This window comes from Carcharodon carcharias, chromosome 37 (assembly GCF_017639515.1).
Source record: "Carcharodon carcharias isolate sCarCar2 chromosome 37, sCarCar2.pri, whole genome shotgun sequence".
Lineage (NCBI taxonomy): Eukaryota > Metazoa > Chordata > Chondrichthyes > Lamniformes > Lamnidae > Carcharodon > Carcharodon carcharias.
Window position 1 is genome coordinate 6285200 of NC_054503.1, and position 110905 is coordinate 6396104.

Sequence of the window (110905 nt, forward strand, 5' to 3'; positions counted from 1 at the left end):
CAACAGGGGATTTCTGTGTTTGTCATCTCAAATCCCTGCTTTAGTTGATGCTGTTGGCAGCCTGCTTGCTACTGCTCCTGCTTGGGCACACCTTGCTGGCTGAAGCAGGTCCTATGACCTCTGCCACCTAGACAAACAAGGGCACCAAGGTGCACAGGAACACCACCACCTCAGTCTCACACCTCCCCCATCTTGGGGACATGCATCAATCTCCTCCCTCTGTCGCTGGGCCAAAATGCTAAATCTCCCCACCTCCACACTGAGAGCACCTTCCCCATGAGGGTTGCAGGGGTTCAAGCAGGCAGCTGGGGGCATCTGGGAAGTTGTCGACAAGTGCTGTACCTAACTAGTGACCCTCATGCCCCAAGAAGCATTCTGACTCATCACTAGTCAAGTTCAGTCATTACAGGTCAACAAAGCAGAACAAAAGCTGTGTAATCATCTGATTCAGCAATACTGCAAACTCTGCTTGTTTCTGGTCACTGGGGCACCAATGTCTGAGGGCTGAGTTATGAGGAAAGGTTAGAAAAATTGTGCCTCTTTCTGCTCGAGGTAACTGTGTGGAAACATGGGCAACTAGGATTGAAATAGAAAATGTTAATCATGGGCCTGGGTTTGAAGAGCTACACAATTAAGACATCAATCGCAGGACTTTGACGTATTGATGAGACTGTCGGGTGTTATGTGGGGTGACTGTGCATTTCTTCCCTTTGTGCAGATCTCTGCAGACACCGCATTCTTTCCATGGTTCTGTAGTGGTGTTCTGTGGTCCCCAACACCCCAGTTACAGACTTTTCAAATCTGTGTGAATGGGCGCTAGTTGACGTGTTTTGATTTGCGTACTCTCTTTGTGATGTTCAGGGGTGGTTGCAGGACTACAGCCATCATTTTTATAAACGTTTATCATTTAGAAATGGCACGAGTAGGCCATTTGACCTGTTGAACCTGTTCCACCCGCCGTTCATTAAATAAGACCCTTGACTCCCTTGTCAATCAAAAATCTAACTCACTCAGCCTTGAATGTATTCAATGACCCAGCCTCCACTGCTCTGTGGGGAAGAGAATTCCACAGACTAAAGAACCTCAGAAGAAATTTCTCCTCATCTATCTTAAATGGGCGACCCCTTATTTTTAAATTCCCAATAAGGGGAAACATCCAGTCAATATCCAACCTGTCAAGCCCCCTCAGAATCACCTCTTATCCTTCTAAACTCCAAATGAGTATGTCCAGCCTGATCAACCTTTCCCTTCATCCCAGGACTTGAGTGAACCTTCTCCCAGAACTGCTTTGAATGCAAGAAGACTGAAACTGTACATGGTAATCCAGATGTGGTCTCACCAACAACCTGTACGGTTGTAGCAAGACTTCCTGACTTTTATACTCCATCCCCTCCTCACAATAAAGGTCAGCATTCCATTTGCCTTCCAGAAACTGAACTGGACCAGCCATATAAACACTGGCTACAAGAGCAGGTCAGAGGCTGGGAATTCTGCAGTGAATAACTCCCCAGAGCCTGTCTGCCGTCTACAAGTCGCAAGTGTGATGGAACACTCTCCACTTGCCTGGATGAGTGCAGCTCCCCAAACACAAGAAGCTTGACACCATCCAGGACAAAGCCCACTTGATTGGCACCCCATCCACCACCTTCAACATTCACTCCCTTCACCGCAATGCACAGTAGCTAGCAGCAGTGTGTACCAACTACAAGTTGCACTGCAGAAACCCACCAAGGCTCCTTGGGCAGCACCTTCCAAACACATGACTGCTACCATCTAGAAGGACAAGGGCAGCAGACACATGGGAACACCACCACTTGCAAGTCCCTCCCCCAACGCCCCCGCCCAAGCCACCATCCTGACTTGGAACTATACTGCTGTTTCTTCACTGTCGCTGGGTCAAAATCCTGGAACTCCCTCCCTAACAGCACTGTGGGTGTACCTACACCACATGGACTGCAGCAGCTCAAGAAGGCAGCTCACCACCACCTGGAGGGTGATTGGGGATGGGCAATAAATACTGACCTAGCCAGCAAAGCCCACATCCTGTGAATAATGAAAATCACTTGCTGTACCTGCATTCTATGTATAAGGACACAGATCCCTCTGCTGTGGAATTCTGCATCTGTCTCCATTTAATAATCTGCATTTCTATTCTTCCTGCCAAAGTGGTCAATGAGAGAGTTTCAATGAATAGATTATTCCATAAGTACAGATCAGCAAATACCTGGGTGCTGTGTATGGTCTTCAAACCCCTATTATCCTGTGATATTTGTGTACTTGAGTGCTTGTGGGTTAAGGTTAATGCTATATGGGGTGTGGAACCATAATCAGCACCACATCGAGAAAAGGTTAAGCTGACTGGCGTGCAAGCCTGCCTTTTTGAATGCAGGTTTACAGGGCTGTTTTTACACTTGTGTTCAGAGACCCTAGGGGACTGGACTTGGAAACTGGAAGTGTACAGATCTCCCAGTTCTTGTTCCCACAGTGAATCCAAAGCATTGAAAACACATGTTGCTGCAGCAAATGACTGGAAGGCAAGACTTCTCCACTAAGCAGGGCACTGGCTTTTACACAGCGCACAGCTGTTTGTTTGACCAGGTTTTAGTGATTGTTTTGAGGGGTGAATACTAGCGCAGGGCACCAAAGAAGAGTTGTTGTTGGATCTTACCTTCCCCCACTTCCCAAGAGTTGTTTAATGTTTCATTGGCACCTCTGACAATGCAGCATTCCCTCCATACTGGATGTGCCAGCCTCTAATATAAGTTCGAGTCCCCAGGGTGGAACTTGAACTCGTGACCTTCTGGCTCAAAAGTGAGAGTGATACCAACTGAGCCAAGCTGACACCTATTCAGAGCAGGCACAGCAGAGGATGAGGCCATTCGGCCTGTCTAGTCTGTGCTGGCTCTTTTTTTCAAGGTGTGATCCAGTTAGTCCCACTCTTTTCCAATATCTCGGCAATTTTTTCTCTAGTATTTATCCAATTCCATCTTGAATGTGCATCACCATCTTGTCAAGCAATGCATTCTAAATCCTAACCACTCGGTTTTTCCCTGTGATAACTCAGATTCCTAACCAGAGGCACAGGCAGTGATGACAATCAACTCTTCAGTCCCTGGAAATGGCTACTCTTCACTTTCTAAACCCTTCATGGCCTTAAACCCCTATCAAACCTCCTCTTTGCATTCTCCACTCTAAGGAGAGCAGCCCTAGCTTCTCCAGTCTATCCATGTAACTGGAATCCCTCATGCCTGGAAGCGTTCTAGTAAATTTCTTCCATATCCTCCTTCTCATTCCTTCACATGCTACTTAGTGGTGCCCAGTATTTGGACACAAACTCTGGCCTGCACTGAACTAGTGTTTCATATAAGTTTAACGCAACTTCCTACCTTTTGTAATCTAGACCTCTGTTAAAAGACTTTATGCTTTGTTAATCTGCCCCTCCAGTTTCCAAAGATTTGTGAGCATGCACCCAACTTGAATAGTACGTGCTAAATGGTACTATCTGTCCTTGTTCTCCTTTTTTTTGGTTTTCCCCTTATGTTTCTGTGGCTTAGTGGTTAGCACTTTCTTCTGAGTCACAGAGCTCTGGGTTCAAGTCCCACTCCAGGCCTTGAGCACAAAAATCAAGGCTGACGCTCCAGTGCGGTACTGAGGGAGCACTGCACTGTCAGAAGAAATGTTTTTCAAATGAGATGTCCAAGACTGCGTCTGCCTGCTCCGGTGGATGTAAAAGATCCCATATTTCAACGTGGAGAAGAGGGGGAGTTATCCGTGCTGTCCTGGCCAACCTTTATCCCACATCCAGCATCAGCAAAATCAGTTTATCTGGTCATTATCACACTGCTGTTTTGTGGGAGCTTGCTGCGTGCAAATTGGCTACTGTTTCCAATAACAGCGATTCCACCTCCAAAAGTACTTGACAGTAAAGAGTGCTTTGAGACGTTGCATTGGGTGTGAAAGGCACTATATAAATGCAAGTTTAAGTTCCCTGCTACAGCCTGCCCCTTCTGCCAGCCTGTGCAAATCCATTACTATCTTCCTCGACTGTATATCCAAATTTGTTATCTGCAACTCAATTGTACCTTGTACCTGCAAATCATTAACGTTTAGTACTGCTGAAGAAGAGACTTTTTTTTGCCAAAGTTCTTTGTCTTGCACTCATCAAGACAATTCCCAAGAAAATGCCAATGTCAGGTCTGGAAAAAAATTCATGCTGTATGAGGAGAGTGTGCTGATTGGTACTGCAATGAAGAATGCACCAGTTGATGGTGACTGACGGTTAACTGCTGAGCATTCAGTTGCCACCAACTGGTGCGTTCTCCATGGCAATGGCTTTACGAATCAGAGTCCACTTGCCAATCAGCACTTTTTTTTTCTCAGTGTAAGTGCATTTTCCCCCGATGTTGGCAGTTACTTGCGAATTGTCCTGATGAGCGCAAGACACACAGTTTCGATAAAGTTCTGTACTATCAAGCAATCATTAATGTTTAATAGGTCCACGGGGCCAGTTGCAGGTAGAAGTAACAAAGGTTGATCCCTGGCTGCTGAGGAAGGTCATCACAAGACACTGCAGACCGGTATAGCTAATGCTAATAGCAGAGGGAATGAAACAGCAATAATCTTAGTCTTGGCCAAGAGGGCAAAGTGCCAGAGTGTGATGGGAGCATTAAATACTTGCGTTCGCCACACTGGGGTGTTGGTACTGGGAGCATTGAGTAGCTTCCTGGGTTACAGTGAGAGGCTGGGAGCATGTGGGAATCTCTGGCTAACCCCAAGTGTCCGTCTCTTTTTTCAGGTTATGACTTTGCAGCGGTGCTGGAGTGGTTTGCAGAGCGGGTTGACCGCATCATCCTGCTGTTCGACGCCCACAAGCTGGACATCTCGGACGAGTTCTCGGAGGTCATCAAGGCCATGAAGAACCACGAGGACAAGATCCGGGTGGTCCTAAACAAGGCCGATCAGATCCACACGCAGCAGCTGATGCGGGTGTACGGGGCGCTGATGTGGTCACTGGGCAAGATCATCAACACGCCAGAGGTGATTCGTGTCTACATTGGCTCCTTCTGGTCTCAGCCGCTCCTCATCGCCGAGAACCGGAAGCTCTTTGAGGCCGAGGAGCAGGACTTGTTCAGAGACATCCAGAGCCTGCCGAGGAATGCGGCTCTGAGGAAACTAAATGACCTGATCAAGAGAGCGCGGCTGGCTAAGGTACAGAGCCTGGGGTGGGTGTGGCAGGGCAGGAGAGCCGTTCTGGCCTGGTTGCTGAATTAAAACAGCACCATCACACTGCGATTTCTTCTTTCTTCCCCCACAAGTTTTGTACCGAAGGAATGGGAATGAACCGTACACCCCACCGAGCCTGCTCCACCACCTGGTGCCATCGTGGCTGATCTTGGGCTTCAACTCCACTTTCCCTCCCGCTCCTCATATCCCTCAATTCCCTGAGACCCCGAAAGTCTGACTATCCCGCAGCCTTAAATCCATTCAGTGACGGAGCATACACAACCGTCCCGGGGTAGAGGGTTCCAAAGATTCTCAACCCTCAAAGAAATTTCTCCTCACCCCAGTCCGACATGGCCGACCCCTTATCCTGGGACTGTGCCCCTGTCTTTTAGACTCCTCAACCAGTGGAAACGATCCCTTGGCATCTACGCGATCAAGTCCCCCTCAGAATCTTGTACGCTTCAATGAGACTGCCCCTCGTTCTTCTAAACTCCAGACAACCGGGACCCAGTTTACTCAGTCCCTCATCACAGGATAGCCCCCCTCATCCCAGGGACCAATTTAGTGAACCTTCGCAGTACCACCCCCAGTGTTTTAAGATAGGATTTGCCTCATTTGCCCACGTTTGAGGAAGCCCTTCGCTTGCTAGTGCTCTCCCTCTCTCTTGCACTCCCTTTCCTCCTTGTAGCATATCATCTGACTCACGAGCTGTTGCGAAATGACTTCTCACATCCTTGCTCTTTACGTGAACTCTTACAAAATGTTTCCTGAACAGCTGAGTTGCAGGAACTTGTGGATGCTGGGATTATCTCTTTGTGGTCGGAGAGCTTCTTAGAATCACATAGGCTCCCATAGCGTCCCTTTCAGTTCGCAGCCAAGTACCTCGGTGCTTGTTCTTATGCGAATCTAGGTATTCAGCAGGAGTGGTCAGGTAGCATCGCACCCAATCCTATCCTCGCTGCACTTTGAAATTTCTATCGCTCCTTTTACCATCTCGGGGCATCCCAAAGCTTCCCAGCCAATGAAGTACCTTTTTTCCCCCAAAGTGCAGTCAATGTAATGTAGGAAGTGCAGTAGCCAATTTGTGCGCAGCAAGCTCCCACAAACAGCAATGAGTTTTTTTTTAATCCATAAGGGATACAGGGGGGAAAAAAACTCCCTTTCTTCTCTTCAGAATGGTAGTCGTGGCATCTTTTACATCCACCTGAGGGGGCAGATGGCCTCTGTTCAATGTCTCTGACTGCATCTCCAGCAGTGCAGCACTCCCTGGATGCTGGCACTGGGTGGCGTCAACCTAGATTCTGGGCTCGTGTCTTTGGAGTGGGACTGGAACCTCCCACAGGACTGTTGCCCACTAAACTGAGCTTTGTAGTCCTGAGATGGTTAACTGGAGGGTGTGATCAGGTTTCTATAGGTAGCACTCCCTAAGCTATGCATGTGCTAGAATAACTAGTGCCTGATCCATTCTGCATTCCCAATGTTCTTAAATATGTTTCTATCCTATGCTATGCAGCCTTGAGTTATGGAGCTGTGATTGGGGGGTGGGGCAGGGGGGGGAAGAGCACTGATTATATCCAACTGTCTGCTGTATATGGTGCAGGCTTGGCCCAGAGTGTGGGAAACAGTACTCTCCTTGGTTTGTCCTCTGACTGTTGGCTGACTCTCACCCATGGGACCAGCTTGTGCAGCTACAACCAGGTACTGAGCAGTCGGTCCATTACCATGCCCTGCTCGGATTAACTGGGGAAGATAATCTTAGCTGCAGGAAACCTCATTGTTTGGTTGGACGTGTGGCTGTGCTGGCTGCTGCACTGAAGGCTGCTCTGGTATCGGTACCTTCAGCTACTTGGGCCTGAAGCTCTGGAAATCTCCTCCTCCCCTCCACCCCCTGTCCTCCATTTTAAGGCCCAGCTTTTGGCTACTTGCATGGCTCAGTGTCAAATTTAGTTACTCTTGCTGTGGAACCTCAGGAGTTTTGCGACCTTAAAAGATGCCGTATAGATACAAATGGCCCTTAAGGGACATCTATAGACAGCAGAGTTCAGAGGCCACAAGCTTTGGGCCCCCTCTCCTCTGCTTGAGAATCCTGGCAGCTCCCTAAGCACTGGCTATAGGGGTCTTGTGATGTGAGCTGTTTCTGCTCGCGAGACTGACTGGAGGCAGCAGCCGAGCATCAGGACACAGACGGTCTGTCCTTAAAGCAGAAAAGGCCTCCGATTCATTTCCCCGTTGGGTTAATTGTAGCCATGGTCTGGGCTGCTGCATGATCCACTGGCCCAGTCTGTTACTGAATTTAGCAGTACATTCCTTTCCCCAGGCTTCCCACATTCTTCCTATCTCTCACTAAGCCTGGTCTTGAGCATTTTGTTCTCTCTCTCTCTGTCTTTCCCACCAGCCTGTTCCATGCACTGGTTGGTTAATGGTTATCTTGAATTCTGAAGATTATTGCTATTGCAGTTTGTGCATTGAATCCCTGTGTGTAAACGAATACCTCATCTACAGCAGTGCAGACTGCCTGGTGTTGGCTTGTATTGCCCCCCCCCCCAGGTTGCTGAGTCCTACTTCGGGTTTTGTTGGGTCGGCAGGGGATGGATGTGGTGGTTTGTGCTGGATTCTCTTTCCTGATATCCTTCTAACTCTTTTTTTTAAAATCCCCCAGCGTAGTATCCCACGGTAATTAAGGTTTAGCACCGTATTTATACATCCCTTGGAAGTAAAATGCCCCAAAGCACTTGACGACGCTGTTATCAAACAAGCTTTGACACCTTAGCCATAAGGAAATGTTACTGACAGTGACCAAAAACTCGGTCAAAGGTCAGTTTTAAGGAGCGACTTAAAGGAGGAGAGGGGTGTGGAAAGTTTTGGGGAGGGAATTCCAGAGCTTAGGGCCCAGGTTGCTGAAGGTAAGGCTGCCAGTGGTGCAGCATTTAAAATTTGGCGATGCTCAAGAGGCCCAAAATGGAGAAGATTAAAAATCCCATATCAATGTATCACCAACCCACTTCCTCAAACACAGGGCGTGTACAGCATGGGGTTAGCTAGAGTAAAGCTCCCACTGCTGCCCAGCCCCTGAAGTGCACTTACTTCATTTTACCAGTCCAACTTCTCTAACCATCGTCTGACCTGTGTGTTTACCAGTTTACTCCCACATGATATTTGCTCCGAACTGGTTTCGGGCTATCTCGCCTAGCCAACCTGGATTTCGCTCCATTGCTGCTTTGGCCTTTAGTGTTTGGTCCTGTCCAGCCCACAGGGCACCCGGTCCCCGTGGAGTCAGACGGTTGTGTTTCACAGGCTGTGGGGTTACGTAATGGCTGACCATCAAGCTGTGAACCTTTTATTTCCCAGGTCCACGCTTATATCATCTCGTCGCTGAAGAAGGAGATGCCAAGTGTCTTCGGTAAGGAGAACAAGAAGAAGGAGCTCATCAACAGTTTGGGAGACATTTACCAGAAAATTGAACGGGAGCACCAGATTTCGCCAGGAGACTTCCCCAGCCTGAAAAAGATGCAGGTAGGTCACTGGCTGTGGGCTATTTGGTGCTGAGATTCTCGCCCTCTCCTCCTTCCCCTGCAGTCACTGCCTCTTGAAGTGGCACCTTTCACCCCATATGTTTCCAAGCCAGACACGACTGTCTGCCAATTAGGGCCAAGCATTTAGCCATGAAACATTGTTTTAGCCATGAACACTTGGTTCCCCGTGCCCACAGGCTAGTGGAAATCTGGGACTCCACTCCCCTGCAAATATCTGTGAAGACTGGGATTCCTGGCCTCCCAAGGGTTAAATTACACAAAGCAATTCCACAAGCTAGGGTTGTATTCCATGGAATTTAGATGGGTTATTTGATTCAAGTTTGAGGTGAAGGAAAGCAGGGTAGAGAGAGAGACTATTCCTGCTGGCTGAGGAGTATAGGACTAGGGGATAGAGTCTAAAAGTTAGAGCAAGCCCTTTTGGGAGTGAGATTAGGAAACACTTTCTCTCTCACGGGGTGAAAAGTTCATAACTCTCCCGCAAAGGGCAGTTGATCAATTACTTTTTAAATCTTAAGATTTTTGTTAACCAAATTTTTTGAGGCATATGGGGCAAAGTTACAGATCGATCAGCCATGATCACATTGAATAGTGGGACAGGCTCGAGGGGCTGAATGGCCTCCCATGTGCTTGTGTTTCTACTTGTGGGGAACAGGATGTGTAGAAGAAATGCATATTAGCCATAGTCTGACTGAATGGGGCAAGCAGGCCAGAGGGGCTGAATGGCCTGTTCCCACAGAGAACCAGGAAAGCACCATACTTTGTCAGATCAGCTGGTAGTTATGCTTTTCAGTCTGTTTGGGCCAAGTTGGTTTTGACTCCTGGTATGGTGCCTGAACCTGGCCCAGCTGCTGCTCACACAGGCCCTGCGAAACCAGAGAGGCCTGGGTCACTGCAGGATTACCTTGGGGATGCGGACTAACCACGAGAGAGCAGCTCCGGAGGCAGCTTCCTTTGGATTCTCCTCCGCCGTTTGTACATTTCGTTTCTCCAGGACGTTGGCAGGTCACACCCCGCATACAAATTTTTTTTTTTCCCCTAGTGAGAATGTGCTCCTGGGAAAAGCTGGGATTTTTCTCCTCCAGTGCAGGGAAGTTTGGGGGCTTTGATAGGTGTGAGGTGGGGGTTTGAGAGAATAGGTAACATTGGATCTGTTCTGGGTTTTTTTCTTCTCTCTCTAAGTGAAAGCACTGAGGAAACGGTGGCTCTTGTGGCTTTCACAGAACTAGGGAAACCAGAAAACTTCCCTCCCCCAAAATAAAACTTAAAAAAGCTATTTTTAGTTGTCTGGCTTAAGTTGGTTGCGTGGGAGTTGCAGTTGCTCGTTCTTGTGTGCTGCCAACAAGGCAAAGTTTGACTTTAAACTCTTTCCTCCTACCCTTCAACCCTGCTGAACAGACTGTCTCTCCCTCAGTGTCTCTTTCGCAAGGTGGAATCGTTACTTTCCCCTCCGGGTTCTGTTCACTCTCATCTCCTCTTTTTTTTCTCCCCCTCCCCCACCTCGCCAAAACCACCAGTAGTGCCTGCCTGAAGTGCTGTGTGGTTACGATAATGCAGTAGGTGTCATTTATCTGGATTTTCCAAAGGCCTTCGATAACAGGTTAACGAATAAGGTCAGGGAACGTGGAGTCCAGGGGACAAGTGGCAGGATGGGTTGCTCGCTGGCTTCAAGCCCGCGAGCGGGAGACAAGGCTAATTGCTCAGACTGGCAGAAGTTGGGAAGTGGGTGTTCCACAAGGATCAGCACTGGGGTCACTGCTGTTCACAACTTAGATTAACAATTTGGAGTTTGGAATCAAAACGCAATTTCTAAATTTGTGGGTAACACCAAATTGGGGAGGGGTGAGAGGTCAAGGCTGTGGAGGATTGCAACTTATTACAGGAGGACACGAATAAACTCTCAATGGGTAAATAATTGGCTAATGAGGTTCTCAAATAAATGTGAGGTGGTACATTTGTGCAGGAAGAATAGGGACGAATAGGGATAGAGGAACAAAGGGATCTCGGTGTACAAATAACACCAATCACTACAAGTTTCACCACAGGTTAGCAAGGATAAAAAAAGCAAAACCAAACACTTGGCTTTACTTTTAGAAGGATAAGAGTTGACAAGTAGGGAGGTTATGATAAACCTGTATCAAACCTCAGGTTAGAGCACACTTAGACCACTGCATGCAGTTTTGGTCACCATTCTATCAAGGATAAAGGCACTAGAGAGGGTGCAGGGAAGATTTACAAGGATGGTCCCAGAAATGTGCGGGTATACACACCAGGAAAGGATCGACAGGTTGGGTCACGTCTCTTTCTTGAAAAGGGAAGGCTGAGGAGTGACCTAACAGAGGTCCTTAAAATTCCTAAGGGTTTTGATAGAGTGGATACAGAGTGTGTTTCCTCTTGTGGGGAAGAGCAGAACAAGGGGCCAGCTATATAAGATAGTCACCAAGAAATCCAATCGGGAATTCTGGAGAAACTTTTTTTTACCCAAATGTGGAACTTGCTTCCACAGGGAGTGGCTGAAGTGAATAGTATAATACTTTTGAGGGGAAACTAGACGAGTGTATGAGGGAGAAGGGAATAGAGGTTTGCAATGATAGATTCAGATGAAAAAAGATGGGAGGAGGCTCGAGTAAAGTATGGACTGGTTGGGCTGAATGGCCTGTTCGTGCCATTTATGTTTTGTGGTGGAGGGCTAGGTTTGAAATTTTAGTAAGGAGCTGGGTTACAATATTGTCTTCCTGCCTTTCCTTAGGAGCACTTACAGACGATGGATTTCACCAAGTTTCAGAGCTTGAAGCCCAAACTGCTGGACATGGTAGATGACATGCTGGCCAATGACATTGCGCGGCTAATGACCATGGTGCGGCAGGAGGAGGCACTGATGCCAAAACAGATCGTCCACGGCGGTGCCTTTGAGGGCACCATGAACGGGCCATTCGGGGCTGGCTACGGTGAGGGGGCAGGCGAGGGGATCGACGAGGTGGAGTGGGTGGTGGGCAAGGACAAGCCCATGTACGACGAGATCTTCTACACCCTTTCACCAGTCAACGGCAAGGTGACGGGCGCCAGTGCCAAGAAGGAGATGGTGAAGTCCAAGCTGCCCAACACGGTACTGGGCAAGATCTGGAAGTTGGCAGATGTGGACAAGGACGGCATGCTGGATGACGAGGAGTTCGCCCTCGCCAACCACCTGATCAAGGTCAAGCTGGAGGGTCACGAGCTGCCCAATGAACTGCCCGACCATCTGGTCCCACCGTCCAAGCGGAGACAGGAATGAATCCCTTGCCCTCTTCCCACCTTCCCTCCCCTGGCATTGGTGGGATGCTAACCAAAGCAGTCAGGGTACTCTTTGCCCGATTTTTGAATGCCCACTCTTTGAATTCATACTCGTCAGACGCTTTGATTATAAAACGCGCACGGCACATTTCACAGCTCCCCACTTGGGCACAGGAGGATTTGGGGCAGGGTGGGTGGGGGAGGAGGCGCGGTGGGGTGGGGGGAGTTCACACTCCAGCGGGTGTGCAGCACCGAGCGACCAGTGCTGAGAGCTGAGGGCGTGCCATTCATCTTGTGTGCCATTCATCTTGTGGCGTTCACACCCCCCCAACCCCAAACCACACCCCCCTCACATTTCGAGTCCTGTACGTTCTAGCACCAGAATTTACATGCAGCCCGCTCCCAGGGCTGTTGCGAGATTCACCTGATGAAGCAAGCCCCTTCTGCACCCAGTCCCCACCTCGCGCAGGCACCCCTCCCCCCCCCCACCCAACCCCCTCATCCACCTCCCACTCCTCCCCACGTCCCAACACGTGCAAACACATTCACCGCCGCCTGAAGTAACCTGTGCCGAATCGTTTCTCCAGCCACTCCGGTTCCTTAACGATGTGGGACATCTTGCCAAGAGACTGAAGCTATCTCGTCACACTCCACTCCTTGACGTCTTTTTAAAAATAAAATTTAAAAAAAAATAGTGGAAAGCCCAGCGATAACTTAAAGAGCTGGGGGGGGAGGTGTGGTGGGGGGAGGGGGTGGTTGGGGGGTGGGGGGGTGGTGTGGGCCGAATGATGCCCAGCAAATGGTTTTTTAAAAAAATTAGAAAACGGGCAGCTTTTAGATTCCGAATCGGGGTTGCGGGGAGATAGCAGTGGAACACATCGACTCACTAATTTGGCTGCTGGGGTTGGGTGGGGACACGACTCGTTCCCCCCCTCCCCCCCCCCGACTCTGGATCGATTCTGAAGTGGCGGGGGTGAGGGGGCAGCGTGACGCTTGTCCTTCCGGGGCCGATGACTTCATTTTTGGGTTTTTTTTTCCTTTTAAACTGACTGGCTGAAATGTGGAGCTGACCCCCCAACACTCTCCACCGCCCCCCCCCCCCAAAACAGTCTTAATCCCAAGCGCATCAAGTCAAAGATGGCACCCGTCAGGGAATAAAAGAAAATGAATGTAAACTTTGTGTGAAAGTGTACAGTTAATTTCCAAATGTGACAGTGTTCCTAAAAGATCCATGTGATTTATCCTAGCTGGAGAGCGAGCTGCCCTAAACTGACTCTGGCGGGCGTGTGTTGATGTGACTCTCTCGCACCATTTGACACTGGCTGATTTGCAGGGGGGGTGGGGGAAGAGAGAGAGCGAGGAAGATGGTTGGCGCCCGCCCCCATGTGCAAGCTTGTGGAGAGCGAGCTGCCAGGAGTATTTCAAGATGGCAGTCGCTTTTTCACTCCCCCACCCCGACTTAACCCTGGTTCTCTTGCTGCCCCTGGCTGTGCAGTGACGCCAGCTGCTGGGGTGGGGGGGTGGTGGTTAGAAGGGAGGAAGAATGGGCCAGGCAGGAAAGGTGTCCAGCAGGGGATCAGATGTGAGAGGAGCGGGGTGGGTGGTATCTGCCTCGTCTTCGTCTTCCCTGTCCCTCCGTCTGTGTCTCTGCACGTGCCCTCCCTCCCTCTCTCTTTTCACCCCTTTCTCTCCCTCCCCTCACTCTCTTTTCCCCCCCCCCTCTCTCTCTCTCTCTCTCTCTCCACCTGCCACTCTTTTCTCAGCCTTTCTTTCCACCACCCCCCCCCCACCCCCCCCCCCCCCCGCCTCCTCCACCACCCCACCCACCCTAATTGCCATGCCCTCTGCATTGCTGACAGAGAAACAGAAGTGCTGCTTCCAGTAGTGGCCAGCCACGTCAATGCACCTCCTCTTCTCCCCCCCCCCCCACCCCACCTCAAACCACCCCCTCTCCAGTGTATGTAGTCTCCATAGTGTGTACCTTGAGCACAGGGACCCCTGTATTGGCTTTCTCCCCGCACCCCCCCCCTTAGTGCAGCGATCCTTTGCAGTGACTGTTCAGCTTTGAGGTCCTGTGTGATGGGGCAATGGAAGTGCAGACGATGTTATCCAATGGTTGTGACTGGTGAATTGCTGTCCTCTGGGGGCTGGAAGGCTACCAGCTACCCTTCCACCTACCACCCTTCCACCTACCACCCTTCCACCTACCACCCTTCCACCTACCACCCTTCCACCTACCACCCTTCCACCTACCACCCTTCCACCTACCCTTCCACCTACCCTTCCACCTACCCTACCACCTACCCTTCCACCTACCCTACCACCTACCCTACCACCTACCACCCTTCCACCTACCACCCTTCCACCTACCACCCTTCCACCTACCACCCTTCCACCTACCACCCTTCCACCTACCACCCTTCCACCTACCACCCTTCCACCTACCACCCTTCCACCTACCACCCTTCCACCTACCACCCTTCCACCTACCACCCTTCCACCTACCACCCTTCCACCTACCACCCTTCCACCTACCACCCTTCCACCTACCACCCTTCCACCTACCACCCTTCCACCTACCACCCTTCCACCTACCACCCTTCCACCTACCACCCTTCCACCTACCACCCTTCCACCTACCACCCTTCCACCTACCACCCTTCCACCTACCACCCTTCCACCTACCACCCTTCCACCTACCACCCTTCCACCTACCACCCTTCCACCTACCACCCTTCCACCTACCACCCTTCCACCTACCACCCTTCCACCTACCACCCTTCCACCTACCACCCTTCCACCTACCACCCTTCCACCTACCACCCTTCCACCTACCACCCTTCCACCTACCACCCTTCCACCTACCACCCTTCCACCTACCACCCTTCCACCTACCACCCTTCCACCTACCACCCTTCCACCTACCACCCTTCCACCTACCACCCTTCCACCTACCACCCTTCCACCTACCACCCTTCCACCTACCACCCTTCCACCTACCACCCTTCCACCTACCACCCTTCCACCTACCACCCTTCCACCTACCACCCTTCCACCTACCACCCTTCCACCTACCACCCTTCCACCTACCACCCTTCCACCTACCACCCTTCCACCTACCACCCTTCCACCTACCACCCTTCCACCTACCACCCTTCCACCTACCACCCTTCCACCTACCACCCTTCCACCTACCACCCTTCCACCTACCACCCTTCCACCTACCACCCTTCCACCTACCACCCTTCCACCTACCACCCTTCCACCTACCACCCTTCCACCTACCACCCTTCCACCTACCACCCTTCCACCTACCACCCTTCCACCTACCACCCTTCCACCTACCACCCTTCCACCTACCACCCTTCCACCTACCACCCTTCCACCTACCACCCTTCCACCTACCACCCTTCCACCTACCACCCTTCCACCTACCACCCTTCCACCTACCACCCTTCCACCTACCACCCTTCCACCTACCACCCTTCCACCTACCACCCTTCCACCTACCACCCTTCCACCTACCACCCTTCCACCTACCACCCTTCCACCTACCACCCTTCCACCTACCACCCTTCCACCTACCACCCTTCCACCTACCACCCTTCCACCTACCACCCTTCCACCTACCACCCTTCCACCTACCACCCTTCCACCTACCACCCTTCCACCTACCACCCTTCCACCTACCACCCTTCCACCTACCACCCTTCCACCTACCACCCTTCCACCTACCACCCTTCCACCTACCACCCTTCCACCTACCACCCTTCCACCTACCACCCTTCCACCTACCACCCTTCCACCTACCACCCTTCCACCTACCACCCTTCCACCTACCACCCTTCCACCTACCACCCTTCCACCTACCACCCTTCCACCTACCACCCTTCCACCTACCACCCTTCCACCTACCACCCTTCCACCTACCACCCTTCCACCTACCACCCTTCCACCTACCACCCTTCCACCTACCACCCTTCCACCTACCACCCTTCCACCTACCACCCTTCCACCTACCACCCTTCCACCTACCACCCTTCCACCTACCACCCTTCCACCTACCACCCTTCCACCTACCACCCTTCCACCTACCACCCTTCCACCTACCACCCTTCCACCTACCACCCTTCCACCTACCACCCTTCCACCTACCACCCTTCCACCTACCACCCTTCCACCTACCACCCTTCCACCTACCACCCTTCCACCTACCACCCTTCCACCTACCACCCTTCCACCTACCACCCTTCCACCTACCACCCTTCCACCTACCACCCTTCCACCTACCACCCTTCCACCTACCACCCTTCCACCTACCACCCTTCCACCTACCACCCTTCCACCTACCACCCTTCCACCTACCACCCTTCCACCTACCACCCTTCCACCTACCACCCTTCCACCTACCACCCTTCCACCTACCACCCTTCCACCTACCACCCTTCCACCTACCACCCTTCCACCTACCACCCTTCCACCTACCACCCTTCCACCTACCACCCTTCCACCTACCACCCTTCCACCTACCACCCTTCCACCTACCACCCTTCCACCTACCACCCTTCCACCTACCACCCTTCCACCTACCACCCTTCCACCTACCACCCTTCCACCTACCACCCTTCCACCTACCACCCTTCCACCTACCACCCTTCCACCTACCACCCTTCCACCTACCACCCTTCCACCTACCACCCTTCCACCTACCACCCTTCCACCTACCACCCTTCCACCTACCACCCTTCCACCTACCACCCTTCCACCTACCACCCTTCCACCTACCACCCTTCCACCTACCACCCTTCCACCTACCACCCTTCCACCTACCACCCTTCCACCTACCACCCTTCCACCTACCACCCTTCCACCTACCACCCTTCCACCTACCACCCTTCCACCTACCACCCTTCCACCTACCACCCTTCCACCTACCACCCTTCCACCTACCACCCTTCCACCTACCACCCTTCCACCTACCACCCTTCCACCTACCACCCTTCCACCTACCACCCTTCCACCTACCACCCTTCCACCTACCACCCTTCCACCTACCACCCTTCCACCTACCACCCTTCCACCTACCACCCTTCCACCTACCACCCTTCCACCTACCACCCTTCCACCTACCACCCTTCCACCTACCACCCTTCCACCTACCACCCTTCCACCTACCACCCTTCCACCTACCACCCTTCCACCTACCACCCTTCCACCTACCACCCTTCCACCTACCACCCTTCCACCTACCACCCTTCCACCTACCACCCTTCCACCTACCACCCTTCCACCTACCACCCTTCCACCTACCACCCTTCCACCTACCACCCTTCCACCTACCACCCTTCCACCTACCACCCTTCCACCTACCACCCTTCCACCTACCACCCTTCCACCTACCACCCTTCCACCTACCACCCTTCCACCTACCACCCTTCCACCTACCACCCTTCCACCTACCACCCTTCCACCTACCACCCTTCCACCTACCACCCTTCCACCTACCACCCTTCCACCTACCACCCTTCCACCTACCACCCTTCCACCTACCACCCTTCCACCTACCACCCTTCCACCTACCACCCTTCCACCTACCACCCTTCCACCTACCACCCTTCCACCTACCACCCTTCCACCTACCACCCTTCCACCTACCACCCTTCCACCTACCACCCTTCCACCTACCACCCTTCCACCTACCACCCTTCCACCTACCACCCTTCCACCTACCACCCTTCCACCTACCACCCTTCCACCTACCACCCTTCCACCTACCACCCTTCCACCTACCACCCTTCCACCTACCACCCTTCCACCTACCACCCTTCCACCTACCACCCTTCCACCTACCACCCTTCCCACTGTCTTGTGTTGTATTCTCTGTAATTGGCAGTCAGCAGCTCTGCCATCTCCACTGCATAGTGTACGTAGAATTGTTGGATCTTATCTGTGTGTAAAATAAAGACTCCAGTTTGAAACCCATCCACTATCCGGATCCCAGTTACCCTGTCGCTTCTGATTCTTGGCTGTGCTGTTTTTCTCTGATGTCGCCTCTCTGAGGTTGACCCTGCCTAGAGCTGCTCTCAGTGGACGCAGCTAGTGGGGCTGGGGTTGCCTGTGGGGGTTAAACCTGTCTGGGCAGTTCATGGCGCTAACCTTGTTACCTGTCCAAGCTCAGTGCTGCTTCAGAAGGACAGATGGAGGCCATTGGCCTGAGGAGCAAAGTGGCCTGGGCTGGCCTGGCATAGACCTGGAGTCTTGAGGTGAGTGCAGACAGTCGAGCTCGTTTATTTCTCTATAAAAACCACCTCTGGACGAAGGGCGTATTAGTTCGAGCAGACACAGGGCGATTCTGGATTGTGGGGTTCTCGCTGGGCTCTGCACTGGTATTCAGTTCCTCAGTGTCAACCCGCTGCTCAAAGCCAGAGGGGGGAGAGAATCAGCCAGGGTTCGAGCTCCTGATCACTGCCCAGTAAATCCTAGGTTGGGTTGACCCTGCTCTGATGTCACTGGGTTTTGTGGGGGGGGAGGGGAGTGGAATGCCTCCGGAACTCCAAACCTGACTGAGAATGTGGTGCAGCAACATTTCTGGGAGCTTCAGCTACCAGCGGTAACTTTTCTAACCAAGTGTTTATAGCACACAGGCCAGTCGGCCCATCTGCTCCTTGCTGGTGTTTATGTTCCCTACAAGCCTCCTCCCATGCCCCCTTCTCGCTCCATCAACCTATCCTTCTATTGCTTCCTCGTGCAATTATTCAGCTTCCCCACAATCGTCCGCGCTATTCGCCTCGACCACTCCCTGTGGTAGTGAGTTCCGTATTCTCCCCACTCTCTCCGGGTAATGTTGCTCCTGAATGCCTGATTTGGATTTATTAGTGACTAGCTTATATTGATGGACCCTCATTCTGATCCTGCCCACAGGTGGGAAAGCGTTCTGACCACCCTACCAAAATCCTTTCTTCGTTTTAAATTCTCCTATCGGGTCCCTGCGGCCTCTCTTCCACAGAAATGAGGCCCGGCCTGTCCAACCTTTCCTGCTGGGTTATAACCCCTGTGTTCTGGTATCATTCCAGTAAATCATCTTTTGCACTTTCTCCGGTATCCTTTTTATATAATATGAAGACCCGAACTGTTCACAGGAACTCCCAAGTATATGGAATCTCAGTTGGACCACAGGTTTAACATCACTTCTCTACTTTTCAATTCTATCCCTCTAGAAATGAACCCCAGTGTTTTGTTTGTGTTTTTACGACCTTATTAACCTGTGGTGTTACTGTGCGTTGTGAATCTGTGTCTCTCCACCCCACCGTTCCCTCTGTTCCTCGTCCACCATTTACACACACTTATTTTCCAAACACTATATCACCACTATTCTCCCTACCAAAATGAACCACCTCACACTCATCAATTTTGAAATTCATTTGCTAACTGGCATTCTACATGGTTGTTAATGTCTTCCTGTATTTTGGCAGTTTTCCTGCTGTTGCATACATTGCTTAATTTAGTGTATTCCACATATTGTACTTGTCCAAATCATTCACATGAATGATTAACAGAGCTGCCAGCACTGATCCTTGTGCAACACCGCTTCTAACTATTCACTAATGAGTGAATATCTAAAAATACCTCTAATTTCTTCTATTTATACTTTCTCAGGCTGTGGGCATCTCTAGCTAGGCTAGCACTTATTGCCCATCCCTAATTACCCCTTGAGAAGGTGGTGGTGAGCTACCATCTTGAGCCGCTGCAGTCCCTGTGGTGTAGGTACACCCACAGCGCTGTTAGGGAGGGAGTTCCAGGATTTTGACCCAGCGACAATGAAGGAACGGCTTGGAGGGGAGCCTTCAGGTGGTGGTGTTCCCATGTGTCTACTACCCCTGTCCTTCTAGATGGTAGAAATCACAGGTTTGGAAGGTGCTGTCGAGGGAGCCTTGGTGAGTTGCTACAGTGCATCTTGTAGATGGTACACACACTGCTGCTACTGTGCGTCAGTGGTGGAGGGAGTGAATGTTGAAGATGGTGGATGGGGTGTCATTCAAAGTGGCTGCTTTGTCCTGAAATTGGTGTCCAGCTTGAGTGTTGTGGGAGCTGCACTCATCCAGGCAAGTGGGGAGTATTCCACCACACTCCTGACTTGTGCCTTGTAGATGGTGGACAGGCTTTGGAGGGTCAGGTGAGTTACACACTGCTCTTGTACCCATGGTGTTTGTACCGTAGCAGGTTGTGTAGTGTAATTTTCTTTGGACTCAGGTTGGCTGTTGTGCTCCTCTGGAGGGGTTTGAGGGGGTGATGTTTTTGTTTGGGGAGGGGGGCAGGGTGGGAGAACTTCAGGGAGTGGAGCTCCAGGTTCTGAAGATTAGACCCTGTAGAAGGAGTGTTGACTGTTGCCCCCTGTACGCCCATCTCCTCACTCAAATTCTATTAAGCATGACTGCTTCCAGTGGATGGGAAATTTTTTGTGGAGAAACTGGGCTCTTTCTCCTTGGAGTGGAGAAGGATGAGGGGGGGAGATTTAATCGAGGTGTTCAAAATAGTGAAGGGCTTGATAGAGTAAATAAGACAAACCGTTCCCACTGGCAAGAGGGTCGGTAACCAGAGGGATACGGACTGAAGAGAACTGGCAAAAAAAAAGAGGGGTAGATGAGAAAATACTTTCAAAAAGGGGATTGGGGTGGGGGTAGTGAGACTAATTAGATAGTTCCTAGGAAAAGTTAGCATAGGCACAAGGCTGAATGGCCCTTCATGCTGTGCGATTATGGATTTCAGCCAAATTCCGAGTGAACTGGCATGTTGGAGATTTGGGGAGGTGATTATGAAGATGGGGGGGGGGGGGCGCGGGGATAAGGCAACCAAATTCCGCCATCCCACAAGTTTGAGCACAACAGGCCAGGGAGGGTGGTATCCAGGGACGGACTCCTAGCTGAGAAAGTCAGGAGACCTGTGCCACCTGGAAACTTGGATGTTCAGAGGAACAACACTGCCCTCTGGCTGTTATACCTAATTACCACTCTAGTGTTAACTGTGGGCCATGGCAGCATATTATATGGCTCTGAAGCACGGATGGCTCACAGCTATCAAGAAAGGAAGCTTGGCCAATTTCTGCCGGCAGGTTTCCGGGCATCACACGTGTGGCTGTCCCTGTCCCCCTTGAAGGCAAATCCTACCCCCCCCCCCCCCCCCCCAGCTTATTGGCACTCAACCAGCTGGCTCAGGCACAGTCAGGGTGGGCGACTCGTCGACCCAAGGGTTTCCTGCATGGCGCAGCAGCCGGAGACAGGTGACCAATAGGGACACCAAAAGCTCCGCTTCGGAGGCCCCCAGTACCGGGAGAGACGAGCTGATGAGTGTTAAATGGTGATGTCACTTGTGGGCCTGTGTGAGCCGCTCATGGTGATCAGCAGCTATGGACGCCAACACTGGGAGGCGGGGGGGGTGGTGGGGGGGAGAAAAAACATCTCCATCGTGCCCAATGACCACTTCACAGGTGACACTTGCGGCAGAACCTACCTGACAGCTTGGTCTCCGTCTGCCGTCGGCAGAAGCGCAGCATGCGAAGCTGCCCCCTTCCCCACTGGGTTTGGTCTGGTTCATGTCCGCCATCTTGATGCTTGTGGAGTGAGGCATTGATAGTGTTGCGAGAAGCTACTGACATCGTATCATGATTTTTCTTCCCCCCACCCCACCACCAAACTAAAGTCTCAGAAAATGCTGGACAAACTCAGCAGGTCTGGCTGCATCTGCGGAGACAGAATGTTTCGAGTCTGTATGACCCTTCTTCAGAGCATATGGACTCGAAAGGTCAGCTCTGTTTTTCTCTCTCCACAGATGCAGCCAGACCTGCCGCGTTTGTCCAGCATCTTTCTGCTTCGGCTTCAGATTTCCAGCATCCGCGGCGTTTTGCTTTTAACCCACTGAAATCTCTCTGCTCTTTCAGTCTCCCAGCATCCGTCAACTCTCAGCCCCTCAAGTGCTGTGAGGAAGTTGCACCAATAGTTTGAAAGAGGCTGGGGTGGGGGTGGGGGTGGGGGTGCCATGATAGAGGTTTTTAAAGTGATGAAGGGGGTCCAACAGGGTAGGTGTGGAGGAAATGTTTCCATTTGCAGGCCAGATCTGAACTAGGTGACCAATATAAAATAGTCGCCAGTAAATCCAAATTCAGGAGAAACTGCAAGGGTACGGGAAAAAGGGCAATGGCACTAGGTCATAATGCTCGTTTGGAGAGCCGGTGCAGACGTGATAGGCCGAATGGCCTCCGTCTGTGCCGTTAACGTTCTGAGATTCTTTGCCCAGAGAATATGGAACACTCTACCACAGGAAGTGGCTGAGGTGGATAGTGTAGATACGTTTAAGGGGAAACTAGACAAGTATTAGAGGGAGAAAGGAACGGAAGGATATGTTGATGGGGCGAGATGAAGAGGGGGTGGGTCAAATGGCCTGTTTCTAACAGTCTGGCAACACACGTACAAACAGGAGCAGGCCCTTTAGCCCTCCGGCCTGTTTCGCTTGCGCAATGAAGATCGGAGCTGATCTCTTAACTCCATCCTCCCACCCAGGCTCCTGATCGCTTGAATCGGGAAGGAATTCCTGCCACCTTTACCCTCCATCTCCTTGTAACTCAAACCAGCCCTGCCACTCAGCACCAAGCGCTGGGGTCCCCTGCGACGGTGCTGAATCTGGTTAAGTAAGCGAGCAACTGACTCCTCCTGTGCCGCCAACCTGTGGGCCAGAATGCGGCGCGGGGTAGGTAGCGCTTTGCCAACACCTCATCCCACTGTGCCTCCCATGCTTGACCTTGCCAACCCTGTCCCCTTGGGGATTTGGGTTCGCTTCTGCTGCCCCTACTGACGGTTCCCAACCTGTTGCTGTGCTTTCAGCACCTGTCACAGAAAAAGAGAGACTTGCGTTTATCTAGCACCTTTCACAACCTCCGTGCACCCAAAGCACTTCACAGCTAATGAGCTACCTCCTTTTGAAGTGCTGTCACTGTTGTGATGTAGGAAACTTGGCAGCTGAAATACACACAGAAAGATCCCACAAACAGCAATGAGATGATGACCGGGTAATTTATTTATTTTCTTTAAAAAGCGAGGTTGGTTGAGGGGTAAACGTTTTCCCAAGACACTGGGGAGACGCTCCCTGGAGCGCTCTCAATAGCGGCAGGATCTTTTACATCACCCGAGAGGGTAGAATAGTTCCCGGTTTAACATCTCACTCAAAAGACAGCACCTCCCTACGGCACTGCCAGTGTCAGCCTGGATTATGGGCTCAAGTCCAAGTGGGGCTTGAACCCACGACCTTATTGGCTTCTGAGGCAAGAGTGTGACCCCATTGAGCCACAGGAGGGTACCAGATTCCCAAGGACATTCAGTGCCCAGGTATGTTGCCATTGTGGGGCAAGGCAGCCAAGGCTTCAGTTTCTGTTGGATTTTTTTCTGGTACAATCCCTTCAAACCAGGCTGTAAAGACACCAGTGCACGGGTCTGTGATGTATTCGTTCTCCCTGCTCCCGTCAATCTCTGATCCTTTTTCAGGGTTCGACGGGCACTATAAATCGGTCCTGTGGTGGCCCAGATATGGAGTATCAACGTGCTGTTCGGCTGTGGTAGACATCAGCCAATCCTCTGTCCTGCCCCCATGGGGTGTGGCTACATGAGCTTGCCACCAGGGGGTGCTGGTTAGCTGGTGGTGTAAAGGTAAGGTGTTAACTGGTTGATGAGCATTCATTCATTCCCCAAATCCAGAGTGAGTGATTTTTCAATGCTGTACCTTTGTGCGTTATGTGAGGGACAGTTTGCCAGCCCAGGCGTGAGGGGGCAGGGGTAGTGGGTCAGTTGACAAACCCATGGCACTCATGACACCCCCCCCCCAACTCAGTCACAAAAATGCTCTGCGAAAAGTCAAGTTGGTTCTACGTCAACCTCCATCCACTCAAGTTGTGACAGTCAAATACCCTACCCCGTTTTCTTGTAGGTAGTTGCACGTCTGAGTGTTTTGTGGGCTGGAACTTGGTTGCTCAGTGGCTTGACACTGGGACTGGCACTCTGACAACTTGAGCACGTAGTCCAGGCCAACAGTCCCAGCACAACACTGAGGCAGCACTGCGGTGTCGGGGCTGCCATTTAGAATGAGACATTAAGCCCAGGCCCCTGACTATCCCCTCAAGCAGGCGTAGGAGATCCCACGGCCACCATTTTGCGGGACAGCCAGGAGAGTGAAAGGGCAGGTTCTCTATGGTGTCCTGAGACCAATATCCCTCAATCAAAGTCACTAAAAAAAAAGCATGTTTTTTTTTTGTTATTAGTCGTTCGTGGGATGTGGGTGTCGCTGGCTAGTCCAGTATTGAACTGGACCATCAACATGTCGCTGTTTGTGGGAGCTTGCTGTATATAAATTGGCTGCCGTGTTTCTGACATTACGACAGTGACTACGATGTACTTAACTTCTTGAGTGTCTCTTGAGCTGTGAAGGGCTTTGAGGAGTCCTGTGCAGGGCTGGATGAAACAGGGTGAGGTGAAGTAGGGCGTGGGAGGTGGCTCATGGGGGCAGCATAATGCTGCCGCAATGGACCAGTTGGCCCGAATGGCCTGTTTCCGTGCTGTAAATGCTTTGTAATAAATGCGATAATGTCTGTATGTGTGTGTCCCCCTCTGCCTTTTAATAGAGGGCTTTCGGTATCACTATGAATTCTGGGATAGCTTTGCCTCCATTGCTGGCTGATGCTGTCCAACACAATGAATCTCTGCAAATCTTATGGGGAGAGGGCTAGGATAAGGGGGGGGAGGGAATCAGCAAACAGGAGTGAAGGAAAGTTGGTGGGGGGGGGGGCGGTTGAAGAGGGGAGAGCGGGGTGGATGCAAGTCCCTGCTTCTTTATGACAGTGTCCTGGGCATACAGTTCGGGTGTGGGAATCTTCTTGAATGTTCACACTGGGGATACTCACTGTGCCAGCTTGCCTATGGTAACTGCTCTACCCGACAAGGGACCAGAAGAATGCCACGGGACATGTACCTAATGAACCCCAGGGCTCTCAGAATCTGCCCCGAACCCATACTGCAGAGAGCTGGTGCCCCCTGGAATATGCCCCCCAACGTGTGCCAGCAGGCAGGGAATCAGTGTCACAATGAACACAATGCCCTCTGATCTGTGCCCCAGCTATCGCAACCAATGGAACTTGGCCTTCCAGTGAGTGCCAGTTCCCAGGGCACTTGTACAAGAACACAAGCTAGCAGCAATAGTGGACCATATGGCCTGTTGTGTTTGCTCCAACATTCAATACGATCATGGCTAACCTTGGGCTCCAACTCGATTTTCCTGACTGCTCTCCATATCCCTTGATTACCTGAGAGACCAAAAAATCTCTTTATCCCAGGCCTTGAGAGTTTTCTGGTCAACCATACTGCAGAAGGCAACGGCAAACCACTGCAGTACTTCACCAAGCATAATCGTGGACTAATCCAGTGGAAGTCCATGGTTGGCAGTGCCCTCTTAGGGCGCGGTACTTGAAGGAGGAAGAGCATCCCAGCCTTAAAACTAATCAGGGAGTGCCAGTGTCTAGGGCACTTCTCGTGAGTGAGTGCCCAGGGTACCAGCGCCCCAGGAGTGTCAGGGCACCCGAACTCCAGTGAGTGCCAGTGCCCAGGGCACCTGTACCCCAGCAATCGCAGAGGCAATGGAACAGTACCCCAGTGAATGCCAGTGCCCAGAGCACCTGAGCCTCAGTGAGTACATGCCCAGGGCAATTGAAGCCCGTGAGTGCCAGCACCTGGGGCACCTGAACCCCAAGTGTGACATCCAGGGCACCCACACTGCAGTGGAACCCATAATCCAGTGAGTGCCAGTGCCCAGGGCACCTGTACCCCAGTGACTACCCAAGGCACCAGTGCCCCATGAGTGCCCAGGGTTCCTGAACCCCGAGTGCCAGTACCCAGGGCACCTGTACCCCAGTGAGTGCCAGTAACCCAGGGCACCTGTACCCCAGTGAGTGCCAGTACCCAGGGCACCTGTACCCCAGTGAGTGCCAGTACCCAGGGTACCTGTACCCCAGTGAGTGCCAGTAACCCAGGGCATCTGTACCCCAGTGAGTGCCAGTACCCAGAGCACCTGTGCCCCAGTGAGTGCCAGTAACCCAGGGCACCTGTACCCCAGTGAGTGCCAGTAACCCAGGGCACCTGTACCCCAGTGAGTGCCAGTACCCAGAGCACCTGTGCCCCAGTGAGTGCCAGTAACCCAGGGCACCTGTACCCCAGTGAGTGCCAGTACCCAGGGCACCTGTACCCCAGTGAGTGCCAGTACCCAGAGCACCTGTACCCCAGTGAGTGCCAGTAACCCAGGGCACCTGTACCCCAGTGAGTGCCAGTACCCAGGGTACCTGTACCCCAGTACCCAGGGCACCTGTATCCCAGTGAGTGCCAGTAACCCAGGGCACCTGTACCCCAGTGAGTGCCAGTACAGGGCACCTGTACCCCAGTGAGTGCCAGTAACCCAGGGCACCTGTACCCCAGTGAGTGCCAGTAACCCAGGGCACCTGTACCCCAGTGAGTGCCAGTACCCAGAGCACCTGTACCCCAGTGAGTGCCAGTAACCCAGGGCACCTGTACCCCAGTGAGTGCCAGTAACCCAGGGCACCTGTACCCCAGTGAGTGCCAGTAACCCAGGGCACCTGTACCCCAGTGAGTGCCAGTAACCCAGGGCACCTGTACCCCAGTGAGTGCCAGTACCCAGAGCACCTGTACCCCAGTGAGTGCCAGTACCCAGAGCACCTGTACCCCAGTGAGTGCCAGTACCCAGGGCACCTGTACCCCAGTGAGTGCCAGTACCCAGAGCACCTGTACCCCAGTGAGTGCCAGTAACCCAGGGCACCTGTACCCCAACTATCGCAGTACCAGTGGAACCCATACCCCAGTGCACGCCAGTGCCATGGACACCCAAAACAAAGCAGATTATTAAATACTTACCGCTTTAAGAGAGAGATAGAGCAAAGCCAAATGTTTATTTACCTGCAGCTGCGTGTCTGTGATTGGATAATGGGACTGACAGCTGCCTCAGGTGAGTGTGAAATCCGTGCAGAGGGAGAGGGAGGGACAGACACAGAGAGAGGGAGACAGAGTAAGACAAGTCACAGAGTAAGCAGGGGAAGGGAGAGAGACAGACACCGACAGACAGACAGAAAGAACTGGTAGGAGAGAGAGAGAGGCAGAGGCAGAGGAGGACAGACAGAGGGTTAACACTGAACCACACAGAGAAGCAGCAGCGAGGGAGACAGACAGAGACCATGTCCACTGTAGAGCGGCTGCAGCAGTTGGAGCGGCTGATGGTGCGGGTTGCGCCTGGGCTTGGCGAGCTGGGTGCCGGCCTGAGTGTAGAGACCCTGCTGGACCTCCTGCTCTGTCTCTACTACGAGTTCAGCAGCTCCCCGCTCCGTAAAGACTCAAACATCGCCGGCTTCCTGCAATGGGGTGAGTGAGTGAGTGTGTGTGTAACTTTCTGTTCCAACTTTTCCCATCTGTTCAGGGGAGACACGGCCCGGGGTATTTGGAGAGGGGGAAAAAAATCGCCTGATCACTAAAAAAAAAACGCAGAAATTTATACAATCTGTAATTTATTTGCCTGCAATTTGAGCATATTTATCTTTTCTAATTACCCCTCCATCCCACCTCACAAAATATCCCTCCTCTAACCCAGGGAGAGGGGGCAGGGATCACTGGACAGTGATCAGGATCAGGAACCCTGGCTGATACCCCCTCTAACCCAGGGGGTGAGGGGTGGGGGTCATTGGACAGTGATCAGGAGCAGGAAACCTGGCTGATTTCCCCTCTAACCCAGGGGGTGGGGGTCACTGGACAGTGATCAGGAGCAGGAACCCTGGCTGATTTCCCCTCTAACCCGGGGGGTGGGTGGTCACTGGACAGTGATCAGGAGCAGGAACCCTGGCTGATTCCAGGGCCCATTCTGTCTGGGTCTCTAAGAGGTGGGCTTCCCTGAGACATCACAACACGTCCCATTTCCCTGAATATGTAGCATAGCTTTGAACTACTCCTGGTTTCAATCAGAGTGAGTAGGCTGATTGTGAAAGGCTGTGGGTTATAATATCTTGAACAATGCTGTGTTAGTAACTATGAGGGAGTCGTAGTTGCTGCCACAGGAGTGTATCCACTGGTAGGGATATGAAGGGTGAATCCCTGTGGCAACTCTCACATCCATAGGACACTGCCAAGGTGCTTTACACACAACCCAGTTAGTGCATAGCAAAATCCCACAAATCAACACAATAATGACCAGGTCACTGGCTTTAGGGAACACTTTGGCGCTTGGGATGGGTTTTCTAAAAGCAGCATGAACTTGTATCTAACCCCGTGCTGTACCTGTCCTGGGAGTGTTTGATGGGGACAGTGTAGAGGGAGCTTTACTCTGTATCTAACCCCGTGCTGTACCTGCCCTGGGAGTGTTTGATGGGGACAGTGTAGAGGGAGATTTACTCTGTATCTAACCCCGTGTTGTACCTGTCCTGGGAGTGTTTGATGGGGACAGTGTAGAGGGAGCTTTACTCTGTATCTAACCCCGTGCTGTACCTGCCCTGGGAGTGTTTGATGGGGACAGTGTAGAGGGAGCTTTACTCTGTATCTAACCCCGTGCTGTACCTGTCCTGGGAGTGTTTGATGGGGACAGTGTAGAGGGAGCTTTACTCTGTATCTAACCCCGTGCTGTACCTGTCCTGGGAGTGTTTGATGGGGACAGTGTAGAGGGAGCTTTACTCTGTATCTAACCCCGTGCTGTACCTGTCCTGGGAGTGTTTGATGGGGACAGTGTAGAGGGAGCTTTACTCTGTATCTAACCCCGTGCTGTACCTGTCCTGGGAGTGTTTGATGGGGACAGTGTAGAGGGAGCTTTACTCTGTATCTAACCCCGTGCTGTACCTGTCCTGGGAGTGTTTGATGGGGACAGTGTAGAGAGAAGTTTACTCTGTATCTAACCCTGTGCTGTACCTGCCCTGGGAGTGTTTGATGGGGACAGTGTAGAGGGAGATTTACTCTGTATCTAACCCCGTGCTGTACCTGTCCTGGGAATGTTTGATGGCGACAATGCAGAGGGAGCTTTACTCTGTATCTAACCCCGTGCTGTACCTGTCTTGGGAGTGTTTGATAGGGACAGTGTAGAGGGAGTCTTACTCTGTATCCAACCTGAAGTCTAGTGACTGTTGCAGGATACGAAATGTGGTATCCATGTTGTGCACAGCAAGATCCCACACACTGCAAAGTGATAGCTGGCCAGATAGTCTGTGTTTAGTTCTGTTGGTTGAGGGATCGATATTTGCCCAGGGTGCCTGGGAGAAGTCCCCTGATCTTTGAAATGATGACCGCCAGATCATTTATGCGTAATCATTGAGGGTAGACAGGGGCCTCGGTTTAACGTGTCATCTGAAAGACAGATATCTCATATAGGAAGGTTTTGTATTTTTTGAGTTCATGGGATGTTGGCGTCGCTGGCTAGGCCAGCATTTGTTTCTCACCCCTAATTGCTGAATGGCTTGTGAGGTCATTTCAAGGGACAGTTAAGAGTCAACCACATTGCTGTGGGTCTGGAGTCACATGTAGGCCAGACCGGGTAAGGAGGGCAGATTTCCTTCCCTAAAGGGACATTAGTGGAACCAGATGGGGTTTTTACAACAATCGATGATAGTTTCATGGTCACCATCACTGAGACTGGCTCTATATTCCAGGTTTATTAAATGAATTTAAATTGCACCAGCTGCCGTGGTGGGATTTGAACCCACGTCCCCAGAGCATTAGCCTGGGCCTCTGGATTACTAGTCCTGTGACATTACCGCCATCTCCCCATGACATGCCAGTTCTATCAGGTTCAGAATGTAGCTCCACAATGTTACCTGACAATAGTTCAGTCATATAGATAAAAGCAAAATACTGCGGATGCTGGAAATCTGAAATAGAAACAAAAACAAAAATAGCTGGAAAAAACTCAGCAGGTCTGACAGCATCTGCGGAGGGGAACACAGAGTTAACGTTTCGAGTCCGTGTGACTCTTCAACAGAGTTCAGTCATGTCGTTCTCAGACTGCTGAACCCCTACTGCACTGCTGGTCTAGCGAGATACAGCCCATCAACCAATGCAGTTGCATCATTTATGACAGTATTTACAGCACAGAAACAGGACATTCAGCCCATCTGGTCCAATATAGTATTCGTGTGCCACACAAGCCTCCTCCCACCCCATCTCCGCCTCCCCCCATCAATATATTCTTCTATTCCTTTCTCCTTTTTGTTTATCCAGCTTCCCCCTTAAACGTTCTTCAGATTTATTCACGGGATGTGGGTGTCGCTGGCTGGGCCCAGCATTTATTGCCCATCTCTAATTGCCCCCTTGAGAAGGTGGGGGGTGAGCTGCCTTCTTGAACCACTGCAGCCCCTGTGGTGTAGGTACATCCACAGCGCTGTTAGGGAGGGAGTTCCAGGATTTTGATCCAGAGACAGTGAAGGAACGGCCGATATATTTCCAGGTCAGGATGGTGAGTGGCTTGGAGTGGAGCTCCCAGGTGGTGGTGTTCCCCATGTGTCTGCTGCCCTTGTCCTTCTAGATGGTAGAGGTCACGGATTTGGAAGGTGCTGTTGGAGGAGCCTTGGTGAGTTGCTGTAGCACATCTTGTAGATGGTACACACACTGCTGCTACTGTGCGTCGGTGGTGGAGAGAGTGGACGTTGAAGGTGGTGAATGGGGTGCCGGTCAAGTGGGCTGCTTTGTCCTGGATGGTGTCGAGCTTCTTGAGTATTGTGGGAGCTGCACTCATCCAGACAAGTGGAGCGTATTCCATCACACTCCTGACTTGTACCTTGTAGATGGTGGACAGACTTTGGGGAATCAGGAGGTGAGTTACTTGCTGCAGGATTCCCAGCCTCTGACCTGCTCTTGTAGCCACAAGTCATTTATCTATACTATTCACCTCAGCCACTCTCTGTGGTGGTAAGTTCCACATTCTTACCACTCTCTGGGTAAAGAAGTTTCTCCTGCGGGATGTGGATGACACTGGCAAGGCCAGCATTTCTTGCCTATTCCTAATTGCCCTTGAACTGAGTGGCTTGCTTAGACCATTTCATTTCAGTGCAGAGGGCAGCTAAAAGTCAAGGGGTCTGGTGTCACATGTAGGCCAGACTGGCTAAGGGCAGCAGATTTCCTTCCCTAAAGGTATGTTAGTGAACCAGATGGGTTTTTAACAACAATTGATAGTTTTGTGGTCACCATTACTGAGACGAGCTTTATATTCCAGATTTATTGATTTAATTTAAATGGGATTTGAACGCGTGCCCCCAGAGCATTAGCCTAAACCTCTGGATTACTTGTCCACTGCACCACCGCCTCCCCATGATTATCTTATATTTGTGGCTCCTAGTTCTGGTCACAAGTGGAAACATATTCTCTCTGTCTACCCTATCAAAACCCCTTCATAGTTTTAACAATTTAATTTGAATCTGTCGGGTCACCTGCAATAGAAAAGAGCCCCAGTCTGTTCACTCTTTCCCGATGGGTATAACCCCTCAGCTCTGGTAGAGTTCTAGTGGATCTTGCTTGCACCTTCTCCAGTGCCTCTATATCATTTTTATGATTATGGAGACTAGAACTGTTCACAGGAACTCCACGTGTGACCTAACTGAGGTTCGATACAAGTTTGACATCCCTTCTCAGCTTTTGAATTCTATCCCTCTAGAAATGAGCGCCGGTGTTTTATCTGTTTATCTATTAACCTGTCAGTTTACTTTGTGATTGGTGTACGTGTGTGTGTGTGTGTGTGTGTGTGTGTGTGTGTGTGTGTGTGTGGACATCCATGTTAGCGTGTATCTTCACATTACTGTTCACTTAAGTGTGTGGTGGTTCATTTTGGTGGGAAGAATGAGAAGATCAAATGCTGCTCAGAAAATAAGAGTGCAAATGGGAGAGAGGAACAGAGGGATCTGGGGATACAGATTGACAAATCATTAAAAATATCGACACTGGCTAATAAGGATGTAAAAAAAAAATGGACAAAAATTTTGGGGTTCATTCCTAGAGGGATAGAATTGAAAAGTAGAGAAGTTATGTTAAACTTCTATCAAACCTCAGTTAGACCACACTTGGAGTTACCGTGAACAGTTCTGGTCTCCATATTATAAAAAGGATATAGAGACGCTGGAGAAGGTGCCAGAAAAGATTTACTGGAATGATATCAGAACAGAGAAGCTATAAGCCATCAGAAAAGATCCAACAGGCCGGGGTCATTTCTCTAGAAAAGGAAGGCCGAGGGGTGACCTGATGGAGGCATTCAAGATTCTGAAGGGGGTTTCGGTAGGGTCGACATAGAAAAAATGTTTCCACTTGTGGACGAGATCAGAACTGGGGTCCATCAATATAAGATGGTCACGAATAAATCCAATCGGGAATTCAGGAGAAACTTCTTCACCCAGAGAGTGGGGAGAATGTGGAACTCGCTCCCACAGGGAGTGGTCGAGGTAAATAGTGTAGATCCATTTAAGGGGGAAGCTGGATAAACACATGAGGGAGAAAGAAATAGAAGAATATGGTGATGGGGGAGTCGGGGGAGATGAAGAGGGGGTGGGAGAAGGCTCGTGTGGAACGTAAACACTAACATGGAGAAGATGGACCGAATGGCCTGTTTCTCTGCCAAAAACACTTCCTAGTACTTTGAAACATGTCATCCTCTCTGTGATCAGACAGTGGGTGGAGTTAACGGTTGACAGCTGGTTCAAACCAGCTCAACCTCTAGAAATCTCCACTCTTATGAAATATTGTGTGATAACTGAAACTGGCTGATCGGTGAAATCACACCAATTCTGTGACGTTATTGGGGGTTGAGCAAGGTTACATGGGTGAGATATTAAGAACTGTTCAAAACTCCCATTGACACAACAGGAGACTCCATCTTCCAATCGTGGACCAGAGGGAGTATTTGCACTGGGTTACAAACTCGCTGTTTAACACTGGGTTACCATACTGGTGGGGCTGGTCTGTCACTGTATAACACTGGGGTACAGTACTGGTGGGGACAGGTTTGTCACTGTATTACACTGGGGTACAGTACTGGTGGGGATAGGTCTGTCACTGTATAACACTGGGGTATAGTACTGGTGGGGACAGGTCTGTCACTGTATTACACTGGGGTACAGTACTGGTGGTGACAGATCTGTCACTGTATTACACTGGGGTACAGTACTGGTGGGGACAGGTCTGTCACTGTATAACACTGGGGTACAGTACTAGTGGGGACGGGTCTGTCACTGTATAACACTGGGGTACTGTACTGGTGGGGATGGTTCTGTCACTGTATAACACTGGGGTACAGTACTGGTGGGGATGGTTCTGTCACTGTATAACACTGGGGTACAGTACTGGTGGGGATGGTTCTGTCACTGTATAACACTGGGGTACAGTACTGGTGGGGATGGTTCTGTCACTATTACACTGGGGTACAGTACTGGTGGGGATAGGTCTGTCAGTGTATAACACTGGGGTACAGTACTGGTGGTGAAGGTTCTGTCACTGTATTACACTGGGGTACAGTACTGGTGGGGATGGGTCTGTCACTGTATAACACAGGTACAGTACTGGTGGGGACGGTTCTGTCACTGTATTGCACTGGGGTACAGTACTGGTGGGGATAGGTCTGTGAGTGTATAACACTGGGGTACAGTACTGGTGGGGACGGTTCTGTCACTGTATTACACTGGGGTACAGTACTGGTGGGGATGGTTCTGTCACTGTATAACACAGGGGTACAGTACTGGTGGGGATAGGTCTGTCAGTGTATAACACTGGGGTACAGTACTGGTGGGGACAGGTCTGTCACTGTATAACACTGGGGTACAGTACTGGTGGGGATGGGTCTGTCACTGTATAACACTGGGGTACAGTACTGGTGGGGACAGGTCTGTCAGTGTATAACACTGGGGCACAGTACTGGTGGGGACAGGTATGTCAGTGTATAACACTGGGGTACAGTACTGGTGGGGACAGGTCTGTCAGTGTATAACACTGGGGTACAGAACTGGTGGGGATGGGTCTGTCAGTGTATAACACTGGGCTACAGTACTGGTGGGGACAGGTCTGTCACTGTATAACACTGGGGTACAGTACTGGTGGGGACAGGTCTGTCAGTGTATAACACTGGGGTACAGTACTGGTGGGGACAGGTCTGTCAGTGTATAACACTGGGGTACAGTACTGGTGGGGACAGGTCTGTCAGTGTATAACACTGGGGTACAGTACTGGTGGGGACAGGTCTGTCAGTGTATAACACTGGGGTACAGTACTGATGGGGACAGGTCCATCACTGTGTAACACTGGGTAATGGATGCTAGTTATAGCTATGCTCGCCTGGTATGGTACTGAGGCTCACACACGGTAGGTAGGGCCCAGATTGTTCCCAGGGCTCAGGCTGGATTGTGACTACCCCTGAAAGAATGCTGTCTTTCAGGTTTACAAGGCAGGTTTGAGGCCTGCCTCGGCCTGATCTGCCCAGAGCTTGTAGATCAGTGCACAATATATCCCTGCTGCCTGCGAAACCTCTTCACCTTGTACTGCTGACAATCTTAAAAGGGCAGATCCCCCAAGGAAGAGGCAGGGACAGTGGACTTGGCCAGCAGCTCCACAGGAGATACAGTATTACGTCATCAGGACTGTTGGTTCCTCAGACTTACTCCACATTTGAAAGGCTCACTATCTTATCTGGGTCAGAGAAGGAAGACTTTCACGACTTCATAATGTCCCAAAGGGTTTTGTGGCCATTGCTATATGTGCACAGTGGGACGCCACATACAGTGATATAATAATGACCAGAACAACATTTGCTGCTTAGTAGAGGTTGTAGGGCAAGAGTTTTACTGTGTATCTAACCCCGTGCTGTACCTGTCCTGGGAGTGTTTGATGGGGACAGTGTAGAGGGAGCTTTACTCTGTATCTAACCCCGTGCTGTACCTGTCCTGGGAGTGTTTGATGGGGACAGTGTAGAGGGAGCTTTACTCTGTATCTAACCCCGTGCTGTACCTGTCCTGGGAGTGTTTGATGGGGACAGTGTAGAGGGAGCTTTACTCTGTATCTAACCCCGTGCTGTACCTGTCCTGGGAGTGTTTGATGGGGACAGTGTAGAGGGACCTTTACTCTGTATCTAACCCCGTGCTGTACCTATCCTGGGAGTGTTTGTTGGGGACAATGTAGAGGGACTTTTACTCTGTATCTAGCCCCGTGCTGTACCTGTCCTGGGAGTGTTTGATGGGGACAGTGTAGAGGGGGCTTTACTCTATATCTAACCGCGTGCTGTACCTGTCCTGGGAGTGTTTGATGGGGACAATGTAGAGGGAGCTTTACTCTGTATCTAACCCCGTGCTGTACCTGTCCTGGGAGTGTTTGATGGGGACAGTGTAGAGGGAGCTTTACTCTGTATCTAACCCCGTGCTGTACCTGTCCTGGGAGTGTTTGATGGGGACAGTGTAGAGTGAGCTTTACTCTGTATCTAACCCCGTGCTGTACCTGTCCTGGGAGTGTTTGATGGGGACAGTGTAGAGGGAGCTTTACTCTGTATCTAACCCCGTGCTGTACCTGTCCTGGGAGTGTTTGATGGGGACAGTGTAGAGGGAGCTTTACTCTGTATCTAACCCCGTGCTGTACCTGTCCTGGGAGTGTTTGATGGGGACAGTGTAGAGTGAGCTTTACTCTGTATCTAACCCCGTGCTGTACCTGTCCTGGGAGTGTTTGATGGGGACAGTGTAGAGTGAGCTTTACTCTGTATCTAACCCCGTGCTGTACCTGCCCTGGGAGTGTTTGATGGGGACAATGTAGAGGGACTTTTACTCTGTATCTAATCCCGTGCTGTACATGACCTGGGAGTGTTTGATGGGGACAGTGTAGAGGGAGCTTTACTCTGTATCTAACCCCGTGCTGTACCTGTCCTGGGATTGTTGGATGGGGACAGTGTAGAGGGACCTTTACTCTGTATCTAACCCCGTGCTGTACCTGCCCTGGGAGTGTTTGATGGGGACAGTGTAGAAGGAGCTTTACTCTGTATCTAACCCCGTGCTGTACCTGTCCTGGGAGTGTTTGATGGGGACAGTATAGAGGGAGCTTTACTCTGTATCTAACCCCGTGCTGTACCTGTCCTGGGATTGTTGGATGGGGACAGTGTAGAGGGACCTTTACTCTGTATCTAACCCCGTGCTGTACCTGCCCTGGGAGTGTTTGATGGGGACGGTGTAGAGGGAGCTTTACTCTGTATCTAACCCCGTGTTGTACCTGTCCTGGGAGTGTTTGATGGGGACAGTGTAGAGAGAGCTTTACTCTGTATCTAACCCCGTGCTGTACCTGTCCTGGGATTGTTGGATGGGGACAGTGTAGAGGGACCTTTACTCTGTATCTAACCCCGTGCTGTACCTGTCCTGGGAGTGTTTGATGGGGACGGTGTAGAGGGAGCTTTACTCTGTATCTAACCCCGTGCTGTACCTGCCCTGGGAGTGTTTGTTGGGGACAGTGTAGAGGGAGCTTTACTCTGTGTCTAACCCCGTGCTGTACCTGTCCTGGGAGTGTTTGATGGGGACAGTGTAGAGGGAGCTTTACTCTGTATCTAACCCCGTGCTGTACCTGTCCTGGGAGTGTTTGATGGGGACAGTGTAGAGGGAGATTTACTCTGTGTCTAACCCCGTGCTGTACCTGTCCTGGGAGTGTTTGATGGGGACAGTGTAGAGGGAGCTTTACTCTGTATCTAACCCCGTGCTGTACCTGTCCTGGGGGTGTTTGGTTTTCTAATTGTTGATCCCTTGGATCAAAGTAAATTAAGCTGCTAGTGTGTCTTGCCTCTTGGAGAAACTCCCTCACTCTCCTCCCCTCTCCCCTCTGTGGTAGAGCCCCAGTAGTTGCATTGCTTATCTCCCCTGCGTTTGACCTTAAGCAGTATTGGGGTGGAAGGGGAGCGGTGGGGTTGGCATAGACAGGTAAAGATGCCAGTCTTCATCAGTGCCCAGGCTGGACACAGCTTCAGGGCAGGATTACTTCTCTGGTGATGTCCCACCCGAGTCAAAATAGGTCACTTGACATTGTCTCGGGTGGAAGTGGGCACCGAGCAAGGTTGGTGGGGTGGGGGTGGGGGTGTGGTGAAATGGGACAAGAGAGGCACCCCGGAGGTGGAGTTGCTGCCTGGTCAGAGGGGGTTAAAACATCTAAAATTTCTGCCGCTTCTTGTTTGTGAGATTGAGATCGGGCTTTGCTCTTGGAAAGGATTAATCTCAGCGGCGAGGAATCCAGTTTGGGTGAGGCAAGCCGGGCACAGTTCACCTGCAGGATGCCAGACGGACGGTGATTTGTTCCCCGAAATCTCTCCCTATCGGAGGAGCCGCGCCCATTCTCACGTTCCCAGCTCTCTGCGGCCTCACTGCCCCCCCCACTCCCTATCCCTAACCTCCTTCTAACAGCTCGCAGTTGTGAAGTGCCTGCAAAATATTTTTTAAAGAGAAACAAAATCACCTCAGGGCGATTCACAGCAGCATTATATCTCAAAAGAATCTGATACGGAGACATGCAAGGAGATATTAGGGACAGATGACCAAAAGCGCGGTCAAAGAGGTCGGTATTTTAAGCTCCGTCTTAAAGGAGGAGAGAGAGGCGGAGAGATTTAGGGAGGGAATTCCAGAGCTTGGGGCCCCAGGCAGCTGAAGGCACTGCCCCCAGTGGAAATTGTTTAGGGGGAGGTAATGGTGGCTCGGTGCCCACTTCCACCCGAGACAGAGTCAGATGGCCTATTTTGACTCGGGTTGGGACATCGCAGGGGAGTAATCCCGCCCTGAAGCTGTGTCCAGCCTGGGCACTGAGGAGGACTGGCATCTTTACCTGTCTATGCCAACCCCACCGCTCCCCTTCTGCCCCACCACTGCTTAAGATCAAACTCGGGGGAGAGGTGAGAGGCCAGAATTGATAGGGGTGCAGAGATCTCGGAGAGTTGCTGGGCCGGAGAAGGTTATTACGATGGGATAGGGCCCTCACACATTGTGGTCTTGGAACTTTTCTTGCAGCAAAGGCTTCATTGATCGAACTGCCGCCCTCCAACTTGTTTTGCATCTAATTTGCCTCGCTCAGCCAACTGTTGACAACATGGAATATCTAATTTCAGCCGGAAGCCAGACTACCTTGAATAATTATTTATATTCGAATGGTTGATACAGGCACCCCCTGCTTAGAGGAAGGATGTCAAAGATCTTGGAGAGGGTGCAGAGGAGGTTTACTAGAACGGTACCGGGGTTGAAGGACTTCATTCAATGTGGAGAGACTGGGATTGTTCTCCTTGGAGCAGAGAAGATTAAGGGTCGAACATAAGTAACAGGAGCAAGAGTAGACCACTTGGCCCCCTTGTGCCTGCTCTGCCATTCAATACGATCATGGCTGATCTTGGGCTTTGACTCCATTTTCCCGCTCCCCACAACTACCCCCCCCCCACCCCAAATATTCCTTGATTCCCTGAGAGACTAAAAATCTGTCTATCCCACAGCCGTAAATGTACTCAAAGATGGAGCATCCACAGTCGAGGTGTTTCAAATCATGAGGGGGTTTGGATAGAGTAAATAAGGGGAAACTGTTTCCAGTGGCAGGAGGGTCAGTAACCAGAGGGGACACAGATTGAAGAGAATCGGTCAAAGAGCCAGAGGGGGAGATGAGAATGGGTTTTTTTTTAACACAGCGAGTTGTTGTGATCTGGAAGGCGCTGCCTGAAAGGGCGGTGGAAGCAGATTCAATAGGAACTTTCGAAAGGGGGAATTGGAGAAATACTCGAAAAGGAGAAATTTGCAGGGCAGTGGGATGGGGTGGGGGGAAAGAGCAGGGAAGACTGGAACGAGCTGGATAGTTCTTTCAAAGAGCTGGCATAGGCACAATGGGCTAAATGGCCTCCTCCTGTGTTGTATGAGCCCAGTGTTCCTGAGGGAAGAAAATGCCTCCTCCATGATGCACCCCACCCCCTGGCTAGGGAACGAGAGTGCCTGTGAAGCTTACAGGAGCAAGCGGCAACAATACCATCAAGGGGAATGAGTGGGGGGTGGGTTCCCTTAGCCTCATGGTGATGGGAGGAGATCCTGGGGCAGGGAGTACTCACAGTCGGACTCTCCCGACACTGTAGCCAACCAGCCTTGGCCCTCGCAACCCACACCCAGGAACCATAGGATAAATGGCACAGAAACAGGCCATTCAGCCCAGCCAGTCCATGCTGTCGTTTGCACTCCCCCTCAAAGCTCATGTAAATGTACCATCTTAACCCTCTATTCCCTTCTCCCTCATATACTTGTCTAGTCTCCCCTTAAATGGATCAATACTAGTCACCTCAACCATTCCCTGTGGGAGCGAGATCCACGTTCTTCTCTGGGTAAAGAAGTTTCTCCTGAATTCCCGATTGGATTTATTAGTGACCGTCTTATATTGATGGCCCCTAGTTCTCGTCTCGCCCACGAGAGGAGATATTCCCTCTCTATCCACTCTATCAAAACCTTTCAGAATTTTAAAGCCCTCCATTAGGTCACCCCTTTGCCTTCCTTTTTCAAGGGAGAAGAGATCCAGCCTGTTGATCCTTTCCTGATGTGTATAACCACACATTTCTGGGATCAACCTTGTAAATCTTCGCTGCGCCCTCTCCAGTGCTTCTATATCCTTTTTCTAATATGGTGACCAGCACTGCATGCAGTGCTCTAACTGAGGTTCAATACAGGTTTAGCATAACCTCCCTACTTTTTAAAGTAGGAATAAAGCCCAGGGTTGGCTCGCTTACTCTTTTATGGCCTTGCTAACCTGTGGCGCAATGTTTAGTAATTTAGTGCAAAGAAAGACACATTGCTGCCTTTTCTCTTGTCTCATGCACCCCACATGTTCTCTGGAGTTAGCTGGAAGTAGCCTCTTGGAGGATTTCCCCGCCCCCTCCACTGTTTGCACAGGAGGTCCCGGGCCTGCGTGTAAGTAGGTAGGCGGCCAGCTCCTGTTGACTTGGGAGCTGCCTGCTGCTCTGCCTGGACGTGATCCCTATCTGCCTCCTACATTCCTCCCTGCTCACATCAGTCGGCAAGCTCTCCCTCTCGTCCCCGAGTCATAATATTGTGGGTTTTGAGTTCCAGGCCACTGCTCCCAGTGCTTGGACAACCGACGTAAGAAATGGGAGCAGGAGTGTAGGCCCCAGGGTCCTTCTGGTCTGCCCCACCACGTGAGACAGATCATGGCTGATCTGATCAGAACCTTAACTCCTCTCTCCCGCCTGTACCCCATAGCCCTTGTCAACCACCAACCCCCCACCCCCCCCGCCCCCACTCCCGAGAGTTTGTCCATCTCAGCCTTGAACATGTTCAGTGCCTCAGCTCTCTGGGAGAGAGAATTCCAAAGGTTCCCAACCCTCTGAGAGAAGGAACTCCTTGAGGGAGCTCTGCACTGTCGGAGGTGCCGTCTTTCAGGATGAGGCACTAAACCGAGGCCCCATCTGCCCTCTTGGGTGGGTGTAAAAGATCCCACGGCCACTATTGGAGGAGAAGCAGTGGGGTGGGGGGGGGGGGGGGCGGGGTGGGTGGGGTGAGTTCTTGCCAGTGTCCCGGGGCCAATATTTATCTCTCAACCAGCATCACTTAAAAAAAAAAACAGATGATCTGGGTCATTATCCGGTTGCTGTTTGTGGGAGCTTGCTGTGCGCAAATTGACTGCCAGGTTTCCTGCATTACAACAGGGACCGCACTTAAGAGAAAGATACTTCATTGGCTGTGAGGTGCTCTGGGACGCCCTGAGGTGGTAAAACGTTCTGTATTTAAATGAAATATTAAGGAGACGGTGAAGCCATTATTTCCTTTCCTGCTCCAAACTCCACTCCCTAGTGACCAGCTCCATCCCTCTCCCTGGCGACCGTCTGAGATTAGCCAGTCTGTTCACAGCTTTGTGTGTCACATTTGACCCCGAGATGAGATTCCGACCTCCTGTTCGTGTGATCACTCAGCCGCCTATTTCCACCTCTGTAACAGCATTGCAAATTCGCCCGGTCTCAGCTGATCTGCTGCTGAAACCCTCGTCCATGTCTTCGTTATCTCCAGACTCGACTATTCCAACTCACTCCCCACATTCCACCCTCTGTAAACTTGAGGTCATCCAAAACTCTGCTGCCCGTGTCTTAACTCGCAGCGAGTCCCCTCCCCCTGTGCTTACCAACCAACGCTGGCTCCTGGTGAAGCAACTTCTTGATTTTAAAATTCTTATCCTTGTTTTCAAAGCGCTTTGTAGCCTCTCGCTCTCCTCCCTATCTTTTTAACCTCCTCCAGCTCCTACAACCTTCCCTATCTCTGTAACCTCCTCCAGTCCCTACAACCCTCCCTATTTCTGTAACCTCCTCCAGCACCTACAACCCTCCCTATCTCTGTAACCTCCTCCAGCCCCTACACCCCTCCCTATCTCTGTAACCACCTCCAGCCCCTACACCCCTCCCTATCTCTGTAACCTCCCCCAGCCACTACAACCCCTCCCTATCTCTGTAACTTCCTCCAGTCCCTACAACCCTCCCTATTTCTGTAACCTCCTCCAGCACCTACAACCCTCCCTATCTCTGTAACCTCCTCCAGCCCCTACACCCCTCCCTATCTCTGTAACCACCTCCAGCCCCTACACCCCTCCCTATCTCTGTAACCTCCCCCAGCCACTACAACCCCTCCCTATCTCTGTAACCTCCTCCAGTCCCTACAACCCTCCCTATCTCTGTAATCTCTTCCAGCTCCTACAACCCTCCCTATCTCTGTAACCTCCTCCAGTCCCTACAACCCTCCCTATCTCTGTAACCTCCTCCAGTCCCTACAACCCTCCCTAGCTCTGTAATCTCCGCCAGCTCCTACAACCTTCCCTATCTCTGAACTTCCTCCAACCCCTACAACCCTCCCTATCTCTGTAACCTCCTCCAACCCCTACAACCCTCCCTATCTCTGTAACCTCCTCCAGTCCCTACAACCCTCCCTATCTCTGTAATCTCCTCCAGCTCCTACAACCTTCCCTATCTCTGTAACCTCCTCCAGCTCCTACAACCTTCCCTGTCTCTGTAACCTCCTCCAGTCCCTACAGCCCTCCCTATCTTTTTAACCTCCTTCAACCCCTACAACCCTCCCTATCTCTGTAACCTCCTCCAGTCCCTACAACCCTCCCTATCTCTGTAACCTCCTCCAACCCCTACAACCCTCCTTATTTCTGTAACTTCCTCCAGTCCCTACAACCCTCCCTATCTCTGTAACCTCCTCCAGCTCCTACAACCTTCCCTATCTGTAACCTCCTCCAGCTCCTACAACCTTCCCTATCTCTGTAACCTCCTCCAGCTCCTACAACCTTCCCTATCTCTGTAACCTCCTACAACCCTCCCTATCTCTGTAATCTCCTCCAGCTTCTACAACCTTCCCTAACTCTGCCTTTCAGCCCCTACAACCCTCCCTATCTCTGTAACCCCCTCCAACCCTCCCTATCTCTGTAACCTCCTCCAGCTCCTACAACCCTATCTCTGTAACCTCCTCCAGCCCCTACATCCCTCCCAATCTCTGTAACCTCCTCCAGCCCCTACAACCCTCCCTATCTCTGTAACCTCCTCCAGCCCCTACATCCTTCCCTATCTCTGTAACCTCCTCCAACCCCTACAACCCTCCCTATCTCTGTAACCTCCTCCAACCCCTACAACCCTCCCTATCTCTGTAACCACCTCCAGCCCCTACAATTCTCCCTATCTCTGTAACCTCCTCCAGCCCCTACAACCCTCCCTATCTCTGTAATCTCCTCCAGCACCCACAACCCTCCCTATCTCTGTAACATCCTCCAGCCTTGACAACCCTTCCTATCTCTGTAATCTCCTCCAGCTCCTACAACCCTCCCTATCTCTGTAATCTCCTCCAGCTCCTACAACCTTCCCTATCTCTGTAACCTCCTCCAGCTCCTACAACCTTCCCTGTCTCTGTAACCTCCTCCAGTCCCTACAGCCCTCCCTATCTTTTTAACCTCCTTCAACCCCTACAACCCTCCCTATCTCTGTAACCTCCTCCAGTCCCTACAACCCTCCCTATCTCTGTAACCTCCTCCAGTTCCTACAACCTTCCCTATCTCTGTAACCTCCTCCAACCCCTACAACCCTCCCTATTTCTGTAACTTCCTCCAGTCCCTACAACCCTCCCTATCTCTGTAACCTCCTCCAGCTCCTACAACCTTCCCTATCTCTGTAACCTCCTCCAGCTCCTACAACCTTCCCTATCTCTGTAACCTCCTCCAGCTCCTACAACCTTCCCTATTTCTGTAACCTCCTACAACCCTCCCTATCTCTGTAATCTCCTCCAGCTCCTACAACCTTCCTTAACTCTGCCTTTCAGCCCCTACAACCCTCCCTATCTCTGTAACCTCCTCCAGCTCCTACACCCCTCCCAATCTCTGTAACCTCCTCCAGCCCCTACAACCCTCCCTATCTCTGTAACCTCCTCCAGCCCCTACACCCCTCCCTATCTCTGTAACCTCCTCCAACCCCTACAACCCTCCCTATCTCTGTAACCTCCTCCAGCCCCTACACCCCTCCCGATCTCTGTAACTTCCTCCAGCCCCTACACCCCTCCCGATCTCTGTAACCTCCTCCAGCCCCTACAACCCTCCCTATCTCTGTAACCTCCTCAAGCCCCTACAACCCTCCCTATCTCTGTAACGTCCTCCAGCCCCGCAAACCTCAGATATCTGAGCTCCTCCAATTCTGACCTCTTGTGCGTCCTTGATTTTTACCGCTCCACCATTGTCGGCCGTGCCTTCAGTTGACTAGGCCCCGAGATCTAGAACTCCCTCTTTACAGCTCACCACCTCCCCATCTCACTTTCCTCCATTAAGACACTCCTTAAAACCGAACTCTGACCAAGCTTGTGGTCACCTGATCTGATATCTCATTGCTGAAAAAAAGAGACATGTTGAAGCTTTACGTCTTGCACTCATCAGGACACTTGACAAGATATAAGGGGAACATGCCATCCTGATGAGTGCAAGATGAAAAACTTTGACATGTCTCTTTTCTTTTTTCCAGCAACACTCGAGCTCTGTACTACCAAACGACTAATTAATATCACATTATGTGGCTTGGTGTCACGCTTCAGTTTCCAACACTCCTGTGGAGCACCTTGAGACATTCATTATGTTAAAGGTGCTGTATAAAGGCAAGTTGTTGCTGTAAAAACAGTGTAGGAATACTGATGCCCATTCCATGTCTCCACGCTCGACTCGCTGGGTGGGGGGAGGTGGGGGGCGGTGGGGGTGCAGTGGGGGGTGTTGTCGGGTAGGTGGGGTGGGGGGAGGAGAGGCTTTTATTTTGGGGCTGATGGATTTTATTTTGTTTCTCGGGCGCAAACACGCTTTTTGTACCTGAAATTGTTGTAACGCGTTGGATATAGAAGCAGGATGGAGGCAGCCTCCTTGCTTAGCGAGTTTAATCAGTCAGCACATGTCTGTGGAGACATGGAATGTAAACTGAGAGGGTTTGAGGTGCCCCACCCCGAACGCTGGCTTGCACAGAGAGAGAGAGATAGATAGAAAGCTGAGGTCAGAGGAAAGACTGTTGTGTTTTTTTTTTCTCTTGTAAAATATAATTTGGTTGCCACGGCAGCGATTGCGTGGTGATTGAGAGCTCGAGGTGGGAGTCATGGGGAGCATTCCCAGATCAGGAGCGGGTCCTCCCCCACCCTCTCTTGCTCTCTGTGTCAAAGTCATGGGTTCCAGCCCCACCCCAAAGTCTCGAATCCAGGCCAGCATTCCTGGTGCCAGTACTGAGGGAGTGCAGCACGGTCAAAGGTGCTGTCTTTCAAATGAGATATCACACAGACTCCTTGTTTGCCCTCTCGGGTGGATGGAACAAAAATGCCAAGGCCACCATTGGAAAAAGAGCAGGGAGGATTCCCCCGCAGTACCCTGGGCTAATATTTATCCCTGAATTATCATCACTTTTCTGAAACACACATAGTTTGCTCATTATCACATTGTTGTTTGTGGGACCTTGCTGTGCTTGAATTGGCTGCTGTGTTTCCTACAATTACAACAGTGGTGTAACGTGCTTCAGAATGTACTGTGGTGGTGAAAGGCCCTGTACCTTCCTTTCTTGTCCGTTCACAGGATGTGGGCATCGCTGGCTTGGCCCAGCATTTATTGCCCATCCCTAACTGCCCCTTGAGAAGGTGGTGGTGAGCTGGCTTCTTGAACCGCTGCAGTCCGTGTGGTCACACCCACAGTGCTGATGGGGAGGGAGTTCCAGGATTTTGACCCAGCGACAGTGAAGGAACGGCTGATATATTTCCAAGTCAGGATGTTGAGTGGCTTGAACCCATGTCCCCAGAGCATTGAGATAAAAGCAAAATACTGCGGATGCTGGAAATCTAGAACAAAAACAAAAATAGCTGGAAAACTCAGCAGGTGTAATAGCATCTGCGGAGAAGGATACAGTTGATGTTTTGAGTTCTGATGAAGGGTCATACGGACTAAGAAATATAGAAATGAGATGAAATATAAGCTGGTAGAGGGGGGTGGGACAGGTAGAGCTCGATAGCGGGCCATTGATAGCTGGAGGCCAAGTAGAGACTGCCAAAGATGTCATAGACAAAAGGACAAAGGGGTGTTGACAGTGGTGATATTATCTAAAGGATGTGCCAATGGGGACATTAAGGGTAACAAGCTAGTGGCAGATGGCCCTAGTGGGGGTGGGGTGGGGTGAAGGGATCGAAATGGGCTAAAAGGTGGAGATGAAACAATAGATTGAAATAAAATTAAAAATAGGTGGGAAAAGAAAAATATATTTGTAAATATATTTTTTACAAATATATTTTTCTTTTCCCACCTATTTTTACATTTATTTTGATCCATTGTTTCATTTCCACCTTTTAGCCCATTTCAAATCCCTTCCCCCCCACCCCACCCCCACTAGGGCCATCTGCCACTAGCTTGCTACCCTTAATGTCCCCATTGGCACATCCTTTAGATAATATCACCACCGTCAACACCCTTTTGTCTATGACATCTTTGGCAGTCTCTACTTGGCCTCCAGCTATCACTGGCCCCCTATCGAGCTCTACCTGTCCCACCCCCCTCTACCAGCTTATATTTCATCTCATTTCTATATTTCTTAGTTCTGATGAAGAGTCATATGGACTCAAAACGTCTACTGTATCCCTCTCCGCAGATACTGTTAGACCTGCTGAGTTTTTCCAGGTATTTTTGTTTTTTTTCCCCAGGGCGTTAGCCTGGGCCTCTGGATTACTAGTCTCCAGTGATGTTACCACTACACCATGGTCTCCCCTTCTTCAGCTGCTTCATCAATGACCTTCCCTCCATCATAAGGTCAGAAGTGGGGATGTTCGCTGATGATTGCACAATGTTCAGCACCATTCGCGACTCCTCAGATACTGAAGCAGTCCATGCTCATATGCACCAAGACCTGGATAACATTCAGGCTTGGGCTATAAGTGGAAGTAACATGTGCATCACAAAAGTGCCAGGCAATGATCATCTCCAACAAGGAAAAATCTAAACCTCGCCCTTTGTCATTCAATGGCATTACCATCGCTGAATCCCCCACTATCAACATCCTGGGTGTTACCATTGACCAGAAACTGAACTGGACCAGCCATATAAATACTGTGGGTACAAGAGCAGGTCAGAGGCTGGGAATCCTGCGATGACTAACTCACCTCCTGACTCCCCAAAGCCTGTCCACCATCTACAAGGCACAAGTCAGGAATGTGACGGAATATTCCCCACTTGCCTGGATGAGTACAGCTCCCACAGCACTCAAGAAGCTCAACACCATCCAGGACAAAGCAGCCTGTTTGATTGGCACCCCATCCAACACCTTCAACGTTTACTCCCTCCACCACCGATACACAGTGGCAGCAGTGTCTACCATCTACAAGATGCATTGCAGGAATTCACCAAGGCACCTTAGACAGTGCCTTCCAAACCCACGACCTCTACCACCTAAGACAAGGATAGCATAATTCATCGGAACGCCACCACCTGCAAGCTCCCCTCCAAGTCACTCACCATCCTGACTTGGAAATATATCGGCCGTTCATTCACTGTCACTGGGTCAAAATCCTGGAACTCCCTCCCTTACAGCACTGTGGGTGTACCTACACCACATGGACTGCAGCGGCTCAAGAAGGCAGCTCACCACCACCTTCTCAAGGGGCAATTAGGGATGGGCAACAAATGCTCACCTAGGCAATGATGTCCAGTCCCATTAAGAATTTAAAAAATGGTTGGTCCTAGGACACTACCCTGAGGAATTTCTGCAGTGATGTCCTGAGGTGATTGACCTCCCACAATCACAAACATGTTTCTTTGTGCTCGGTATGTCTCCAACCAGTGGAGGTTTTCCTCTCGATTCCCATTGACTCCAGTTTTGCTTGGGCTCCTTGATGCCACACTCTGTCAAGTGCTGCCTTGGTGTCAAGGGCAGTCATTCTCGCCTTGCCTCCTGAGCTCAGCACTTCTGTCCATGCTTGAACTAAGGCTTAAATGAGGTCAGGAGCTGAGTGACCCTGGCGGAACCCAAACTGGACGTCAGTGAGCAGGTTATTGCTGAGTAAGTGCCACTTGAGTGCACTGTCGATGATACCTTGCATCGCTTTGCCGATGATCAAGAGTAGACTGATGTGGTGGTAATTGGCCAGCTTGTATTTGTCCTGCTTTTGTGGACAGAGACATGCCTAAGCAATTTGCTACATTGCCGGGTAGATGTCTGTGTTATAGTTGTACTGGAACAGCTTGGCTAAGGGTGCAGATAGTACTGGATAGTCTTCAATACTATTGCCGGGATGTTGGCAGGGCCCCATAGCCTTTGCAGAATCTAGTGCCTTTAGCCGTCTCTTGATAGCATGTGGAGTGAATCAAGTTGGCCGAAGACCGGCATCTGCGATGCTGAGGGGATCTCACAAGGAGGCCGAGATGGATCATCCACTTGGCACCTCTGGGTGAAGATTGTTGCAAACGCTTCAGCCTTGCCCTTTGGACTGACGTGCTGGACTCTCCCATCACTGAGGGTGGGAACGTTTGTGAAACCTCCTCCAGATGGAAGTTTTTTTTTTAGCTTTTAATTCTTGAGGCAACACCTGCAGCACTGGAGCCACAACTTATAGGTTAATAGGCTAAAGAGCCAGAGGGGGAGATAAGGAGAATTTTTTTTCAATGCGCTAGGGTGTTACAATCTGAAAGGGCGATGGAAGCAGATTCAACAGTAACTTCCAAAAGGGGAATTGGATAAATACTTGAAGGGGAAAAAATTCCAGGCTATGGTAGAAAGAGCAGCAGGAGAATGGGGCTAATTGGATAGATCTTTCAAAGGGCTGGCACAGACACAATGGGCCAAATGGCCACCACCTTTGTTTTATAATTCTGTTCTCTGATGAGCCTTGATGGGGATTGTATCACAACCGCCTCTCTAATCACACTAGCCACCCTCCAGCACATCATCCCTTGAGGGATCAAGTGGCTATTCGACCTTCTAGGGATCACAGCCCCAGCTGCGATGCGCTCAGACTGGAAGATGTCAATATTTTTTCTTTGGTGTTTTGTTCTCTCTCTCCCTCTCTCTCTCCAGTCAGTCCCTTCGCCACGAAGCTCAAGGAGATGCGCCTCCAACGAGACGACTTCGAGATCCTGAAGGTCATCGGGCGCGGGGCTTTCGGTGAGGTGAGGGGGCAAAGGGTCAGGAACGAGGAACGGGGGATGGGGGCGAGTGCACTGGGCTTGAGGGGCAACGTCTGAGTCTCCGAGCTGCCCCACCTCCCACCTCGACTTGCTGTAGGTTCCCAGCTCTGTATTGGGCCTCTCCCCACCAGAGGCCTGGGTGCCTGACAATTCCCCTGGTCCTGTGCCCAGTGCTGAGCTCCCCTTGGGAGTGCAGGGGAAGGAAAGTTAGCTGCCAAGATGATCTGGACACACTGGCGGGGTTAATCACCGGATCGATGGAGTGGGATTAGACAAACTAACAAAGGCCACTATTATAGAGCAGGAACTGGCTGTTTCATTCCTGATTCATATCAGCAAGGAAACAACTTCAGTTTACTTTCAGATTGACTGACTGATCCTGTTCTGAGTTACAATGCTAACTAATTACTGATCGAAAGCTGGAGATAAAACAACACATCCTCTTCTATCTCTATCTGTCTGTGTCTCTGTCCTGTCAGGCCGCGATTTCGCTCTCACTTGATATCTCTCATGATATATCTTTTTTTTCTCTCTCTCTTTATCTGTCTCTGACTTTCACTGGGGTACGGATCCCCCACACACTGACTCTCACTAGGGTATGGGTCCACACACACTGACTCTCACTGGGGTACGGGTCCCACACACACTGACTCCCACTGGGGTACGGGTCCCACACACACTGACTCTCACTGGGGTACGGGTCCCACACACACTGACTCTCACTGGGGTACAGGTCCCACACACACCGACTCTCACTGGGGTGCAGGTCCCACACACACTGACTCTCAGTGGTGTACGGGTCCCACACACACTGACTCTCACTGGGGTACCGGTTCCCCACACACTGACTCTCACTGGGATACGGGTCCCACCCACACTGACTCTCACTGGGGTACAGGTCCCAGACAAACTGATTCTCACTGGGGTATGGATCCCACACAAACTGACACTCACTGGGGTATGGGTCCCACACACACTGACTCTCACTGGGGTATGGGTCCCACACACACTGACTCTCACTGGGGTACGGGTCCCACACACACTGACTCTCCACTGGGGTACGGGTCCAACACACACTGACTCTCACTGGGGTACGGGTCCCAGACAAACTGATTCTCACTGGGGTATGGATCCCACACAAACTGACTCTCACTGGGGTATGGATCCCACACAAACTGACTCTCACTGGGGTATGGATCCCACACACACTGATTCTCACCGGGGTACGGGTCCCACACGCACTGACTCTCACTGGGGTAGAGGATCTCTATTGTGAATGAGTTGATAAAGAGTGGAAGTCCTGATGTTTTAACCATGCTTAACCCAGATCGTCTGACAGCAAGCCTAGCCCCCGTTGCGGTTCTGTGTATGGGGGTCAGCAGGACGTTGGGTGGGGTATTGGGTGTGGGGAAGCGAGTAGGGGCCTGTGTCAGCATGTATAATGATTCTCATTTCCCATCCTCCAGGTTGCTGTGGTAAAACTAAAGAATTCGGAGCAAGTCTACGCGATGAAAATCCTTCACAAATGGGAGATGTTGAAGAGAGCGGAGGTTGGTAACCATGGCGATGGTGGCACCCCTGGCCCCCGGGAGGGGCAGGTTGGACTGAACTGGCCCCAGCCCAAGGATGGGAAAAATTCAACCACCTTCAGCAAATGTCGCTCGCTGTCTGGTCAAGGTCCCTTGTTGTTACTGCAACACGGAGACATGGGAGAAGCAACAGGACAGAACGATGGGAGGCGGGCCTGTGATTTACCCATCTCCCCCCCCACCCCACACACACACACACACACTAACACATATGGGGGCTGCAAACAAAGTGTGGTTGTTCCCCTTTTGTAGAGGAATCCTTTTGAAAAAATTGTTTTCAATTATGCGGGGCTCTGGCCATATTCCACACCTACTGCATCAGTTGGGATGATAAACCTGCAGTATCTGTACACTGGGTCATGGGGAGTCTGACATATGGAAAGCCCCTACACTCAGCTCAAAATCCTCCCCCCCACCCCCGGCCACCAAACTCCCCGCAATATAATTACAGTGGAAATATGCCAAATGGCCGTGGATTTTCAAGGCCAATGCCTTTTGTAATCATCAATTTTCTTCCTGGTTTATACAGGCTGATCTATTTTGTTAGAACTTCGGCACAGATTTATAGGCGAACCCAGCTTAGAAAGCTAGCGCAATCAAAGGAGAATCTGAAATATGACAGCAGCAAAGTCACAAATGAAATGCAAGTGCTTGTGCTCCGGGGGCCCTTCATCCTGCTCCTGGGTGACAGACCGATAAAAGTGTGATGCTGGCCTGCCCTTTTTGCCCCAGCGACGAGCGCAAAATCGCACAAGCAGCCTAAAAGCTGTTGTTAACAGGCTTTTTAATGGCCTCAAGTGGTCCTTGGTCAGCGGGCATGGTTCCGACTCCCGCCCATACCCGCCGACCTCAGTATTCCTCGCCTGCATGGTGGCGTAGGGACACACGCCCGTCATCGTCTCGCCGATGTTGCGTGCATTCGGGTTGGGCTTGTGCCCGGCAGAGCGCTGTAAGGTTCTGGCCTGAGTCTGTGATTCTCAGACACGCGCGCACGATGATGGAATGGAGGGGTGTTTGTGAATCGCCCTCTTCCCTTCACCCATACACATACACACGCGCGCTCTGTGGCGCCCCCCCGCCCGCGCTTTCCTTCCCCCACCCCCCCACCGGGCCACGTTCTGTGTCTCCCTCGCCTAGGCACAGCGATGGGACAGTGGGAAAAAGTCTGGAATATCAGGAGAAGTCAGGATGGCATCAGGGAATTTGGGGAGTTGGCCAGTGGACCGTTTTCCCAAATTCCCTTTCCCTGTTCCGATTAATGAGTGTCCCCACTTTTGTTGATATTCACAATTTTAACCCTTGAGCTTGCTTTACAGACAGCCTGTTTCCGGGAAGAGAGAGATATCCTGGTGAAAGGAGACAACCAGTGGATCACTACACTGCATTACGCCTTCCAGGATGAGCAGTACCTGGTGAGTCTGAGAACTTCAGCGTTCAATGGGGAAGTGGGGGATGTGGAGGTTGTTGGGGAGACATGGCAACAGAGAGGTGTGTATTCCACAAAGATGTCAGCTTGAATCAGTAGGGTATCACGCTCTCTTTCTTCTGAATCACCACTGCACTGCCAAGGGGTCTGTTCTGTGGAAGCACCACACTGTCGGAGGGTCTGTACTGAGGGAGCGCCACACTGTCGGAGGGTCAGTACTGAGGGAGTGCCGCACTGTCGGAGGGTCTGTACTGAGGGAGCACCGCACTGTGGGAGGGTCAGTACTGAGGGAGCGCCGCACTGTCGGAGGGTCAGTGCTGAGGGAGCGCCGCACTGTCGGAGGGTCAGTGCTGAGGGAGCGCCGCACTGTCGGAGGGTCAGTGCTGAGGGAGCACCGCACTGTCGGAGGGTCCGTACTGAGGGAGTGCTGCACTGTCGGAGGGTCAGTACGGAGAGAGTGCCGCACTGTCAGTGGGTCAGTGTTAAGGGAGTGCTGTACTTAGAAAAAAGAATTTAATTGGCTGTGAAGCACTTTTGGACATCCTGGTGAAAGGCACTAGAGAAATGTAATGTCTTTATTTCTGTTAACTGTGGCTCTTGAGCTGTCTGACCTTGCAATGTCACTTCATTCCTCAGTACCTGGTCATGGACTATTACATAGGGGGTGACCTGCTGACCCTGCTCAGTAAATTTGAGGATCGGCTTCCTGAAGATATGGCTCGTTTCTATGTCGCAGAAATGGTGTTGGCCATCCATTCAATCCATCAGCTCAACTATGTACACAGGTACAGAGTTCAGCCCGCTACAATGTTCCCATCAAACACTCCCAGGGCAGGTACAGCACGGGGTTAGATACAGAGTAAAGCTCCCTCTACACTGTCCCCATCAAACATTCCCAGGACAGGTACAGCACGGGGTTAGATACAGATTAAAGCTCCCTCTACACCGCCCCCATCAAACACTCCCAGGACAGGGTTAGATACAAAGTAAAGCTCCCTCTACACTGGCCCATCAAACACTCCCAGGACAGGTACAGCATGGGGTTGGATACAGAGTAAAGCTCCCTCTACACTGTCCCCATCAAACACTCCCAGGGCAGGTGCAGCACGGGGTTAGATACAAAGTAAAGCTCCCTCTACACTGTCCCCATCAAACACTCCCAGGACAGGTACAGCACGGGGTTAGATACAGAGTAAAGGTCCCTCTACACTGTCCCCATCAAACAGTCCCAGACAGGTACAGCACGGGGTTAGATACAGAGTAAACCTCTCTCTATGCTGTCCCCAAGGCATGTAGGTGAATTAGGATACAAATTAGCCTTTTGAGGGTGGAATGAGTTTGAGGGGCTGAATGGTCTGTTCACATCCTGGATTATGTCTTTAAATTGAGCAGCCAGTGGTTTAACATTGGGTCCCTGCTTTTCAGAGACATCAAACCAGACAATGTTTTAATTGATATGAATGGACATGTCAGGTTGGCCGACTTTGGATCCTGTCTCCAGCTCCGTCAGGACGGGACAGTAAGTACACACTACACCTTTCTGCTTATCATTCCTGTATCCCAACTATAACGCAGGACAGGAGATTCCTGATCCTGATCCAGACAAATCCTTCACTCTGAGCTCTAATCTCCCCCCTCACTCCCTGCACCCTTTAATATCCCACCCAGTCTAATCCCACTCTCCCCCTCATTCCCCGCACCCTTTAATATCCCACCCAGTCTAATCCCACTCTCACCCTCACTCCCCGCACCCTTTAATATCCCACCTAGTCTAATCCCACTCTCCCCCTCATTCCCCGCACCCTTTAATATCCCATCCAGTCTAATCCCACTCTTCCCCTCACTCCCCACGCCCTTTAATATCCCACCCAGTCTGATCCTACTCTCCCCTCACTCACCACACACTTTAATATCCCACTCAGTCTAATCCCACTCTCCCCCTCACTCCCCGCACCCTTTAATATCCCACCCAGTCTAATCCCACTCTCCCCCTCACTCCCCACGCCCTTTAATATCCCACTCAATCTAATCCCACTCTCCGCCTCACTCCCCACACCCCTTAATATCCCACCCAGTCTAATCCCACTCTCCCCCTCACTCCCCGCACCCTTTAATATCCCACCCAATCTAATCCCACTCTCCGCCTCACTCCCCACACCCTTTAATATCCCACCCAATCTAATCCCACTCTCTGCCTCACTCCCCACACGCCTTAATATTCCACCCAGTCTAATCCCACTCTCCCCCTCACACCCCGCACCCTTTAATATCCCACCCAGTATAATCCCACTCTCCCCCTCACTCCCCACGCCCTTTAATATCCCACCCAGTCTAATCCCACTCTCCTCCTCACTCCCTGCACCCTTTAATATCCCACCCAGTCTAATCTCACTCTCCCCCTCACACTCTGCACCCTTTAATATCCCACCCAGTCTAATCCCACTCTCCCCCTCACACCCCCACATCCTTTAGTATTTTCCCTTCCCAAGTGACTCTCCAACTCTCTTTGAAAGGACTTCACTGAACAATTTTGCGATGAGGGAGAGCCATTTACAGTTTTGTCCCCTCACATCCGAGGTCTTTTCTCTGTGCCAGGTCGAAACCTCGGTGGCCGTGGGAACGCCGGATTACATCTCCCCGGAGATCCTGCAGGCGATGGAGGACGGCAAGGGCAAGTACGGTTTGGAGTGTGACTGGTGGTCCCTGGGGGTCTGTATGTATGAGCTGCTGTTTGGAGAGACCCCTTTCTACGCAGAGTCCCTGGTGGAGACTTACGGCAAAATCATGAACCACAAGGTATGCAGCAGCAGACGAGGCACAATTCCTTAAATTGGGAATGCTTGGAGCAATAACTGGGCTATATGGAATCATAAATGGGGTTATCTGGATATGGGTAATAATTGGGAATAGATTAATCAGTTTGGAGATGAAATATGGATATAAGTTGAGGTAATGCGCGGTACAAGATCTTCAGTCTTTTTTTATTCATTCATAGGATGTGGCATCACTGGAAAGGCCCAGCACTTGTTGCCTATCCCTAACTGCCCTTTGAGAAGGTGGTGAGCCGCCTTCTTGAACCGCTGCAGTCCGTGTGGTGTGGGTGCACCCACAGTGCCGTTAGGGAGGGAGTTCCAGGGTTTTGGCCAAATGACAATGGGATTCTCTCTCAAGACTCCTCGGGCAAATCTGATCTCTCCTGTTTTGACGTTGACACTCTGTGTGCTGATTCCTGGAAGCTTGTCCACCATCTGCAAGGCACGAATCAGGAGTGCGATGCAATATTCTCCACTTGCCTGGATGGGTGAAGCTCCAACAACACAACACCTGGGACAAAGCAGCCCCGCTTGATTGGCACCTTGATCCACCACCTTCAACATTCACTCCCTCCACCACCGACGCACAGTGGCAGCAGTGTGTGTACCATCTACGAGATGCACTGCAGCAACTCACCAAGGCTCCTTCGACAGCACCTTCCCAACCTTCGACCTCTACCACACCTAGAAGGACAAGGGCAACAGATGCCTGGGAACACCGCCACTAAGCCACACACTTTGCTGATTTGAAACTATATTCCTTATATTCTTTCATGGGATTTGGCCATCACTGGTGAGGACAGCTTTTATTGCCCATCCCTAATTGCCCTTGAGAAGGTGGTGGTGAGCTACCTTGAGCCGCTGCTGTCCCTGTGGTGTAGGTACACCCACAGCGCTGTTAGGGAGGGGCTTCCAGGATTTTGATTGGACGATAGTGGGATTCCCTCCCAAACCTTCTCTACCTCACTTTCCTCCCTTAAGACACTCCCTCAAATCTACCTCTTTGACAAAGCTTTTGGTCATCTGACCGAAGGTGGCTCAGTGTCAAACCTTGTTTGATAATGTTCCTGTGAAGCACTTTGGGATGTTTCATTTATGTTAAAGGCATTATATAAATATAGCTTGTTGTTGAAACACCCCAATCACTTTCACCAAAGGATCAGGAAAGATCATCGTAAATTGTTTGGGCTTGTTTTGTTTGTGTGGTTTTATGGGGACTGAGAAACATGCAACGGCCGGACAGGGACCCTCATGTTATAAGTCTGACGCTCTACTGGCTGAGCTATCCAGGCTTTCATTTGAAGGCCTGATATAAAGTTAAGTTGTTGTTGGCCTGTTGGGAATCCCATGCCTCTGATATCAACTCGCCCTCCTGCCTTTTTTTATCTCCCTCCGACCCCCTGCAGGACAAGCTGACATTCCCGCCGGATGTCAGTGATGTGTCAGAGGCTGCCCGGGACCTGATCGCCAGGCTGGTCTGCAGCAAGGACAAGCGCCTGGGCCAGGCGGGCATCGGCGACCTGCAGGAGCACCCGTTCTTCGCCGGCATCGACTGGCACCGCATCCGCGACCTCCCCCCACCCTACATCCCTGAGGTCACCAGCCCCTCCGACACATCCAACTTCGACGTGGACGATGATGTGCTCAAGACGGCGGTGAGTCATGGCGCGACGTGGTGAGGGCAGGCCCGGCCAAGCGTAGGTGACCGGGAGTTGGACACCCAACCCCGTTGGACAACAGCCTGCGTTTATATAGCGCCGTTAACGCAGAGCCACGCGAGAGATTGAGACGGGTGGTCAAAGGTTTGGTCAGCGATGTAATTAACAAATAGGAGTAGCAGTAGGGCCATTCAGCCCCTCAAGCCTGCTCTGCCGTTCAGTAAGATCACGGTCATTCTTCCATCTGAAATCCACTTTCTTGCCTATCCCTTAATTGCCTCAGTACCTAATTCTACTACTTCGCAGAGTTAATCTTTCAAGTTTGTATGACTCTTCTCTTGAAGAAGAGTTATACGGACTCGAACCGTTAACTCTTTCTCTGTCCACAGATGCTGCCAAACCTGGTGAGCTTTTGCAGCATTTTCTATTTTTATTTCAGATTTCCAGCATCCACAGTATTCTGCATTTATCATAGACTGAGCTTTACTCTGTATCTAACCCCGTGCTGTACCTGCCCTGGGAGTGTTTGATGGGGACAGTGTAGAGGGAGATTTACTCTGTATCTAACCCCGTGCTGTACCTGCCCTGGGAGTGTTTGATGGGGACAGTGTAGAGGGTGCTTTATTCTGTATCTAACCCCGTGCTGTACCTGCCCTGGGAGTGTTTGATGGGGACAGTGTAGAGGGAGCTTTACTCTGTATCTAACCCCGTGCTGTACCTGCCCTGGGAGTGTTTGATGGGGACAGTGTAGAGGGAGCTTTACTCCGTATCTAACCCCGTGCTGTACCTGCCCTGGGAGTGTTTGATGGGGACGGTGTAGAGGGAGCTTTACTCTGTATCTAACCCCGTGCTGTACCTGCCCTGGGAGTGTTTGATGGGGACGGTGTAGAGGGAGCTTTACTCTGTATCTAACCCCGTGCTGTACCTGCCCTGAGAGTGTTTGATGGGGACGGTGTAGAGGGAGCTTTACTCTGTATCTAACCCCGTGCTGTACCTGTCCTGGGAGTGTTTTGCGCTGTGGATGTGTTTTTTTCCACACACTAATTAATCCCATACTGATATGAGATACTGTCATTCTGCCTCTTTAAGGGGTCTGTAAATGTGATGTTTGTGTGTTTCAGGACTCAGCCCCTCCTCCCAGCCGAGGTGCTTTTTCTGGACTCCACCTTCCCTTTGTTGGATTCACCTACACCTCCAACTGGTGAGTGAAAACCGAGGCAGAAATCGAGTCTCCTCAAGCCAGGATTGACAGCCCCTGTGGCAACTTCAGGCAAATCTCATCTCTCCTGTTTTAACATTGACACTCTTGTGTGTTGACTCCCGGAAGCCTGTCCACCATCTACAAGGCACTAGTCACGAGTGTGGTGGAATACTCCCCACTTGCCTGGATGAGTGCAGCGCCCACAACACTCAAGAAGCTCCACACCATCCAGGACAAAGCAGCCCCGCTTGATCGGCACCCCATCCACTACCTTCAACATTCACTCTGTCCAACGCCGATGCACAGTAGCAGCAGTGTGTGTACCATCTACAAATGCACTGCAGCAACTCACCAAGGCTCCTTCAACAGCACCTTCCAAACCCATGACCTCTATCAGCTAGAAGGATAAGGGCAAAAGATGCATGGGAACACCACCATGGGAAGCCACACACTTTCCTGAATTGAGACTATATTTTTGTATTCATTCACGGGATGTGGGCTTCGCTGGCTGGGCCCAGCATTTATTGCCCATCCCTAATTGCCCCTTGAGAAGGTGGGGGTGAGCTGCCTTCTTGAACTGCTGCAGTCTGGTGTAGGTACACCCACAGTGCTGTTAGGGAGGGACTTCCTGGATTTTGACCCAGCGACAGTGAAGGAATGGCAATATAGTTCCAAGTCAGGATGGTGACTGACTTGGAGAGGAACTTGCAGGTGTTCCTAAGTATCTGCTGCCCTTGCCCTTTTTGCTGGTAGGGTTGCAGTTTGGGAAGGTGCTGTCGAAGGAGCCTTGGTGAGTTGCTGTTGTGCATCTTGTAGGTGATACACACTGCTGCTACTGTGCATCAGCGGCAGAGGGAGTGAATGTTTAAGCTGGCGGATGGGAGAGCAGATTAAGTGGGCTGCTTTGTCCTGGATGGTGTAAAGCTCCTTGAGTGCTGTTGGAGCTGCACTCATCCAGGCAAATGGAAACTATTCCATCACACTCCTGACTTGTGCCTTGTAGATGGTAGAGAGACTTTGAGTCAAGAGGTATGTTACTCACTGCAGAATTCTCAGCCTCTGACCTGATCTTGTAGCCATAATATTTATATGGCTGGTCCAGCTCAGTTTCTGGTCAATGGTAACCCCTAGGATGTTGATAGTGGAGGACTTAGTGATGCTAAGGCCATTGAATGTCCAAAGGAGACAGTTGGATTCTCTCTTGTGGAGATAGTCATTGCCTGGCACTTGTGTGGTATGAATATTACTTGCCACTTATAGCCGAAACCTGAATGTTATCTTACTGCATATGGATATGGGCTGCTTCAGTATCTGTGGAGTCGCGAACATTGTGCAATCATCAACGAACATCCCCACTTCTGACCTTATGATAGAAGGAAGGTCATCGATGAAGCAGCTGAAGGTTGTTGGGCCTAGGACACTACCCTGAGGAACTCCTGCAGTGATGTCCTGGAGCTGAGATAATTGACCTCCAACAACCACAACCATCTTCCTTTGTGCTCAGTATGACTCCAGCCAGTGGAGAATTTTCCCCCGATTTCGATTGACACCAGTTTTGCCAGTGCTTCTTGATGCCACACTCTTTCAAATGCTGCATCGATGTCAGGGGCAGTCACACTCACCTCACCTCAGGAGTTCAGCTCTTTTGTCCAAGTTTGGACTAAGGCTGTGATGAGGTCAGGAGCTGAGTGGCCCTGGTGGATCCCAAACTGAGCGTCAGTGGGGAGGTTATTGCTGAGCAAGTGCCACTTAATAGCACTGTCGACGCCCCTTCCCATAATTTTGCTGATGATGGAGAGTAGACTGATGGGGCGGTAATTAACCAGGTTGGATTTGTCCTGCTTTTTGTGGACAGGACATACCTGGGCAATTTTCCAAAATGCCAAGTAGATGCCAGTGTTATAGCTGTACTGGAACAGCTTGGCTTGGGGTGTGGCAAGTTCTTGAGCACAAGTCTTCAATACTTTTGCTGGAATGTTGTCAGGGCCCATTGCCTTTGCAATATCCAGAGCCTTCAGCCATTTCTTGATATCACCTGTCAGCATCACAGAAGCCAATCCTCAGCCAATTCGATTCACTCCACGAGATATCAAGAAACGGTTGAAGGCGCTGGATATTGAAAAGGCTATATGGGCCCTGACAACATTCCAGCAATAGTACTGAAGACTTCTGCTCCAGAAGTAGCTGTGCGCTTGACCATGTTGTTCCAGTACAGCTGCAACACGAGCTTCTACCCGGCTATGTGAAAGATCGCCCAGGTATGTCCTGTACACACAAAGCAGGACAAATCCAACCCGGCCAATGAGCATTTGCCTTCGCAGTCACCCTTCCCCCACTGTCGTTGGGCCAAAAACCCCTAACAGTACTGTGGGTGTACCTACACCACGTGGACTGCAGCGGTTCAAGAAGGCGGCTCACCACCACCTTCTCAAGGGGCAATTAGGGATGGGCAACAAATTCTGACCTTGCCAGCGACGAATGTACCCCAAGGCTAATTACGTAACAGAATAAAAAGCTGTGTTTGCGTTGTGTTTGGGCTTCATGCTTCATGTGACAGGTTTCTGCATCTCCACCAGCTCACTGTCTGACCGGGGTTGTTTGAAGGGCAGCCAGGGCCCTACGTCACTGGACAGTCGGGAAACCGAAGCATTTGAGAAGAAGATAAAGCAGCTGGAGATTGACAAGAGGGAACTGAACTGTAAACTTCAAGGTGAGACTTAGATATAGGAATCTATTTATTAATGGTCACCATTTTAATTTGAACTTGTTAATGGTTGAAGCTTGCTTGGAAAAACCAAAGCAGATTGCCAAAGTTTGGATATGAATACCAGACTCTTTTGGTATCCGGGCGTGAGTTATGGACTGGAAACGAACCAAAAGGTTTGGGTTAGTTTATATAGAGAGTGACAGATACCTGGGAAATACCAGGCTGGAATCTACTCGAGGGGATTGGATGGTTTATAGTGAAACATTCACAGTCAGCCAAGCCTAAGACTGTTGACAGTCCCCAGATTTTAATTTGGAGACCTGCGGTTATCCCTAGAAATCCCTAGGAGTGATATGTGTGATCTATAACCAATCCCTCCATGATATTTAACTTTCTTTGTGTGACAGAATCTCTCCAGAAAATTTCTGCTGGTCACAGCAGCTCAGGAGCTGCTGGTAAAGAATCAGAAATCAAAGGTTTGAAGGAGGAAATGCAGATCCTGCAAAACAAACTGGCAGGTGAGAATCTAGGTTTACAGCAAATGTAAAACTACTGAGTCAGCACCAGCAAATTGATGGTTTCACTGAACTTTATCAGCCCTTGGATAGCGTAGAGGGAGCTTTACTCTGTATCTAACCCCATGCTGTACCTGTCCTAGGAGTGTTTGATGGGGACAGTGTAGGGGGAGCTTTACTCTGTATCTAACCCCATGCTGTACCTGCCCTGGGAGTGTTTGATGGGGACAGTGTAGGGGGAGCTTTACTCTGTATCTAACCCCATGCTGTACCTGCCCTGGGAGTGTTTGATGGGGACAGTGTAGAGAGAGCTTTACTCTGTATCTAACCCCGTGCTGTACCTGTCCTGGGAGTGTTTGATGGGGACAGCGTAGAGGGAGTTTTACTCTGTATCTAACCCTGTGCTGTACCTGCCATGGGAGTGTTTGATGCTGACGCTGGATGACAGAAATTATTTGCTCTTAATCTCAGCACTAAATAATTGGGTGTAGAATGTGGGGTGTTGGAATAGGATCAGGGAGAGATGAAGAGACTGTTAGGAGGTTTATCAAGTGAAAAGGGAGGGTCCTATTAAGACCACATCTATTGGGAGGCTCCGCCCTTTTTTTTATTCCTTTACGGGACGAGGGTGTCGCTGGCTGGGCCAGCATTTGATGCCCATCCCTAATTGCTCTTGAGAAGGTAGCGAGTGAGCTGCCTTCTTGAACCGCTGCAGTCCAGATGTTGTAGGTAAACCTACTTTTAGGGAGGGAGTTCCTGGATTTTGACCCAGCGACAGTGAAAGAATGGTGATATATTTCCAAGTCAGGATGGTGTGCGGCTTGAAGGGGAACTTGCAGGTGGTGGTGTTCCCATGCATCTGCTGCCCTTTGTCCTTCTAGATGGTAGCAGTCGTGGGTTTAGAAGATGCTGTCTAAGGAGCCTTGGTGAGTTCCTGCCCTCCTTGGGCCCATGATCTCTGGGGTCCTCCATTTTTCTGGCCTTGACCTCATTGCACTATTGTCCTCTGCCAGTCTCCCAGTGCCGCTTCCCCATCCTCACAGTGCTCCATAATGTCACCTTCCCAAAGACCCTCCTTGTGGTGCTGAGCTCTGGACTCTCAGGCTGTTGTTTTTCAGAGATCCAACTGGATAATGAGGAACAAGCGAAGAGGAGGAACGAGGTTGAGAACCATCAGCTCAGGGCCTTGGAGAAGCAGCTGAAGGCTCTCAAACAGGAGAAAGAGGACATCAATAAGGTACTCCCACGCCTCACTCCATTTGATTCCAATTGCCCTTGGTACCATTGATCTCTAAGTGACCTTTGGCACCATTGTCTACAATTGACCCTCAACACCACCCGCCCCACCCACCCCTTACACACTCCCTCTCTTTGCAGGATCTGGTTGAGGCCCGGGAGCAGCTAACCACTCGGAGCCGCGAGCTGCGTGAGGCGCAGGTCAAGCGCCAGAGGGCAGTTGAGGAGGCCCAGGAAGGGGAGGAGCGTTACTCCCAGCTCCGTTCGCAAAAGCTGAAGCTGTCCCGAGAGCTACGCGACCGGGAGGAGGAGATGGAGGTGGTGATGGAGAAAGTAGAGAGCCTGCGGCAGGAGCTGAGCAGGGCGGACAAGAGCAAGATGGAGGTGAGAGGGAAATCAATTCAGGATTGATCCAGGAGCAGCTTTGGGGGTTGAGGGGGATTAGTGCTTGAGGGCCTTGTTTGTAAACTGCCAGACTCACTTCAGCACAGCCCTGGAGATAAGAGCATCCCAAGAATTTGACCTTGACTACTGGCTGATTGGCTATGGAAGGCAGCACAATGTTGAACCTCTAACCTGGTTGACTTTCCAGTTCACAAAATGAAGATTATAGGAAGCTTCACAACAATACTGAGGGAGTGCTGCACTGTCGGAGGTGCCATCTTTTGGGTGAGACGTTAAACTGAAGCACCGTCTGCCCTCTCAGTGGATATAAAAGATCCCGCGACCACCATTGGAAGAAGAGCAAGTCTTGGAGGTGGAGTGGGGTGGGGGAAGATCTCCCCGGTGTCCTGGAGCCAATATTTATGCCTTAATCAACATCACTGAGAAAAGATAAATGATCTGGGTCATTATCACATTTCTGTTGATGGGAGCTTGCTGTGCGCAAATTGGCTGCAGCGTTTTCCACTTTAATCACTGGAGTTTGGAAGAATGAGAGGGGATCTCATTGAAACACATAAAATCCGGACAGGGCTGGATAGACTGGATGCAGGGATGATGTTTCCTCTGGCTGGGGGGGGTTTCTAGAACAAGGGGTCACAGCCTCAGAATACGGGGCTAAGGTGAGGAGAAACTTCTTCACTCAGGGGGGTGGTGAACCCATGGAATTCTCTACCCCAGAAGGCTGTGGAGGCCAAGTCATTGAATATATTTAAGAAGGAAATAGGCAGATTTCTGCACTCCAAAGACATCGAGGAGTATGGGGGAGAGAGCGGGAGTATGCCGTTGACATAGAGGATCAGCCACGATCATATTGAATGGGGGAGCAGGCTCGAAGGACCGAATGGCCTGCTCCTGCTCCTGCTCCTATTTTCTGTTCTCCTAAAAAAAGGGTATGTCATTGGTTGTGAAGTGCTTTTGAGACATCCCGGGAATGCGGAGGGAACTGCGGTAAATCTGTCATCGGCTGAGGGGGATTTGGGGTTTAAACTCGGCCAGGACGGACAGTGAATGAGTGGCTGTGTCTGATTTGATAACTCTCCTTGCAGCTGGAAGCGAAGATGGAGGAGGAGTTGCTGGAGGCAGCGAGACAGCGCAAACTGTGGGAGCGCAGCGAGCAGAGGAGGAAACAGCTGGAGGAGGAGATGGAGAGACTGAAGGTAAAAGAGCATCACTGCATCCCTTACAGACCCCACCCATCGCCCTCATTTTCCCACAGCCAAGTTGGATTCCTTATAAGATCCTGAGGGGACTTGACAGGGTGGATGCTAATAGGATGTTCCCCCCCCCTCCCCACCACCCCCACCCCCACCCCCCCCCCCCCCCCCCCCCCACCTCCCCCCACCGTGTGGGAGAGACTGGAACCAGGGAACACAGTTTAAAAATATGGGGTCTCCCATTTAAGATGGAGTTGAGGAGAAATCTTTTCTCTCTGAGAGGCGTGACCCTTTCCCGGGAGAGTGGTGGAGTCAGCTCATTGAACATTTTTGAGGAACACGTTGACTGAAATGAAAAGGGATTCAAAGGTTATTGGGGGGGTAGGCGGCAATGTGGAGTTAAGGCCATGATCTTATTGAATGGTGGAGCAGGCTTGAGGAGCCAAATGGCTTCTCCTAATTTGTGTGTTCGTATGTAGACACTGAAAAGGCTACTTTTAGTCAGAAGCAAATAGCTCCAGACCCCCACAAATGTGCATTCCTCATCCCGTGCCAACCCTTCCTTGCTCCTCGCCCGCACCATCTTTCCCGACCCTCGCTTCACACCACCTCATCATGCCCATTACCGTGCCCTCCCCTCCCACTCCAGGATAAGACTAACCAGGCCCTTGCACGCTCACTCTCTCTCACTCTCTCTCACTCTCTCTCACTCTCACTCTCTCTCACTCTCACTCTCTCTCACTCTCATTCTCTCTCACTCTCATTCTCTCTCACTCTCATTCTCTCTCACTCTCATTCTCTCTCTCTCTCTCATTCTCTCTCTCTCTCATTCTCTCTCTCTCTCATTCTCTCTCTCTCATTCTCTCTCTCTCATTCTCTCTCTCACATTCTCTCTCACATTCTCTCTCTCACATTCTTTCTCACTCTCATTCTCTCTCACTCTCCTCTCTCTCATTCTCTCTCACTCTCATTCTCTCTCACTCTCATTCTCTCTCACTCTCATTCTCTCTCACTCCCATTCTCTCTCACTCCCATTCTCTCTCACTCCCATTCTCTCTCACTCCCATTCTCTCTCACTCCCATTCTCTCTCACTCCCATTCTCTCTCACTCCCATTCTCTCTCACTCTCACTCTCTCTCACTCCCATTCTCTCTCACTCCCATTCTCTCTCACTCCCATTCTCTCTCACTCCCATTCTCTCTCACTCCCATTCTCTCTCACTCCTATTCTCTCTCACTCCTATTCTCTCTCACTCCCATTCTCTCTCACTCCCATTCTCTCTCACTCCCATTCTCTCTCACTCCCATTCTCTCTCTCACTCCCATTCTCTCTCTCACTCCCATTCTCTCTCTCACTCCCATTCTCTCTCTCACTCCCATTCTCTCTCTCACTCCCATTCTCTCTCTCACTCCCATTCTCTCTCTCACTCCCATTCTCTCTCTCACTCCCATTCTCTCTCTCACTCCCATTCTCTCTCTCACTCCCATTCTCTCTCTCACTCCCATTCTCTCTCTCACTCTCTCATTCTCTCTCTCTCTCACTCTCTCATTCTCTCTCTCTCTCTCTCTCACCCACTCTCATTCTCTCTCTCTCTCTCTCACCCACTCTCATTCTCTCTCTCTCTCTCACCCACTCTCATTCTCTCTCTCTCTCACACCCACTCTCATTCTCTCTCTCTCTCTCTCTCTCTCTCACCCACTCTCATTCTCTCTCTCTCTCTCTCACCCACTCTCATTCTCTCTCTCTCTCACACCCACTCTCATTCTCTCTCTCACACCCACTCTCATTCTCTCTCTCTCTCTCACCCACTCTCATTCTCTCTCTCTCTCTCTCTCTCTCACCCACTCTCATTCTCTCTCTCTCTCACCCTCTCTCTCTCTCTCTCTCGCTCTCTCACCCACTCTCATTCTCTCTCTCTCTCGCTCTCTCACCCACTCTCATTCTCTCTCACTCCCATTCTCCCTCTCTCTATCTCTCTCACATTCTCGCTCTCTCTCCCTCTCTCTCTCTCTCTCTCTCACATTCTCTCTCTCTCTCTCTCTCTCACATTCTCTCTCTCTCTCTCTCTCCCTCTCTCTCTCTCTCTCACACACATTCTCTCTCTCTCTCTCCCTCTCTCTCTCTCTCACATTCTCTCTCTCTCTTGCAACTGGTACAGGCTGGAGGGGTCCCCGGCAGCCGGGGCCCTGACCCCGGCCAGGAGCTGATGGTGGCCAAGGCGGACCTGGAGCAGAAGGTGCTGGCGTGCGAGGAGGAGCTGGCGAAGCGGGAGAGCGTGCATGCGGCCGACCTGAAGGCCCTGCGCGAGCGGCTGGCCGACTCAGAGAGCCGGCAGCAACGGCTGGAGAGGGAACTGTCGGCAGGCAGGGAGCGGCTGGAGAAAGCACGCAGCGAAAGGTGAGGCCAGTGCTGCTTATGTGAGCCGCGTGCTGCTGAGCTTTTAGGGGTGCGCTCGCTAGCTTTTGGGGGACATGCCGGCTGGCTTTTGAGGGGCTCTGGCAATTGGTATTTAGGGGGGTGTGCTTGCTGATTTTTGGTGGGGTGTGCACGCTGGGCTCTGGGGGTGTGTGCACGCTGGGTTTTGTGGTGGGAAGGGTGTGCCTGCTGGATTTTGTGAGGGGGAGGGTGTGGCTGCTGGATTTTGTGAGGGGGAGGGTGTGGCTGCTGGATTTTGCGGTGGGGAGGGTGTGGCTGCTGGATTTTGTGGGGGGGAGGGTGTGCCTGCTGGATTTTGTGGGGGTGTGCCTGCTGGATTTTGTGAGGGGGTGGGTGTGCCTGCTGGATTTTGTGAGGGGGTGGGTGTGCCTGCTGGATTTTGTGAGGGGGTGGGTGTGCCTGCTGGATTTTGTGAGGGGGTGGGTGTGCCTGCTGGATTTTGTGAGGGGGAGGGTGTGCCTGCTGGATTTTGTGAAGGGGTGGGTGTGCCTGCTGGATTTTGTGAGGGGGAGGGTGTGCCTGCTGGATTTTGCGGTGGGGTGGGTGTGCCTGCTGGATTTTGTGGGGGTACACCTGCTGGATTTTGTGAGGGGGTGGGTGTGCCTGCTGGATTTTGCGGTGGGGTGGGTGTGCCTGCTGGATTTTGTGAGGGGGTGGGTGTGCCTGCTGGATTTTGTGAGGGGGTGGGTGTGGCTGCTGGATTTTGTGAGGGGGTGGGTGTGCCTGCTGGATTTTGCGGTGGGGTGGGTGTGCCTGCTGGATTTTGCGGTGGGGTGGGTGTGCCTGCTGGATTTTGTGAGGGGGAGGGTGTGGCTGCTGGATTTTGTGAGGGGGAGGGTGTGGCTGCTGGATTTTGTGAGGGGGTGGGTGTGCCTGCTGGATTTTGCGGTGGGGTGGGTGTGCCTGCTGGATTTTGTTGGTGGGGGGGCTGCTGTGTGCTTGCTGGATTTTGTGGGGGTGTGCCTGCTGGATTTTGTGAGGGGGTGGGTGTGCCTGCTGGATTTTGCGGTGGGGTGGGTGTGCCTGCTGGATTTTGTGTGGGTGTGCCTGCTGGATTTTGTGAGGGGGTGGGCGTGGCTGCTGGATTTTGTGAGGGGGTGGGTGTGCCTGCTGGATTTTGCGGTGGGGTGGGTGTGCCTGCTGGATTTTGTGGGGGTGCGCCTGCTGGATTTTGTGAGGGGGAGGGTGTGGCTGCTGGATTTTGTGAGGGGGTGGGTGTGGCTGCTGGATTTTGTGAGGGGGTGGGTGTGCCTGCTGGATTTTGTGGTGGGGGGGGTGTGCCTGCTGGATTTTGCAGTGGGGGGGGGTGTGCCTGCTGGATTTTGCAGTGGGGAGGGTGTGCCTGCTGGATTTTGTTGGTGGGGGGGGCTGCTGTGTGCTTGCTGGATTTTGTGGGGGTGTGCTTGCTGGATTTTGTGGGGGTGTGCCTGTTTTATTTTGTGGGGTTGGTTGGGGAGGGGGGGGTTGGGGGGGGGGAGGGGGGGGGGTTGGGGGGGGGGGGGTTGAGGGGGGGGAGGGGGGGGGTTGGGGGGGGGGGGTGGTGTGGGGGGGTGGCGTGTGGCTGCTAGGATTTGCCAAGCCTCATGCTGTGCCAAGTTTAGCCATCGGAGATCCCGGTTGGAGCCCGGTGGAGGAGGTTTGGATGGGGCCCAGAACTCCTGACTGGTACTGAGAGGTCTGGCACTGAACCCGCCCCCACCCCTTGCTAACCATTGCCCTGTGTCCTGATATCCCGCAGGCAGTTAGAGCATGAGGAAACCCTGATGGAGGTGCGGCTGGCCCATGAGCAGGAGAAGAGTCTGCTGCGGGAGGAAAACCTAAAGTTGAGTGTGGAGCTGGAGCCGGTGAGTGTCCGAACCTTGTCCACCCCCACGACCCTTCGAGGCCGTGAAGAGCTTATATACCTGTGGAGCTTTTTGTCTTAAACAAAAACAGCAAATGCCAGGAAAGGTCTAGCAGCATCTGTGGAGAGAGAAACAGAGTTAACGTTTCGAGTCCATATGACTCTCCTCCCTCCTGTCGGAGGGAGGGTAGGTGCCCACAGTGTTGTCGGACATGGTGGTTGGGCTGGGGTTGACACTGTGAAACCCTGTGGTGTTAACTGACGGGAGCAATGCGATAAAGGAAATGCAGTTTATCCTGCGTATAAGGATTTTCAAAGGCATTTGATAAAGTGCCATACGGGAGGCTTATTGACGAAATGTAGCCTTGCTGGTGCTGTGAGGGTAGGGAGTTGATTAGGGCGGGGGAGAGGTGATTAATTTTCAGACCAGAGGGATGTAGGCCGAGGTTTTCCCTGGAAATCAGTGTTGCTCTAATCGATTAAGTACTTTTTTTTGAAGGACAGTCTGCAAGAAATGTGGCAAGGAGATGATGACATGGTGATGTTATTTGAGCAATCAATATTGGCCCCAGGACACCGGGGTGAACTCCTCCCATTCTTCTGCCAATAGTGGCCATCTTTTATGATCTCCTTGAGAGAGCAGAAGGGGACCTCGGTTTAATGTCTGATTTGAATCTCTGACAGTGCAGTGCTTTCTCAGTACTGGCACTAGGAGTGTCGGCCTGGATTATGGGGCTCAAGTCTCTGGAGTGGGATTCAAACCTGTAACCTTGAATGGGTTCAGGGCCTTTGTGCCCGAGGGAGGATAAGAAAATTCTTGACTTGTGATCTCTGGCTTCTCATAGCTCATGGAACAGCTGGACAGGCTCCAGGCCAGCAACAAACATCTGGAGGAAGACCTGCGGGCTCTGAAAGGCAGGGAAGAGACGGTGACACAGTGGGACACCCAGATTGCGGAAATCGTCCAGTGGTAAGGGATTGGGAGCGGCATTCCCGCGGGACTGGGGTGGGGGAAGGCTGGGATGGAGGGATATGGGGAGAATGCAGTCTCTTGTGTGTGTGGGACTCGGCACCGCACTGGGTGAGATCCATACAGTCTTGGTTTCTGCTCAGCCATTGGGATCGGAGAGCTAATGGGATGTCCTGGATGCTCCTGTTGACAGGGTGAGTGAAGAGAAGGAAGCTCGGGGATATCTTCAGACTCTGGCCACCAAGATGACGGAGGAATTGGATTCGTTGAAAAGCATGAGCAGCAATGTCAAGGCAGCGGTGAGGCTTGTTATTGTTTTGGCGATCTGTTTTCGGGGAGATTCATTGCCCTGGAAATGAGGGAGAACCAGCTTTTAAATCCCCGGATGGGAGGTGGACATAGGAATATGGGGGAGAAGGTGGAATGGAAGGATATGGTGAGAGGGCAGGTCAGTGGGATTGGGGGATATGGGGAGAATGCGGATTGATGGGATTGAGGGATATGGGAAGAAGGTGGGACTGAGGGATATGAGGAGAATGCGAGTCCGTGGGATTGAGGGATATGGGGAGAATGTGGGTCGGTGGGAGTGCGGGTCGGTGGGATTGAGGGATATGGGGAGAATGTGGGTCGGTGGGATTGAGGAATATGGGGGGAGTGCGGGTCGGTGGGATTGAGGGATATGGGGAGAATGCGGGTCGGTGGGATTGAGGGATATAGGGGGAGTACGGGTCGGTGGGATTGAGGGATATGGGGAGAATGCGGGTCGGTGGGATTGAGGGATATGGGGAGAATGCAGGGCAGTGGGCTTGGGGTTATGGGGAGAATGCGGGTTGGTGGGATTGAGGGATATGGGGAGAATGTGGGTCGGTGGGAGTGCGGGTCGGTGGGATTGAGGGATATGGGGAGAATGTGGGTCGGTGGGATTGATGAATATGGGGGGAGTGCGGGTCGGTGGGATTGAGGGATATGGGGGGAGTGCGGGTCGGTGGGATTGAGGGATATGGGGGGAGTGCGGGTCGGTGGGATTGAGGGATATGGGGAGACTGCGGGTCGGTGGGATTGAGGGATATAGGGGGAGTACGGGTCGGTGGGATTGAGGGATATGGGGAGAATGCGGGTCGGTGGGATTGAGGGATATGGGGAGAATGCAGGGCAGTGGGCTTGGGGTTATGGGGAGAATGCGGGTTGGTGGGATTGAGGGATATGGGGGGAGTGCGGGTCGGTGGGATTGAGGGATATGGGGGGAGTGCGGGTCGGTGGGATTGAGGGATATGGGGAGAATGCGGGAGGGTGGGATTGAGGGATATGGGGGGAATGTGGGTCGGTGGGATTGAGGGATATGGGGGGAGTGCGGGTCGGTGGGATTGAGGGATATGGGGGGAGTGCGGGTCGGTGGGATTGAGGGATATGGGGAGAATGCGGGAGGGTGGGATTGAGGGATATGGGGGGAATGTGGGTCGGTGGGATTGAGGGATATGGGGGGAGTGCGGGTCGGTGGGATTGAGGGATATGGTGAGAGTGCGGGTCGGTGGGATTGAGGGATATGGTGAGAGTGCGGGTCGGTGGGATTGAGGGATATGGGGAGAGTGCGGGTCGGTGGGATTGAGGGATATGGGGAGAGTGCGGGTCGGTGGGATTGAGGGATATGGGGAGAGTGCGGGTCGGTGGGATTGAGGGATATGGGGAGAGTGCGGGTCGGTGGGATTGAGGGATATGGGGAGAGTGCGGGTCGGTGGGATTGAGGGATATGGGGAGAGTGCGGGTCGGTGGGATTGAGGGATATGGTGAGAGTGCGGGTCGGTGGGATTGAGGGATATGGTGAGAGTGCGGGTCGGTGGGATTGAGGGATATGGGGAGAGTGCGGGTCGGTGGGATTGAGGGATATGGGGAGAGTGCGGGTCGGTGGGATTGAGGGATATGGGGAGAGTGCGGGTCGGTGGGATTGAGGGATATGGGGGGAGTGCGGGTGGGTGGGATTGAGGGATATGGGGGGAGTGCGGGTGGGTGGGATTGAGGGATATGGGGGGAGTGCGGGTGGGTGGGATTGAGGGATATGGGGGGAGTGCGGGTGGGTGGGATTGAGGGATATGGGGGGAGTGCGGGTGGGTGGGATTGAGGGATATGGGGGGAGTGCGGGTGGGTGGGATTGAGGGATATGGGGGGAGTGCGGGTGGGTGGGATTGAGGGATATGGGGGGAGTGCGGGTGGGTGGGATTGAGGGATATGGGGGGAGTGCGGGTGGGTGGGATTGAGGGATATGGGGGGAGTGCGGGTGGGTGGGATTGAGGGATATGGGGGGAGTGCGGGTGGGTGGGATTGAGGGATATGGGGGGAGTGCGGGTCGGTGGGATTGAGGGATATGGGGGGAGTGCGGGTGGGTGGGATTGAGGGATATGGGGGGAGTGCGGGTCGGTGGTATTGAGGGATATGGGGGGAGTGCGGGTCGGTGGTATTGAGGGATATGGGGGGAGTGCGGGTGGGTGGGATTGAGGGATATGGGGGGAGTGCGGGTGGGTGGAATTGAGGGATATGGGGGGAGTGCGGGTGGGTGGGATTGAGGGATATGGGGGGAGTGCGGGTGGGTGGGATTGAGGGATATGGGGGGCGTGCGGGTGGGTGGGATTGAGGGATATGGGGGGCGTGCGGGTGGGTGGGATTGAGGGATATGGGGAGAGTGCGGGTGGGTGGGATGGAGGGATATGGGGAGAGTGCGGGTGGGTGGGATTGAGGGATATGGGGAGAGTGCGGGTGGGTGGGATTGAGGGATATGGGGAGAGTGCGGGTGGGTGGGATTGAGGGATATGGGGAGAGTGCGGGTGGGTGGGATTGAGGGACATGGGGAGAGTGCGGGTCGGTGGGATTGAGGGACATGGGGGGAGTGCGGGTGGGTGGGATTGAGGGACATGGGGGGAGTGCAGGTAGGTGGGATTGAGGGACATGGGGGGAGTGCGGGTGGGTGGGATTGAGGGACATGGGGGGAGTGCGGGTGGGTGGGATTGAGGGACATGGGGGGAGTGCGGGTGGGTGGGATTGAGGAATATGGGGGGAGTGCGGGTGGGTGGGATTGAGGGATATGGTGGTGGGTTGGGGGAGGCGGGGAGCGTGGGCTTCATACCATTCACCAACTCAGCGGGTTGGATCTGAGGAAAGTTAAACGAAAGGTTTTTGTAGTGATAGTGGAGAGGGGATTCTGAAACTCCGTCTGTCTCTATTTCTCTTTTGCTCTCTCTCTTTATTGGTGCAGGACACTCACTGGAAGGCTCGTCGACTTCAGAAATTGGAAGCCTCAGCCAAACTGGAGCTACAGTCGGCGCTGGATGCTGAGATCCGGGTCAAACAAGCGCTGCAGGAACAGCTCAATGAAGCCAAGGCCACAAACCTGGCCACAGAATGGTAAAGAAGAGCAGGGGGCAGGGAGAAAGCAGAGCAGATCAGGACCCACTCCACATAGCAGCCTCTCACTGCTGTCTCACTCTGGACAGTGCCACCAGGAGTGCCCACTCAGCACAGTGCCCCTGTATCTAACCCCGTGCTGTACCTGTCCTGGGAGTGTTTGAAGGGGATGGTGTAGAGGGAGCTTTACTCTGTATCTAACCCCGTGCTGTACCTGTCCTGGGAGTGTTTGATGGGGACAGTGTAGAGGGAGCTTTACTCTGTATCTAACCCTGTGCTGTACCTGTCCTGGGAGTGTTTGATGGGGACGGTGTAGAGGGAGATTTACTCTGTATCTAACCCCGTGCTGTACCTGTCCTGGGAGTGTTTGATGGGGACAGTGTAGAGGGAGCTTTACTCTGTATCTAACCCCGTGCTGTACCTGTCCTGGGAGTGTTTGATGGGGACAGTGTAGAGGGAGCTTTACTCTGTATCTAACCCCGTGCTGTACCTGTCCTGGGAGTGTTTGAAGGGGATGGTGTAGAGGGAGCTTTACTCTGTATCTAATCCTGTGCTGCACCTGCTCAGGGAGTGTTTGATGGGGACAGTGTAGAGGGAGCTTTACTCTGTATCTAACCCCGTGATGTACCTGTCCTGGGAGTGTTTGATGGGGACAGTGTAGAGGGAGCTTTACTCTGTATCTAACCCTGTGCTGTACCTGTCCTGGGAGTGTTTGATGGGACTGTATAATACAGTAAAACTAATCTGTCCTGTGTGTGTGTGTGTGTCTCTTTCTCTGCAGCAAATTACAGGAAATGGAGAAGCAGAATGAGTCTCTGAAGTTGGAAGTTGAGAAGCTCAAGGAGGAAGCGCAGACCAAGGTCCGAAAAGGTAAGAACCATACTCCCTTTCGTCAGGGAGGGCTCATGCTGGCTGGGAACTGCTGGGTGACAGGAAGTGTCTGCCTCAGAACCTTGTGTTGGGCACCAGACCTGTGCCAGCTGAGAATCGACCATTCACCCACTCTCATCTCCTGATAGTGGCAAAAAAAAGCAAGAGCAAGGATTAAAGAGGAGAGGTGGGTTTGTTTGGATTTGGGGAGGGTGGACTGAGGAACATGCTGCCTGAATTAGTGATTGAAGCAGAAGCCATGTCACAGAATCACATAATTGTTACAGCACAGAAGGAGGCCATTCAGCTACACTGGCTCTCCAAATGTGCAGTTCACCAAGTGCCATTCCCCCATTTCTCCCTGTAACCCTGCACATTCTTCCTTCTCAGATACTATTCCCATTCCCTCTTGAATGCCTCAGTTGAACCTGCCTCCACCACACTCTCAGGCAGCGCATTCCAGATCCTAACCACTCGCTGTATGAAAAAGTTTCTCCTCATGTCTCCGTGGCTTTGTTTGCCATTTACCTGAAATCTGTGCCCCCTCATTCGCAATCCTTCTGCCTGCGGACACAGTTTTTCCCTATTTACTCTGTCCAGACCCCTCATGATTTTGAATACCTCTATGAAATCTCCTTTCAGCCTTCTCTTCTCCAAAGAGTACAGCCCCAGCTTCTCCAATCTATCTGCATAATTGAAGTCCCTCATCCCTGGAACCATTCTCGTGAATCTTTTCTGCACCCTCGCTAATGTCTTCATATCTTTCCTAAAGTGTGGTGCCCAGAACTGGATACAATACTCTAGTTAAGGCTGAAGCAGTGTTTTATACAGCAACTTCAGATATCAACATTTAAGTGGAGGTTAGGTTGGCAATTGAAGGGATAGGGATCAGAGTGAATAGGTGTGGTTACTGATCATGTTGGGGGTAAAAACCAACAGGGACTCGTTGGGCCAAATGGCCTGTGTCTCCCTGCAGTGCGATGTACCCAGTGCCGTTTGGTGCAGTGTCACACCTTGGCCACGCGTGGGTCTCTAGATGATGATTTGACATTGGAAAAGTTGTGGATATTAAACCAGGCTCAAAATTTGGTTCCCTCACAGGTCTACGCCAAGATTCCTTCTTCTCGTTTCTGTCTCCACTGTCGGTGAGTAGCGTCGTTAATGGTAAATGTCTTTTCCTGACCCCAATCCCACGCTCACTGACATTACCTTGCGTCCCTTTCTGCCATTGTTCCTAGGTTTTTAAAGCCTCGCTTGGCACCCTCCTGCTAACCGTAGGAGCAGGAGGAAGCCGTACAGCCTGTTCTACAAATCAGTTAGATCATGACTGTATCTGTATCTTAACTCTATTTACCCACATTGGTTCCCTCACCCTTAATCCCCTTACTTAGCGAAAATCTATCGATCTCAGTTTTGACACTTTCAACGGACAGCCTCTTCCTTAGGGAGAGAGAGTTGCAGATTTCCACTCCCCTTTGTTTGAGGAGGTGTTTCTTGACATCGCCCCTGAATGGCCTGGTTTGAATTTTAAGGTTCTGGCTCCTTGTTCTGGACTCCCCCCACCAGAGGAAATAGTTTCTCTCTCACTCTGCCCTATCACCTGCTTTAATCATCTAAAACACCTTGATTAGATCACCCCTCTATCGTCTATACCCAAGGGAATGCAAGTCCAGTCTATGCAAACCGTCCTCGTGATTTAACCCTTTCAGCCTCGCTATCATTCTGGTAAATCTGCACTGCACCCACTCCAAGGCCAATATATCCTTCCTGAGGTGCGGTGCCCAGAACTGAACGCAGTTACTCCAGATGGAAGTCAGAGTTTTATATAATTGTCCCATTATTTTCACCAATTCAGAGGTGGGTCTCTTGAGTGCTAACATGAGCCTCATGGACTGGTGTGTTAGAACAGTACTGTACACCTGAGCTCATCCAAAACTCTGCTGCTCATTTCCCTAACTCACATCAGGTCCCGTTTGCCTATCATCCCCTGACCATCATTGGTGGCTAGTCAGACAACCAACCTCATCCTTGTTTCCAAAATCCCTCCCTATCTCTGTCATCTTCCCCCAGCCCCATAACCCTTCAAAATCTCCATGCTCCTCCAATTCTGGCCTCCTCAGCATTCTCGATTTCCATCACTCCACCATTGGCGGCTGTGCCTTCAGTTACCTCAGGCTCTCAGCTCTGGAATTATCTCTCACTCTAAACCTCTCCGTATCACTCCCTCTCTCTTTCCTTTAAGACGCTCCTTAAAACCGACCTCTTTGACCAAGCTTTAGGTCATCTGTTCTGAGTATCTCCTTATGTGGGCTCGGTGTCAAATCTTGTTTGATAACACTCCTGTGAAACGCACCGGGAGGTCTTGCGTGTTAAGGGCGCTAGATAAATGCAAGTTGTTGTTGTTTGACAGTTCGAGTCGCTGGAATTTCCCACTACATCACGGCACTCTTCGGACAGTAGGAAGTCTCCAGGAAGTGTGGTATCTCAGCCCCAGAGTCCGGCCCTTCAAGGCGGAGAGGTGGTAGACGTGAGTACAACGGGGACAGAAAGCTTTCCCCTCCTTTATATCCTTCCACACCTTTCTGCTGGCTTACTTGACTTCACCCGTGGGATGATTGTCTCAGATCAGATGGCCCATTTCTCAGACTGTCACCTGTCTCTGGGCTTCACTCCACACAGGGTTCGGGACCGTTGTGGCTCTGTGTTGGAACTCGCTGATCAGAGAGTGGCTGCAGAGTACCAATGGCCTTAGTCCCTTGGGCTAGAGTGGAGGATCATTCGCCAGTGAAAGATGTGCACATTTGTGAGCGTCGGTTTTTTAATGCATTCTCGTGATGTGGGCATCGCTAGCAGGGCCCAGCGTTTAATGCCCACCCCTAATTGCCCCTTCTTGGGGTGGTGGTGAGTCGCCTTCTTGAACCGCTGCAGTCCATGTGGTGTAGGTACACCCACAGTGCTGTTAGGGAGGGAGTTCCAGGATTTTGACCCAGTGACCGTGAAGGAACAGCCGATATATTTCCAGATTGGAGGCTGGATGTGACTTGGGACAAGGGCTTTGGTGGTGGTCCTGGTGGTGGTGGTCTACTGCCCTTGTTCTTCTAATGTGGTAGAGCTTGTGGGATTGGGAGGTGCTGTCAAAGGAACCTTGGCGGGTCCCTATGGTGGTTTGGGATGGGGTATATGATGTATAGTCTGACAATGTGGAGGGGTGTGTGTGTCCTGGAAAGAAAAAGGCAGGGCAATTCCAAGTGGGTCAATGCCCACCTTAGTCACCACTCTCAATCATTAGCAAAGTGATGGACGGTGTCGTCGACAGTGCTATCAAGCAACAATTATTGGCAACGACCTGCTCCCATTGTTCACTTTGGGTTCTCTTAGGACCGCTTGGCTACTGACCTCATTGCAGCCACCCTATCAACGGTAACCAGGTATCGGCAAAGAATGCCGGCCTTACCAATGACGCCCACGTCTTGAGAATGCATAAAACCAGATTAATGGGTGGCTTTTGAGATTTCTTCATTTATCGAGACTCGGTCCACGTTCCCGTTTGCTTATTGCTTCCTTCCTTCTGTTCCAGTCAAACACGAAACCTCTGTCTCCTAGAAAGGTGGTGAAGAAACCCACGTCTCCTCCACCAGTCAGCCCTCCTGTGCCCAAGGTAGGAATCTCCAGCAGGAATTGATGTATAAAACACAGCAATGACCTGAAAGCTATTTCTAGGGGGAAGCAGGACAAACACATGAGGGAGAAAGGAATGGAAGGATGCGTTGATGGGGTGAGATGAAGAGGAGAGCAGAAGGAGGCTCTTGTGGAGCAAAAATACCATCACGGAGCAGATGGGTTGAATGGCCTAATTCTTTGCGGCAACTGCTGTTTCTTAAAATTCTTTCGTGGGATGTGGGCGTCGCTGGCAAGGCCAGCATTTGTTGCCCATCCCGAATTGCCCTTGAACTGAGTGGCTTGCTGGTCCATTTCAGGGAGGGCAGTTAGGAGTCTGTGGGTCTGGATTCGCATGTAGTCCAGACCAGGTAAGGATGGCAGATTTCCTTCCCTGGAGGATATTAGTGAACCAAATGGATTTTTAATGACAATCGATGATCGTTTCACGGTCACCATTACTGAGACTAGCCTTCAATTCCCAATTTTATTTTATTAAGCGAACTTTGTTTTAATTAGTTGAATTTAAATTCCATGATGGGATCTGAACCCCTGTCCCCAGAACGTTAGCCTGGGCCTCTGGATTACTAGTCCAGTGACATTACCGCTCTGCCACCATAAGGAGCAGCTATAGATTTCCAGATCAGGATGTAATTCCCAAACTGTATAATTCTATCCTAATATTTTATATTGCAGCCCACACCTCACCAGTTCAAGCTGAAAACCTTTAACATCCCCACAAAATGCATGCGATGTACATCACTCATGATTGGTCTGGCTCGACAAGGCTTCATCTGTGAAGGTCAGAAAAAAAGAGGGACCTGAATTTATACAGTGCTTTTCACCATCACCAAATGCCTCAAGGTGTCTTGAAGCCAATGAAGTACTTTTTGAAATGTGGTCACTGTAGAGAATCAGCCAGGCTTCCCTTGCTCCTCATCACTGCCCAGTGGCCGCTGGGTTAGGGAGAGAGTGGCGGGAGTGCTGTATCTAACCCATGCTTTGCCTTTTTCACCTGCATAATAGTGACCTTCTCTGCTCCTGCCTCTTGTTCATTTGCTGCTGAAAGCCTCACCAGTGCCTTCATCACCTTCAGACTGAACTTCTCCAACTCTCTTCTCATCAGCCTTCTCCCTTCCACCCTCTGTAAGCTTGAGCTCATCCGAAACTCTGCTGCCCCACAATCCTAACTTGCCCCCGAGCCCCAGCTCACTCCTCACCCCTTGTGCTTGTTGGCCTGCGTACTAGTGGCTCAGCAGCGCCTCCATCTTAAAATGCTCATCCTTTTATTTTCCAACTTCCTCCTTGGCCCTCCCTATCTCTGTGATCTCTTCCAACCCCTTCAGCCTTCAGAGATCCCTGCGCTCCTTCAATTCCTGCCTCTTGTGCGTCTCCCAATTCCCATCGCTCCACCACTGGCGGCTGTGCCTTCAGCTGCCTGGGCCCTGAGCTCTGGAAATCCCTCCCTGAACCTATCCGCCTCGCACTCCTCCTTCAAGGCACTCCTGAAACTGACCTCTTCACCTGTCCCATCTCCTTGTGTGACTTGATGTCAAGTTTTGTTTGAAAATGTTCCTGTGAAGCGCCTTGGCACATTTACATTGAAGTCACTGTACAACCGTTAGTTGTTGTTAGCTGTGTTGGAGTCCCTCTCTCTCACTGTTCTCTCTCTCTCTCCATCTCCATCCCACAGTCTGTAACTTTGTTTGCCACTCAGCCTGCTCTGCTGAGGCGCTCATCTGTCCAACGCCCCGCGAGCAAATTCGGTCGCTGGGAATCGACGCAATCAAAGGAACCGGAACCGCATTCGAGGGCCTGGTGTCGGTAAGAAGGAAGCGAAACCGCGCAACCAAAGCAAGACCAGGCACGGCGAGGCGAAGGCTGATCGGCCTCACGTACAGCGCAGTCTCTGTGTGCAGCTCCATTGTGTGCACGCATGTATATGTATGTCTGTGAGGAGGCATGTCCATCTCAGTATGTGTGTCCCTGTCCCTGGAAGTGTGCATTACGTGAGACAAATGGCCCACTGATGATATATTGGAGTAGCTCCCGGTGAAAGTTGGCGCCTGCAATGGCAGGGGTTGTAAAGAAGACAATCCCTGACCACCCCGGCACTGTCTCTGACCCTTTGTTCCTGTCCCTCAGATCCCGAAGCCAACAGGGGTGAAGAAGGGCTGGCATCGGGCCCATGCTGTCCTCTGCGACTTCAAGATCTTCCTCTACGAGACAGCGGAGTCGAGGGGCTCACAGGCCAGTGCCACTGTCACTCACGTCTTCGACCTGCGGTAAGTACATTCCCAGATCGAAGGCTCCAACCTCACTCAGTTCCTTAACCCCACTCCCCAACTTCCAGCCTCCTGGTTAAAGAATCAAATCCTGGAGGGTTGTTTGGGCATGGGAAGGGGTGGTGTTGGTGTGCAAGGAAGTTGCCTCTATAAAATGAGGAACCCATTTTACAACACAAAGAGACACTGAGTCATCTGAGTCATGTAATGTTAATAAGGCGGAAGGCTGAAGGGGACAGGGGATGGGATGGAGGGATATGGAGAGAAGGTGGGATCGAGAGATTTGGAGAGAAGGTGGAATCGAGAGGTAAGTGATGTTGAGTGAGTAGGTTGCTATGAGATTGCCGCTGGACTAGAACGACCTTCCCTGTTCCTTGAGTGTCCCTCTGTTACCCTGGACCTCAGGATGTGTCTCTTCCCCCGGGTGAAGAGTTTCCGCTTTGCATTTCAGGGATGAAGAATTCTCTGTGAGCTCGGTGTTCTTCTCGGACGTGATTCACGCCAACAAGAAGGATGTTCCCTGTATATTCAGGGTGAGTGAGACTGTCACACAACCATCATGTGTATGCCATTACCCTTCACTTCAAGAATAACCCCGGACTGACTACCCCACTCTCGCTAACCCTGGGGTCCCTGGGCAGTGATCTGGAGCAGGAACCTTGGCCGATCATATTTCTTGGATTCGGGGAACTAAGTTAACTTTAACCTCTTCTTTCTGAGCTGAAATTTCACCAACTCCAAAGACTGTAGGAACAGGAAGGCCATTCAGCCCTTTGGGCCTGTTCTGCCATTCATTTAGATCATGGCTGAGCCAGTATCTTCACTCCATTTCCCTGCCCTGTTTCCATTTCCCTTACCTACCAAAAACTATCAGTCTTGGTTTTGAAATTTCCGGTGGACCCCTCAATCTTGACAGCATCAGTTTGAGAGGGGAGGGAGGGTGGGGGGTGGGTGTTAGTCACAATAAGAGGTTGTGGTGGAAGAATTAATCCAGGCTGGTCTTTTGGATCAAGCTGGTTTATTTTTCAAGACAACTCCTCAGTGCCACTGATTTCCAAATAGCTTCTGCACAAAGTGTTCCAGCTGTATTTTTTTTTCTATTTAGATGGGACAATCAATGCCCATCACCTGTTTAACTAGCAATTGTCTTTAACAAGGTGATTGTGCTGCAGTGTGACTGTTTATACATTGACAGTGGGGGGTGGAAAAAAGTTCCAGATTTCCACTCCCCTTTGCGTGAAGAAGTGCTTCCTGACATCACCCCTTGAACCCCTTATTTTAAGGTTCTTCCCCCATGTTCTGGACTTCTGCACCCACCGCCCCCAACCACCAGTTTCAACGCTGGTTAATCTGTGTTGCATCTCCCCAGCCCATAGCACCCACCACTACAAGGTCAATATATCTTTCAATCAAGAACTAGGAGGAACAGCTTCAAAATTACAGGGTCTCCCACTTAAGACAGAGATGAGGAGGAATTGCTTTTCTCAGAGTCGTTAGTCTATGGAATTCTCTTCCCTAAAGAGCATTGGAGGCTGGGTCATTGTCTACTCAGCCTTGAATGTATTCAGACTTTTGACCGACAAGTCAAGCGTTATGGGGGACACAAAGGAAAGTGGAGTTAAGGCCACAGTCAGATCAGCCATGATCTTAATGGCGGAGCAGGCTCAAGAGGTCAAATGGCCTATCACAGTGTCTTTACAGTGCAGAAGGAGGGCATTTGGCCCATCGAGACTGCACTGGCTCTCTGAAAGAGCATTCCGCCTAGTCCTCCCTTGCCTTATCCCTGTAACGTTGCACATTCTCTCTTTTTCAGGTAGCAATCCAATTCCCTTTTGGGTATGTCGATCGAACCCTCCGCCACCAACCTTTCAGGAAGTTTATTCCACACTCCAACCACCTTCTGGGTGCAAAAATTTTTACTCCCATCACATTTACTCCTTTTGCCAATTATTTTGAATCTGTGCCCTCTAGTTCTTGATGTTCTCTTGAGTGGGAACAGTTTCTCACTATTTACTCTGGTCCATACCCCTCAGGATCTTGAATACCTCTATCAAGTCTCCTCTCAGCCTTCTTTTCCAGGGAAAAGAGTCCCAACCTCTCCAATCTACCCTCATAGTTGCAGTTCTTTATCCCGGGAATCATCCTTGTGAATCTCCTCTGTACTCTCTCCTTTGTGTTCACATCCTTCCTCAAGTATAGAGCCCAGTACTGGACGCAGTACTCCAGATGAGGCCTAACTAGTGTCTTCTACAAGTTCAACATGATCTCCTTACTCTTGTACTCAATGCCCCTATTAATAAAGCCTAAGATGCTTTATTAACTGCCCCCTCAACATTCTCTGCCATCTTCAATGACCTATGCACATATGCACCGAGGACCCTCTGTTCCTGCATCTCCTTTAGATGCTCTCCCTTTACTTTATTCTGTCTCACCATATTTTTCCTGCTCCTATTTCTTATGTTCTTATGTCCTATCTCTATTTTCTCCTTCCAACTGGAACTCAAGCTTGGCGTCACCAATTGACCAGTTCCAAGACTTGCCCTTTTTCCTGTTGTGGCTGGTGTGACTAACAGCATGGGATAGCTTCAGCCCTGCCCCCCCAATGCTGCCCCGTCTCTGGACTGTCCTGTCTCCGTTTGCTCCGACAGATTACGGCACCCCAGCTGACGGTCCCGAGCACCAAGGCCTCGCTCCTGGTGCTGGCCGAGAACGAGAGCGAGAAGAAGAAGTGGGTGACGGTCATCAACGAGCTGGTTGCCATCTGCAAGCAGAGTGGCTTCAAGGAGCGGCCAGCAGTGTGCCTCAAGGAGGCGTACGACAACACACTGCCACTAATCCGCAACACGCTGACCGCTGCCATCCTAGGTAATGTTTCCAACACTACCACCAGGTTAGAAACAGAGTGAAGCTCACTCTACACTGTCTCCATCAAACACTCCCAGGACAGGTACAGCACGGGGTTAGATACAGACTAAATCTCCCTCTACACTGTCCCCATCAAACACTCCCAGGACAGGTACAGCACGGGGTTAGATACAGAGTAAATCTCCCTCTACACCATCCCCATCAAACACTCCCAGGGCAGGTACAGCACGGGGTTAGATACAGAGTAAAGCTCCCTCTACACTATCCCCATCAAACACTCCCAGGACAGGTACAGCACGGGGTTAGATACAGAGTAAATCTCCCTCTACACTGTCCCCATCAAACACTCCCAGGACAGGGACAGCACAGGGTTAGATACAGAGTAAAGCTCCCACTACACTGTCCCCATCAAACAATTTTTAAATTCACTCTTGCAATGTGGGCTTCGCTGGCTGGGCTAGCATTTATTGCCCATCCATAATTGCCCTTGAAAAGGTGGTAGTAAGCTGCCTTCTTGAACCGCTGCAGTCCATGTGATGTAGGTACACCCAGTGTGCTGTTATGGAGGGAGTTCCAGGGCAGCTACAGCACGGGGTTAGATACAGAGTAAAGCTCCCTCTAAACTGTCCCCATCAAACATTCCCAGGACAGGTACAGCACGGGGTTAGATACAGGGTAAAGCTCCCTCTACACTGTCCCCATCAAACACTCCCAGGACAGGTACAACACGGGGTTAGATAATGTTCCTGTTACACTCTCCCCCTCACAACGTTAGCCTCTGTCACACTTACTTGACTCAATATTCTTCTCTCAATCTCAGACAAGGAACGACTCGCCTTGGGTACTGATGACGGACTCTTCCTCATCGATGTGACTAAAAACGGTAAATATATACTTTCCGAGCTGACTCAGTGAGCCATTCTCACTGGGGAGCTGACCCAAGTGAGGTCAAGACCCTGAGGAGAAGGCGAGTGAGGAGGAATGAGGGATAAGGACTGAAGGTTAGATTGTGGGACATCGGGACACAGTGTCATTGACGGAGACGCTGGAGGGGTGGGACTGAGGGAGGCGAGCGGGTGGGACTGAGTGAGTCTGGGAGGAGTGAGATTGAGTGAGGTGCTGAGGGCATGGGATTGATGGAGGTGGGGTGGGATTGAGGGAGACAGGCTGGGATTGAGGGATATGGGGATGGGTCGGATTGATGGAGAAGGGAAGCTGATGGGATTGAGAAAGGCCGGGTGGGGAACGACTGGGGGAGGTGGGTTGGGGGTGGGATTCAGGAAGTTGGAAAGTGGTGGAACTGAGGAAGGCGGGAAGCGGAAGAGATTGAGGGAGATGGGATTGAGGGAGACGGGGAGGGGGGGCGGGACTGTGGGAGATGGGGAAGGGGGTGGGATTGAGGGAGACTGGATTGAGGGAGGAGGGAGACTGGATTGAGGGAGGAGGGAGACGGGATTGAGGGAGACGGGATTGAGGGAGACGGGATTGAGGGAGACGGGATTGAGGGACGGGGGGATTGAGGGAGACGGGGAGGGGGGCGGGATTGAGGGAGGCGGGATTGAGGGAGACGGGATTGAGGGAGACGGGGAGGGGGGTGGGATTGAGGGAGACGGGGGGATTGAGGGAGACGGGGAGGCGGGCGGGATTGAGGGAGACGGGAAGGGAATGGGTAGCTGGGAGCTGGATTTAAGGGATGTAGAGACAGTGGGATTGAGGAATACGGGGAGACACTGGGTCAACGCAGCCAACAAGAATAGTGACAAACAGTCAAGCTTCTCGATGGTAGTGAACCTAATGGGCAGCAATATGGCCTCACATCTCAAAGGTTCTAACCTCTACACCACATCCTGTGTTGCAGAAATCATTCTGCTGGGTGACAGTAAGCGGGTCCATCAACTCGAGCTGGTGCCCAGAGCCAACCTGCTTGCGGTGCTGTCCGGCAGGAGCCGGAACTTGCGTGTCTACACCTGGGAGGACCTGCAGAACCCAGAGGCGACCGGGGCGAAGGTGTCGGAGGCCCGGGGCACTCAGATGATAGCCACAGGTGGCATGAGCCAGGGGAGGACTACTGGCTGGCTGTGCACAGCCGCCAAGCGACACGTGGCCTGTTACCTGCTGGGCGCTGGCAAGCAGCAGCACAAACGGATACGGGACTTCCAGGCCCCGGGGCCTGTGCAGTGGATGGGGGTCTTCAAGGAGCGTCTGTGCGTCGGCTACCCGTCCGGTTTCAGCCTGTACCCCTTGGCGGGCGAGGGACCCCCGATGAACCTGGTGAGCTCAGAGGACCCATCGTTGGCTTTCCTCGCCCATGGGCAGATGGAAGCCCTGTGTGCAGTGGCTGTCTCCGGCAACTTGTACCTTCTCTGCTTCAACACGGTTGGCGTGTACGTCAACGGGCAGGGTCAGAGGTCGAGGCAGCAGGAGCTGATGTGGCCGGCGCAGCCTGTTGCTGCTGGTAAGTACATATGTATAGAAAGCTGGTGCAACGCAGAAAACAGAGAGCAGGAGCTGAAAGTAGTTACTCAGACAGCTGGTTGGCGGGGTGGGGGGGTGGGGGTGGGGTCTGTGGTATCCTCAAGGAACGGTGCTGGGATCACGGTTGCCGGGGTGGGATTCGAACCCCAGAGCGTGAGGTGGTTCATTCCGGTCGGAAGAATGAGAAGGTCACAGGCTGCTCGGAAAATAAGAGCGTGAATGAGAGAGAGGAACAGAGGTATCTGGGGATACAGATTCCCAAATCATTAAAAATATCGACACCGGCTAATAAGGATGTAAAATAACAAAGACACCAGGGTTCATTTCTAGAGGGATAGAATTGAAAAGTGGAGAAGTGATGTTAAACTTGCACCAAACTTCGGTTCAACCACACTTGGAGTTACTGTGAACAGTCCTGGATCTTCATATTATAAAAATGATCTAAAGACACTGAAGGAGGTGTTTAAAAAAAAAGATTTACTGGAATGATATCAGAACACAGAGGTTACAACCCATCAGGAAAGATTGAACAGGTTGGGGGCTCTTTTCTCTCGAAAAGAGAAGACTAAGACAGTGACCCGACAGAGCTCTTTTCAGGGTTCTAATAGGGTAGATGTAGAGCGGGAGTTCTTGTGGCGCAGTAGGTAGCGTCCCTATCTCTGAGCCAGGAAACTCAGAGAGAACTGGGTTCGAGCCCCACTCCAGGACTTGAAGGCATGTCCATAACCTGAGCAAGCAGGTTGATTATCAGCTTGTAAATCCTTCCATTACGCCTATGGTAGGCAGTAAGAGTGGGAGAGTTTCCTGGTCAGTCAGAATCGCAGAAGGCAGCGGCAAACCTCTGAAGTACCTCGCCAAGCATAACCATGGACCAACACATGGAAGTCCATGGTTGCCAATGCCCTCTCTGGGTGTGGTACCTGAAGAGAGAGATGTAGAGCAAATGTTTCCACTGGTGAAGGAACATTTTCATCGATATAAGACGGTCACTAATAAATCTAATCGGGGAATTCAGGAGAAACTTCTTTACCCAGAGAGTGGGGAGAATGTGGACCTCACTCCCACAGAGGAGTGGTTGAGGTAAATTGTATGGATACATTTAAGAGGGAAGCTGGATAAACACACAAGGGAGAAAGGAGTAGAAAAATATGCTAATGGGGTGCATCACCCTGTGTCTGTCTCTCATTGAGTTTCCTTTCACCGATAAGACAAGTGGGGAGAGTAACATAGCTGTTTGCCCACTCATACAGCGCATCGGAGCCTGGTTGATTTTTCCCCCTCTCTCCCCTTAATCCTGGGACAGGGTGGGGTCACTGGGCAAGGGCGGGTGTGCATTAGTCAACGTTTGGGGAGTTTGTAACTCTAACTCTGTGATTTGTTCCCCCGCAGCTTGTCACGGGCCACAACTGACAGTGTACAGCGAGAATGCTGTGGATGTGTTTGACGTGCAGACGGCCGAGTGGATTCAGACAATCCCCCTGAAGAAAGTAAGGAAGCAAAGACCAAGAAGCCAACTGGGAGGCGGAATGGTGTGTGGGGTGGGGATAGGGAATGGGGGGGGGTGTTAAACCGTGGAACGTCCAATCCCGGAGCTATGACGCTGGTATCCGTGGGAAGGCCTGTCGGACATGGTCTGGATTTAAATTAGGAACCTGCTGGCCCGGTTTAGACACTGCACTGAGTTAATTTAATGGCTTGAAATTTTTCAGGTCCGCCCCCTAAACCCGAACGGGTCACTGAACCTCTCAGCGAGTGAGCCATTCCGATTAATCTACCTACGGAATAAGGAAGCAGGTCAGAATTGATGTGAAATCTTGCTTTGTGCTTCTTTACTCTAGGACATTGTTTTAACTCATTCAGATGAGGTTGTTTGTTAACCCACTGAGAGAGTCCTCTCTTTTCATTCACTCTTTCTCTCTCATTCTCTTACCCCCTCCTTTTATCACTTTTTCTCATTTTCTTACCACCCGCCCCCCTGTTTTTCACTCTCCTTCTGTTCTTTCGCTGTCATTCTCTCACCCTTTCTGCTCTCTCTTTCTCTCATTCTCTTGCTCGCCATGTCTCAGCTCTGACCCTTTCTCTGTCATTCTCCCTCTCTTTGTCCCACCCACTCCCAATACATAAAAGTTGCGCCACAGCTTAACAAGGTCATTAAAAAGAAGAGGGATTGAATGGAAAAGAAGGGAAGTTAATGCTAAACATGTATCGAACCTCGGTTAGATCACACTTGGAGCACTGTGGGCAGTTCTGGTTGGCATTATATGAAAAAGATAGAGGCACTGGAGAGGGTGCAGAGAAGATTTACAAGGATGATGCCAGAAATGTGTGGGTGTACATTTCAGGAAAGGATTAACAGGCTGGGTCGCTTCTCTCTTGAAAAGAGAAGGCTGAGGAGGGTGTCCCAATGGAGGTCTTTAAAATTCTGAAAGGTTTTGATCGAGTGGATACAGAAAGAATTTCTCCTCTTGTGGGGGAGCAGAACTAGAGGCCGTCAATATAAGATGGTCACCAAGAAATCTAATCGGGAATTCAAGAGAAATTCCTTTACCCAGAGAGTGGGGAGAATGTGGAACTTGCTACCACATGGAGTGGCTGAGATGAATAGTATAGATACATTTAAGGGGAAACTAGACAAGTACATGAGGGAGAAGGGATAAGTGGGTTATGATAGATTTAGATGAGGAAAGATGAGAGGAAACTCGAGTGGAGCATGAACCAGCATAGACTAGTTGGGCTGAATGGCCTCTTTCTGTGTATATTGGGGGGAGGCGATGACATATTGGTAATGGCACTGGACTAGTATTCCAGAGACCCAGGGTAATGCTCTGGGGACCTGAGTTCGAATCCCATCATGGCAGATGGTGGAATTTGAATTTATAAAAATCTGGAATTAAAAATCATTGTTGTAAAGACCTATCTGGGTCACTAATGTCCTTTAGGGAAGGAAATCTGCCGTCCTTACCCAGTCTGGCCTACATGTGACTCCAGACCCGCAGCAATGGCCTAGCAAGCCACTCAGTTGTATCAAACTGCTACAAAGTCACCAAAAAAGGAATGAAACCGGATGGACCACCTGGCATCAACCTAGGCACCAGAAAAGACAATGGCCCTTCACTGTCACTGGGTCAAAATTCTGGAACTCCCTAAGAGCACTGTGGGTGTACCTACACCACATGGACTGCAGTGCCTCAAGGTAGCAGCTCACCACTGCCTTCTCAAGGGCAACTAGGGATGGGTAATAAATGCTGGCCCAGCCAGCAAAGCCCACATCCCGTGAATGAATAAAAAAAAAAATGTAAACCCTTATCATGTAATTCCATGTTGGTGTTTATCGTGCCCACGAGCTGTATCCCCTCCCAGGCGTCCGCCCCGTTCTGTATCCCTTTATTCCTGTTTCCTTCAACCAGCAACTAACAAGTGGTTAGACCAGTGGTGGGCAACCTGTGACCCATCAGGTTTAATATCCCGCCCAAAACACGGCACCTCTGCCAGCGCAGGGCTCCCTTGGCTCTGTATGTAGAGCACCTGCCCCGCAATCAGTGCTCAGGTCTCTAGAGCGGGACTTGAACTCAAGTGTGGCCAGCGAGACATTTTGTTGACCATTGCCCAGGCCCAGGTTCTGCTGGTTTCCGTCCACCTAGTTTTGGGGGGCGTCGGGAGGGATGATGTGCAGCTCACCGCCTGAAAGGGCAGTATAGGTGGGAAGACTCACATTTCAAGTGCATATCCAAGTACTTTTTAAGAGCAGGGTTACAGACCCAGTGCAGGAAGGTGGGATCAGGCTGGGTAGATCTTTGCCAACTAGCAGGGGGCACAGTGGGCTGAATGGCCTATTCGTGCGTCATTAATTTCCTATGATTTCTGTCCGCCTACTCCTCAGTATTGACATGGCCTCTGCTTCACACATTTAGTGCCTTCCACAACCCGCTGTGTGAAAGTGGTCCTCCTTCTCTCTCTCTGCCCGTTTGATGACTACTCTTTCTCCCCCTCTTCCCCGTGCTAGAGACCGATGATTTCATCATCCCCGAGACCACGGGTAACAGAAGGCGCCAGATGTTCCGCACCAAAAGCAAAAGGTGTTTTGCCTTCCGAATCTCGGAGGAGGAACGGATGCAACAGTGGAGGTGAGGGCGTGGTGGTGGTGGAGGGGTGGGAGGGGGTTTGAAAGGGCAGCTGATGCTTTCTTGCAACATCTCTGGCGCCGTCCGAGCCCACGTCGCCAATCTCCCAGAGCTGAGTCTTCAACACTGTTTGCCCGCTGGTTCGCATGCCAGGGTCTCCGATGTAGAGTAGAACTCCCTCCCCCCCTCCTGAACTCCACCGATGCCAGGTGTGCCTCAGTGGGTAGCACTCTTTCAGTGAGAAAGCCTTGAGTTCAAGTCCCGCTCTAGAGACCTGAGCACTGATTGCAGGGCAGGTGCTCCACGTACAGAGCCAAGGGAGCCCTGCGCTGGCAGAGGTGCCGTGTTTCGGGCGGGATATTAAACCGAAGCCCCTGTCTGGCATCATCCCGCTTGACAGTATCTGAAGGTTAAGGTTCAGGTACCTCCCCCTCCCCGGATATTGAAGTGCGTTTGTGTCTCTCAACCTGACACTAAACCGCACACTGACATTACAGTCGTAAATCTACTCAAAACAACAGGGGTTGGTCGATTGCAGGGCTATTAGCAGTGAACTAATTAGACATAATAATGAAACTTGAGAATTGCTGAAAAAGGATACATGCTGTTGAAGCTTTTCATCTTGTACTCATCAGGACACACTCACAAGAATACCAAATTGTTAAATAGTTGCTCTCTTTGAAACTTGGTATTCTTTCATATGTCCTGATGAGTGCTACACGAAAGGTTTCATTAGCATGTCTATAATAATGAAACAGATTATTGATCCCCTTGTGTTACTTTTCTGTGTTTGAACTTCAATCCTGCTCTGTTTTCCACCTAACCACCTCCTCAGTATTATTTTCCCGGTATTGTAACACATTTACACTCTCTGCAATGCTTCTCACACCCTACGCTCTGGGCACTCCCTCATCCCCACACTGGCTGCCCTCCCCTGGGTCTCAGCTCCCTTCCCACCCTCCCATCCTACCACCCTGCCCTCCTAGGATATCAAACCTGTGGATTCCACCCATCCCTCATTGCTTCCCTTTTGCCAACCGGTGTATAAAGGGGAGATGGTGGGGTAGTGGTAATGTCACTGGTCCATTAATCCAGACGCCCAGATTAATGCTCAGGGGGCACAGGTTCAAATCCTACCTTGGCAGCTGGTGGAATTTAAATTCAATTAACAAGAACTGGAATTGAAATCTAGCTTCAAAAATGGTGACCATGAAACTATCGTCGATTGTTGTAAAAACTCATATGTCCTTTAGGGAAGGAAATCTACCGTCCTTACCTGGTCTGGCCTACATGTGACTCCAGTAATGTGGCTGACTTTTAACTGCCCTCTAAAATGGCCTAGCAAGTCACTCAGTTCAAGGGCAATTAAGGGTGGGCAAGAAATGCTGGCCCTGCCAGCAATGCCATAAAAGAATAGCGGCGTCTTAGGGGTCAGGGTTCAGGTTGCCGTGACCCTTGACCCCTGTCCCGGTCCACTCGATAACTGAATCTGCTTTTTACTCCTCTTCCGCAGGGAGATGCTGAAAAATCCCCAGAGGAGGTCCAAGTTAATCTCCAACCCAACCAACTTCAACCACCTGGTGCACGTGGGTCCTGGGCAAGGCATGCAGAATGTCCGAGACCTGCCCTCGGTCAGTGTCCACCAGGAAGTGGGTGGGGGGGTGGGGGGGCGGTGGTGGGGGCGGTGGAGGGAACTGAAGGGGGTAGCAGAAGTTGGGGTCTTCAAGGATGGGCATTTCTTGGAGGGGATCGGGGCAAAGTGAGAGACGTGGTAATGAGTGTAACACTCTGCAAGATAAGGGGGCGCTGGTACAGGTTTCCCGGTCATGTTCCTGGAGAGGGTCTCGTCACAACAACATGCATTTGTGAAGCACCGTTAACATAGTAAAATGTCTCAAGGTCCTCCAAGGGATGAAATCTGACCCCAAGCCACATAAGGAGATATTAGGGACAGGTGACCAAAAGCTTGGTCAAAGAGGTTGGTTTTAAAGAATGAGTTAAAGGAGGCGAGAGAGAGGCGGAGAGTTTTAGGGAGGGATTTCTAGAGCCTGGGGCCCAAGTCAGCTGAAGTGTGGAGCAAAGGAAATCTAGGGGATGCTCAAGAGGCCAGAGTTGGAGGAGCACATAGATTTCTGAGGGTTATGAGGGCTAGAGGAGATTACAGAGATAGGGAGGGTTGTAGGGACTGGAGGGAGTTAGAGTAAGGAGGCCATGGAGGGATTTGAACATGAGACTGAGAATTTTAAAATTGAAGTGTTGCCGCACTGAGACCTGTACTCTGAGAGTGTGTGTGTGTGTGTGTGTGGGACCCGTATCCCAGTGAGAGTCAGTGTGTGTATAGGACCCGTACCCCAGTGAGAGTCAGTGTGTGTGGGACCCGTATCCCAGCGAGAGTCAGTGTGTGTATGGGACCGTACCCCAGTGAGAGTCAGTTTGTGTGGGACCCGTACCCCAGTGAGAGTCGGTGTGTGTGGGACCCATACCTCAGAGAGTTAGTGTGAATGGGACTCGTAACCCAGAGAGAGTCAGTGTGGGTGGGACTCGTACCCCAGTGAGAATCAGTGTTCATGGCATAAACTACATTGTTAACTGACCCACTCTGTCCTCCTCTGATAATCTCTAATTTCTTCCTGCAGACAAAAAGTTCACCAGAAGAAAGGAGTCAGGCACCTTTTGGCCTTCCCACCTTCCGACATCGCAGCAACACAGAGTCAGGCTTCCTGAGTGATAAAAAGACCTCCAGAGATTCAGCACTTGGTAAGTCTAGACCCTGATCACCAGCCCTCAACTGTACGCAACACAGAGATTGGGACAGTGTTGAAGGAGCTCTGTATCTAACCCCGTGCTGTACCTGCCCTGGGAGTGTTTGATGGGGACAGTGTAGAGGGAGCTTTACTCTGTATCTAACTCCGTGCTGTACCTGTCCTGGGAGTGTTTGATGGGGACAGTGTAGAGGGAGCTTTACTCTGTATCTAACCCCGTGCTGTACCTGTCCTGGGAGCGTTTGATTGCTGACACTGGGTGTTTGAAATAATTGGGTCTTCCATTCCCTGCAATTATAACCCTCAGCTCTGAATACCAAGATCTGATTCCTTAGATATCTGTCAAAATATGTGGGAGGGAATTGCTGTGGGTCTGTGTGGAGTGTAAGTGTTGAACATGTGTTATGTTGGTGTGTTGTGATGTATATTCTGTACATTGTTCTACATATGCCTCTGACAATATGTTGTGTTGCCATGTTCATGCAGTATGTTGTATTGCACAGATATTACATGTGTCACGTGTGCGTTGTTTGTGTGGATATTGCATGTTGTGTTACATGTATGTTGTGATGTGTGGATGTTATATGTCATGTTGCATGTATGTTGTGATCTGTAGATATTGCGTGTTATATATATGCTGTGATGTGTAGGTATTGTATATTGTGTTGCGTGTATGTTGTCTTGTCCGTGTACAGACGGGAGACACGTATGCACGGCACTCAACTGGAATCTCTCTGCAGGGTCTTCTAGCAGTCGGCTGCCACGGAAACAGGTTTCCTCAGACTCACTGGCGGTAAGACACCTCGCTTTACAAACAGTCCTCGGGTGTGGGGAATCATCCTTCTACACGTGAGGTGGACTGTGAACCACAGAGACTGATTCCCTGTCGACAAGGGTTCAAATCCCTGGGGGGGGACACCAGGGTAATTGAGGAGGAAGGGCGGAGTCAGAGGGGAAACCAGGGAAACTCTTTCACTCAAAGGAGAGCGGAGTTGTGAGGAACGCTGAAGAGACTAGGTGGTAACTGGATGTTTGCAGAAGTGGGGGTGGGTGGGGGGGTGGTGGAGGGGATTGGAAAGTTGTTATTGAAAAAATGTGTCTCTGTTCCCCTCTCTCTTTCTGTCCCCTCTATCTCTTTCTCTCTCTCTGTACCCCCCTTTCTTTCTGTGTGCCCCTCTCCTTGTCTGCCCCCCTCTCTCTCTCTCTCTCTGTCCCCCCTCTTTCTATGACCTCCCATTTCTCTGATCTGTCCTCACTCTCTGTCCCTCTCATCACACCTTTTTCTGTCTCCCCCCCTCCCTCTCTCTGTCACCTCATCCCTTCTATCTCTCTCTCTGTCCCTGTCAGTCTCCTGCTATCCCCCCTCTCTGTCCCTCTGTCCCTCTTTCTCTCTCTCTCTCTTACTGTGCCATCTCTCTCATGCTCTCTGTCCCCTCTCTTTCTCTCCCCACCTCTCTCTTTCTGTCCCTCTCTCTTCCAAGCCCATATCTCTCTCTTTCTCCCTGTCCCACCTTTCTCTCTCTCTTTGCCCCTCCCCCCCCACCCCTCTCTACGAGTATCTGTGTCTCTCTGTTTCTCTCCTCTCTCCCTCTGATACATTTATCGAAATGAATCTCTTTTCTGCAGAATTTTAATCCCGCTCATCTCTGAGGCCCAGTCTACTGCAGCTCTATAGGGGTGGTTCCCCATCGGTCATCCATCCGAGGTGTGGGAGACAGGACCCGCTGAACACTTCCAGGACTCATCGCGGGACCTTTCCCGGCTCCCATCCTTCTGAGAAAACTCAATAGTGCCGGTCTGTGGGACGTCTCTGCTCTCTGAACATTGACTGAACGTTTTTTTTTCTGGAACGTCCCGCCCGCCCTCAGCAGCGACTCCAAGATCTGCCGTCAGCTCCCTCTCCCTTCAACACTTGGAGGCTGACTGATGTCGTCCTCGAAGACCAAGTCCTCCCACAACTTGTTTGTGCAACCACCTCGACCCACGCGAGAGTGCTTGGACAGGAATGTCCCAGGGTCGCGTTCCCAATTGGCACCTTACGTGGGGTCAGTCGTGGCCATAGCTGCAGGAAGGAGTGGGTCGGTGGTCTGTGACTGCGGTTCCCACACGTACACAAGGACGGGGACTGGGAGTGGGGAGGGCATGGGGTGCTCCCTCTGCTCTTGCTGCTGCCCGAAAGCCCCTGTGCTTCCAACATTCTGAGTGAAGGCAGATCGTCAGTCCTCGGGCTTAAGGCAGAGGGGGAAGCCGCTGCTAAACTGAGCGGGTCTCAACTTGGTCAGCCGGTTACTCTAGGCAGGCCCTCCTTCCTCCCTCTGCATAGTCAGTGAGACAGCTAACGGCTGCCAGTAGGGGGGGGGGGGTGCCCCCTTTCCTCTGCTGCAGCTCCCAACCCCAATTGCGAGGGGGAGGGTGGGAGGGGGACTGGGGTCTGCGGCAAGAAGGGGTCACTACCTCAATCGGTCCCGTCAACCCTGAACATGTGCTCGTGGAGGATAATCGCCTCCCCACAGCCGCGGGCAATCCCATCAGTACCTGCGGCCCTTTAAATGCCCGCAGCTGGTTTGCAGGAGTGGGTTCCATCTGTCTGAGCATATAGGGACAGGAGGGAGGATGGGTTGGCCTTCACACCATAGCTCCTGCCAGTGTAATGCCTGAGGCTGGATGTTCCATTAAGGCTGATCCACCAAAATCTCCTTGTGCCTATTCCCCCGTGACACTGCCCCCACCCGGCTCTGCACCCCCCCTCTACACTTCAAGTCATTTAATTGCTGAGTGTTTAAATATTGTTGATTTGTTGACTTGGTTTAATGCCTCTATGGCCATTTAAAACAAATAGATATTTGTACAGCGACGAGAGGAGTCTCAGCTTCACTTTATTTCCCTCAGGTCTTTCACTTGGGAATTATCTGCTGAATAGTAGGGGGTCCCAGGACTATGGGGCAAAGAGCGGAGCTGAGGGTGGGGAAGGGAGCGACACAGCAGACAGCTCCTGCCCAGTGGGCGACTGTTACCCTCTCTTGTGGCTGTGACAATTCAGCCTTGGTGGGTGGGGTGTCCCTGAGGATGGGATAGCCCACTGAGGGGAGGGGGGGTTGCATTGTGGTCCCGTCCCTAAACGGCGCACAAACCTTTCTGCCATGTTGAGGTCTTTATTTAGGAGCCCTGCATTGCACCGGGGAGGAGAGAGCAAGAAATGGTGGAAGCTCAGGAGGGGTGTTTGGTAGGGGGTTCCTCCATCCCAGCATTTGGGTTCAAATCCTTAATAAAATACGGCCCCTTTCGTACCCAGTTATACCAATGGAAGGTTGTTTCTGCTGTGTGGCTGCCTCAGCTGGTGTCGGGCTACCCAATGCGTAACTCCACTGATGGACGTCTGGTTGATTGCTCTCCGTCGCCATGCTTTTCGAAGCCAAATGATGCCTCCAGGGTGAAGATAAGGAGGTAGCAGGGGTGTAGAGTACAGCAAGTAAGGGCACCCTGAGAATGCCAGGTACCCCCTGTGTCCATTGCACCTGGCACCCCACCACCACCCCCCCCACCCCACCAACTCACTCCCCCTCCCATGCTCCCCCCCAACCCCTGCTGAAGCCTCGGGCCACTATTTAATACTATTCGCAGACTCCGGCACTGATTTCTTATAAACAGAATTTATTATTGGAGCCAGTCAGTTCTTTCTCCTCTCTCTCTCTCTCTCTCTCTCTCTCTCTCAACAGTCGATGGCCGGATCTGTCCTGGGACCGTTCGTGCTATCGCCGTCGTGGTCACACAGGGGCTCCTCGCGAGCGGTGTGACACTGCTGCTCGCCGTGACTGACCGCGCACACCCCCTCCCTGTGGGAACACAAGCTCCCAGTCACAAAGGCCAGCAAGAAACACCTTCCTGTCTCCTGGGGATTTGATAGGTGTTCAAAATCGTGAGGGGTCTGGGCAGAGTAGATAGAAGAGACACTTCCCATTGGTGGAAGGATCGAGAACACGGGGCACAGATTTAAGGTAATTGGCAAAAGCAGCAGCGGAGACACGAGGAGAAACCTTTTTCACGCAGCGAGTGGTTGGGATCTGGAATGCGCTGCCTGACAGTGTGGGTGGAGGCAGGTTCATTCGAGGCTTTCGAAAGGGAATTGGATTATTATCTGGAAAGGAAGAATGTGCAGGGTTATGGGGGACTGGCACATGGTAGTCTGCTCATTCGGAGAGCCACTCCAGACAGGATGGTCCGAATAGCCTCCTTCTGTGCTGTAACAATTCTGACTCGTGTCTTATTCCTCCACAATCGGTCGGGGGGCCTTGTCGCTGCATTTCCAACCCTGCACCCAGCCTGCGAATGCATCCCAGACGCAGCAGGAAGGCCCTAGGCTCTGCGCTGGCCGGCCGCTGCCTCAGCTGGGCAACCGTTTAAGCGACAGTCAACCTCGGTGAGCCCTGGGTTTAGGGGGTTGGAGAGAATCGACCCAGGGCTTCCAGCTCCTGGATCACTGCCCGGTGAGACCCCCCCACCCCCCTTGCTGGGAAAGGTCGGGTGAGACAGCGATGCACCTCGGGGTCGATCGGCCCACCGACACCCACTGAGCTCGAGCAAGCCGACGAGTGGGAGGCAAGCAAGCGGGTGCCTGTGAGATACCCGTATCCCAGGAGGGGTCGGGAGGTCAGCGGGGAGAGCGTGGGGTCGGGAGGGAGATAAATGGCGGAGGGTCTGGTGACAGTGTGGTGGCGGGGTTGGGAGGGTGGTGGTGGTGGGGGGTGGGGGGGTGGGGAGGAACATTTTTCAGGGGCGCATCAAAGGGTCAGTGCCACTCACCAGTCACCGGTCTTGGCCTCGAGCTCAATGAGCTGCGTTTCACTCTCGCAGTCGGCCGTGCCAAGCTTGCAGACCAGCTCCTCGTCCAGGCATACCTTCTGCAGAACCTTGGAGAAGAGGCGATTGATGGTTCCTCGGACGTTGTTCTGGGTTGTGGGCGTGGGGGATGGGGTTGGGGCGGGGTTCGGGGAGGAAGAGAACACGTTTGCCTGGATAATTTTTCATCCTTTTTCAAGAACAGGTTCAAAGCGCGAGACGGCCGATACGACAATGAGCTTGCATCTGTTATCGCTCGAGTCGGACTGTCCGTACCTTCCTGGAGACGGGGCCGACCGGACATCCCGGCTTTTCTGGGGACAGTCCCGAATTTTCATCTAAAACGTCCCAATAATTTCCTCAAATTCGTTCAAACCTCCTGGTTTCCAGCTCTTCCCTTTCTGGGCCTTTTAACCAATGCCAATGGGAGCAGGGCAGGCGGCAAAATACGAATGTAACCGGAACGTAAACCGAGAAGATACAGCAGGGCTGGTGGGGTGGGGTGGGGGTGTGGGGCACCCTGGGGTGATTGACAACTGATCCCAGCGAGACACTGCACCACCCCCCCCCCCCCCACCCCCCACCCCCCCCTTTTACCAAACCCCCACAAGCCAGCCCTGTGCTCCAGGAGCTCACGCGATGATCTGTCCAGGAAGGAAGTGGCAACAGCAGCATCTCCACCGTCAACCATGAGCTGGCTGACGGCAGAGGGTGTGTGGCAGGTGATGCACCTCCAGGTAAAAGCATTCAATGAGGCCAGGGTGTGGTGGGGGTGGGGGTGGGGGTGGGGGCAGAAGCAGCTCAGCACTGCACTGGAGTGGGACACAGACTCTCACCTCCCCTTTCACGTCAAACGCAATGTGACCAGGAAGCGGGTCAAGGTGTCCCTGTTTTGCTCTTGGAACATCTGGTCACAACGCCTACGAATACTCGCATAAGGAACCTCTCGGAAAGAGTGAACTATTATGTATCCTGGCCCCTCATGGAAGCTCATCCTGAAGTTAGCTGAGATTCCTAACTGAGTGAAGCACTGTCGTCCCTCTATATCCTGTCACCACAAATTGTTTCCCTCTTGAGGGTATTTCTGGGGGTTTATTTGCCCCCTATCTTACCAAATGGCTCGCCGGACGCAAGGTGATAGGGGCCCTGGACAGTAGCCCGGTCAATGTTATTATCTTGTTGCTATCTCGGCATCTTTGCTCTCCCCCCACCTTTTTATGCCCCAATGTGCCATTTTGACCAGAAGGGGAAAATCTGCCACTTAACGGGTCAAATTCAATTTAAATTAAGCAGAATGGCAGCAGTAGCTGCGTTGTCGAAGTGAATCTTTATTCATGGTGACAATCCAGCTCGCCAAGTCCACCCTCCCTGACACTTGAGGCCCCCTGGCTCACGGATAGCTTGTCTATTCCAGCCCAGAAAGGGAAGACGGGTCACGAGCATATTCAACTAAGAGAGGCATCACAAGCTGTCCTCACCCACCGCCAGACCACCCGTCTCATCCTGCCACAAGGGGTGGAGCCTGATCCCCCTCCTGTTATCTGGGAGGGTCTTGGGCATGTTCAACTAGCAGAGGTATCACAGCCAGCCCTTGCCTGCTACCACTACCACCATCACCATCACCTCCCACAGCCACAAGGGGCAGAGCATGGTTCCCTCCTGTTATCTGTGGGCCTCGAGCATATTCAACTAGCAGAGGCTTCGCAGCCTGTCCTCACCCACCACCATCCCTGCCACCATAAGGAACAGAGGCTGGTCCCCCTCCTGTTATTTGTGGGGAGGGTCTGGAGCATATTCAACTAGTAGAAGCAGCGCAGACTGACTTCACCCACCGACTCCCCCACCAACACCCTACGCCATAAGCGGAGCCTAATCCCCATCTGCTGTGTGTGTGGTTCAGCGTCACAGAGGCATCCTGATGGGGAAGTTTACAGCGATGCTCCCTCCACCAACAACCCCCCGGCTCACCTGGATGACTTGCTCAAAGAGAAATGGAGCCTGGGCCACTCTTTCCTTCATCTCCCTGAGCTCGGCCTGGTACCGGGCTGCCTGCTCACGGTTGTATTTCCTGGACAGTTACATAGAACAAAAGAGCAAAAGAGAGAGAGATTAAGGCTTGTGCTAGACAGCCTCAGGCGGAGGTGTCCATTCCACTGCACTGTATGACCCCTGGTCGCTGACAGAATCGTAACTGTTGACACCAGCCCATCTTTTCCCAATGCAGTCATGGTTCTGGGTTTGTCTGTATTTGTGAACCCATTGCTGCACACTCAAGACAGGGGTCTCTGTGAATGTGTCAGTATTTACAGGGATCCCCAGGGAGTGCGTCAGTATTTACAGGGGGTCCCCGGGAGTGTGTCAGTATTTACAGGGGGTACCTGGGAGTGTTTCAGTGTTTACAGGGGGGTCCCCGGGAATGTGTCAGTATTTACAGGGGGTCCCTGGAAATGTGTTAGTATTTACGGGGGTCTCTGGGAGTGTGTCAATATATACAGGGGATCCCCAAGGACATTGTTAGTATTTCATGGATCCCTGGGGAGTATGTCAGTATTTACAGGGGATCCCCAGGGAGTGTGTCAATATTTACAGGTGGTCTCTGAGGTGTGTGTCAGTATTTACAGGGATCCCCGGAGTGTGCTAGTATTTATAGGGGGTCTCTGGGAGTATGTCAGTATTTACAGGGGGTCCCCGGGGGAGTGTGTCAGTACTTACAGGGATCCGCAAGGTGTGTGTCAGTATTTACAGGGATCTTGGGAGGGTATGTCAGTATTTACAGAGTGTTCCTGTGTGTTTGTCAATATTTACAGGAGTTCCCAGGGAGTCTATAGGTTAAGTGAGTGGGCAAAGACCTGGCAAATGGAGTATAATGTGGGCAAGTGTGAAATTGTTCATTTCAGCAGGAATAATAATAAAGAGATTGCAGAGCTCTGAGATTCAAAAGGATCTAGTGCATGAATGCCCTAGTGCATGAATCACAAAAGGTTGGTCTGCAGGTACAGCAAGTAATTAGGAAAGCGAATAGAATGTTATCATTTATTGTGAGGGGAATTGATTACAAAAGTAAGGAGGTTATGCTGCAGTTTTACAGGGCGTTGGCGAGACCACATCTGGCATATTATGTGCAGTATTGGTCTCCTTATTTAAGGAAAGATATAAATGTGTTAGAAGCAGTTCAGAGAAGGTTTACTAGACTAATACCAGGAATGTTGTCTTATGAGGAAAGGTTTGACAGGCTAGGCTTGTATCCACTGGAGTTTACAAGAATAAGAGGTGACTTGATCAAAACCTTTAAGATCCTGAGGGGACTTGACAGGGTGGATGTGGAGAGGATGTTTCCCTTGTGGGGGAATCTAGAACTAGGGGTCACTCATTTAAGACTGAGATGAGGAGAAATATTTTCTCTGAGGCTAGTGAATCTTTGGAACACTCTTCCTCAAAAGGCAATGGAAGCAGGGTCTTTGAACATTTTTAAGGCAGTGCTGGATAGATTCTTGATGAACAAGGGGGCGATAGGTTATCAGGGGTAGGCCAGAGATTACAATCAGATCAGCCATGACCTTATTAAATGGTGGAGCAGGATTGAAGGGCCAAGTGGCCTACCCGTGCTCCTAGTTCTTATGTTCGTGTGTGTCAGTATTTACAGGAGTTCCCAGGGAGACTGTCAGTATTTGCAGGGGGTCCCCAAGGAGTGTGTAACTATTTGCAGGGGGTCCCCGGGGAGTGTGTCAGTATTTACAGGAGTTTCCAGGGAGACTGTCAATATTTACAGGGGGTCTCCAAGGAGTGTGTCAGTATTTACAGGAGTTCCCAGGGAGACTGTCAATATTTACAGGGGGTCTCCAAGGAGTGTGTCAGTATTTACAGGGCGTCCCCAAGGAGTGTGTTAGTATTTTATAGGGGCTCCCCAAGGAGTGTGTTAGTATTTTATAGGGGCTCCCCAAGGAGTGTGTCAGTATTTACAGGGGGTCCCCAAGGAGTGTGTCAGTATTTACAGGGGGTCCCCAATGAGTGTGTCAGTATTTACAGGGATCCATGAGACGTGTGACAGTATTTACATGGGATCCCCGGGGAGTGTGTCAGTATTTAAGGGGGTCCCCAATGAGTGTGTCAGTATTTACATTGGATCCCCGGGGAGTGTGTCAGTATTTACAGGGGGTTCCCAATGAGTGTGTCGTATTTACAGGGGGTTCCCAATGAGTGTGTCGTATTTACAGGGGGTCCCCAATGAGTGTGTCAGTATTTACAGGGATCCATGAGATGTGTGTCAGTATTTATAGGGGGTCCCAGGGGGGGCGTGTTTTTTTTAATTAATTCACAGGATGTGGGCGTCGCTGGCTAGGCCAGCATTTATTGCCCATCCTTAGTTGCCCCTTGAGAAGGTGGTGGTGAGCTGCCTTCTTGAACCGCTGCAGTCCATGTGGTGTAGATCTACCCACAGTGCTGTTAGGGAGTTCCAGGATTTTGACCCAGCGACAGTGAAGGAACAGGTGATATATTTGCAAGTCAGGATGGTGAGTGATTTGGAGGGGAACTTGCAGGTGGTGGTGTTCCCATGTGTCTGCTGCCCTTGTCCTTCCAGATGGTAGCGGTCGTGGGTTTAGAAGGTGCTAAGGTGAATTCCTGTGTCAGTATTTGAAGTGGGTCCCTGGGGAGTGTGTTGATATTTACATGGGGTCCCAGGGTAGTGTGTTGGTATTTACATGGGGTCCCAGGGGAGTATGTCAGTATTTACAGGGAGTAAATATTTCACTCTGGTGGATATAGCCCCTTCTCCTGTTTCACAGGACCTTCAGGACCAGTGATGTCCGATGGCTGAGAGACAGGACTGAGAAACATTTATTCCCACCTGAAACACTGTAGTCTTTTTCTGGCCTGTGTTCTCCTCCACTTATCCATCTCGCACACGCATATTCGAGCAGCAATCAATCTCCCTATCTTCTTCCTCTTCATTCTCTCCTTTAGGAGTTTCTTTTGCTCCATCAACTCTTGTCTCTCTCTCTCCATTATATTCTTTCTGGATTTGAGGGCAAAGAGTTTGCGTGTGAATGCTGGGCCAAGAATAATCTCCTCAGTCATTTCTGACAGCATGTTTTCCATTTACTCATCCCCCTCATCTCCCAGTTTTACTCCTCACCTCCTACGCCCAACTCTACCTCACCACCAGCTCTCTCAACCTGCCAGCCAGCTTGTCTGACATCTAGTCCTGGGTGTGTCGGATTTTCCTCCGATTAAATCTTTGTAAGTTCGGAAGCCACTGACTTCGGATCCCAATCACCCCAGCCCCACCAAATCCACAAACCCTGATTCTACTCCCTCTCCTCCAGCTGCTGTCCGAGGCTGAACCGGTCTACTCATTGCCTCGCCTTTGGCTGCTCTGACTCTGAGCTGAATGGACTACTCCATGGCTGGAATTTTCCAGCCACCCCTCCACCACCCTCCGCACCCCCCCCCACCCCCCCCACCCCGGCCACCAGGGTGGGGCTGGTGAGCCATGGAGATCCCCGTTTGCGTCAGTGGGACCGAAAGAAAATTCCGGCCCGTGTCCTTCGGCAGAAAGAGAAATGTCTACTTCCACCTCTGCAGCTTTGCCTACTCTGCTGCTGTCTCAGCCCATCTGCTGACAGAATCATCCATGATTTCCTCACTTATCATTTCGCCCCACCATTGGCCTTAAGCTAATGGAGCAGACCGCTCGGCCCATCTGCTTCATGCTGGTGTTTATGCTCTGCACGAGCCTCCTCCCACCCCCCTCTCCATCTCACCCCATCAACATATCCTTCTATTCCTTTCTCCCTCGTGTGTTTATCTAGCTTCCCCCTTAAATGCATCTATGCTATCCACCTCGACCACTCCCTGTGGGAGCGAGTTCCGCATTCTCCCTACTCTCTGGGTGAAGACGTTTCTCCTGAATTCCTGGTTTGTGACAATGCAAATTGTCTCTCTTGCTACGTATGACCTTCTGCTTTAAGAGTTTCCCTACAATCCCCTTCTCATATTTAATCACTTAGTCGACACGGCTCTGTGGCATAACCTGGGACATTAAGGAGGCCGGATGAACAAAAGTTTAAACAATCATGAGGAAGCCTGGACGGGGCTGAATGTGGTTTCTGGACTGCGGGCAATAAACTGGACGCAGAAGGCAAAGGCCATGAGACAGACCCCATCCCTCCCCATCTTGTCTGGCAGCTTTTCAAAATTTATTCTTGCATGAGATGTGGCTAGGCCAGGATTTACAGTCCATCCCTAATTACCCTTGAGAAGGTGGTGGTGAACCAATTGCATGCTTGAGGCTGGTTCTGAGGGAGTGAGGGAGAGCCATCACTGAGGGGAAAAAGGAGAAAGGGGTATCTACCCACCCCACCCCACCGACTAAGCTGCGGCCGACACTTTGACCACCTCCTGAGTGGCCAGAGCCGTCTCCGCCGCCAACTAAGAGCCGTTGAGGTGTCATTCTGTGGCGCGCCCGGCAAGGCAAAGGGATGCTGCACGAGAGGGCAAAGAGTTGGAGGAATTGGGTGGTGGGGAGGGGCCGAGGATGCAGGTGAGCACTTCGGGCTGGGGGTGGTGGAGGTTGGTGGCACCCGCTGGGCTGGGAGGATGTGGGGCACTTGATGGCACCAAGAGGTGGTCAGAAAGGAGAATTCGGTGGGTCGGTCGGTCGGTGGGTGGGGTGGGGTGTGCTGCTAGCCATCCGGGGATTGTCAGGGAGGATGGAGGAATAGGAAATGAGCCCCCAGGTCACAGGGCAGAGCTGGGAGAAGGTTCACAGGCTGATAAAGGCCAAGAAGGAGGCCATTCGGCCCAACAGCTGGTGCTGGCCCTTTGATGGAGCTCTGCCAAAATTCATCTCAATTCTTTGGCTGTTTCATCATCCCCTTGTAAATGCTTCCCTCTCAACCACGGGGACCGGTTAAAACAAAACTGTGTGGTTATTTTTGCCATTTAATACTGGAGAGGAAGCTCTTGGACAACCAAAGCTCGTCCGTTGAGGGAAATAAAATGGCCCTAGGCAAGGCGGGGCACTAATTTGATGGACATTCTAGCCCACCAATAGTTGGATGGGCTGCTGTTGACTGACGTTTGCCGTGAACCAATAGCAAGGACCAATAGCAAGTGCCGGGTAATGTTGATTGACGTTCCCCTGGAACCAATCCGGGAGAGTAGGGCGGTGGAAGGGGGGGGGGGGGTTGATTGACAGAAAGCACAAGACAACGACGAGCGGGTTCCAACTGATTGACGTATCCGTTAACCAATCGTCGAAGTGCGTGACCTGATTGACCAATGACAGACTAGGCAGAGAGTGGGCGCTTGACATGAAGCACCGACCAGAAGTGATTGATGTATCGATCGGCCAATTGTTAAGGAGTGAGGCAATTACCGCTGTGTTCGGACCAATGACGGGAAGATAGGGGGCGTGCTTGACGCACGTCGGGGACCAATGAAGGGAGAGACTGATTTACGTATCGGGGACAATGGCAGGAGCGGGCTGACTGATTGACGTGCGGGGTGACCAACGGGCGTGCAGAAAGGGGGCGGGATGACCTGACAGCACGTTCGCTCTCATTTACCTGATAAGTTCGTGCCGCTGCTCCACCAGCTTGGTGACCTTCGACTGGAACTGACCTGGCAGCGGCCTCCGCTGGTCGCCCGCTCCCCTGCCACCCGCGCAGCGGCAGGGCGTGGCATCCAGAACTTCCCAGTACTGCCGCAGGAATTCCCGGCAGGCGTCCAGGGCCCGCTGCTGACAGTTGTACGGCCGCGCACGAGCCGGACGCTCGAAGCCGGTTGCCCCGGTGACCGGAACGCCGTTGCCAGGGGGTGCGGCCTCACTGACGGCTGCGCGCGCACGTCGCCTTGACTCGTCCACCTGCCGCCGGGCGGCGGGAGCAGCGCGGCCCGGGCCTGTGCTGACCCCGACCGCTGCCTGCGGATCGCAGGGGACGGAGGCGCACTGAGGGGTGGGGGCTCGCCGGCACGCGCCGGGGGTCTCGGCGGTCCCCGGCCGCTGCTTCTCCCTCTCCGAGTGGGGGCCGATTTGGAAGAGTCCTCCCGGTCTGACCTTTGACCCTCCGGCTGTAGTTGCCTCCGGCCGTCGGCGGGGGGCGTAGCGCTCCACGGAAAACCCCTCCCACATCCAGCGCAGGGGGGAGGGGCCAAGGGGGCACGACCTTTCAGCCTTGACCTGGTCCAGGAGGCACGATCTCTGATCCTTGAACTTGCCCAGGGGGCACGACCCTTTATCCTTGACCTTGCCCCAGGGGCACGACTCTTCATCCGTGACCTTGCCCAAGGGCCACGACCCTTGATCCTTGAACTTGCCCAGGGGGCACGACCCTTGATCTTTGAACTTGCCCAGGGGGCACGACCCCTCACCATTGATCTTGCACAGGGAGCATAACCCTTTCCCGATGACCTTGCTCTGAGGGCACGGCTCTTGATCCTTGACCTCGCCCAGGGGGCATGGCATTTTACCCTTCTCCTTGAGCACCGGGCATGTCCCTTGATTCACATCTTTGTCCATTAGGTCCGTCCCATCAGTCCGGACCCTGCTCACGGAGCAAGTCCAATCGAACAGGGACTCTAGACTGGACAAGTCTGGATGCATTTCATTACATTCTGGACTTGAATCCCAAGCCCGTTTGCACGACCTTCCCCTAAATGAAAAAGAAGTGGGGTCAATAGGGGACTAATAGAGAGTAAAACACTGTCTCAATTGAACACTCACATTTCAGGTACAGCACGGGGTTAGATACAGAGTAAAGCTCCCTCTTCACTGTTCCCATTTTGTTCTCTCTAGAGACCATAAGACGTAGGAGCAGGAGTAGGCCATTTGGCCCATCGAGTCTGCTCCGCCATTCAATGAGATCATGGCTGATCTGATAATCCTCAATTCCACTTTCCTGCCTTTTCCCTATAACCCTTGATTCCTTTACTTGATTAAAAATCTCTCTATCTCCGCCTTGAATATATTTAATGACCCAGTATCTGCAGACCTCTGCAGTAAAGAATTCCACAGATTCACCACCGTCTGAGAGAAAAAATTCCTCCTCATCTCTGTTTTAAATTACTCTGAGATTATGCCCTCTGGTTCTAGTGTCTCCCACAAGGGGAAACAACCTCTCAGCATCTACCCTGTCAAGCCCCCTAAGAATCTTAGCAGGTCTGGCAGCATCAGCGGAGAAGAAAAAAGTTGACGTTTCAAGTCCTTATGACCCTTCAACAGAACTGAGTAATATTAGGAAGGGGTGAAATATAAGCTGGTTTAAGGTGGGGGGGCGGGGGGGGGGGTGGTGGTGGGGGGAGAGAAGTGGTGGGTGGGGTGTGGTTGTAGGGACAAGCAAGCAGTGAAAGGAGCAGATAATCAAAAGATGTCACAGACAATGGAACAGAGAAGTGTTGAAGGTGGTGATATTATCTAAATGAATGTGCTAATTAAGAATGGATGGCAGGACACACAAGGTATATCTCTAGTGGGGGTGGGGTGGAAAGACTTACAGGGCATAAAAGGTATATATTTAAAAATAATGGAAATAGGTGGGAAAAGAAAAATCTATATAAATTATTGGAAAAAACAAAAGGAAGGGGGAAGAAACGGAAAGGGGTGGGGGGGGGGGGTGCTGGAGTTCAAGATCTAAAGTTGTTGAATTCAATATTCAGTCCGGAAGGCTATAAAGTCCCTAGTCGGAAGATGAGGTGCTGTTCCTCCAGTTTGCGTTGGGCTTCATTGGAACAATGCAGCAAGCCAAGGACAGACATGTGGGAAGAGAGCAGGGTGGACTGTTAAAATGGCAAGCGACAGGGAGGTTTGGGTCATTCTTGCGGACAGACCGCAGGTGTTCTGCAAAGCGGTTGCCCAGTTTAAGTTTGGTCTCTCCAATGTAGAGGAGACCACTTTGGGAGCAACGAATACAGTAGACTAAGTTGGGGGAAATGCAAGTGAAATGCTGCTTCACTTGAAAGGAGTGTTTGGGCCCTTGGACGGTGAGGAGAGAGGAAGTGAAGGGACAGGTGTTACATCTTTTGCGTTCTGTTGAAGGGTCATGAGGAGTCAAAACATCAACTCTTTTCTTCTCCGCCGATGCTGCCAGACCTGCTGAGTTTTTCCAGGTAATTTTGTTTTTGTTTTGGATTTCCAGCATCCGCAGTTTTTTGTTTTTACCCCTAAGAATCTTATATGTTTCAATAAGGTCGCTTCTCATTCTTCTAAATCCCAGTGAGTATAGGCCCAACCTACTCAACCTCTCCTCATAAGAAAATCCCTCCACACCTGGGACCAACCTAGAGAACGTTCTCTGGACTGCCTCCAATGCCAGTATATCTTTCCTTAGATAAGAGGACCAGAGGAAGGTATTTTGGTGTAAGTACAGGCTGACCCTCTTTATTCCCCTAACATTGTAATGGATCTCTCTTTCCACTAATTTACTTACCATGAGTGGCTGGTTATCGTTGTACCTTCACTACCTCGGCAGAGTTCATGACTGCATGGATTCTTACAGTTGATCACTGGTGACACACTGATCTTGATTTCATCATCCTCCCCATTAGACTATGAAAAGATGGACAGTAACAAACGGGGCCATGTTTCCCAAGTACTGCATGGGTTACGTACGAACGATACCTGCCATTAAAGAGGATGTGTATCCCGCTAACAAATTTATATCCCACTTAACACAGTCATATCCCACCAACACAGTCATCTCCCATTGATAGTTATATCCCACTGACACAGTCATCTCCCATTGACACAGTTATATCTCACTGATATGGTGATATCTCACTGACAAGTAATGTCTGACATGATGATATCTCACTGACAAGGTGATATCTCACTGATATGGTGATATCACACTGACATGGTGATATCTCACTAATATGGTGATATCTCACTGACAAGGTGATATCTTGATATCTTACTGACATGGTGATGTCTTGCCAACAAGGTAATAGCACACAGGTAAGGTGATATCTCACAGAGAAAGTTGATATCTCACTAATATGGTGATATCACACTGACATGGTGATATCTCACTGACATGGTGATAGCTCACTGACATGGTGATAGCTCACTGACATGGTGATAGCTCACTGACAGAATGTTATCCCACTGACAATATCTCAGACATGATGATATCTCACTGACAAGGTGGTATCTCACTGACATTGTGATATCTCACTGGCATAGTGATGTAAGATGATATCTCACGGATTATAGTGATATCACACTGACAAGGTGATATCTTGATATCTTACTGACATGGTGATATCTCACTGACAAGGTGATATCTCACAGATATGACAATATCACACTGATATGGCAATATGACACTGACATGATGATATCTCACTGACAGTGATATTTTGATGACATGGTGATATCACAGACAAGATGATACCTCAGACATGGTAATATCTCACTGACAAGGTGATGTCACACTAACATGGTGATAACTCACTGACACGATATCTCACAGATAAGGTGGTATATCACTGACATGATGATATCTCACCGACAACGTGACATCTCACTGATATGGTGATATTACATGGATATGGTGATATTACACGGATATGGTGATATCTCACCGACAAGGTGACATTACACAGATATGGTGATATCTCACTGACCGGACGATATCTCACAGACATGGTGATATCTCACTGACAAGGTGAAATCTCACTGACATGGTGGTATCTCACCGACAATGTGACATCTCACTGATATGGTGATATTACATGGATATGGTGATATTACACGGATATGGTGATATCTCACCGACAAGGTGACATTACACAGATATGGTGATATCTCACTGACTTGACGATATCTCACAGACATGGTGATATCTCACTGACAAAGTGAAATCTCACTGACATGGTGATACCTCACTGACATGGTGATATCTCACCGATGTGACAACTCACTGATATGGTGATATTACACGGATATGGTGATATTACAAGGATATGGTGATATCTCACCGACAAGGTGACATCTCACCGACAAGGTGACACTACACAGATATGGTGATATCTCACTGACGTGATGATAACTCACAGACGTGGTGATATCTCACTGACAAAGTGATATCTGAGTAACATTGTGACATCTCACCAACAAGGTGACATCTCACAGATATGGTGATATTACATGGATATGGTGATATCTCTGACCTGGTGAAATCTCACTGACATGGTGATATCACACTGACAAAACAACATCTCAGACATGGTAATATCACACCAAGTTGATATCTCACTGATATGGTGATATCTCACTGATATGGTGATATCTCACTGACAAGGCGATATCACACTGACAAGGCGATATCTCACTGACAAGGTGATATCACACTGACAAGACAATATCTCAGACATGATAACTCACTGACATGGTGATATCTCACGTATATGGTGATATCACACTGACATGATGATATCACATTGACGAGATGGTATCTCACTGACATGGTGATATCTCACTGACATGGTGATATCTCACTGATATGGTGATATCACACTGACAAGGTGATATCTCACAGGTAAGGTGATATCTCACTGATGTGATATCACACTGACATGGTAATATCTTGATATCTTACTGACATGGTAATACCTCACTGACAAGGTAATAGCTCACAGATTAGGTGATATCTCACAGATATGCTAATATCACACTGACATGGCGATATCACGCTGACATGGCGATATCTCGCTGACATGGCGATATCTCGCTGACATGGCGATATCTCACTGACATGGTGATATCTGACTGTCATGGTGATATCTCGCTGACATGGTGATATCTCGCTGACATGGCAATATCATGCTGACATGGCGATATCACGCTGACATGGCGATATCTTGCTGACATGGTGATATCTTGCTGACATGGTGATATCTCATTGACAAGGTGATGTCCCACTGACAAGGTGATGTCCCACTGACAAGGTGATATCCCGACAATGTGATATCTCACCAACAAGTTGACAGCTCACTGATATGGTGATTTTACACAGATATGGTGATATCTCACTGACCTGATGATATCACACTGACATGGTGATATCTCAGACAAGATGATATCCCACTGACAAGACAATATCTCAGACATGATATCTCACTGACAAGGTGGTATCTCACTGACATTGTGATATCTCACTGGCATAGTGATTTAAGATGATATCTCATGGAATATAGTGATATCACATTGACAAGGTGATATCTTGATATCTGACATGGTGATATCACACTGACAAGATGGTATCTCACTGACATGGTAATATCTCACTGACATGGTGATATCTGACTGTCATGGTGATATCTTACTGACATGGTGATATCTCACTGACAAGGTAATATCTCACAGATAAGGTGATATCTCACTGACATGGTGATATCTTGATATCTTACTGACATGGTGATATCTCACTGACAAGGTAATAGCTCACAGATTAGGTGATATCTCACTGACAAGGTAATATCTCACAGATAAAGTGATACCTCACTGAAATGCTATCACACTGATATGCCGATATCATGCTGACATGGCAATATCACGCTGACATGGCGATATCATGCTAAAATGGCGATATCATGCTGACATGGCGATATCTCACTGACATGGCGATATCTCACTGACAAGGTGATGTCCCACTGACAGTGATGTCCCACTGACAAGGTGATATCCCGACAATGTGATATCTCACCGACAAGGTGACAGCTGCTGATATGGCGATTTTACACAGATATGGTGATATCTCAGACCTGATGATATCACACTGACATGATGATATCTCAGACAAGGTGATATCCCACTGACAAGACAATATCTCAGACATGATATCTCACTGGCAAGGTGGTATCTCACTGAAAAGGTGATATCTTACCGACATGGTGATATCTCACTGACAAGGTGATATCTTGATATCTTACTGATGGTGATATCTCACTGACAAGGTGATATCTCACTGACAAGGTGCTGTCTCACTGATATGGTGATATCACACTGACGTGATATCACACTGACATGGTAATATCTTGATATCTTACTTACATGGTAATACCTCACTGACAAGGTAATAGCTCACAGATTAAGTGATACCTCACAGATATGCTAATATCACGCTGACATGGTGATATCTGACTGTCATGGTGATATCTCGCTGACATGGCGATATCACGCTGACATGGCGATATCACGCTGACATGGCGATATCTTGCTGACATGGCGATATCTTGCTGACATGGCGATATCTTGCTGACATGGTGATATCTTGCTGACATGGTGATATCTCATTGACAAGGTGATGTCCCACTGACAAGGTGATATCCCGACAATGTGATATCTCAACAAGTTGACAGCTCACTGATATGGTGATTTTACACAGATATGGTGATATCTCACTGACCTGATGATAACACACTGACATGGTGATGTCTCAGACAAGGTGATATCCCACTGATAAGACAATATCTCTGACATGATATCTCACTGGCAAGGTGGTATCTCAGTGACACAATAAGGTGATAACTCACGGATATGGTGATATCTCACTGACCTGATATCACACTGACATGGTGATATCTCAGACAAGGTGATATCCCACTGACAAGACAATATCTCAGACATGATATCTCACTGGCAAGGTGGTATCTCAGTGATACAATAAGGTGATAATTCATGGATATGGTGATATCTCACTGACCTGATGATATCACATTGACAAAACAATATCTGACATGGTGATATCTCACTGACAAGGTGATATCTCACTGACAAGGTGCTATCTCACTGATATGGTGATATCACACTGACAAGGTGATATCTCACAGGTACGGTGATATCTCACTGATGTGATATCACACTGACATGGTAATATCTTGATATCT

The 110905-nt window shown here is 51.1% G+C and overlaps 3 protein-coding genes across 4 annotated transcripts in view; 2 read left to right on the forward strand and 1 right to left on the reverse strand.

The window, feature by feature from the left end:
* Positions 1 to 12755, forward strand: part of LOC121272939 (EH domain-containing protein 1) — a 38823-nt gene extending 26068 nt beyond the window's left edge. Inside the window, exons 3-5 of the mRNA XM_041179826.1 lie at positions 4796 to 5208; positions 8572 to 8736; positions 11503 to 12755. Of these exons, the coding sequence (XP_041035760.1) occupies positions 4796 to 5208; positions 8572 to 8736; positions 11503 to 12027 (1103 nt within the window). The 3' untranslated portion in view covers positions 12028 to 12755. The remainder of the gene's footprint in view (positions 1 to 4795; positions 5209 to 8571; positions 8737 to 11502) is intronic.
* Positions 12756 to 27127: 14372 nt separating this feature from the next.
* Positions 27128 to 93579, forward strand: LOC121273022 (serine/threonine-protein kinase MRCK alpha-like). 2 transcript variants are annotated; one of them, XM_041179960.1, is made up of 37 exons: positions 27128 to 27481; positions 48651 to 48742; positions 50227 to 50310; positions 51666 to 51761; positions 52412 to 52560; positions 53201 to 53294; positions 54371 to 54571; positions 55995 to 56243; positions 57368 to 57447; positions 60024 to 60157; positions 60562 to 60672; positions 61788 to 61906; positions 62047 to 62289; positions 63396 to 63506; positions 65662 to 65900; positions 67678 to 67783; positions 68628 to 68752; positions 68946 to 69051; positions 71997 to 72145; positions 72927 to 73015; positions 74117 to 74160; positions 75426 to 75542; positions 76593 to 76673; positions 77369 to 77474; positions 78366 to 78496; positions 78818 to 78957; positions 79409 to 79490; positions 81606 to 81822; positions 82643 to 82705; positions 83681 to 84277; positions 85687 to 85784; positions 86007 to 86091; positions 88301 to 88421; positions 89932 to 90049; positions 91055 to 91175; positions 91921 to 91973; positions 92807 to 93579. In XM_041179960.1, exons 1-37 carry the CDS (start codon positions 27298 to 27300, stop codon positions 92828 to 92830), a joined length of 4959 nt encoding a protein of 1652 aa, XP_041035894.1. In that variant the 5' UTR covers positions 27128 to 27297; the 3' UTR covers positions 92831 to 93579. The 2 variants fall into 2 exon arrangements, with proteins under 2 accessions (XP_041035894.1, XP_041035895.1); XM_041179961.1 differs by lacking the exon at positions 91921 to 91973.
* A 1272-nt stretch (positions 93580 to 94851) lies between these two features.
* LOC121272955 lies at positions 94852 to 109908 on the reverse strand. Its single transcript, XM_041179855.1, has 7 exons — positions 109903 to 109908; positions 106444 to 106562; positions 103585 to 104670; positions 100863 to 101030; positions 97985 to 98084; positions 95981 to 96126; positions 94852 to 95013 (listed from the first exon to the last, which is right to left on the reverse strand). The coding sequence occupies exons 1-7, from the start codon at positions 109906 to 109908 to the stop codon at positions 94890 to 94892; spliced, it is 1749 nt and encodes a 582-aa protein (XP_041035789.1). The 3' UTR covers positions 94852 to 94889.
* Between the last annotated feature and the right edge of the window lie 997 nt (positions 109909 to 110905).

What these genes read in the sequence shown, in the direction of transcription:
- LOC121273022 (XM_041179960.1), top strand. Translation starts at nt 27,298, where the DNA reads ATGTCCACTGTAGAGCGGCTGCAGCAGTTGGAGCGGCTGATGGTGCGG. An exon ending in CCTGCAAAACAAACTGGCAG is followed by an intron (nt 60,673 to 61,787) that starts GTGAGAATCTAG and finishes GTTGTTTTTCAG; the next exon opens with AGATCCAACTGGATAATGAG. An exon ending in AGACAATCCCCCTGAAGAAA is followed by an intron (nt 85,785 to 86,006) that starts GTAAGGAAGCAA and finishes GAAATTTTTCAG; the next exon opens with GTCCGCCCCCTAAACCCGAA.
- LOC121272955 (XM_041179855.1), bottom strand. An exon ending in CAGCGGCACGAACTTATCAG is followed by an intron (nt 101,031 to 103,584) that starts GTAAATGAGAGC and finishes CCTCAAATCCAG; the next exon opens with AAAGAATATAATGGAGAGAG. An exon ending in GAGGCCAAGACCGGTGACTG is followed by an intron (nt 95,014 to 95,980) that starts GTGAGTGGCACT and finishes GTGTTCCCACAG; the next exon opens with GGAGGGGGTGTGCGCGGTCA.